The 121698-nt window shown below is 38.2% G+C and overlaps 6 protein-coding genes and 1 pseudogene across 8 annotated transcripts; 2 read left to right on the top strand and 5 right to left on the bottom strand.

Annotated features, from left to right (window-relative positions):
* Positions 1 to 15451: 15451 nt before the first annotated feature.
* eif4eb (eukaryotic translation initiation factor 4eb) lies at positions 15452 to 25558 on the bottom strand. Its single transcript, XM_067480399.1, has 7 exons — positions 25422 to 25558; positions 24182 to 24288; positions 22381 to 22476; positions 22197 to 22260; positions 18105 to 18218; positions 16214 to 16353; positions 15452 to 16131 (listed from the first exon to the last, which is right to left on the bottom strand). Exons 1-7 carry the CDS (start codon positions 25437 to 25439, stop codon positions 16017 to 16019), a joined length of 654 nt encoding a protein of 217 aa, XP_067336500.1. The 5' UTR covers positions 25440 to 25558; the 3' UTR covers positions 15452 to 16016.
* Positions 25524 to 34668, top strand: metap1 (methionyl aminopeptidase 1). The gene is made up of 11 exons (XM_067480398.1): positions 25524 to 25683; positions 26973 to 27024; positions 27433 to 27542; positions 27781 to 27841; positions 31483 to 31574; positions 31671 to 31754; positions 32007 to 32145; positions 32965 to 33096; positions 33396 to 33539; positions 33633 to 33698; positions 34238 to 34668. Exons 1-11 carry the CDS (start codon positions 25567 to 25569, stop codon positions 34399 to 34401), a joined length of 1161 nt encoding a protein of 386 aa, XP_067336499.1. The 5' UTR covers positions 25524 to 25566; the 3' UTR covers positions 34402 to 34668.
* A 7116-nt stretch (positions 34669 to 41784) lies between these two features.
* On the bottom strand, positions 41785 to 50655 carry LOC137101685 (alcohol dehydrogenase 1-like). Of its 2 annotated transcripts, XM_067480394.1 has the most exons (10): positions 50517 to 50655; positions 48147 to 48230; positions 47542 to 47643; positions 47216 to 47357; positions 46740 to 46827; positions 46379 to 46598; positions 44504 to 44764; positions 44158 to 44290; positions 43879 to 44017; positions 41785 to 43750 (listed from the first exon to the last, which is right to left on the bottom strand). In XM_067480394.1, exons 1-10 carry the CDS (start codon positions 50517 to 50519, stop codon positions 43720 to 43722), a joined length of 1203 nt encoding a protein of 400 aa, XP_067336495.1. In that variant the 5' UTR covers positions 50520 to 50655; the 3' UTR covers positions 41785 to 43719. The 2 variants fall into 2 exon arrangements, with proteins under 2 accessions (XP_067336495.1, XP_067336496.1); XM_067480395.1 differs by lacking the exon at positions 50517 to 50655 and having other exon boundaries at positions 41787 to 43750; positions 48122 to 48230.
* On the bottom strand, positions 50158 to 54005 carry LOC137101686 (alcohol dehydrogenase 1-like). Its single transcript, XM_067480396.1, has 9 exons — positions 53850 to 54005; positions 53108 to 53209; positions 52449 to 52590; positions 52177 to 52264; positions 51463 to 51682; positions 50994 to 51254; positions 50777 to 50909; positions 50517 to 50655; positions 50158 to 50406 (listed from the first exon to the last, which is right to left on the bottom strand). The coding sequence occupies exons 1-9, from the start codon at positions 53865 to 53867 to the stop codon at positions 50373 to 50375; spliced, it is 1137 nt and encodes a 378-aa protein (XP_067336497.1). The 5' UTR covers positions 53868 to 54005; the 3' UTR covers positions 50158 to 50372.
* A 1970-nt stretch (positions 54006 to 55975) lies between these two features.
* LOC137101684 (alcohol dehydrogenase 1) lies at positions 55976 to 60063 on the bottom strand. Its single transcript, XM_067480393.1, has 9 exons — positions 59926 to 60063; positions 59015 to 59116; positions 58542 to 58683; positions 58268 to 58355; positions 57571 to 57790; positions 57173 to 57433; positions 56869 to 57001; positions 56366 to 56504; positions 55976 to 56255 (listed from the first exon to the last, which is right to left on the bottom strand). The coding sequence occupies exons 1-9, from the start codon at positions 59941 to 59943 to the stop codon at positions 56222 to 56224; spliced, it is 1137 nt and encodes a 378-aa protein (XP_067336494.1). The 5' UTR covers positions 59944 to 60063; the 3' UTR covers positions 55976 to 56221.
* Positions 60064 to 61164: 1101 nt separating this feature from the next.
* LOC137101683 (serine palmitoyltransferase 2-like) lies at positions 61165 to 80306 on the bottom strand. Of its 2 annotated transcripts, none has more exons than XM_067480391.1 (12): positions 79947 to 80306; positions 77979 to 78173; positions 76857 to 77011; positions 75143 to 75291; positions 73824 to 73948; positions 72995 to 73088; positions 72444 to 72549; positions 71474 to 71693; positions 69963 to 70089; positions 67725 to 67860; positions 66928 to 67057; positions 61165 to 63939 (listed from the first exon to the last, which is right to left on the bottom strand). In XM_067480391.1, the coding sequence occupies exons 1-12, from the start codon at positions 80088 to 80090 to the stop codon at positions 63820 to 63822; spliced, it is 1701 nt and encodes a 566-aa protein (XP_067336492.1). In that variant the 5' UTR covers positions 80091 to 80306; the 3' UTR covers positions 61165 to 63819. The 2 variants fall into 2 exon arrangements, with proteins under 2 accessions (XP_067336492.1, XP_067336493.1); XM_067480392.1 differs by lacking the exon at positions 79947 to 80306 and adding an exon at positions 79794 to 79894.
* Positions 80307 to 83982: 3676 nt separating this feature from the next.
* LOC137101718 (semaphorin-4E-like) lies at positions 83983 to 106106 on the top strand (annotated as a pseudogene).
* Positions 106107 to 121698: the final 15592 nt, after the last annotated feature.

Here is a 121698-nt window from a genome sequence, read left to right as displayed (position 1 = left end):
TTTGCCATAACTACCATAATCAGTATAATTTGCAATACATTGGTTTCTTAGTAGAGGACTTTTACTTTGACACTTAAGTAAACTCTAGCTCATGTGGTTGATTACTTGTTTTGTTTTTTCCCGCTTTGTATAAACATTGCTTTAGACCTCAGGCTGTTGTAAGGAGGATCAAGCTGCACTAAGAAAAAATACATTTACCTAAAAGCTCTGGATTGTTTGAATTTAGTAGTACACAAAGACATTTTTAATTTTTCTCTCAAAAACACAGTAAAATAAGGCCTTAGCTTTTGAAGTTTAGAAATTTTTTAAATGTTATTTGATGCAGGAAGGTATTATGTTCAGAAATATAGACCTACATGTAATTAAGTTTTCAGTGAGTCATCTTTTTGTCTTTTTCCCATGTTATGATCTCACTGTAAGAAATTTGGGGACAAACTGAAGCTCCTTCGCTAACTGGACTTTTCAAAATTGTTCGGTCACATCCGGAACAACATTCAACAGTACATTAATAGATTTACTTCAAAACAATAAATACAGGACAACTAATAAAAAGAAAGCCACATAAGGCCATGATAAAAAGGTCCTGCACTCTTTTTAGGGAAATATACCAATCACAGTGGCTTTGATAGAGTGTTTATGTTTGTTCAGTTTATCTGATCATTATATTTAGCATTGCATTGATAATAGTAAAACTTTGTCAGATCTACTGGATATTTCACCAAGATATTTAATGAATTAAAACGAGTTGTGAATCTGTGGCTTTATGATGCTCACTGGGCCTATATCTTTCTTTATTAGTATTTCTTATTTACCAAACCCCTAAGTAGGTTCCTACATTCAAAAGGACAATAAACCTCTGCAGTCAATACCAAATTTATGGCGTGAAGACGACAATAATAATAAACACTTATTCTCTGGTATGTGGAAACAGATCGAAATGGTATATTAGCATTGCCTCAAAGGCTTCTCTTAGACAACCATTATTGATTTATTCTCCAATCAATGTCTGCTGAAACAAACTAATCATTATATCAGAGGTGGACAACATTGACTCCAAGATAAGCTTATCTGGGTTTTTAAATAGGTCGATATCTGCCGAACAGTAGAACCCAGTTAAGTTAAGGGGTGGCTGTAGCTCAGTTGGTAAGGCAGTTGACAATGGACCACAGGGTCAGTGGTTCAATCCCCGCTCCTGGCTACAAGTCGAAGTGTCCTTGGGCAAGACACTGAACCCCAAGTTGCTCCCGGTGGGTCAGGTGAGCACCTTGCATGGCAGCCACCGCCATCGGTGTGTGAGTGTGTGCGTGAATGTGTGAATGGGAAGCTACATTGTAAAGCACTTTGGATAAAAGCACTATATAAGTGACTATTTACCATTTACCAAGTTCTTTTCAACTAAAAAAACGGATTGGAAATCACTTTTTTCAAAGGGGAACAACCCCGTCAGCTTAAACGATCTTTGTTCCAGGAAAGCATGTTTAATAAACAATAAATATATATTCCTTTGCTTCTGTTTCAAAAAACATTTTCTTTACTACATCAGAAACCTTTAAACGACATACTTTTATAATACATTTATTTTGAAATATCAACAGGAAGCTTTATCTTATAATTCTGCTGGATTTCCACTGAGGTGATGGGAATCCAGTCTTCCAAGTTAATCAGTCTGCTATTACCAGCTCACAGTAGCTCTCAGCATGGGGCATAAAAGAGAGGAGTGCCTCTGGGAACCATTTTGTTTCTACTGCAATATCCGTTGTTTATTTCCTTCTTTGGTTTTGCTCTGTGACTTTTACTCCGATCCTACAACAGCTTTCATTCATTCTACTTTTGTTACTCATACACAAACAGTTACCCTTATGCTCCCCTTATTTTAATATGTGGCAAAGTCTACCCTGTAACGAAGTCTTTGGGGATGCCCCGACTCACAAGTGTTGTAATGAAGATGTGAGAACTGTGTGAAAGTATTTTCTCACACTTATGCACACTTTCTTACCTTGTGAGGACCAACTGTTCTCATAAAAACAGCCAGTTATGAGATATTCCTTTAAAGGTGAAGTATAGAGAGGGTTGTTTTGGGGGAGAGATTTAGATTCTCTGTGAATACTTAATTAGGATCAGGTTAAGATGAGTGAGTAGCTTATGAGAGAGTTATATCGGCATGTAATAGTAAATCCTTAAGGAAGCTACAATGACTCTCAGGTATTTAGAGATGCAGGGTAAATTATAGTAGTGGTGCAACCGCATACACTGTGAACAGAAAGACTGGAATGGCAACAGTGTTTTCGGTTTTATTTGAATATACTCCATGGGGACTGTTAGAAACAGCTGTTACATTCAAGTCTCTACTACTGGGGGCGTCAATGTTTTGTGCAAGGACACTTTGACATGTGGCCAGGAGGGACCAGGAATTGACCTCGTAGTTGGTGAATGACAAGATAAACCAGTTGAGCCACAGCCACAATTTTCAAATTAGATGAATCTTCAGCTCGAAAATTGTAAACTATGTCTACAGTAAATTAATGTAGTTCCACACCTTTGCGACTTTCATCTTCTTCCACAAAAACAACAATATTGGAAAATCTGCTTTAAAGCAAGAGTGTAACTTTAGCCTTCACTTGGTTGGTACATAAGCTGATATAAGCATAAGAAGAAGAGGTTTGAGTCTCTGGTTCAGACAGTGGAAGTAAGGTAGCTACAGTATATTTATAGGAACAGTTGTAGAATATGCATTTCAACTTTGTAGCTGAGAGTCAGATTAGAAAATGTCTCCCACTCATGTCTGTGTGTTATACATAAAGCTACAGGTTGTTAGCCAAAGACAGAAAGCAGAAACATGGTCCTTGGCCCTGCACGAAGGTTATAGAGTAAATCCTCCAACTAACCCCTTGAAAGCTGTAGTGGCTTTAGAACCACCTTTTCAAGCAAGTGGAAAAATTGCAAGTTTTTCCTGGGTGCTGCACAGTACATGTAAATTAGTGAGCTTTGGAGATACAGGCTTAGCTTTTCTGCTCAGTGTCTTTATGCCGTCTCCTATCTCCAATTGTACAGAGAGTTGTGCTGTTCATCCAAACCTATGAAACAATGTAAAAAAGCTATTTTGTTAATTTCATTGCTTGCTTTTATTGACCTTGTTTCATATTCATGTAAAAAATGTATGTAGTAGTAAGAGCCATTTTGGAAAATATAGTTAGAGTCACCAACTGAAGTTTAAGTTGAAGCTCCCAAAAAACTAAGTGTAGTCAATGATGTTGCTCTTAAATACAGAAATCAAAAGTGTGTGTGCACGCGTGTGTGTGTTTGTTACATGGTGGGGCCCGAAATTCATTAACCTATATATTTGCAGGCGCATGCATGTTTTACAAGTCCAGAACAAGATGGCATGGTCTGAGGTGAGGGTAAAGTCAGGGTTATGGTAAGGGTTAGGGGAAGGTTAGGGTTAGTCAGTCAGTGGAAAGTAAAAGGTATTAAAAACTAGTTTGTGCGTGTGTGTGTGTCAGTGAGTGAGTGAGTGAGTGAGTAAGTGAGTGAGTGAGAGAGAGAGACTATGTGAGGAGAATGGCAGGAATATGGATTTCGTTGTCTTCATTAGCATGTACCTGTGGGGCAAATGTCTCCATGGGTTTCTGGCTAGACAACCTAACACTCCGATTCGTTCCCTGTGGTGAAAGACTGGCTTGCCACTCCCCGCCTGCACTGCATGACACTTTGGACTGAGAGGAAGACCAAAATAGAAGCAGTAAAGACAGAACCAGAGACCAAAGAGGAACAGACACAGTTCTGGCATCTATGGCAACCATGCTGAGGAAGAAACCTAAAAGCTCTCTATCTGTTTAGTCTTTCTACAGCCCCATAATTCATTACACTGCCATTAATCAGGACATTAACATCAACTATTTCACGTCTCACTTTGATCCATTGTCCTCGTCATAGTTTTTCGGTTGTAGAGCAACTTTAATTACATTCACTGGTATCAAATTTCCAGGCTCTATGAAAGCATTTAATTTGATGGATTGGACATTACTAAAACACCTCCATTAAAAAAACAAAAACAAAAAGAAAAAACAAAACAATTACATTAAATGGGAGGAATTAATCCTTTTTTTTTTTTCAAGACAATCCTTTGAATTAACACACAGAGCTTAAATGGGGCCCCGGGAATTGAAATCACAAAGAAAACTTTTAATTCTCAACTGCTTTGAACCTGGTAAACATTTTGTTCCCCACAGAAACAACTCTGGAACACACAAAATCAATTAAAACAGGAATGAGCGTCTCTATAGACTTTAAAGAATTGTATTCTCATTCATCACTCAACTAGTAACATGTTTACTGTGTATGGGTATTGATGAGCAGATGAATCCAGCCTTCTTGCAGCACTGTAATTTTCATTTTCATTTTTGTCTACACTTTTAACGTTTTTACACAGTAGAAGACAATACTTTCGTCATGATTTGTAAGCTGTACTAGCATCTAAATGAGTGGGGTTGTCTAGTATATGTCTTATAATATTTTGTGCAGAAAGGCAATGAACTGGGGATGTTTCTGTAAACTCAATATCTCAACAAATATTTGATTGATTTCCATATAACTTAGTAAAGAAATTCACCTGTCAAATGAGATTATTAACTGTTTAGTGATGATTAACAAATGTTGACACTCAGCTGAACTAAGATGATGACGATTATATCCACTCATCTGTTGACACGTTAAGATTTAACTCATGATGACAATCATTATTTCTTGGAGTTGCTCATTGTAACTGGTTCAAAGAAAACATTTTTGCTCATTTACTTTGTCTTCTTGTGATATAAAAGTAGGCTAAAGATAATGTCATGTTTTCATACAACAGAACCGGTTCTATTTCCACACCTTAACATAACTTCCACCAAGCTTTCTCAAAAATTTCCTTTCCATTTAGTTTGATGCAACTTTATCAAGCCTTTTATGTATTTTACAAACTGATCTAGGATTTCTGATCTTTAGATTTACCAGTCACGTACAGTTTGAGAACATACCAATTAGTCTTTCACTTGTTTTTATTTTCTCTCTGATTGATTTTGTTTTTTTAGCCTAAAGATGGCCTGCATCACTGGCAGCTCCTTGGACTTCATGTTGATTTTTTTTTTTTTCCTTTCAGCTTATCCTGTAAGTTTAGGGTCTCTACAGCATGATCTACATGACACAATCCTCCCTAGGTTTGGGTAGAAATTGGTACTGCACAGTTGGGGATGAGTGTTTGAGAGTTCAATGTCTTGCCCAAGGACACTATGACATGTGGTCGAACCTCCGACAGTGGGCAGCTACTCTACCCACTGAGCCTCTGATGGTTAACAACAATTCTGAAGGCAAATGCAAAAATTACCTCTAAAGCTTTTTCCTCTTGCTGTCAACCAATTGTCCAAATATTTAAAAGATGACAAAATTGGCGGCCTATGATGAAAATGCCTGTTATTTCTGCACCATTCAGCCAATACTTTTAACCAAGCCATTAAGCTCTAATTAAAAGTACAAATAAATTGAGCAAATTGAAGCAAAATAAAAAATAAAAAAAACACAAGCCTATACCATCTTTTTGTATTTGAATGAATTCTAAATAAAATTAGATTCTCCCAGCAAAACACAAAAACACCACAGCCCAATGACTCATGGAGCTAGCATTTCATTAAACCACAGTTAAATATATAATAAAAACAGACATTTATAGAACTAAAACAATTGGATACAACTATAAGTAAGTAATTGAGAATTTTTTTGTTTACATTAAGTTTCCTGTCATAATCTCTAATGACAAAACAGTTAATTAACTAATTAATTAATATTTATAGCACATTCTGCTTATGTTTGTGCCATTGCACATTGTAGAGAATATTTTGTTGGCTGAAGGCAAATTATAACAGCGACAAGGCTACATAAGCAACTTGCATATGACATTTTGGATTGATAAACAGAAGATATTATTTCACTATATTCATATCCCCAGTGATTAAGAATTAGGGTAGGTGACATTTCAATTTCCTTTTTATTAATATAACTAAAAAGGTCAGAGGAGGAAACTGTAAACTTAATTTGAGACTGGCAGGCCTTTCATAAATGAAGAAGACACACTACCAGATCTGAATGACAGTAATTATGCCTTATGAAGCAAAAGTCACTTTTGCAATCATCTAATTTGTACTGAATTAATACCAATCTGTTTACTTCACCCACTCTCCCCAGTAGGCTCATTACTGAGATCAGCCTGTGGCAAATGAGAATTAAAAAAAAACCAAAGGTGAGTCATCATATTTAAAGTGTGGGTATTTACATTTGGAGTATAAATTATTCTGTTATTGTGACATATTGAACTGAATTTCATTGTCAACCATTTACTGTGGAATGAAATAAATGGACTGTTAAAGTCCATTGGAGAAATTAGAAAAACATGTTTCAATTATTGGCACATGCGGCTTAAAAGCAAAGGAAGCAACAAATCTAAATTGAAAGACCTAAGAGTCAAAGTGACAGGCTTCCTGTCAGTCCCTCCTGCCAAAATGACTTGACTTCCACTGTCCCAGAGTCTGGTGGCGGTGCAGCCTCAGGATCACTAGCAGCTGGCCAATGTAAATGTCACCTTAGTCACACAGATGTTGTGAAGAAAGAGACAGAGGGCAAACCATTTGGTCTCACCTCAAAGGCCTTAAAGAAGCAACCGTGCCATCTTGACTTCATCTAATCAGGTGTTGTGTGACTGAGCAAACTGGGATTAAAATGAGTGTTCGACGTTGAGCTACTCTGTAAATAGGTATTATCTCATTAATAAGGCTTTGTTGCCTAACAATGGGAATTTTCTGTTTCTTTCACGTGGGCTTTATTGGACTCGTAATGCACATTTGAGGCAAAAGTGGGAACATTATATAACCCTCCCACTTTCCACAGGCCCATCTGTCTTCCACTGAGCTAGTGGCTCATCCCTCTCTGATGCCTGACCAGCCCTTGGTCATCATGTGAACATACAGTGGGGTTGTCTGACACGTTCAGATGTGCCACCCTTAAACCAACAGCAGATCCTCCAGCTGATATGTTCTGCCACAGTAGTTGCCTCTGTTGAGGGGCTTGAGTCAGGTTGAGTATCGCCAATCTGAGCACTTTGAAATGTGTTTAAAGGTCAAGAAAATAGACAACACAGTGTTGTTTTGTTCATTGTGACTTATTTAAAATGATTTTTCAAGTAAAAAGTTGTATGACATTTACTTATAAGCACCATGAATATGAATATGGTGTTAAAGAAATAACATAAGATTTATTAATGTTAATATACTTCTTGTGTGTGCTACACTAGTCAGAGGTCGTTTGCTACTGTAAGCATAAAGATTTGAAGCAGCGCAAAACTACTAGCCATTTTGTTACAGGAGGACAAAGCTGCTGACCACATTAACCAAGCACTGTATTTCATGACCGTTAAGTGACCTAACAGCATGACTATAGGAATGGTAATGTGAGTTTGTCTAGCTGTTGGTCAGTTTTTCATTGGTTAAAATTTTACTTTAAATACTTTATGGTAATTTATGACTAGTTACATTCTCAGTCTACTCGGCATAGCTGTGTATTTTTGTGATAAATGTTACACAGTGGGTATGATATTATCATCCCTTTGAGCCTGTTACCATTACACTGGTAAATTTAGTGCCGAGGTGTTCGTTGAGCTTGGTCAAACCTGAAACTTACAAAGACTACACGAATTCAACGTGAAGATGATTTGCACAGATCCAACTTGCAGAGATGTGTTTGGCAGTCACTCAGGGCAAGGTGAAGTCCAGGGACAAGCAGATGTATGAAATGGGGAATCAGAGCATAACTGTGACTGACATAGTTACATGCACCTTAGTCACCAAATGTGTGTCAACAAAAAAATTTGCGGTTTATTGGACGTATAAGGCGAAGGGAAAGCGATTTGGGTAAAATGTTTGGGGCCCTCTAAAACATTTTCGAGGAAGGTGGTTCCAATGAGCACTCATACAGGCACAGTTCCCTCCCATAAAAGCACCACACTGTGCAGTGCCACAGCTTCTAAGCGAGGCACCTTTTAGCTACCCCTGGGCATTGATTGGCTTCTTTGCCTTCTTTAGAGGCATGGCTCATAGATTTTAACTGTATAGTGACACAAGATCCCAATTAAAATATTATAATTTTTGCTGTTTGTGTGTCATAGAGACATAGCAAGAATGGCAGCACCTATTTACTGCAAAAAAACTGAGCTAAAACAACAACAACAACAACAACAACAACAACATCATGGTGAAAACTTTTATTTGGACATCTACTGTAGAAGACACCTTGTGATAGTTTCAGGTTTAGTCTGACTTTGGGGAGACTGTAATTTAAAAACAAGGCAGCATTGCTGTGTGTAATGATTGTTCCTAGAGTCAGCGTCTCCACTGCAGCCTATTGTCTGCACTTGTAATGTAACCTTGTAAAAAGACAATTAGAAACCTGGTTACACACATACATGGCAGAGAAACCGACATTCTCCAGGAGAAATCTACCAGGGAAAATCAGGTTTCCCTAATCCCCTACAGTGACTATGTAAGCCAAGCTTCCTTTTTCTGTACTGTACTGCAACCTGGTTACATAGATCCATGTTGATGTCAATCGGATGACACAGAACAGCAGGAAATTAAAAGGTGTAACAGTTTATTTTATTAATCTTGATGCAAGTATGAGACTAAGATAATGAAAGCAATGTAAACCAGGACTCATTTTTGGTTAAGGTTGAGTTAGTTAACGCACAGACTGAGGCAGACAGACAATGCAGACACGGAGCAGACTATAGACCCAATCCAAACAAGGCCAGGCGAGAGCAGAGTCCTTGGGGAATACAGGGAGGTTGGAAACAAGTCAAGATGGGTGAACTTAAAGCAACGCTAACTTCAGGTAAGTTTTTACAATTCATGTCATGTCTTTCTCGGACATCACTGGCTGCTAAGGTAAGTTGCAAATGTAAAACACTTGTATGTTTCAAAAAAACTGGCAAAATCAGAACAATAAAAAATTAAACAGTTGACTGTATATTATTTTAATGACGGAGCTACAGTGACAGTTGCAACATGTCTGTTTAGTTGCTGTGATGTGTGCACAATTTTAACACTGCCTATAGGGAAAGAGATATATTATGGTTAGAAGGCAGAAGATAAAGTGTCTAGTTAACATAGGAGACAAGGGTATTAACCACTTTATCACTGGTCAAGTGCTCTGTGACTTCCAACACCTGCAAAGAACACAGCAGCCTCCCTTCAATCTTACTGTGTTGTAGGAGGCAAATTGGTCAGGAGAGAGCAGCAAAACCCAGTGACCTTCTGTAATAACAAGCGGCTGGACGTAATGAATTCATTTTAGCACCAAAACCTAGTAAATGAGAAAACAGAGAGAGTGATCAGATAATAAGGATTCAGAACATAGACCTATAAACGCGTTACTAATGAAACAGCATGGCAGCAGCTGAGCTCACTGTTAATAAAATATCCAGCATATTTTGATAAAGTCATAAGAACTGGCAAATATAAAGCTTTCAAATGATTTTTTCCAGTGTTTACAGGACAACGAAGCACTGAAATGAATATAACACATAGAATAACTTATTAAACCTCCAACCGTACTTCAATGCAGTACAACTGTTTATCATTACTTTAATTGCTGATTCCCCTGAGTTAGGCTCAAAATACAGTGATGTAATTTAAGCAAGGTTCTGTACAATATATGCCTTAGAAGAGCAATTAAACAAAAAACAAAGCCAATTTATTGTGCACATTAATTTCACACAAGCCAAACCTTTCCACAGTCTTGCACAAATGCTCTTGTTTGGGAATTACTGAGAGATAACAACCATGAACAAATGACAAGTGGCTCCGAGGTGGGCGGTGAATAGTTGGAGACTGAATCAGTTGGGGAACGCAAGCCAAGTGCATGAAGGCAGTCACAGACTGAAAAGTACTCGAGGCAACAACAGCAAGCAGCAAAAAAAAAAAAAAAATGCTATTGTCATCAAACACACCTACTAAATATTATTAGCAAAACGCCTGTTTGCATGAACAAGTCATTTAATTTAATCTGTTCTAATAAAGGATAATAAAGCTCAGCAAAACTCAACTGTGTTTTCAGAATAGACTTCCCTCTGGAGACAGCCCAATAAAGCAGTGCAGTCATGCAATGGCAAAAGCACTCATTGAAATACTGATAATAGGGGGAAAAAACTAGACTAAACAATATCAGCACTTTTCCACAACTGCAGCAGTAATGGCAGCAGTGGCCCAGAGATGAAATAATGTTTGACACTCGCAGGCGACATAATACACTTTCCACCTGTTTATTGTGTGCATGCAGTCAGGTTTAGTGCTCTAAAGGTGCCACATACGTTATGTATTTTCTACTAATTGTTAGAAAGTCATGTTTATTTTCTGTAAATATCTTAGGCACCACCCGCACAAGGAAGAAATCACTTTGTGTGTTTGTGTCCACACTGATACTCTCATACCAATAATGCACCATATGCTGTCATTGTATGTTGTTTTTGCAGTAAAAAAAGAATCTAACCGGTTTTATTAATGAATTGAACTTCAGAAAAGAGTAGATTTAAAAAAAAAAAAAAACCTATCCTGCAGATGCTTGATAGGTGTGGGGGAATTTGGAGGTGAAGGTAAATCCTCATTTTCAGCACTTGCAGTTTGACAGGGTGCTGACAAATGGCCACTGCCATCAGGGAGAACCATTGCAACAGTCATCAAGTAGGTGATACAAGTTACATCCAAATGAATTCCAGGACCCAAGGTTTGGCCCAGCAATGTGAAGAACACGATACTTGCCCTATTCCCAAAGTGCACCCTGTTGTTATCTCTTCCTCAGGTAAAAGTGGCGACCAGCCATCTACATGATGTAAAAGGAATGTGACTCATCAGACCAGGCCGCCTTCCATTGCTTCATAATGCCCTTTGCAGACACTTTTAGCTGTGCATTCTGACCAGTTTGTGGCTACATATCTCCATACACAGGAAGCTGTGATGCACAGTTTGTTGTTACACATAATAATTATAGCTCCCCTTACATTTTTTTCAACAATTCAAGCTGTAGTAGCTCCTCTTTTGAGTGGGATGAGTCCAGACAGTTCACCAGTTTGCTAGGGAAACTGAAACTGCCCCCCCCAAACAAGACCTGCTGTTCTAAAGATGCTCTGACATCAAGCCACCACAATTACGCTTTTATTAGATTGAATTGTTCCTGCTTCTTGACAAGCTGATCGTGTACTTGCTGCCCAATACACCCAATCCCAAAGAGGCACCATTTTACCAGGACAATCAATGTTATTCAATTCACCTGTCTCTGGTATTAATGTTGTGGCTGATCAGCATAAAAGCGACCTTTTCCTACAGAGGGACAAGACCCTTATTTTTAGCCTTTTTGTTTGAATTATATTTGATTCATGTTTAAAAATTATTTTCAAATAACATTATTTCAGGGTATAGCTTTTCACCTGCTCTTAACTAAAGCTTATTACACTGCCCATGAATTATAATGTGGTAAAAAAAACAAAAAAAAACAAAAAACAAAAAACCAAATGAAATCATAGTTAGGGAAATATTCACCTCAGTGACTCTAGACATCAAATGAAATATGACTACTAAGTCTCTCGAGTTCATTTGTCACAGATGAATGACGCAGAGAGTGCACAGGGGGTTATTATTACCAGCCAATTTAATACATAACTGCGAGTGCAACCACCATGAAACTTCACAAAAGGCTGCGCTAATTATCTCCAGTTTGTGTGAACCCTGTCATCCTTTGAAAGTTAGATGAATGCGCAGTACAAATTATGAAAAATTCTATTGATTGAATATCTTCAAGCTGTTTGGAAAGTGCTCAAACTCATTGACTGACCCACTTGTTTCAGCAGAAATAACCTTTTAAGTTTTTTTTCTCACCTTTCTTTTTAAAGGTGTGTTGTTGTGTTTTTTTTTATTTTTTCCATCCTGTGGTTTCACAGCCCTGCTGCTTTTTGTTCCAACCATCTAACGAGGAGCTAATTGACACCTGCAATGCCAGGTGAATGCCGCCGAATGTAATTAACCACCGGCTAAGATAAATAACCGGCAGCACTGTGGGTCTTGAGGACAGGGTTAAGAATCACTATATTAAAGAAACAAATCGCTGTGGTGATTAACACAATGCTAAGTAAATGTTAATTTTTCAATTAGCAAAGAAGAAAAGGGGTAAAATGCTTTGTAGCAATGATTGAATGAAACAAAGTCTCAAAATCACCATAGTCCAAAAAAAGCACACAGCAGGGAAACTACAAAGGACTTTAAGGGGTAGTGTGACATTTTGAAAATACAGTTATTTACTTGCTTTTTACTTGAAAAAACTGGCCTCTCACCTTTACTGTATCTGTCTGTTAACTAAGAAGCCGGAATTAGCACCAACCTTTATCAGGGTTCCCAGACTGTTCCACCCCAGGGCCCCTAATTAGCATTAGCTTCCAGCTAGGGCTACCTTGTTGTAGGATGTCTTAAAAATCCTTTGGCATCCCAGCAGAGGCCCCCAATTTAAAAACCAGGGACTTATATTATCTTAGCAAAAAGTCCGGGGTTGTGGTCCCTTAAAGCACTGGACTTTTTGGAATTAAACAAGAAAGAAAAATAATCTATTTATTATTATTTAATGAGCAGGTGCCATTAAAAAGTTTGCTTTGCACAGGCCAAGACTATCATGCCCCGTGTCCTCTTTGGGCTAATGAGCTAATATCTCCTGGCTTCAGCTTCATATTTAACAGACAGAATAGTATAAAACATTTCATTTGAGCAAGTAAGAAAAACTATAAAGAACAAAACCAAAACAAAATCAAGGCTTCAGAATCTCACGTCCTTTCCACTGAAAAGAACCAACTTTAGAGCAGGACATAAAGTCGGACAACTGCTCAAGCAACCAGAAAGCTTTGTCAGCCCTAGGATGTCGGTTGAAAGCTAAGAAGTTTAAAACGTGCTTTAAAGACAATCGATCAAATGGTAAAATCCATCTTACACTGGAGTGAGAGCCAGCAGTATGAATGGGGATAATAGCTACTTTTTTCTTAGTGCTAGACTTTTATACTTTTATACAGTACTGACTCAGACAAGTGCACAGAGAGTAGAGTCAATAGTGAAAACCCCACAATGTGTGCAATGAAGCTTTATACTCAATGATCGGTGTTCATGTGCTGATAGAGCCTCATGGGTCCTGCTTAAGCCTACATGTTATGGGCTTTAAATGTAATCCAAGCATTCTCAATCACAAAGCCACAAAGTAGACTAACTGCCTCTCTTATCACTGTCTTCATTCATTTAATCTGGGTTAATGAATCCTGCCATTGATCTTTACACTACTGGGAGAGCAATGAGCACCCGATGGACCCTTGGGAAATTGATCAGCCATCTACAGGCTGGTAAGCTGACAAAGTATAGAGCTTAAAAAGTGGTCGTGGCATAAGTCCTGTAGTTTTAAGGGTGTTAGAAAATGTATTGTCCTAATTATAGCTACAAAACATTTAATTTAATTCGTAATATGCACAATTAATGAACATTACTCTTTGCTCAATGACGAGAACCAGAACTAGTACATCACATCCTTGTTGCTGTTTTATGCTTTTGCTGATTGTCTGGAATTCCCTCTTCCCCTCTGCACACACAATTCATTTTGCTTGCTTCTATTGCTGCCTGTGTTCATCTTCTTTCTCTGTGAACTGTGAGGACCCAGAGAGGAAATTCCCAGACAGACAGATATGGCTGCAGTGTAAACCACATGATGCTGAGACTCTAAATCAAAATGATAGCCTGCAGGATGTAGACTTAAACACATCAATCCCTGCTTGTTGGCCTTTCGATCACTAGTTTAAAGTTAAACAGGATTGCAGCTCCCTCCAGTGTAAAGTGATGGACAGCAGTGAAATAATTGTTACTAATAAAAACTGCCCAGAACAACAACATCAACAGAAATACCCAGAGTACATTTTCTCCTCAAGATAAATTAGGGGTAACTCTAAAATGTTTAGATTTTGTAAGACTGTCCTCACATTGGCCTTCATTTTGGATTTGACCCTATCTGACTTTAGAGGATTTGGGATTTTGATAAGTGCCTCTGATTAGAAAACAAGCCCTGTGGCTACAGAGGTTGGAAACTGGAGAAATGCTGCATTTGTTGCTGCCAACGTTAGTCTGTAACCTGTTTTAACAAAGAGATTTTATGTCAGCGGCCTTGTGTTTACCTGTCTGTGCACAGTTGGTTTTATTACTACTCAGAGAAAGATTAGAAATATTCAATTCATCTGTGTTGGTGAGTAATTTTCAGTACATACAGGATGCTGAAAAACCTGCCTTGATTTCTGTATTTATTCATCTATTGTTTGAGTGTTGGGAAAACAGATTTCATTATAAACCATAACGTTGGAATTAATACATGCTGCTTTAGCACAGTGAATATATAAAATGATTTACAGTTTTAGAGATGTTTTGAATATTTATCCATCCCATTTATATCAGAGCATAAGATTTCCCATTACTTCCATACTATACAAGTCAAGCCTTACAAATGGTATCCACCAAAATAATCATTAAGTTGACACCACTTTGAACATTGCTTAGACGATTTATTGAAAGACTTTTGTATCAGTTACTAATATATAATTTTATACAGTAATCTTAAATGTTTTAATAGAAATCAAACTGAATCAAACTAATGTTTTGTAGAAATCACTTTGTGCTCTTTTTAAAATTACTACTACTGACCTTTCATGCACACAAAGGATCTTACCTGAGACATCAGCTGGCCTTTAAAGGTTACTACCACAACCATGTCATAACTTCTTCTACAGAAGCTTTTACACTCACTCAACGCCTCATCAGATTAAGAAGGATCTAGTTGTGCCATAGCAGCTTTACCTGCTGGCTTAAAGGATGCCAATGCTTAAGAGTGTGATGCCATTTGTCACATTAAAGTGACATTTTTAAAACCGCAGTGGTAGCAATATACTGGTATGTGAAGTCATGTGACCAAAATAAGCTTTTCTAAGCAGCTTCTTTTTATACTGACGTTTCAATTGATGTTTGGCTAATAGTAATAAGACAATAATAGGATGGTGGAGGTTTTACATCAGCTGTGGCAGTAGTGAATTCTCACTTGTTCAGAAGCTAAGATTGACTGTGTCTCCTTTAATTTTTTTTGCTTTATACAATGGAAATGTCAATTATGTGTAGAAAACTACTGGATGGTCTACATTATCAGTTCTTGCATGTTATGCCTTTCAATTTAAGTAAGTAAATCAAAATCAAATACTACAAACCAATGATTAAAATACAGCAACATTGCCATTCAAAACGCAAATCATTTATAATAAGGAATGCAGCAATTAAAAGTTGCAAAAAAAAAAAAAAAGAAATCCACAATATAACAGTTAACTGCAAAACCAATGGTTTAATTATAACGCTCAAATGAATATGAGTCATGAAATACTTTAAAAAGGTTGATTACGTGCAACAGTTCAAAGAAAAAAGCATAAAACAAAGATCTAATAATCTAATAATTTGCAGGCAAATTAATATAATAAATTAAAAGGATCTGTCATTAAGGATTACAGCAAACCAACAATGCTGTAGAATAATGGGAGAGAACTATACATAATTTTTTTGCATTTCAGGATTCCCTGCCATCAAAAAATTAAATCGACACAAATTTCTTTAGAGTATGCGGCGCTCTGAATGTCAATCACTATTAATACATTTCATTGTTAGTGTTTTGGAAGATTCATGTTCAGCTGTGTGTCATGGGATTTGTCAGCCCCCCCACCCACCCCACCCCCCCTTGGGTTTTGTCCTGGGCAGGTTTATGGAAACATTTGGCATGTAGTCTTGGATTGGGTTGTTTCTTCCAGATTGCATTCCGCAGTCTTTGCAGCAAAGTAAACATATGCATCGACAACAAATAAGACAGGAAAATGAAAGAGGCACGTAAGGCATTTCTCAAACAACAAATTTGTTCTTGGTGGTTGACCCGCTTTTGGTAGCTGTGTCTGCATGGGATTGGTAGCCAATAGTCATCTTCATAGGAAGCCCCAATCGCTCCTTGTAAACTCTCCTGTGGAGAGGAAAATACAAGTAAAAAGGATGCACATACAGTCATCATCTATATCTATACACATACTGAAAACCTGCCTCACCCTATGTGTGTTACAGCATCTCGGTTCTCGTAGTCTGATGTCCAGACAGCTATTTTATCTCCTTTTGTGCGGACATTGACCACAGCTCCGCAGACGTCATCGCTGTAGTCATCAAAGGCCTCTCCAACTAAGCACAGGAGCTGATGATAGGATAAGAAGAAGTGCTGTCATAACAAAATAATTCAAATTCACATCTCAACAATAAATAAGCTCATAAAAGAGGAAGGCCATGGCCATCCTTAGCTAGGTTCCTTTGAATCAGCAACAATTTGGAGTTTTCTGCTGTCTGTTGCAAATGTCTTTTGCTTCAGATTTACTAGAACATTTAAGGGGACATTTGCACTGAAGAATCGGTTTGGAGACAATGTCACCATTTCTAGTAGCAAAGACACAATAACATACTTTATCTTCCGTTTTAAATCTGTGTTTTGACCAAATTTGAGCTCAGGATTAATAGTGAGATACAAGACTGCATAAAATGCACAAATCACACAGAAATTGGATAACTCAGTCACAGATATTAGCTACAATGCTGTTCAAGTTGCTACACATACCTCAAAGCTTAGTTTACGCAGATTATTTTGATCTAAGGTAACAATACAAAAACTGAGCTATGACCTGTATGGGCCCTGAATGCCTCAAAGACACATTTAGGGAACCATGGTACAGAGGCAGGATAAGGGGAGAGCTGCCAACTCAGAGTGTAAAGATACATATCGAGTGAATGAAGCCTTTGCACCTCATATTCACCCCATGTGTGAATGAGACACTCATTCTTTTACTTGTAAAATGATACATTCAGTTAACTGAAAAAATGTAGCACATTGGATGAACTAAGCTCTTTATGCACAATTCTGAGCTAAGTAAAGAATGTTGGTAAAACAAATTAGATATTGCAAATAGATTAAATCTAAGGGGAAGGCTGTAAATACCAAAATAATGATTCTGGCAGAAAAAGGACTTTTTTGTCATTCAATGTAAACTGTGTTAAAGATTGTGTAGGAATTCTTCCTTGCTCACCTACTGGAGTGCTGCTCAGAAGCATTTATGCAGGAGCAGAATGTGAAGAGCAGGAAAAGCTTGAGAATTGGGAGTTACCACACATTTTTGAAAAGGTGGTCAGCTCTAGTGCCAAAAGTTCTCATCACACCAGTTTAACAAGTGTTTTTCCATTTTAAATTCTATGAATGCAGAGGGAATCAGAATGAAATCACTAGTGCTGCTGTAGCACAGCTTCTATCCATCAGTGACACAGCAGCATTCCTGCCTCCTGATGGGTGTTAGGCCACCAAGAAGACTTCCTACTAAAGAATGAGTCTGACTTTCAAAAAATGATGCAACACATTTAGGAGATCCCGGTTAAGGACTGAGCATCACCCTCAATGACAACTCAGAGCTCGAGAAGTGTTCACAGTGCTAGAAATGTGTTTTGTTTTTAGCTCAATATTTGGTAAAACAATTACCAGGGATGTCAATGAAAGAGAAAGTGACCTCTTTCTTCAGTAGCTGCACCACTGAAAATGCTGTTTGCTCACTGTCAAGTCACAGTTTGCTAGCTTTCTGTATCACTGTCAGTGACCTTGACAGGCAGCACAAGAGCTCAACACAACAGTGTGAGGACTACAGACTTAGCAGCAAGCAAGCAAATATTCAATAGCTTTTGACTGTGATCAAAAGAATGAGAATCATATTTGCCCTGGTTCTGTTTAAAAGCCTACGAGGATGTAATTACCCAAACTAGGAGTGAGGCAAACAATGATAACTTAATTATGGCAGCGAGCACATAAAGGTACTACTTTGGGAAGAGGATCAAGACATGATTAATCCTATTAGACATATTAGTAACACCATTGAACAGCATACAAAGCGTGACAGCTAAAGCCAAACTTACAGTTTCCAGCCAGAAGCGATCCAGGTCTGATCTCCTCTGCTGCTTGGTTAGTGTGATGAGCCAGCGCCCGCCACGCTTGTTCTTCTCGTCCTCCCACATGGGTTCAATGCCATCCTGCAGCGAAGGTTAAAATTGTCAATACACACTGCAAAGCACTGTGAACTCAAGTATCTAGTGATGGTTAAGTATCTAATTAGTATCTTCTCAACTTAAACTGCCAATAAACTACTTTCCCTGAGTAAAACAGCATCCGGAGCAAATAGAATAAAGACAATATATCAAGTGTTGAAACAAGAAACTTGATTATGTGAAGAGTATCTGAGAATATCTCATTTTTAATATTTGCCAACAACGTGTCTAAAAAAAGTAGGCACATTGCCATATTTACCACTTTGCATTTCCTTTTTGTTTTAAAGTGCTTGGATCTGAATAGACCAACTCCTTTATCTTGAAAGCAACATTTCTCTCAATTTTTGCTTCATTTATCATTTTAGCTGCTCAACAGTTTGAGTTTTTACTACATAATATTCCATATGGTTTCATTGGGTGGCGGGTCTATGTGCTTTGTGTAGAATCCATAAGCCAAAAGTTTACAGATGCACATGACAAAGTCGCATGTTTAAACCCTTTCACATCTATAAAATTGTGTGCATACATAAATCCATGCAAATTGCCTCTGTAAATCCCAATCAACTTGAAAATCTGCACACTTTGATGAGCTCCATTTATCACTCAAAATACTATCACAATTAACCATAAATAATGAATCCAAGATGCTTATGAATATTGATACAGTTTCAGTTTCCTTAATTTAACCAGGTACAATCTGATTGAGATTCCAAATCACTTTCATAAGAGAAACAAAGCCAAAACAGACAAGAACATAGTTAAAAAACCGTAAAAAACACAATTAGAGATTAAAACTTCAAAACACTTTCCAATAAGTACTCTAGCCTCTAAGATCTCTTTAAATCGATCCATGGTTACTTTCTTCTTGAATCTGGTACTTTGAAGTTTACTCCAAGCAGCAGGAGCAGCAGTCTTACATGCGGTTTTACAAAATTTGGTCTGAGACATTGGGACTAGAGTTCTGAGATCTTAGATCACATACGAAATCACAGACAGGATTGATAAAGACCCACAAGTAATGTGGCAGAAACTTTAGGATGGTCTCTACTCACAAAAAGTTAGGGATAGTCGACCTCGGGTAAAATTTCTAAATGCACTATACGTTTACAGGTGAACTTAATTTGACTTTCTCCAAACTTTTGAATGCACATGTCCAACTGTTTAATGTTTCAGTACTCATTGCATAAGTTGCTCTAACAAGGTGATTAACTGCAAAAATCACAAGAGTCACAAGCACAAGTGTTAGATCCATTAATTAACCACCAAATGTTCTGGTCCAATGATAGTTATGTATTTAAACAGTCCTCTTCATAATGCTGTTCACATTTTGACATCATGAGACCAAGATGCTCAAGGACACATTAAAAGTTATTGAGACATTGTCACTTTTTATAGTGCTATACCCACCTCACTTGTTAGCTTTTGTTTCAATAAATTGTTTGCGATGAAGAAATTACCATTGCATGCTTCTACTTAAATGCACTACTTTCATGACATAATATCATTTTAGTATGAACTTTTTACATTTTCCATAAATTTCATCCAAAAGTCAAATATGTAGTATATATACACATTTACCAGGGAGACTGGAGGAAGTGTTAGTTACTAGACAAACTTTGAGAGGCTGACAGCTGCAGCAGCTGTTAATGTAACAGGACAATTCCCACATAAATCTAATTTGTCAGATATGGAAGCAGAGAATTAAATGCTTTGTTGCGGACTGAGTCCAGCCAGCTGAGGTACCGGGAAGCCAAAAATTAACATCACATCAACAAAGACAATATTAACTCCATACTGCAGCATACAATTTTCTCATATTCACAGTTAATAGTGAAGCAGGTGGTGGAGAGGTGATGGGTGAGGTGACAGAAAGTGTTTGCTTTGCAGCTCAATGTCTTCAGTTTGCCTTCTGTACCTCTTGCTATAAGCAACACAGACAAATGTTTGCAGAATGCATAAAATTCATGAAGATCAACGGCTTTTGGCTTGTCCCTTCAGGGGTCACCACAGCGGAACGTGTTCCGCACGCTGATTTGGCATAAGTTGTTACGCCGGATGCCCTTCCTGCCGCAGCCCTCCCACTTTATCTGGTTTTTGGGCCGGCACCAGGGTGGCCCTTGGTGGCTGAGTGGGGCCACACCTGGTGGGGTGTGATTCGAACCCACGCCTTTTTCTACCACTGAGCCACCAGCCCCCTCAAACGGATAAAATTCATAGTTAGCCAAATTGAGATGCAGTTTGATGATCATTTTGATGGTTAATGTGGCTGCAATAAATAAAATTATGTCACTCAGAGTTGTTCCCAAAATCCCAAATTATTTGCACATTTTTGTTGAGAAATGCTGTCAAGATGTTGGGACCCAAACATCCGTGCAGCAGAAACTCATGCTCATGCTTCCTTGCAGGGGTAAGCACAATATCCAAACAATCAATGTGTTAATAATGCGGGCCCCACTCTCATTCATGTTGTTACTTTCTGAGACTGCAGTTGGCACTGTGAACAAGTCTACAGCAGCACAGAGGAGGCTGCTAAACATTATGGTTGTTGGCAAAGCTCTTTCGTTTCCGTGTCTAAAAACTGTGGAGTGGTTCATGTTGTGACCTCACAGCTAGAAGGATGCAGGTTGGCCCTGACATAGACTGGAGATCTGTAAAGGGTGTATGATATCTGGGACAGGCTCCACCTCCCCATGACCCTACACTGGGTAAGCGGTAACAAATGAATGAATGTAAATAATGTACAATGTTTGGGGATTTTTTAATTGTTTAATTAGAAATTAGAATATGACTATAGTAATTTTGTCATAGAGGGATGAACCTTACCAGATCCTTACTAATGATGCCTTTTATAACCAATCTTGATACTGGCCAGATTTAACTTGATTTAAAATGTGAGATGTTTCACAAGATGTTTTACACAAACTTTCCAGTCTTTTGCTCACCTGTCATGTTTTGCAGGCATGAAATTAAAAATGAGAAAATATATCCCCCCCCCCAAAAATATCTAATTTCAAAGATTTAAAAATTGAACATTACATTAAAAAAAGGGTTTTATACGAAGTGATTGATGATTGCATTCTCTTTTTTTTTTTTACACTTTGTGTAGTGTCCCATCTTCTCAGAAGAGTTTTGTAACTCCCCCACTAATTCACTAGTTTTTCTTGCTGTTAATGATTTCAATAAAGCACACTGATGAAAGACTGCAGTGCTATTTGATTACTGCCTTTTCCATTTATTATCACCTATCTCAAACAGTATAATTAGTGGCTGCTCAGCTTACTAAAACATCCACCCACATTTCTCATTTTCTATCATCACATCTGGTTAAATGAGTTCTTTCAAGCTGCTCAACTCTGAGTTTTAGAGACAGATTTATTCAGAAGAATCCTGCCCACTTCAGCCTTTGTTTTCCCTCCAGCAACAAAGCTGTTGTCCTGACTGGAGCTCTCTATATTGACAATTGAGTTTGATATTGTTCTGTTTGCAGGGGCTTTATTTGAATCTGCTGCCATAAAAATCCTACAATTTGGCTTTTAGTCAGTAATAAAAAGATTTTATTATGTTTTCAATTTCAAAACCAATTACAAAGATAAATTGGAACCTGAATTGTCAGACCATAAAATAACCACCAAAAAATGGACTTTCATTCAATCTAATGGCTCAATAAATAATTAACACAGTAATAATGTACATTTTAATCATTATAGTAATTTATTAAAACATGTCAATGTAAACTACCAATTTAATAAAGTTGTTTTATAGCCAATATGTTCTTTTTTATTTGACTAAGTCAATATTAGAAAAAAAAAATACTACTTAAATATTGATGAACATAGAGTAATTGTGTGCACATTGGTGGTGCACTGGTACTTAGGACCAATGAGGAAACTGACATGTTTAACATGCAATTTAACTCTTTACCCCCTGAATGTTTGCAACAATAGTAAAAAATAATAAACCTACCTTAAAAAGAGAGTAATCACAGCCTGACATGAGCTGGCTTGACACCTGGATATGGTTGTAGAGACTGAAATGATGAGAACAAAATCAGCTGTTCACAGATAACACAGTTGAGATATTTTAAAGCTTCAGTCATTCCGTCACAGCACAGGCAAACAAGTAGACCCAGACACATATTGCTTCTTACGCCCAGAAATCTTCGACTGTATCAAATTTAGAGATGAGCCGCAGGTTGGCCTGCCATGTTTTGCTCTTGTCATTCTTGAAGAACCACAGAGACCATCTGGTGGGAAAAAAGCAAAAAAGGAGAATAGGCATAAATGTAACTGATACCTAATCTAACGTGAGGTAAACGGACGTAACCAGGAGGCACTGAGGTTTGGAGCAAATGAATGATGTTTTGATGCACTTGGATGCAACACAAATTGTTCAGTAAATCAAGTTGTCATAATCTTGGTCCAATAAATTGTGATGTTGTGCCATACTTGTTTAACATTGATTACTGTTATTGCTCTGCAGCTACCTTAAGTAATAAAGAAAAGTGTGATTGTTTATTTTTGATGAATTGTGATTGTTTGTTTCCAATAAAGCTGTTAAGTAGGAATATGTGGTTTTGAATGAGTCAAGATAAACAACTGAAATTTATAGCATAGGTCTAGTGATACAAACTCAAGTCCCTCTGGTTAAATTATATTTACCTACAGTAACAGGCTGTTTGAAAGTTATGCACCTCATCATCCTGAAAAGAAATACTGAATGTGACTATAATTTAGTAGGATTTTGTAGTTTCTATTTTAGTTTGCATGCAAGTCTATACGGGCCTATAAAGAAAAGCAAAGGCTATTTGCTCCACTTTTCACCAAGACTGAGCTGCGAGGGACTATTAAATTGTTTAGGGCTCAACTTCGCTTTTAACCGACTGGTTTTCTGGTGAGTTTGGCTTTTGTACTGACCCCTTTGGACATAAATATCCGTGTGGAATTTAAATATACATAAAATATTCATTCATTCCTTATTAGTATTCAGCACCTAAGGGAGCTGGGACCTATCAGAGTATGGCTTCAAATGAAAACAATGAAGCACTTGAACAGTTCACAAGAGAATCTCAGGCTATCACAGTGTTACTGTGGGGAAATAAAAAGTGTCCAGTCCACTGGAATGCATTTGTTTAGACTGTGAGAAGAAGAACATTAAAACACACAGATTATCTGTGCTACAGCAGACCAATAAACTACATATAATACACATATGTAATATTTACAATTTGTTGAAAGCTTGGTTAAGTCTCCCCTCTTCAGAATAACAAATAATCTTTTATAGATAACATTTTTTTTCATATAGATTGATAGTTTATTTTACAAACGATTTTTTATTTTAAACACAAAGTATTTCATACAGGGCTTTCATCTTGAGTTGTACACAGAGATATATGGAATTGCTTAGCTTCCTTTGTATGAACACAGCATTCATTGTTTTTGATGACTGTTCAACTTTGTGTCACTATCACTTCCCCATGAGTCAGTCCCATTCATCTGTGTGGAGGATGTTTTATTGGGATCTTACAATGAGGCTGTAAATCAAAAAGGTAGGTAGGTAATTTAACAAACAATACAAGACATTAAATATAAAAATTATTACTGATTGTGATATTTGATCCACTTGAAAACCTTATGTTTTCTCACCCTAAAACTCTCGCTTCATGCAGGAAAATGACTCCAAGTATTAGAAGGCATAACACATGGACGTCTTTAAACGTGCAATGTTTGTCTCCTTAGTCACATAAGCAAATATACAGTACAGTAAGTCTTGCATGACTGACACAATGATTCTTGTGAGTATGACTATGACTGTACCGCTCTAGAGAATGTCCCTTAGAGATTATAGCAGCTATATCCTTTTGAATAATTCAAATAATAAACCAAATGTGTGTCTTGTGTTGCTGCCATTATTTAACTGGCTTTGTCCATTTTTGAAATTCAGACTCTAACCTGTTTTGGAGGGGATGTTTAATGTAGGCTTCTGGGCTCACAATCTCCTGTCCAGTCTCTTCAGCTCCATCTTCAACATCAGGATTGGTTGGACTTGGATTAGTTTCCTTAAAAGGAGTTAGACAAAAGTGAAGTACAAATAAAGGAAGAGGGGAGGAGGCTTTTCTATTCTAAATGCAAATGATCATACTTTCTAGTGTTGTTAAACCTCAAGATATGCTCTTTTACTTCAGTTCTAATCTCTGTCCTAATTTGACAATGACTTTATTGTGGTTGATTAAATGAGGTTAAGCTTGCAACAATGACAACTACTTGGTTGCACAATTAATACAAGTCAAATTATAGAAAGAAACCAGCTGTCAAAACAACAGTAGGGGAAGTGTTCAATTAGGAAACCAGAGGTGAACATCTGCTCCACATTTGCCTGTGGTGTGAAAGCTAGAGTTGAGCTAACGTTAATTGTAAGCACTTTGCTGATAGATACAGCTGTTTCTTTTCCAAGATGCTTGTTGATGAACGGAAAGAACAGCACTCAAGATTCCATTCACACATCTGCCAGCTAAATTATTCCGTGCTTGGTACACACACAAAAAAAGCAGACCTTAAACCTGTAAACCCAAAATGTGGGAGGATATTTTAAATTCGGCATAAACGTCTGGAACCAAATAGTGTTTACTGGGGACCCTGGTGTTTGTACCATAATCCAAGTTAACGCAAAGGCACTGAAATCGCTAGCTAACGTTCGAGGTCAGCGGAGAGCAGCGTCAACTCACATTGACAGGCGGAATTTTAGCTGTAAAAACAAAGTCCCACTTGAAGGTAATTCATTAGTACACATTCCGCACGAGCCAGTGGTCTATAAGAAACGCGGAGTTTAAAATCTTGGTTGGCGGACGTGTACTTTAACCAATGAACTAAGCTACAGTAAAGGGAGTAATTTTGTAATGAAAGTTAGTGCGATTCACCCCTCTGCCCGTCGCTTAACTGTAACGTCAGCGTTAAAGTTAACTGAGGGGATACACACACACATACACATTCCTGTTTTACGCTTAGGTCGTGGCTCAGAAGACAAACTTGGATCTGGTCGAAGCACAGCACGTGTGATGTTAACACGAGCCATTTTCCATTTTGACACATTTTTTAAAAATTACACGTAAAGTTTAGAGATGGTCTCGCTGCGTAATTTCAGCAAGAAGCCCCCCCAAAAGCTGTGGATATGTTGTGTAAAGAAAGTGCTCACCGGTTCGGCGGTCGCCATCTTACAAATCTGTTAGGAAAAGTTTTTGTTGATTGGACCGAGCTGTGCAACGTGACGACCCCGCTGCGGACATGCGCTGTGTGTGGCCGCTTCCCGGCGACTCCACCCCTCTACCGCAGACGGAGGCATGGCGAGCACCGAGGCTAGAAGGGAGTGTGAGACTGATGGATGCAACAAGGATGCCAAACTTCAGTGTCCCACATGTATCAAGCTTGGTATTCAAGGCTCTTTTTTCTGTTCGCAGGTACTGCTATTTTCTCGGCCTTTCCCGGTTAAAATGCTTACTGTAACCGCAAAACTAGGCCCTGTGTCTTGTCACGAGGCTGCTAACTGTCAAGTTTGGTAGACGTGCGGCTGCTTGGTAAACCGCTAATAAAGCATTAGCTCAACTTTAACTACAGAGCTTCAATGCTGTGCGAATCTCCAGTGGTTACTCTGGATGAATAAAGCAGCCAGTGATTGTAACTGAAGCTGTCTGTCTAACAGTAACATTAGGCCGAGCGGCGAGGCTTAGCTAGCTAGCTAACTGTTAGCTAACCACCTTAAAGTGAGTGATACGACGTCCCTGATCAAAAAGAGAGAGCCACGGTGCGAAGATTGTTTTTTTTTTTTTTTGGGGGGGGGGGCTTTTTTTTGGTTCAACTGAATGAAGTTGCCTACATCGTGTCTGACTCTAGCATTCTACTAATGCGACAGGTTGCGAGCATCGACACTTAAGTTGTAAAGTAGCACCGAGTTGATGCTGCAGCACAGATCACTTGATGCCACGATGTTGACCCCCCCAGCATGGTGTTTGCTGTCCCACGAAACCAAACCCCACTCACTAATGTGTTTGTTTGAAGGTGAACTGCTGGCGGACTAGACCGCACACTTGGTTGAGTATTAATAGAAGCTACTTTAAACTTAATACACAGAAGATCAGCTGAGCAGAACTTTACGCAGCCTCACTCTCACTACAGTAGTCTTTCACAGGTGTACTTGTTAGGGGTTGGGTGGTAATTATTATGTGAGAAATATGTTAAAGGTGTCATTATCACATGTGCATTCCGATTTAAGGCAGTTGTTCTTGCAGTGTCAGCCAGTATAAAAAAAAAACAACAACTACAACCAGCGCACATTATGTCAGTAGATCTAATGCATTATATATATCTGAGTCACATGCTTACGAAATAGTGTTGCTGGGTGACAGCTTAAATGCTCCTGTTACGACATGGTATGTGACCCTACAGTACTTTTACTGTGGTTGCAGTTTTGGCCATGCAGCTTGACCACGCTGTCTATGCTTCCTGTCACTCTCATCTAATTGAGGCACTCACAACATTAACATATGGCAGTAGATTTGGGTCAGATATCATATTTGGGAAAATCTCTTCCTATGATGCAATCTTTATTGTAGTGTGCACCCAAGTGGGTTTTATTTTTGATCAGGTTGTTTAGCCACATAAATTAAATGTCAGTGATGTTTCTTGGAGTGCAGTTTGCATCACAAATTGCTATGTATAGCTGTCTCTCACAGTACTTTCTCATTTCCAGGAATGTTTCAAAGGAAGCTGGGCCTCTCACAAGTTGCTGCACAAAAAAGCAAGTATGTGCCATTGATCACTGGCAGTTATGTAGTTTATTGACATCTGGCTATGTGTTTGAATCATTCACAATATTAAAATGAAGCTGCACCTTATATAGGTTAAGGGTACAGATGGATGTTGGGGTTTTAGTGTGCCCATGCACCATGTTCTTTTTGAAGATGGTCTAAAAGTCAAGAGTAGAAAAATGTCCTATCTAAAGTGCCTAATTTTGCGAAAGCTTTTCTTGAGGAAAAAAAGGGGGGAGGGGGTGCATGTTAGAATGTTTTATTACAGTTTAAAACATTTTTACAGAATTCCTAGGAGATTAGTTGAATTATTGTTGTGACTGCAAAATTCCTGGAGGAACTCATTTTGTGAACTGACACAGAGGTACCAGATGCATTAGACTTTTTGCTGTGTCTTGTCAGAGGAGGACAAGACACAGAATGAATCTAAGAACTGTGTGGAGAAGGACATTAACACAGACCCTTGGCCAGGCTACCGATACACAGGCAAATTACATCCTCACTACCCACTGGTAAGCTCTTATTGTTTATTGGGCAATTGTTGTTTTTTTGCATATTTGTATTGAATCTATCAGAACAATTCATTGCTTCCTAAAAAGAATGGGGGACTGCTTTGGTAAGAGAGAGACACAGACAGTCTAAACACAGAGGAAATATCAAATACTGTGTCTTGCTTCAAGTATTTATACTTGAACAAGTGTTGGTATGTGTGAATTTCTTGATATAACAAGTCTGTTTTCTTGGGCCTAGACTCCTATGAGGCATGTGCCCAGAGACATCCAAAGACCAGACTATGCGGATCATCCCAGAGGTAACTATACTTATTTCTCACAGTTAATATTTAAAATTGATCACATTGGCTTATTCTCCACTGGATGTTACTGTATTAATTGCATGTTCTTTTCCCACAAATAAAATCACAGGGCAATACATGTAAAACTGTGCCAGTTTAACTGTGTAGGCTGTGTCCTTTGAAGCGTAGCCATAACAGTGTCACTAGAGACCATCTATTACTATACTTTCAAGTAAGATTCTTCAACAACTGCTCAACAGTGTAGCATGACATTTGCTATGAGTTTTCCCAGTTCCCGGAGGATGATTGTTATGAATGAATTTCAAAATGTGTTAATGCTAACATTTAGCTTTTCATTCTGTTAATGGTCAGCCTCAGCCTATATAAATGAAACAATTTAAATGACCTATTGGCTTAATGGGGATCACATGATTTTATTGATACACAATAGCTTGATTATTAATTTACCTTAGTGATGGCTTGGATGTGATGACACAGTAGTGCCCATCTCCGTATGTTATAGCAAACACCTTTTCAATGTAAAAATAAAGCTAAAATTACTAACATGACAAAATGTGATCTAGTCATTTTGCAACTAGCAAATCTGCAATTAAGCATTTGAATCATTATGTGGTTTGAGCAAGTGGCTCAATCCTGTAGCCAGCTGCAGATGGTAGTACCTTTGTCTTTCACAAATATAACTGATTCCAATTTGGTTCTGAAATAATTTAGTTTGCTTAGTTCTCATTAGTTTAACTTACTTCAAAAATTCAGATATTTTGAATATTTATCACTTAATAATTTGCTTTCTTTATTTTGTGATGCAAAGAAAGAGGAAAAATAAAACATTGGTATTTCAAATCAGCCTCTCTGCTCTCTAAAGATTGGGATCAGCATCATTCAAAAAAAATAAAAATTAAAAAAAACATATCAGTCAACCACTATTAAACTGAAAGTGTGTATGCAATGCAAATACATAGAAATGTGTGGAATTGGTCAGTTCCTATTTTGGTATTTGATAGGACTCCTTTACTGATATTTAACTTACTACTTTTGCATCTAGTTTGGGTAGTACGTGTAAATTCATGCCATTAACGTTCCCCCTGACTTCTCCATATTAAAATATCTCCATACTTCTAGCTGTAAAAGGCCTCCATGACATCACTTGGTGGAACCTTCAATTTAGGTTATATCCTCTTGTTGCTTGTACTATGAAGTTTTTAATCATGGTCAACCTGCTTTTCCAGAACTCCTCCAGATGACATCATCTGAATTTCTAATGATGAAAAAGTCCTTTAGGAGGTGATGACGTCATCTGGAGGAGTTTTTCAACTACAAGCAGAGAAATATTTAATAGAGGGAGGTTTAAAAGGATTAATGCACATTTACACGCTAAACTAAAGCTATAGAAAGCAAGTCGCCCTTTAAGACTAAAGAATCAGTCAGATTTATTTAGGTAGCAGTCTAATGACATTCCTCTTGAAGCAAAGTAGAATCGATTTCTCCCTGCTGAACAGCCCAATAATACCTTACAATGATCTCTTAAAACCTTTGGCTTTGTGCTCAAAAACTGGAAATGATTTATTGAAGGTAAAAGTAAACCCTCTAACAGGACTGTTGTCACATTGTGGGGTTTGTTTGTTTGTTTGTTTTTATGACCATTCTGCTACTTTAGAGTTTATTACCAGACAGCCATAATTGTAGCCTGTCTTATTTACATCTGTGTCTCTGGGCAAGTCATTCATTGTGCAACCATGGAAACCTCTACATTCTTGTCATCTGACTGCATAGATCCATACTCGGGTAGTCATGGTTACCGTCTCCTTTAATTCTCCTGTGATGCTTGTTCAGGGATTGAAGTGCAGTTCTTGCAGGTGATTGTTAGTTAACAAAGTACTGTTGTCAAGCTCAAATCTGAGTGTTATATATTATTGTTTTAATGATTATTGATTTAACTATCAAATCTATAGGGAAGTGAACCATACCTTATGACAACATAAGGTGGACATCTCATGCTTTGCTTCTTTTCTGGGCAGCTGTATCAAAGCATAAGTAAGTGTGATTGATTGTTGAACTCACACTGTAGGCTCTTGGGGTCAGTAGGAGGGCTGTATTTGACTTGTACACAAATGTGTCTAAAGTCCGTGTTGCTAGGCAACTGCTTATGTTCATCCAGGAGTCATCTTGTTCGGTTAATAAATTATAGATTAGCGAAGTTTCGCTGAGTGCAGCATGAACTCAAATACTGTTCTGGTTTCAGGCAGTCTAATATATTGTTGAATTGAATGCTCTGACACCTGTGCCGATGTTTTTTTTTTTTAACCATATAACAGTCTTTCTTTGTTCCTCTGAGTCCTCTGAGTTGACAGTGTGAGTTTCATTAGAGTCTGCCTCTGCTCAGGTGCTGATGCTTCAGTGTATTCTTTGTAGAAGCCGCTTATTATCTGTAGCAACTTGGCACTACGAGACACTGCTAGGTTTTCTTTAGATTTTAATTTGATATAATGTCATATTAAAATAATACATGCATTCATAAATGCAATAAAATACATAACAGGTTAACATATAAACCAGATAAAGAGCACATGTTAATAGTATGAAATGTATAAGCCAGTAGAAAATGTAAGACTTGTCATTTAGTTGCTTTAATTGCTGAATCTAGCCGCAGAGTTGGCTTTTGCTGTAGAAAGTAGACCTTTCGCTGGGGTTTGAATTGATTCATCAGTGAAACTAAGGTAATTTCCAAACCAGTTTGCTCTGGTCCAAATCAGACCAATCAAACTTTTGTCTGTTTTTCATCTTATTTTGGTTTCCTTTAACACATGAGGAAACCCAAGTGAATCCAAAGAATAAGTCTGTGTGTGAATATTCCTATAATTGATTTTTTTTTTTTTTTTTTTTTGCTCATGACATTTTGCAGCAATATACCAAGTAAAACTCTTAAGTATGCCTCAAAAACGTCTTGAAAATACAACACCGCCTCACACTTTGTATGTCTTTGTAAGTATACATGCTGTTGTAGGCCACATCAAGGTTGGCTCACGTTCTCACCACAAACAAATAGCTCCAGAGTTAATGTGGGACAAGACTGAGATCACACCGATGAAAGATGCATCGATACATTTGTTTTGGCTCACGCCTGAGTGCAATTGCTGTGTTATAAGCGGCCCATATGAACCGCCTCAAGGTGGAAGACAAATCAGAGTTTGATTTCAGGCAGACGAAACGAGCTAGGTGTGAGAACACCTTTTAATCTACTCTCATCACTAGTACCTGCAGTCTGTAATTGAATTAATTGTGTACTGTTTGACCTGTTGAAGCTGCATGGAGTGGGACGCCACAAAAGGTAAAACCTGGGTGGACACTTTTTCCAGACTTGATAGTCTTCACTGAAAGCATCCACATGTCATATTTTTGCAATCAGTATTGGTTGAAATTGCACCATTTTTTGTGAAACTACTCAACCAGATTTAGTTTGCTTATTTGTGCTGTCCCATATGATGCAGAAATTAACTGATTGATGAAGTGATGGCCCAAGTTGATGCTGCATTTAAAAATCACTAGACTGGCGACGGCTGCTTTCAAGGGCTTATTTGAGTGAGCTCAACAGCTTTCTGAGTGAATAATGCCCGTTGTCTGTCCTTGTTTCCAACCCACAGGGATGTCCGAGTCAGAGCAGTTTCTGAAGGGGACGTCACAGATCAAGATCCTTTCTCCTGAGGACATTGAAAGCATGAGAGTAGTTTGCAAGGTAATAAAATACAATGTGGTGACTGTCATGGTATGTATTTTTTTTTTAGTTTTCCATTTATCCCATTTTGTGTTTTGACATGAATGTTATTTGCAGCTGGCACGAGAAGTCCTGGATATTGCAGCCCTGATGGTAAAACCAGGTGTTACAACAGAAGAAATCGACCATGCCGTGCATCTGGTAAATAATGCAAATTGATACATAATTTCAGAATGAATCAACTCTGGTGAGCCCTTATTTTTATGTAGCGTCATCAGCACGTCACAGTTTATAATACATCATCCAGCACTTTGGTTTGTTACTGTGTACCATTAGAACTAACACCATTTCCATTAACCTCAGCTAAGTTTAGTGTTATTAGTGCTATTTACTAAACCACAACATGCTAGCAAATGTCGGAAGTACGTCTCTGATGTGCTTTTAAATATTCAGGCCTGTATAGCAAGGAACTGCTACCCCTCACCTCTCAACTACTACAACTTCCCCAAATCCTGCTGCACGTCTGTCAATGAAGTCATCTGTCATGGCATCCCGGACAGAAGACAACTACAGGAAGGAGACATCCTCAATGGTATGATGATGACACTGAAACATTAGATGATTTTGTGGCCCTAAACTCCCCTCCAGACATTTCTCATCTCTAAGATAAATGTACTGTATTTAGGGTTTTTTTTGTTGTTTTTTTATTGTTGTAACTGATAAAAAGTAAAGGGGTTAGTGCTACATCTTTGTTTTCCTCTTACTGTATGTTTTTATTTTAACATCCATCCAACAAATCTAACATTAACCTTATTTAATTAAAACCACACATAATCTCAAAGTCCTGTGAATTACTAAATTAAGATTGGAAGTGTGGAAATGTTTTATTTAACAGAGAGGGAAAAAGAAAGGAATTCTCCACTATGAAAAATGGTTGTACCATCATCTTGAAATTGTGTCAGCAGGAGTTTGGCCAATTTTAGCCTCTTATGAATATTTTTGAGAAGGCAATGTCTTTCATTCACCACTCCCCTCAGAGCATCTGATAGAGTACTTGCCAACAACTCATCTCTCGCTGCGTGGTCTGACAAGACAAATTGTTTCATTAACCTTTAACAGTAGGACTTTGCCAGTTAGATTTTCAGCTCTGTGTTTTTCACCCTAAGTGAAAATAGTCCCAGGTAGTTACTGGCTGTTCCAGTTTCCTCAGCACTTTGAAAATGGGACATTTTGTTTGCCTTTGTGAGTGGGTTGATATTTTATGAGAATTCTTCATCACCCACTACAGCACTTACCATTATTAAATGTTTGAGGCAGATTAGTCATAACAGTCCTTTTCTTTGTTGTACATAATAGTATAGTTTGTCATGTAACATAGTAGCTCTGACACATTCATCTCTTTCGTACGCAGTGGACATCACCGTCTACCACAATGGTTTCCATGGTGACCTCAACGAAACTTTCTTTGTCGGAGAGGTAGATGAAGGAGCCAAGAAGCTGGTTCAGACTACATATGAATGCCTTATGCAAGCCATTGACTCTGGTAGGATTTGCACACACACAGCTGGGATTGTAAAAAAAAAAAAAACTGACAATTAAACCATATTTAGTTGTGGTACACTGTCAAGATAATAAGATTACACAAAAGGTGTTTCCTTTACGTCCACCAGAGAGCACTGGGGTGAGTTGAGAAATATTAATAGAATGCAGCTGATTTCAGTCTTTGATTTATGAACATCTTTAAAAAATATAGTCAGCAAACATTGGAATCTTACTTATTAGAAATAAATAAATTCTGGTCTTAGGGTAAAATGTTTTACCATACAATTGATTTTGCTACAGTAAAGCCTGGTGTTCGCTACAGAGAATTAGGTAATATCATCCAGAAGCATGCTCAAGCCAACAGCTTCTCTGTGGTGCGAAGCTACTGTGGCCACGGCATCCACAGACTTTTCCACACTGCTCCCAATGTGCCACACTATGCCAGTGAGTAGTCATATTTTCATTTTAAATCACTGAAAGTTGTTGAATTTCTTCATGTTCCCCAGCAACAGCCTCATTTCTCTTTTATTATTCCAGAAAATAAAGCAGTTGGGGTTATAAAGCCTGGTCATGTGTTCACCATTGAGCCAATGATATGTGAAGGTGGGTAAAACAACTTTTCTAGAAATAACAATTATAAATATGTCATAATACAATCAATTTACCATAAGTAACATAGTTGCCTAAATTGAACCCTTTGGAAAGTTCCACACATCACATAAAACATGGTCAATTCCACTGGAACTGAAACAAAATGAACAAAGTAAAATATCATCAGCTTTCCCATCATACATGTGTGTTTCAGATATTTAAATTTTTATATATATAATATATATTTGAGTTTTTTCAATGCATAAAAAATGTTTTCTTGGGACATTATATTGATATTATTGGCCTAAGTGGAGGATTAGTGGAGGAAAGTCAAATATTTGTACATCTTTACATTAAAGTCTAGGGAAGTGAAAATGCACTTGTAGAGGTTAAATAAAGTAAAAGCAGAACCCAGTCATGCTCAAATACAGGTCATTACTTTCTTTATAAAGACATTTTATAGCTGACATGTATCCAGTACGTCGTTGCCAGAACTGAAGTGTTTGTTTTAACAACTGTGTGTGTGTCTGTGTGTCAATGTGGTCTCTCAGGTGGCTGGCAAGATGAGACATGGCCGGACGGTTGGACGGCTGTGACTAGAGACGGGAAGCGCTCTGCTCAGTTTGAACACACCCTGCTGGTGACGGACACTGGCTGTGAGATCCTTACCCGCCGCCTGGAGAACGGTCGCGCTCATTTTCTCAGCCAAATGTAGGCCAGAACGGAACACACCAAGGACTGGACTTTTCAGACACAAACACCCAGCACCTCTGGGTTTCATATACAAAAACACTCACGCATACACATCTCAAACAAGAGGCACCACTCCCAGAGCTCAGTGTAACGGTGGCACTTATTGTTCTTTGAATTAAATATTGGTTCCTCAGACTAAGTGGAAATACTTGAATGTCTCTTTATCAAATGTGGATTGCTTTAGTAGTGAAAACTGTAAACGCTGAAGGAAATAAAAGAGTATTTATGAGATTTGGCTTTATTTAGTAGTCAGGCATCAGGATGACATGACCTCTGGTTGATCTTATCCAGAGCTTTTACTGGCTGGTGGATTGCTATCTGGTGTGTGGAGCTCAGGGCAAATCCAACGAGCACACTATGCTTTGCCTCTTTGGCCTCTGCTAACTTCATCAGACATCAATTGAATTTACCAGAGTTGGACTGGAAGGAACTGCAGGAAACATGGGTCTACACGCAGCACAAGCTCACAAAATAGTATCTCAAATCACAGATCAGAGTTAGAGCATGACAAAGGCTGAAAACCACCCAAAATAGCATTTCTTAGGACTTCAATGTTTAATACATGATTTATTTAAAACTACCCCCCATAAACACCTATAACTAGATTCTGGTATTGAATAATTGACAATATAGATTAGGTACAAATACTGTACATGAATAAATATCTAAGATGACATTAAAATAGGTCAAGTATTAACACAAATTTAATTTGGTTCAGTCAACAAAAGGAATCTCCTGGTCACCAAATTGGAAATCTTTAGCAACAGGCAGAGTTTGAAGGTTTAAAATTTCACAAAATGGCCAAATTACATCAGCGTTGAAATGTTATTCAGCCTCTTGATTATTAATGTTGAGAGCTGCGAGACAGAGACACTTAGCTTACAAAAATTGGCAAAATTGTTGGTACACTTCCATGGGAAAAAGTAACCCACAGTTTTCTCTGAAAAAACTCACTTTGCTTTTGATTTCTTATTCAACTGAATATTTGAAATAATAATATAATCAATAATTGCGTTATTCCGCTACAATATATTTTGGTGTTTTCTGTAATTAGCGTCACACATCTTCAATCTTGTAATCAGACACTTAGTCATTTGTTAAAAGAAAATTCACTCTGCTGTTTAAATTGTCCTTTGCTGTATGATTATGTTCAATTTAGGCATCTATGTTACTTACGGTATATTGATCAATTGAATTATGACATAATTATAATTAATTTATACTTTTTCTTCTGGCAGTTTTTCTTTTTTCAGTGATTACTATTTTGTAATTTTGGGTTGACTTTTATGTGGAAGGGTTTTAACAATTTCTAAATTAGCCTAATAAAGCTGGTATGAAAAGCCTAAACTGGCTGTGTCCAAAGTTAAAATCATTCACCCACCAGCACCTCTCAAACTGATTATTTCACTTTTATTTCATTTGTTGTTTGTACAAATAGTGGGAAAACTACAAATGTTGGTTTTTACAGGACACTGCTCTGGTTCCAATCTTCTAAGCTAAGTTACCATCACTGGGCTTCTAAATTAACAGCCAGATGTGAGATTAGTGTCGTCTCTTCTTGCTCTTGGCAACAAAACAGATGTATTCATTTACCATAATGCTGAACTATACATTGAATTTCTTTTTATACGAGTTGTGATACAGAAAGATAATTCTGTTTAATACCTGCCTGTTGACTAGCTCTCATCCCATCTATCATGGTCTTATTTACCTGTTGACTCTAAACCAATTGTTGTATGTGGCTATTCTTAGTGCACAGCTAATTGCAAACGTCAGCCATGTTGCAAATACCAACTTTGAATGCTGAACATGTTAATTCTGCTTTGAGCAGCACTCCTGTGGTGTGTGTGTGTGTGTGTACGATGTTTCCAATAGCCCTGGTGTAGCAAATTGAGCCTTAATGTGTGAACCTAAGAAATAGAACTTGCCAGATATTCCACGTCATGGTTAACTAATGTTTCCCCCTTGACAGTAACCATTTACATTGATGGGATTTCCTGGTGTGAAAAGAATTCATTACTCCATATTTTCAGAGGACTTGATCATAGTTTCTCTGCCACCTTTTTATTTCTGCTAATGGAGAAATAAATGACTCTTCTGTAGCCCTGTGTAGCTGAGTTTGTCCTTGAATACACTGCTGATCTAAATCCCAAAACCAGTTTGATTCACCAGCCGTTTATTATTGGAAATACTATCTGGGTGTCTGTTACTTTTTGTTACTGTTGTTGAACTACTGTGAAAGTATCAGTACAGAGATTCTTCATGCTTCTGCAAACATACATGACTACACACGTACTACTTGATCTGCCAGATTACTTTGTTGTAGGGCATAGTTATTAGATGATGATTCATGATATACAGCAAAGTTAGTGGTAGTTTCTTTGTTAAAAAAAAATATGGTGGATCGGTTTCAGTACAGAATTGGGATTCAAATTAAAAAATAATAACTCAGCATAATATTGACATTATAACCAAGGACCAGAATAGTTGCCAATTTGACTTGTCACAACAAAATGAGCGTAAATATAATTAACAGTGTCAGCAGTGTGGAAAACTGTGAATGCAAAGACCTTCTCGCAAAATTCTTAAACTGAGACACAAACCACTGCAGTAAAGTGCTGAACACTGAATAACACACAGAGTTCTCTGAAAACATGTACACACACAAACACACTTCATATTAACACAAGCTTCAGTGCCTTTTACCAAACGTTCACAGCCTCGAGTTAATGCAACATGTTGGCAAACATTTGTGATTAGAGGTTAGCTTTGCACATTATGGCTAATTTATCATGGAGGGAATAGAAACCTCGTTTCCTAGATTACTGGCACAATGCTCCAGTGTTTTGAGTATCATAGTTTCAAATTTGCTTTAATATTAAATGCCAGCATTAGGCTACTTGATGAGTGATACTTTCGGATTTAAACAAACAAACAAAAATGATTACAGGAATTGTTCACATTTTTAGGAAGAATTTGCCTTCTTGATTGTTTCTAAATAAATACATAGCGTTAATCACCTCGTATACCACCACAGTCTGAGCTGTGGCCACTGAGCTGCTGCCATTCGAGGTTTTGCTGCAGGGCACTACAGTGGCGTTAATGAGAGAGGTGAAGCATTTCTTTTTCCCCATTGTCCAAATTTAATGCTGCTGGCCCAGAAATTGAACTGGCAACTCTCTGTCACTGGCTCATTCCTCTAAGCATCAGACCAGCATTGCTGATTACATCATTACACTTTTTTTTTTTAAATCTTGAATAAAAAAAAAATCATTTGACAGGATAGAAGAAACTCCATGAAGAGCACACACAGGGTTGAGATGCTTTAATAAAGTTACTATCTTTCATTTTGTGGGCTACGTATGTGACATTTTGAGGCCTCCTTCAGAAGTAAAATATTTTGATGTAGAAGTTTTCCAAACTGAAACAACTGAAGCAGTCATCAGCATAAACCCCGGCTGTATTCCAATTAGTTTTAGCTTTATCATAAGAGAACACCTGTGCATTTCAGAATGAAGTCAAGACCTATTGAAATGAATATTGTGATCTTTTATGCCACAGTATGAACTGGATAGTGAACAGTTTCATAAATGAAAATGAAAAGAATTAATCAGGTTTGGAAACACTAGTGAGATTTTGTTCTTACAGACGAATTTGAACACTGCCCTGTTCTCACTGTGGCACAGTTTAACCTGTGTAAAAGCAGGCTAGATTTTTATCTGCAATGTCTTCAACATTCTCAAAACAACTTCTGTTGTATCTGCATCTAAAAAAAGATCACTCAGCAAGTCCTTATTGATTACAACAACCTTCCAACACTGATGCCACAGTGCTGCTTTTGACTGTGCTGCCTTGTTAGTCATTCAGTCTACATCAAAGAATATTTCTGAATAATCTTGTTTGGGCCCCTTTGTGTTTCCTTTTCACGATGTTTTCAGTGTTTATACATGTTTGTTCAGGGGGGAAAATGTTGATCAAAGAGGCACGTGCTCATTCAAACAAAGTAGACTCGAGCGGGGAATTGATAGATTTATTAAACTGAGCAGAGGACACAGGAGTGGTATCATGGTTTCTTTAGCTCTTTTCCTCAAACTGAAGAACAGCATGGAAGTTGTGAACGATGTAAAAGAAACAAGAATGTCGATATTACAGTAGAATTTTAAAGCTCACTATACAAATACTACTTGTATTTGTGGAAAAGAATCCTGTCGTGTATGACTGATCACATTTCAGCTTTGTCCTCAACAGAGGGCAGCAGTGGGGCATGAGGGACCCACATTAACACAACTTATTCTTCTCAAAGGGCAATGTTTGAGAAAGATTCCTATTTATATATATTTTTTTAATCACAAAAAGCAATACAACTATAAAAGTACAAGTGGACCTTTATGAATGTGCATATTGAATTCATATTCATACAGTAGGTCCTTGTTGGTAAAAGACACAGTTTGTAGAAGTTACACAACTGAGGATGAACAAAAGTGGAAAATTGGAGAATCAAATCTAAATCTACGCCCACAGGTTTGTGTGGGCTTGATGTGAAGCTCTTGTGTAATAGCCGGGCTTCAATGCTTAGTCACAAATCTTTTATTGTAGAGCAGAGTGAGCTCATGTCCTGTATGAGAGCTGACTTCTCGGTTTCTTACTGTATGGGTAAGTTTCAGACTGGCCAAACGGTTTTATTCATTTTTTTACGAAGCACAGCCAGACACCCACCATGAAAACAGCCACATGAGCATCTGTTTGAGCCAACGCCAACATACTGATGTTTCACTGGTACTGTCCTGATTTCCTTTATTAGTTTAGGATGTGAGCATTTGTTAACCCTTAAGAGATCCTTAAAAAAAAAAACTCACACATTTGATCCTAATGACGAAAATAGTCACATTTCCAAAAAACTGCTGAAAAGTGTCATTAATTAACCCATTGATATTTTTCACAGCTTCATCACCCTGATTTCCCTGATTTCCGGATTTCTCGTGTAATAACGTTACGTAGCAGGATGGACTCGATGCAGCACAGTTTAAATCCAACATGCAATCTTGTTCACTCCGATTAAACCTGAGGAGGGTTGAGATTGTGGATATGTTGCCGCCCTGCAAATTTAATCATGTTTCTCCATGAGCTATTTAATGAGTAAATAACTGTCTTTTATCCATTTTTGCTTTGCTTGGAGTTGAGTTTCATGTTCTTTTGTCTTCACATGGCTGTTTTTGGTCAGGATACTCAATCCCCAGTAGCCAAACCTTTTAGATAAGGTGGACTTACACTACAAAACTTTGAACACATTCACTTGATCTTCATTTTACCAACTGTGTGACTTCTGAAACCAGTTCAATGGGCCAATGATCATTAAAGTAAATTACGTTAAAGGGTGTGACTAGTTTATGCAACTATTTTATGCAACTATTTTCAGTTGTATTTTTTTATTTGGATTACTTTACTAGTCTTTTTCAAAATGTTTGCCAAATGACCAGGATTAAAATGTTCAAAAAAGGTTAAAATGTTTTAAATCCGGATTTCTTGGGCTACATCAACCTTATATGTTGAAGTCGCCTTCATCTTTTTGCCCCCAGTGACAAATACTGAATTTTTTTTCATGTTGAACAAATCAAATATCTCAATAACAAAGTATCTTCTAAAACATATGTGGACCACTTTTGCAAGTGGTCTTATTGCATTCATCTCTTATCTCTGATATCAGAAATATCTTTTTTTTTCTCCCCTTAACACAAATGACATAAACATGTAGCTCACAATTAAAGGTTTAAGGTAAATATGTACATGCATGGATATTTACAACAGCAGCAAATGCCACATGAAAGTGAACCACCAACATAAAGACTCGATCAGAAAACTATTTTAGGAGTATAATTAATTCTGGCCTTAGATGCAGGGTTTGTTTTGTCACGCTGTCTTTTCTTATGCAGTTACGTGTTCAAACAAATGTCTGCCCTATAACAGAGCCCTTTTTTCAATTTGGAAAAATCAAGAGTTGTTGCAACAGTTGTGCTCTTAGACCCAAGGCTTTCAAGATAACGTGTGGCCAGAATCAACATGCACAGAAAAAAAACCCAAAAAAAAATAAACTGACTAAACAGCAGAAAGGATTTTCAGATCAGCTTACAGACATTACCATTCTGGAGACAGATAAACTATCAAGCTTTTACAAAGACCAATAAGAACAGGAGAAGCCAGGACCGCAAGGTTTTTCTCATGAACTCATTAACCACCTAGGTCTCATCACAGCACCTGTTTGAAAGGCTGGATATTACTACTAGGTGTTTACACCACACACACACACACACACACACACACACAGAGAGAGAGAGCCATATACAAATGTAAAATCTTGCAGGGATTCATTCCCACTGAACAAGCACTTAGTCGATTACTAAGAGACTCCCACAAGACTCTCCAATAACTCCTATTTTTGTATTTTGTAGATTATGAAAGAGTGCAAAAAAGAGGCTGTTTAGAGGGGAAAGATAAGAAGCCCCCTCCCACCATCTGGGTCTAAACAGTCCCTCTACTGCATAAACACTGAGCAGAGAAAAAGTCCTGGCAACAATAGACGTGTTCTTGGGTTGTAGGATAGCTTCCAACATACACAGCAGTTCATTATTCTGACATAACTGAATGTACAAAGACGTTTCCAGCTGCTACGCAGTTTCATAACCGGACTCTTACTTGGAAGGTTACATAAGATTGTAGGTCTTATCAAAGTACCCTGCCTCTGTGGGATATAGGTGCTATAGCTAATCACTTTCTGCTGATATTTTACACATATACAAAGGTCAAGATGAGTATAAAGAAATAAAACATGAAAGAAAAATGTGTTGAGAGTGACACTTTCAAAAACATAATGTCAGCTTGGTTTGACAGTGATAAAGCCCGACTTTTTCACTTAGGTCTGATGTCATGTTTGCCACTACAAACTGCTACTTGACACGAAAAGTCTGATAAAAAGACCAGATTCACTGGAGTGAATGCTTGACAGAAAGCCTATCGAGAGCCCCCAGGACTACAATGGACTCCACTTAGCGTGACTACGTTTGCCTGGGTTGCCTTACACCTCTGGGTCAAGACAAGCCTACTTAAATTTGGTTTATGATCAAAAAAATAGAACAAAATGTTACATATTTCTTCATTTTACACTTCGTAACCTACTGTTAAATTCTTATAATTTCAGACTTTACTGGAGTATATCATGGATTTTTGGATGCCATATGCATACGTGAATGCACACATTAAGTGGCAAGAAAATGTAAGAGAGTGATTCAAAGTGATTCATACAATTTTTAATTATGAACAAGCACATTTTAACACACATTCTTGTGCAGTGTAGGTTGGAAAAAGTATTTGCAGCCCAGTCAGGAGCTAAACAACCTGCATTTCAGAGAGTCTCAGGGAGACACAGAGGGGCCTACACCATGGACACCTGCAGAACAAGATGCACTATAGTTTACATACTATGTTAAATAGATTCACCAACCTGCTGGGGAGAGAATAGTAAGAGCATATAGAAGATGAGATTGAGCAAAGGTTTTAAGGGGCTCTGATGCTGTATGTATTAGGTTTTAAAGAGTTAAATGTAGTATCAAGCTTTAAAATAAAAATAAAAATAGACAAGAAGACAACCCCACTGGGTAGCACAAAAAATCACATTATTTATCAGTCAGGCTTTAATAAATGGTGAGTTGTCAAGTTTGACGGGCTTGTTGGTGCTGGAGCTTCCATTAATAAAGGAATTAAACTAACTCTTAATAAATATATGTAATAATTGGAAGAAACCACCATATGAGTTTAAGACAATTTTAATGTGCATGTGAAAACACTTTTGTGTCTTGTCACCCACTAACATAGATCGTTAGTATCCCTTCCCAGGCAGCTTAAGGGCCAGGACAGTCAGCAGTCTGCCATTGAGACCTTGCTGTTGGCGCGTGTCCATCGGCCTAGTTTTTGTGTTGTGTCCCACACTGGTGTTACTAGTTAGACGCCTGGCAGCTGTGATTCAGCCATCAGCATGTTGAATTGGCGTTTGTCAGTCCCTTTGGTGAGAGGGACCACTCTGATTGGTTGTTTAGCTTAGCGAATTATTAATATTAACACCAGCACAATTTCTAATCAGCCATTTCCGTGATTAGAAGTAGCTATAAGCTGTCTGATATGAGTCACATGCTAGATATTTGCCATTGCCATCTTTGCCATTTGTTCAATTGGCATTTTTTGGCCCAAAAGGCAGCGTGAGCCATAGCAGAGATGAAGAGGAAGAAAAGGGAGCTTACCCGAAGAACTAAAATCACTATGGTATACAATGGTGTGTGGAAAAATGAATAACATAATAAATACAGTGAAAGATCTGCTAATTTGAGTACAGTTGTTCTCCCAAAAGTAAGGCAGTGCTCCTCCATTGACCTACCATGACAAAATCATGGGAGAAAGTCCAAACATGGCCTCCAACTCACCAACAGAAAGGTGGAGAAATGCTCACATGATGGCAGCCAGGTCCCCCAACAGTTAACCCGACATAATGCCAACTTCACAGATGCTCAGCTGTTGGAGAATTACCCATTTCCCATCTACTGACGTGTTAATGTGGACAAAGGTAAAGGGAGAAACACCCTGAACCATCAGGTGTGGACACACATCTTGGCACAAAAAAAAATATTTTAGAGCGTATGCTGCTTAATGTAGAGAAGAACTTTAATTCAAGCCCCTTTGTCACTGATTAGCAGTGACAAAAAAATTCTAGGAGTAAATTGCTGCTTTTGTAGTGTGTGTGCTGTGTCCAGTTAAGCAAACATCCATTTTGTGAGTAAAATAGTTTTGTAGCCATTCAAATACAACAAATTTAGAAAAAACAAATGAGGAATTTACAAATGCTGTGTGTTTGGACTATTTATTTTACTGTTTAAACACTTTTCCAAGTTTAGATTTTTGAACACTGAAGAGTGTTCTACAATCACAGTGTGCACATAATCAGCTAAATATTTGCTAAAGGTCAGGCGCATGCTTTTATTATTTATCGATCTTTTATGTTATTCTATGCTATTGTGTCTGTGGGTTGGAGAGAAACAACGTTATATCAGGTCCTTGTGACAGAAGTGAAGGTAGAGTTGACTTTGACTTTTAAACGTAGTAATGTACATACAGTAATTTAAAAGATCTTACTATTATATGGGCTATATTATTTTTACAATTGTTGAGCTGAAATTGTAGATATTATTGTGGTAAATTAGTGCATCATTTCAGCATCATTGAAAGTAACACAGAGGTCTTAATCGGAAAGATTCAGGACTGTCCGGATGCTGTGGAACAAAGAGAGAAAAAGAGAACTGAGCAGACTTACCTATGAATATCCCCATAAATAATTTGTAAGTTGATGTTATGTCATTAAAAATGAAATAATGGAGAAAGTATATAAGTGTAAATCTACCATTTTGCATGTTTCATCAGTTCAATGGCATCATTGATCTGGTCCAGAGTCATGTTGTGAGTAATAAACTCATCCAGCTTCACTTTCTTGTCCAGATAGGCTTTGACCATCGCAGGCACACCATCCTTGCCCTTGAAACCTGAGCCACAGCATTACAAAATATGAGCACAGAATTATGTCTAAAATACAAAGATTTGCTGAAAATATGCCCAGCACTATTTCCGGGAGCCCAGTTTCCAGATATTCACTAACTGGTGGATTTTGTCAGTTTGGTCTCACCTCCAAATAGTGAGCCCTTCCATGTACGTCCAGCAATGAGTTGGATGGGTCGAGCAGCAAAGTCATCCAAGTTTGTCCAGCCAACAATTACACTGACTCCCCAACCTTGTATACAGGACTCCAAAGCGCTGCGCTATATGAAGAAATAGCACCCAGTCAACTTGTAAGAAAAGAAAGCAGGTTCAAATCTAATAAAGGACATCTTTTTGTCACTGATTGGATTGAAAAAAAAAAAAAGACCTCTTGACTTTAATTAGAATGAAGGTTGTCAAATGTTATTAATTCAATAGTTAATCAACATGTCTTTGTTATATTGTAAAACCAGATTAGGTTAAATCTGCCCCACCATGACTGTCACATTCCCAACACATTCCAGGGAATAGTCCACTCCTCCATTGGTCATCTCAGCCAGCACTTGGCTGATGGGTTTGTTGTGATCCTTGGGGTTCACAAAGTCGGTCGCCCCAAACACCTTGGCTTTTTCAAACTTGTCTGGATTGACGTCAACAGCGATGATCCTCTTGGCTCCTGCAGACTTGCAGCCCATGACTGCAGCCAAACCCACAGCTCCCAGGCCAAACACAGCACATGTGGAGCCTGGTTCCACCTGAAGTCAAAAGACTCTGGTTAACACAGTATTTTGGGTCCTCCAATTATCAACGACTACAGAATATGACTGAACTGAAGGACCAATACTTTTTACTTTATATATGTCTCCTTTAGGCAACATTATTAGAAAACACTCCATAAATTTCCACTGTTATGCTGATGATACCCAGCTATATTTATCTATGGAACCAGATGAAAATAATCAGTTAATAAAGCTTCAAGCATGCCTACAAGACATAAAGGCCTGGATGTCCCACAATTTTTTACTTTTAAACTCAGACAAAACTGAAGTCTTTGGGCCCAAAAATCTCAGAGATATGATGTCCAACCATATTGTTACACTAGATGGCATAAGTCTGGCCTCCAGTACTACTGTAAGGAACCTTGGAGTTATGTTTGATCAGGATCTGTCCTTTAACTCACATATAAAACAAATCTCTAGAACAGCCTTCTTCCACCTACGGAACATTGCCAAAATTAGGAGCATCCTGTCTCAAAGTGATGCCGAAAAACTGGTCCATGCATTTGTTACCTCTAGGTTGGACTACTGTAATTCCCTACTTTCAGGATGCCCCAGTAACTCCCTAAAGAGCCTGCAATTAATCCAAAATGCTGCAGCAAGAGTGCTGACTGGAACTAGCAAGAGAGATCATATTTCACCTTCACTAGCTTCTCTCCATTGGCTTCCAATTAAATGTAGAATAGAATTTAAAACCCTGCTTCTTACATATAAAGCTCTGAATGGTCAGGCTCCATCATATTTAGAAGACCTCATAGCACCATATCATCCCAGTAGACCACTTCGCTCTCAGAATGCAGGCCTACTTGTGGTTCCCAGAATTTCTAAAAGTAGAATGGGAGGTAGAGCCTTTAGCTATCAAGCTCCTCTCTTGTGGAACCAGCTCCCAGTTCAGATTCGGGAAGCAGACACCCTCTCTACTTTTAAGTCTAGGCTTAAAACCTTCCTTTTTAATAAAGCATATAGTTAGTTATAGTTATGCTGCCATAGGCTTAGACTGCTGGGGGACCCACCCCCCAATGCACTGAGCTCCTTTCCTCCTCTTGACCATCTCTCCTCTCCTCTCATCCCGCAATTGTCACCACTGTATGTCATTAACTCTGTGTATTCTCTCCCGTAGTTGTCTTTGTCCTCTGTCCCCTTCTCTCTGTCCCTTTCTGCAGGTGTCCCCCGGCTTTGAAGCTGTGTGTCTTCCAGCGTGAAGCTACTGGTCCTACCAATCTGCCCGATGTTTTGTTGTTGCTTTTTGTTGCTCTGTTCTTTTCTCTCTCCCCTTTCCACTCACCCCAACCGGTCGAGGCAGATGGCCGTCCACCCTGAGCCTGGTTCTGCAGGAGGTTTCTTCCGTTAAAGGGAGTTTTTCCTCTCCACTGTTGCCTATGGCTTGCTCCAGGGGGAATTGTTGGGTTCTCTTTATATATCTTATAATCTTGACTTTATTCTGTAAAGTGCCCTGAGATGACTTTGTTGTGAATTGGCGCTATATAAATAAAGTTGAATTGAAAAAGTTGAATTGAACTAAGAAACGATTTCTGAACAATGAGGGGAACATTAGCCTTAAGTCTGATTATCACCAACAATAAACAAACACACCTTAGCAGTATTAACTGCTGCTCCAAATCCTGTGCAGATCCCACATCCAAGGAGACAGACTTTGTCCAGAGGGGCAGCAGGGTCGATCTTAGCTACAGCCATCGTGTTAACAACAGTGTACTCAGAGAAGGTACTGGTTCCCATAAACTGCAGCACCTTCTTCCCCTTACAGGTAAACCTGGAGTCTAGTGGTGACATTGCATTGGAACGCATAGCGGCCCTGAACAAGACAGACAGCAAAGACATACTGAATAAAATGTTTGTGTCAAATGTGCCAGTAACTATATGAGACATCAAAGACGAATGACATCCAAAGTTACAGTATAGTAGATGGCAGGATTTGAACTCTTATGAAGCTCACCATGCTTTTTCACACTGGTTTGTCTTCGGACTCCTACAGAAGCGACATTCTCTACACTGGGCGATGAACAGAGGAATCACCTTGTCTCCTTAAACACAAAACACTGTTGGCGTGGGACTTTTAAATAAATGTTACACTAACCTTAAAAAGAATGTAACTAAATGGTGAATGAATGGCACAAATCTGCCTCAGTAACTACTCAATCATTACTAATGTTAATAGTAATGTGGGGATTAAATGACTGATTCTATAGGAGCCTGGTGTCATTTGCACATCACTGTTAGTGGAGCTTTAGTAGTGATCAAATGTCACTAAGAACAAAATCTCTTTTGTAAGAGAGATCTGACAACAATTTACAATCTGTATACAGTATCAAATCATTTGTACGACTATCAGTTTCTAATTCATTCCTATTTCACTCTCAGAAAGAATCCAAATAAGCCTATTTCCCAAATGTTGGACAAGTGAAAATGAACCTGGCTGAAATTCAGTGACTCCTGGCCCAACGCTCTCTACAATGCCTGCTGCCTCATGGCCAAGCACTGTTGGGAAGCCATCTTCATGCATATTCTCCAGAAGGTGGTACAGATCGGAATGGCACACCCCAGTTGCTACAATCTGCAAAGATGTGACACTGAGAATTGAGGGGACAGGCTGACAAGCATCCACTCTCTTATATTATCTGTTGAATGCTATAAGGATGAGTTAATTGATCTTATGAACTGATGAAAAGTGCTACTTTGTGCTGCAGCAGGGAAGAACAACCCAAAAGCAGTCTTGTGTAGTCATATGGGTCTCTCACCTTTATGCGGACCTCATTGGCCTGGGGAGGGGCTACCTCTATCTCCTCAATCACTAAAGGCTTGTTGGGCTCCCAGGCCACTGCAGCCTTGCATTTAATAACCTAGGGGACAATAACCCAAGTATACATTTACTGCATGAGAAATAAAATGTAAAGCAAACAGTTTAAAGTCCATAGCTACCCTCATTTGTGTCTAACTGTGTGTCTAACAAAGTTAAAGTACAACTTGAGATATGCAACTCAGACTGAGGGTATCCTTACACTTAGCTATTACATAACCATAACCCTCGTGTATCCCGTGAACACACATGTAGAGCGTAAATTATACTCTGGCACACACACATGCTTAGGTGCAAACTTTAGTCTAACTGTACATACACATCAAGAAATTATCAATTTAAATTATTATAAGAATGTGATACTGTTACACTGCATTTCATGTTTTGTTCACGTTTTAGCCTGTGTGCATAAGTACAAAGCTGTATCAATTAGGCAATATTTACACAGATATCAGCAAAAGATGATCAAAATGATTATGAATCACATAAAGAAAAGTGCTCATATCATGGCTCATACTTACCTTACCAGCTGTGGCCATTGTTTACCTTAGGGACCTTAGAGGAGAGTGGAGCTGAGAGAGGTCTGCAGCTCCAAGACCGGAGAGGGGGAGGAGACAGGAAACTGTAAACCTGTTTTTGAATGGGTGAATGATATATCAGACTCCTGTGGATGTGTGTAGCACCAGGCCTCAAAGATCATCTTTTTAGCTTAAGGTATTATGTATCTTTATTGATGCCTTAAAATTCAGTAACAGCCAAAATTAATTATTTGCCCCAGATCTGAGCTACAGTACGTGGCAGCTAAGGTTTTGGCCTTGGAAGAACCACTGGGCTACTAAAGTTATGATACTTATGTGAAGTGGCTTCATTTGCTAAGACCTTTTCCAATTATTATACAGTTGTGTACGCATCATATATAGGAATATGTTTGTATATGATTATCTGCATTTTAGTGAAAATCAGCTTCTAAACACGTTAGATATAGGACAAGTGTGATTGTAGGAGCCTAAATGCAGTTTATGTTTGGTTGATTGCAGCAATTTAAGTTAATAGATAAAGTCTTAAAATAGGTGCAAGAAATCTTTGCAATATTCAGCAAGTTTGTTTAATTTTCTGGAAGTGGATTGTGTTTGGTTGATTTCAAGGTGGTTTGTATCAGAGAGAATCTATGACTGTTATAAGTACTTTTATTCTGATAGGCTAAAGGGGGGAAGTCAGGTGACGAAATTCTACGGTCACGAAAGAAGTTTTTTTTTTGAAGATTAGAGGACAGTGGAGCCACACAGTTTTTTGACCTCTCTCTCTTTACGTCTCTCTTTTTTCTTTTTGAGTGTTTCATTCCAATGATTTTGTGTTGAAAACTCTGCACGTTGAAGACTGTTCTGCACACGGTACACGTGTGTTTAAGTAAACATGTACATTTCATCGAGTGGTCCTGTGGATTTGTGGATGTGGAAAGAGAGCGTCAAGCTAAGGCTTCAGTTTGGAAATCTATAGTGGTAATAGAGTACAACATTTTAACATGTGGTCTGAGCCAATAGCCCTGACATCTCACATTCTTGGTATTACTCTTCCTGTCTGCCCTGTCAGGTTCTGATTTGGTCATGAGATGGATGACAAGAACAGATCATTGACCTGGGGCTGTTTATCATTTAAAAAAACATTAATCCAAGCTGGATACAACAAAAAGCCCCTGTCTTTCTTAAGAGACTTTCCGCTTGAATCATAAGGAGCGGGCGATTCCAATGCTCATTGCAAAAGTGGGCATAATAACTTCCTGTTGGAAATAACTTTTGTGAAAGTGATTAATCAGCCCTAGGAAGTTACCCATACACTATAATTGTAACTGTAAATAAAAATCCCGATGGCAACAATTTGAAATAAAGCATCATGATCTGATCCACGATGCAGCCAAATTACAGCTACTGATGTCATTGTTTGGAGGCTTAGGAAAGAGTAGCTTTCCTTTATTTCTATTAATTCTAAGGAACGTGCATGTCATTCTTTCACAAGGTGAACAGAGGTTTTAAACAAGCGCTCAGGAATCGGTTAGAGTGCAAAGTACAATGTTGCACTCTGATGTGGGCATAGATAAGCTTTTTATAGGAGATGCTGTAAATTATTAACTGTCATAATTGTGGCGGAGCTTTTATATAATTCAGCTAAGCCTCACTAGTAAACCATTGCAGACTGAACACAAATACAAAAAATACTGGTGAAATAACCAAAATGTCTATGAGAGTCCGTAATTTATACAACCAGATACTTCTACACAACTTCTACTTGTCACCTTGTATTGATATCAGAAAACTACTCCTATGGCGTGAACTACAACAAAATCAGAAAAAAACAAGGACGTCACATATCCCATCGGTGTAGACAATTAAATTAGCTTCTTCAACGCATGTTTAGCATTTGGTTATTCAAACACCACAGATGATACTCGTGTGATAAACATTAGACATGCACAATGTGCTTAATTTTAAGGATCTCTTTAAAATATGCAGTGTTTCCTGTTTGAATGCTGTATTGAGATTCAGTAAAGCACAGTTGCAGGTTGATAAATGATCTTAGTTTCATTACAATCAACACAACAGTCTCATTGTGAAGAAATACTCAGGACTGACCGGTTGCTGTGAAGCAAGAACAAAAATGGAAATTGGAACACTTGTACTTTTTAAAATTCCTATGTGTACAACTAGTTGCATATTACAAATATGGGCTTTATAGAAATATAAGTACCACTGGCCATGTTTCATTAAAACAGTGGTCTCATTGGGAACAAACACTCAGGACCGTCCGGACGCTGTGAAGCAAAAACAAAACAGAAATGATGAAACTTGTACTTATTAAATCTTCTTCTGGGTAACTAGTTAGGAAATCCTAAGTGGTGGAATAACAGAAACATAAATTTACCATTTGCCATGTTTCATCAGGTCAATGGCATCATTGACCTGGTCCAGAGTCATGGTGTGAGTGATAAACTCATCCAGCTTCACCTTCTTCTCCATGTAGGCTTTAACCATCTCAGGGACACCGTCCTTACTCCTAAAACCTGAAACCCAGAGAACACATGGAACAAAACAGCAAAGAGATTCTTTTCATATTCATACTGGTTGATCAATTGCAAACATCAAGCCTGTAGAAAACTCTGTGGTGTTTGTAATAATGATCACCTCCAAATAGGGAGCCCTTCCATGTGCGTCCAGCGATGAGCTGCATGGGTCGAGCCGCAAAATCACTGGAATCTGTCCAGCCAACAATCACACTGACTCCCCATCCTTGCACACAAGACTCCAACGCACTGCGCTGAGAAAGTATGGATTTTAAATTATTACATAACACTTTTTGTTGTTTCACATGAAATATAAGTAAACACCCCTGTCTTCGTACCATGACAGCCACATTCCCAACACATTCCAGGGAATAGTCCACTCCTCCATTGGTCATCTCAGCCAGCACTTGGCTGATGGGTTTGTTGTGATCCTTGGGGTTCACAAAGTCGGTCGCCCCAAACACCTTGGCTTTTTCAAACTTGTCTGGATTGACGTCAACAGCAATGATCCTCTTGGCTCCTGCAGACTTGCAGCCCATGACTGCAGCCAAACCCACAGCTCCCAGGCCAAACACAGCACATGTGGAGCCTGGTTCCACCTGCAGTGGAAAATACTCTCATCAACATGATATTAGGTTGGACTACTGCAGAGCCACAGACGGTTTATACAGTCCCAAAAAAGGTATTGGCACATTTGTGATCTGATCTTGATGTTTGATTTTAGTTCTAGCCTAAGACTGATTATGAAGTAGTGTTGGAAGAATTTGTAGGTGTTATGTACTATGCCTAACAGCTAAACATACACACCTTAGCAGTATTAACTGCTGCTCCAAATCCTGTGCAGACCCCACATCCAAGGAGACAGACTTTGTCCAGAGGGGCAGCAGGGTCGATCTTAGCTACAGCCATCGTGCGAACAACAGTGTACTCAGAGAAGGTACTGGTTCCCGCAAACTGTAGCACCTTCTTCCCCTTACAGGTAAACCTGGAGTCTGGTAAGGCCAACATAATGGAACTACCAGCAGTCCTGAACAAGAAAATGTAATAAATGATATTCCATCCATCCATTTTCTGTAAGGGCATATTCTGTTCAGAGACTACTTCAGCTGTCATTGGGTGAAAGGAGGGGTACACCCTGGACAGATTGCCAGTCCGTCTCCAGGCCAACACAGAGAGACATACACAGTCACCAGTTAACCTAACATGCATGTCTTTGGACTGTGGGAGGTAACAGGAGTACTCAGAGGAAACACATGCAGGCACCGGGAGAACATACAAACTCCACCCAGAAAGGCTGCAGTTTATTTTGAAAATAAAGTTGTATTTGGATCATATCGAATAAGAGGATGCAACATAAATGTGTTGAGCAGTACTGTATACCTCAAATTGAATATTGAAACTATAATGCGATACAATCATTCAGCATTTATAGTTATTGACCTGGCTGATAACCTAATAAATACATCCTGAATGCATGGAATGAAACAAAGAAAATATTGACTGGGAATAAATGTGGCTCACCATCCTTTAACACACTGATTGGTCTTGGGACTTTTGCAGAAGTGACATTCTCCACACTGGGGGATGGGCAGAGGGATAACCTTATCCCCTGAAAATCAAAAACTTCTTTCATCCCATGTTTGAAAATGTTACAAATTGTGTGTGTGTGTGTGTGTGTGTGTGTGTGTGTATGTTTAGAAGGGCTAAGATGTTTCCCTGTAATTGTATATACAGTGACATGTAGTTTGCGTGTTTTCTCTGTGTACATGTGAAAGTTGAAAGCTTCAACTGACCTGGCTGAAATTCAGTGACTCCAGGGCCGATGCTCTCTACAATCCCAGCTCCCTCATGGCCGAGGACTATTGGGAATCCGTTATTATGTTCACACTCAAAAAGGTGGTTAAGGTCTGTGTGGCACACTGAAGTTGCCACAATCTATAACCAGGGCAATAAGCAGTGAAAACATTAGGGGGGCCACCCTTTACTTACACTTTAGTTTAAAAACTGCATCCAGCTGCAGGATTTGGGGTTTGTTTTCATTAAGTTTAGCAGTCCTAGCAAGCATTGGACATTAAATTAAGATATAAATTGATACATATTCACTTTATGTCCCTGACCATTTAAAAAACTTCTTGAGCCTCAACAACCTGGTCTTGATTAATCTAAATCTAAACACCCAAGGACCAGTTTTCTAAATTATCTTTTATTACTAAGGTCCTGGAAAAGATACTACAATGGCTGGACGTCCTAAGAGAGAACAAAATTTCTCTCTTCCCAGTTGCACTTAGATTGTCTTTATTATAGTGTCTTTGCAGTCTCTATTGGGTTGACCTGTAGGTATATTTTCAAATTCCGCAGCTGCGGTGTATTCTTGCATGAGGTTTGTAACAATGTTAGTGCAGGACAACATACTTGTGAACATGACTATGTCAGGATCTTCGGCATCTCTTACCTTGATGCGGACCTCATTGACTTGGGGTGGGGCTACCTCAATCTTCTCAAGCACCAGAGGCTTCTTGGGCCCCCAGGCCACGGCTGCCTTGCATCTAATAACCTAGAGGGAAACAGCATAAGTATGAATTTACTGCATAAGATGTAAATATGTAAAGAGCATGAAATTACCCAGCACAAGATCCCAGTAACTTTACTGGGCTACACTGCCACAAGCCTTTCCTGACTAACCCAGCATAAGTCTCATTATATGATAATCCTGTGCACAGCTGTTTGCTTGTCCAGCTACTAGGGGGCTGACCTGGAATGGGAACAATATATCTAAACCTTTTCTTTGCAGGCATATGCATTCTTCATGAAATGAAAGTTTATTCAGTTACTCCCGCCATGATCTCATTGGCCTGCTCGCCTCTGATTGTTGCCCAATATCAACTGTTATGTAAAAGTGACAGTAAAGTTTCACAGCCTATGTCAGGTCAAAAAAGTGTATGCAATACTTCACTAAGTCAGAGGGGAGAGGAGTAAACTCTGTTTTTTATCTTTTATTATTATACATAATCAACTTTTTTAAGTTAATTATAGCTGAATAATCTGGACAAGAGCACTGACACATATGTGTAGTGTAGTGATGCAGCAGTATCTTATGTTGTTCCCATTCACACTTCAACCACAGAGTCAAAACAAATGTAGTTATGAATACGGCTACAAAAATGTTGCATATAGAAGCAGTTTTCTGTACCTACCTTACCAGCTGTGGCCATTCTTGCAGCACAGATTTGTGTCACAAAATAGCATTTGAAAGAAAGAGCTGCGAGTCCAAATGTTTTGATACAGCTGCAAGACAAAAATCAATCAAAATAAAAAAAAATAAAAAATCAATTGTGCAATCACTTAGAGAGACTGTACTTTGTTCACAGTGGTGGAGCCAAAGGGTGGCCTGAGGTGTCCATGGCACCACGTAGCTAAAGTCTAACCAATCAACTGACCATCCCAAACAGCACGGCATTGTGGGTTGAGAGACTTTCCTCTGTGCAGATGTCTGTCAGTCTACAACCTTATTTTCCTGATTAACACACCAGCCACACACATGGCTGCACTGGGTGACATATGTGTTTTCACCTTATTCTGACTCATCTAGAAAACAAGAACACTTGTGCCTGGATCTCGGTAATTGACTTCATCTCGGCAAATAACACAATCTACAACAGCCTATTAAAAAGTTGGTGTTTTTGGGTATAAATCCTGGCACAGTAACATCTGAAGTATCCATAGTGAGCACAGGGTAACCACAAGAGTGTGTGTTGAACCTTTTACTGTTTATGCTGCTGATGGATGACAGTTCTGCTACTTTCAATACCAAAAATATCATAAAGTTTGCAGATGACATCGCAGTTGTCAGTGGTGAGTGAGTCTGCAGGAAAGAGATGGAACAGTGAACAGCCTGGTGCAAAAATACAACCCCAATTCCAAAAAAGTTGGGACAATGTGTAGAATGCTATGATTTGCAAATCTCATCAACCAATATTTTATTCACAATAGAACAGAAACAACATATCTGACATTGAAGCTAAAACATTTTACCATTTCATGGAAATTATTAGCTCATTTTGAATTTGATGTTTGCAACACATCTCAAAAAAGTTGGAAGAGGGGCAAAAAAAGGCTGGAAAAGTAATTGCTGCAAATCCAAAACAAATGGAGCATTTGACAACTAATTAGGTTAATTGGCAATAGGTCAATAACATGACTGGGTATAAAAGGAGCATTTCAGACAGTCAGACCATTTCAAATTTAAGGTGGGCAGAGGTTCACCAATCTGTGACAAACTGCATCTAAAAATTGTGGTGCAATTTCAGGTGTAAAATTGCTAAGACTTTCCTACCATCTACACAATTCCTCTCCTAAACTCCAGATGTTTACAGAAAGTTGTTATAAGAAGAGACGATGCCTCACAATCGTAACATTTTAACATTAAGGTTTTAACATTAAGTTGGTCAGTGAAATCACAAAAAATCTTCTCCTCGCACCTTTGTTAAATTAAATTGAGGTAAATGGAAAAAATTTCTTTTCCGGAAAGGAGGTTTTCAGTTTGTCATGTGAAAAAGTAAGCAAGTCATACATTTATGTAGTTGGGTTAACTCCAATGCAAAGCGAGCAATACCCTGAGGACCCCAGATTTGGTTCTGTGGAGAAAATACTAGAAGTTACTTTGCAGGAAAGATGGTGAGGCTGGCAAACAATTGTGTAGCAAAGGTACAATTTAGCCCATGTTTTGTTTTTACTCCCAGTGCACTAAAACAAATCTCATTCATTTACACTGTTTGCTACTGATGCAAGGTTAGTATTGCTACACAACCCCCCGCTTTGGTTGAAAGAGAAAGAAACACAGTTTTCCTCAGTGTATGTGGCGTGACAGCTAAAACCACATACCACATTTGGAGGATTGGGGTGGGGGCATAATAAAAATCGGAGTGTTGCCATTTTCTTCACAGATAGGGAGAGAGAATCCAGCTGAACCAAACATGCCCTTAAAGGAAGAAGTTCATGTAAAAGTGTTTGCTTTCATAATAATTATGTAAATATCCCAGTGTTTATCTGTAATAGTCTCCTCATAATGAGGAAAACAGCATAACATGCAACGGCACTTTTGGGAGACAAATCCTGGATTCAGTCTTGGCAGAATAATTACACACTGCCTGCCAAATAAAGCAAACATTGATCGACTAGGCTGGTCTGAGTAAATCTGAATTTTAACTGTTTGACAAGAGCACTTAAGTCACTTAAACACAACTCAATCAGAAATTTTCTAAAAGAAACAGGCAGTTGGATGCTGTTTCTATGAGAAATAATACAACGAAATAACAACACGTCTGTTTTAATTATTTATTTTGCCTCAAACATTTTGTCATGTTCAGCTTTTGACAATATGAGCACTGTAGATGGTTCTAACAATCACTATATGCTTAGTAAAGCCACTAGAAAACCTGCAAATATATTGTGTATGATTTTAAAGATCTTTTATTCATATGCATTGTGTTGTGTTGTGTGTCTGTGGTTCAGTACAAAACAGCTGCAGATCATTAAATGATCTGGACTGAAATAAAAAACAATGGCCTCAATGGGAACAAACACTCAGGACCGTCCGGATGCTGTGAAGCAAAAACAAAACAGAAACGATGAGACTTGTACTTATTAAATCTTCTTCTGGGTAACTAGTTAGGAAATCCTGAGTGGTGGAATAACAGAAACATAAATTTACCATTTGCCATGTTTCATCAGGTCAATGGCATCATTGACCTGGTCCAGAGTCATGGTGTGAGTGATAAACTCATCCAGCTTCACCTTCTTCTCCAGGTAGGCTTTAACCATCTCTGGGACACCGTCCTTACCCTTAAAACCTGACAAGCAGAAAACACACACATCATAAAAAACAGGCTGAACAATTGAAGAGGTTAAGCATCAGCCTTTTGGTTAGTGTAATGCAGCAGTACTGGAGATGGACAGAAATCCCAGCTACTAATAGTCCAATTAAATGAGAAATGCCAGACAAGGTCATGCAGACCTGTGATCAATGAAACTTGACCCGATGAGCTTCTCTCTCTCCACTTGTTCTGCCAAATTGTCTTCCTATTTTTAAGAAAATGACTAATAACCACCTAAAACTAACAGTTACTATTTTTATCTGTTATTCTATCTCTCTATCTACCTATCTACCTATCTATCTATCTATCTATCTTTTTTATTTTTTTAGTTTTGTCTCACCTCCAAACAGTGAGCCTTTCCATGTCCGTCCAGATATGAGCTGAATGGGTCGGGCAGCAAAGTCATGCATGTCCGTCCAGCCAACCAGCACGCTGACGCCCCAACCTTTCACACAAGACTCCAAAGCACTGCGCTAGATGGAGAAACAGCACAAAGTAGTAAGAATAATAACTAAGATTATGACCAAAGTGGTTCAACTGTCCAAATTGGATAATGAGTTTTATTTTGATAGAATCTTCAAAATAGTTTGTGTTCCTGAACCCGTTTACATTAACTCTCTATGTACATCTGTTTATCGGCTCACCATGACAGCCACATTCCCAACGCATTCCAGGGAATAGTCCACTCCTCCATTGGTCATCTCAGCCAGCACTTGGCTGATGGGTTTGTTGTGATCCTTGGGGTTCACAAAGTCGGTCGCCCCAAACACCTTGGCTTTTTCAAACTTGTCTGGATTGACGTCAACAGCGATGATCCTCTTGGCTCCTGCAGACTTGCAGCCCATGACTGCAGCCAAACCCACAGCTCCCAGGCCAAACACAGCACATGTGGAGCCTGGTTCCACCTGAAGTCAAAAGACTCTGGTTAACACGCTATTTTGGGTCCTCCAATTATCAATGACTACAGAAGATGACTGAACTAAGAACAATGAGGGGAACATTAGCCTTACGTCTGATTATCACCAACAATAAACAAACACACCTTAGCAGTATTAACTGCTGCTCCAAATCCTGTGCAGATCCCACATCCAAGGAGACAGACTTTGTCCAGAGGGGCAGCAGGGTCGATCTTAGCTACAGCGATCATGTTAACAACAGTGTACTCAGAGAAGGTACTGGTTCCCATAAACTGCAGCACCTTCTTCCCCTTACAGGTAAACCGAGTTTCTGGTGAAGCCATTACATCGTGACGATCAACAGCCCTGAACAGACAATTACAATGAAATTGCAACCTAGATCAGAGTTTGGATATTCTGTTCTGTTAACCTGAGCAATAAGCCAAAAATATTAAATATCCAAACAAAGGGTGGTGTCAAGTACGACCTAAAGTTATGCCACTAGCATAGTTTTAGAGTAAAAGAGAAACAGAATTGCACACACAGGTTTGCACATATACATGGAAAAAATGTATAGAGTTTTTCATTTCATTTTGTGCAAACAATTTATTTGCACACTACTAACATTAAGGTTTGGTCAATATTGTGGTATGAGGTGCTGCTCAGGCAGGTGGGGCTTTTCTCAATCCCATGAAGTTAAGGGAGTGTACCATGTGCAGGGGAAGCCGAACGTTTGCTAGCACAAATACAATGGCTTGAAGGACCTATGTTGGGACAACGCTAAGGTTATGAGGAAAACAGAACATTTTGGAATGACAGAGCAGAAGAAAACAATGTGCTCACCATCCTTTTTCACATTGGTTGGTCTTGGGACTCTTACAGAAGCGACATTCTCTACACTGTGAGATGAACAGAGGAATCACCTTGTCTCCTGCAATTCAAATTTAAATGATGCAACGTCAAACTAACTTTAGGCCAATTTGTAATTAAACCTTAAAATCCAAGTAAGTGTTTTCTTAAACTGAACTGGATGGTGCATAAACAGTATGCTTTGGTCAAACCATTGCTACTACAGATGAACAATGAGTCAAAGGTGAGGTTGTTAGCTTTAAGTTACCTGGCTGAAATTCAGTGACTCCAGGTCCGACACTCTCCACGATACCTGCTCCCTCATGGCCAAGAACTGCTGGGAAACCATCTTTATGCATTCCCTCGAACATGTGGTACAGGTCAGTGTGGCACACCCCAGTTGCCAGAATCTGCACCGATGACATTGATCACATATTGAAATGACTGACACCTTTTGTTTGTTTTGTTTGTTTATTGCTTTCTTAGCAATGTACATTTTACTGAATCACTTCCCTGAACAGCAAGAAGTTGGATGGTCTGGTCATATTTTTTCTAAAATCCAATGCATAAGTGTGACAGGGAGCATTTGTGGCTCAGGTGGTAGAGCAGTCATTTATCAGTTGAGGTGCTGGTGGATTAATCCCCAGCTCCTCCTGTCCACGTGTCAAAAACATCTGGTCTTGAGCAGTAAGACATTCCTGTGCTTCTAAATGTGTATTTTAGTTAACAAACGTTTCTCACCTTGATGCGGACCTCGTTGGCCTGGGGAGGGGCTACTTCAATCTCCTCAATCACTAAAGGCTTGTTGGGCTCCCACGCCACTGCAGCCTTGCACTTGATAACCTACACAGAAGTGACACGCACATTATATCTCCACTACGGGATGATGCTGCAGGTAAACATCTATACTAAAATGGCTGTACGGAAGGATTTCAAGCACCCACTCAAGTAACGTGCTTTCAATTGCATTTAGTATATCGACTTGGCAGAGTTGAGGAATTCCAAGAATGTTTTTATTTTGCTATACACACACTACATGTATTGTAGGGTGCAGTGGTTTAATGCCTGATACAGCTGGGTCTGGAAGAAGCAAACACCACATAAAAAGCAAGAGACTAAAGTCCACACCAGCAGCAGACGGAATTATTAAAAGAGTACAGTTTGATTCAAGGTTTGTTTAGCATCACTGAGTAAACAACAAACAAAGTTGATGAATGATGTTTACATTTAAAATTCTTGGTTATTGGTTTATTGCGCCAAGGTTCTACGATACATTGAGTTTTGACGTACCACCGCATTCAGCTTTGCCAATATCCACAGTTGCGCAAAAAAACTGTCTAAATAGTTTTAAACTTGGTGATAAGTCAAGTCAGGATGTGCAATGTTTCAAAGAGCCAGAAGGAAGAGAAAAATAACAGAATTGTATTTATCTTTGGTAAAAATGTGTTAATTGGAAGAACAATAAGGTCGTTCTTGCATGTGCACATGATTTGATAGTAGACACGGCACAAGAGCAGTGAACAGCATTGTCAGGTATCAGCTTGATATTTTACATTCATCCACACTGAACTAACATCACATACACAAACATGTTTTATTAATTGAGATCTAAATAACTACTTATCTATTCCTGTACTGAATTGTGTACTTACCTTACCAGCCGTAGCCATTTGTGCAGCAGAGTAAAACAATGAGAGGGGATGAGAAAAAAGACAGCTGCAGGAGCAGAGAGGGAGAGAAGTTGAAGAGAGAAGAGGTTTAAATACTGCTACATGAAAAAAAAAATGGTTACGTAAACTTACAGGGCAGGACTTTGAATACTTTCTTTGTACTTCAGTTAGTTTAAATGGCACAGCAAACCCAAATGCCCAAAACTCACCACTCATTGAGTTACAGACATTCTATATCAGACATTTGATATCAGGAGGTGCCAGGGGGGGCTCATCAGAGGGACGATGAGGGAAAATGCTAAAAAGAAAATTCTATTATTATGCGCATTATTTAAAAATAAAGTTCATAATAAAATATAACATTGAAATCTTGCCGTGCCCATCCTACATCCTCTAAACATCATTCGTCACACGAAGGTAGATTATCAGAATATAAACAATTTGGGTGAAAGTTAAGTCTTAACAAAATGAAGGCGTGAATAACTTAGTTTTATTCTTTTAATCATCTACTATCATTAACATCAGTGAAACCATAGGTGTACATAATTTGCGGACATGATGCAAAAAGTGCAATTTCTATAATCAAATGTATGGCAATTAGTCAACAGGGAACACAGTGCCAATTATAAATACTGGTAAAGACAAAGGTAGTAAAAGCAGTTAAATAAGATTCTAAAAGACAAACAATCCACATTATGACACTATTGTGTGAATACTAATCAATTTCTTCAAAGGCACTACATCAGGAAATTATTCTCAAGTGTGGTAATGTGCACAAACATGACTCGTATTACTGGCACACTAGTGCTTTGAACAAAAGCTGTCAATAATAGTGACAACCATCTCTCCCACGTTAATCCACAGTAAACAAAATATTAGGTTTCTTTTCAATGAAACAATATAAACTTTCTACAAAAAAGCGGGACCATATCTCATAGTTGTAGTTTGCGTTATCTTCCATCAACAAACCTTTCAAAAGACATGAAGGTCTTTCTGCTCTTGTGCATTCCTTTTTTTTCCAACATCAAATTGATTTGATGGTTGAGAACACAAAGGGAACATAAGGTAGCATTTAGAAATAGAACATCCAGGATGAACTGGAATCCTATTTTAAGTTTCACAGTATACCTGGTTATTTTTCATAAAGTACCAATAATTCTGAAGGCAGACGTTGAGTAGAGATCTTATGTAAAACCCAAATGTCTCTTATACACTATTGGATTTACTTGATTACTTTCATATTAAAACATGTTCTCAGTGTCTGCTTTTACCATCATTTTAGCAAACATAATGAATACATAAGACATTCTGTTTGGATATAAACAATAGCATAACTCTTTACATCATGGATAGTCATTTGTGATTCAGGTTGTGGCGTTGTTACAATAACATCTCTGCTCTTACAGTTACAGGCAAACATCTTCAGACTCCTTACAGTTATGCCAACTCAAACGTTTTCTACAATGAAGTGGATTTTTATAAAAATATTGAAAAAAAAAAAAGAAAAGTCACCTATAGCACAACAGCTGTGGTGCAGAGGAGCTTCGGACATAAATACTTATTGCACATGCACTAGTAAAAAGGAACAAGTGTTTACACAATACTTGTCAATGTGCACACATGCAAATGTGAATGTAAGCATGAGGCATATTTTTTGGAGCTGCTGTTGGTAAGGAGTGTTAAAAGATGAGAATTTAAAAGACATAATGGTTAAAGAAGAGCAAACTAAAGTGCAGTCCCACACCCATTAATATCCAAAACCATGCGAGCGAGCAAACAGCCTTATCCCCAGTCACACACTGATTAAAGTTATCAAACACAGAGCGATAAGGTTATTGCTAATAATCACAATTGGATATGACTCAGCATTTTCTAAGACTAGTTCCATCTCAAGCATTTAAATATTCTCCTCTTGGGACTGGAGATGTGCGAATACAAAATATTAAATTTCTTTCAATAAACTGAAAACAGTAGTTTGCAATACAATCAGCAGATAGAGGGGTTTCTACAAAACAAGAATAATTTGACAGTTCTTTGCATTATTGAATATTAAAATCACATTAGCTTTGTCAAGTAAAAACCAATGCCAAAGATGGCAACAGGTGACATCAAGAGCCCTGCCAAATCCATGTGTCAAGGACAACCAGAAACTTCATTGCTTATTCAAGTTTCCATACATTACCAGTAATCTGTGTGATTTACAATGTTACTTTCTTTTATGTTTTAGGAAAACTGGCGGAGAATCTTTCAAGATTTTTGTAGTTTTTAAACGCACTCACTGTGTTTCGAGTAGATGTAATTAAGCTATAATTAAGTTGAATTAAATCATTCTCAAATAGAGTCACCAGGGAATGCAAAATACTATAATTAGTTGCTGTGTCAATGAGGATGTAACATGATTATCCAACCTGATAATTCAATTACTGCACAAAAGATGCAATTAAATGTTTGGAAGAATAATTAGCTGTTGATGTACGAGTGCTGAAATACAAATGACTAATAATGCAAATATTAAATTGCATGGCTGTTGACCAACTTGTTTAAATGTGTTTGCAGATTAGATCCCATTTTGGTACTATTGTACTGGCCAACCCAGAGCTGGTGTCAACTGAGGAAACATTATTTATCTTGAAGTTCTCAAGCTGTTGTTTACAATTTCTTATTCTTATTAGCTTTTCAATTGATTGTTAAATGCTTTAAGACAAAGAAGGTGTTTGGCTTAGCTACGTCATAGAATGGACACAGCAAGTTTAGCTCTGCCAGTCGTGTGCTTACTAGCATCACAAAATCTTATTGACCACTGATATTCTTTTAAAGTTAAAGCTGAAACTCTTTGTGTTTAGTTAATCAACTAATAAGTCTACTGTAATTTATATTTAGCACAACAACTTGGGAGCAGTGTCCACTTTCATGTAGAAACAATTGATTTCCTAAAATTCTAAAATCGTCCAAACATTATTATTGTGAAACAATATACTACTACAGTACAACAGGACCTACTGTATAATTTTGACAATCTAGAAGGACTGAGGTTGGAATATTATCTGGTCAAAATGGTCATTAATTAAGACACGTTTGGTCATGTTACAACTCAGAAACTGAATGGCTTCTGGGTGTCAGTATCTCATTGAACATTAACACTATAGGTTGTTTGGGGGGGGGGGGCTGTAGGAAAAGATGAAGTACCCCCCAATGAAAATCTGTAAATGTGAAAAAATTTATAAAATAACAACAATAAAAATAATGGCAGAAAAAACAAGTTTGAATAGTTAATAAATTATCCAAATATGAACCTCGTTTGGACATTGTACTTCATTTAATTTTCAGTCTTGGGGACTTTGTGGTCCCATTCAAACAGCATCCAGTGCTTCAGCATATCGCATTAATCTGAACTCTTCTGAATGAAAGCTGGAAGAGGTTTTGATTCATTTAAGTCTAAAATATCCATAAATAAAAGCCACCTAACTTAAGTTGCTGATGAAAAGTATTAGTGAACAAAGAAGCTCATAGTTTGAGACATTTGGAAAGCAGAGACGTGACACAAAAAGGCTACACAAGGCAAATGCTACAAGCATTACAGAGGTGATGCCACCTCCAAAAAAAAAAAAGAAAAAGAAAAACCACAAACAGTCAAAAGCAGAGTTCTTCTCAGTCTGTTCACAACAAGTTCGGCATCTTTTTAATGTAAGGCAAAATAGAATTAGATGATAGTCTTAGGTATTTTCCTGTTGTTGGGTGGTTATGTAACAGCAAGCAAGTGACAAGGGGCACCTGTGCACATCTCATTCCTTGTGGAAGACTTGTGATCCATCTTGACCCGTTCTATATTTTCTGGGGTTGTTCCGGTTCAAACCACTTCAGGAGAGGAGTGGTTCATCAGTCGTCAATGTCCTCATACACGTCATTGTCATAAGGCCGCAGCAAAGCTGGCTGTTTTCTGTGTCTGGAGTACTTGAGCTGAAGAAGGTCCCCTACCTCGCTGATGACACTCAGAGCCTGTGGAAACATTTATACAATAAAAAAGCTGTCAACTTGAAGGGCAATATGTGGCTTGAGGAAATTTAAAGTTGCACCAAAAAAGGTTTTTAATGGAAAAACAAACCTGTCTTATAAGATTAAATATTTGGCAGGAACACCACAAACTTTAATACTGCAGTTGGACCCAGTTGTTCCAATTTTTCATTCCTATTGCTTGGATGAAAGGTGAAGTCACCAGTAGGACATCTTATTACGATAGAGGAGTAGATGGCTTTTTACAGATATGTCAGCTAAACAGCAGCAAGTATTGGTTCTGGCTATAGCTCATCAAAAAAAGATTTTCCGCCTCAAGTCTCCATGATTTCCAATTCACCCACAAAGTTTCAAGCGATTATGATCAATGAAATGGCTTTACAATTATTGGATGGAGGGAATGTGACATTGTTCCTTGGCAGGATTTGAACACAGAGCACTGCAGTGAAATGTTTGGCTCCTTATTGTGTTTTCAACAAGATAGAACAACTACTAAACTACAACTAAAAATTTAGAAAAAAAAAAAGAAAAAATTACTCATTCTAAGTAATTAAAACATTTTTAATCTAATTCAATGTTTCTGTCACATGAAATTTCAGCTTTGTTGCATAATGCAATTTGCTTTCTTGAAAACAGTTTTTGATTAAAGTTGCACTGACTGGTTTTTTGCCCACTTGGGGAAATGCATCCCTTTTAAACATTTGTATGGGGAATGTGTGAGGTCACTAATGTACTTGCTATTAAATATGTATGAGTATTGTTGTGGAGTCTGTGTTGCGCTCAAAGACTAGAATCTTTACACAGCTCACGCTCAAGACGTTTCTCTGTCAACTGTCAGCACAGACTAAGTCAGACTGACACTGACCTGGCCCGACTAGCTCTGACCAAATCACATTCACATCGGCACTACAGTTGATAGGGGTGTGCCCACCTTTAGCAAATAATTGCCTATTTACCGATCAAAGTGATGCATGTGTTTGCATTTCTAGTTGTCTTAATTAAAAAGGAGATATGGGACACTCGGCAATTCCATTGTTGTCTTATTTAATGCCGTCTTGGCTGGGGTAGCCATGGGGACATCCACGTCTAGTCACCACACCTTAACTAGGTTTGTTGAGCGTAAAACCACCAGATGAAGTTAGGGTAAGTAATTATAGTATACCAACAATATAATTTGTAACTTTAATTGTAATCGTAATAGGTGCTTGCTTACTTTTTCAATGATTAATGCGCAATAAGTTATTTATTATGGATTTTAAGTAACTTCCCAGACACAGTTAATAAACTTGCTGCCAAATTTGCTGTTTGAAATGCATTGTACACTGTCTAACCAGCAGGACAGAGCTTTTTCCACTGCAAACGGCTGCCTGCTGCAGCTTGAGAGGATACTAGTTACACTGGTGAGAGTGAACCAAGACAATTGCAGGCTATAAACAGAAACAACAAGCTGACAATGTGTGAAATGCTCCACTGAGCGCAAAGGGATTGCAGTGTCAGCTGATCTTTCTCTGTGGGTTTGTTACTTCTGATGAGCTTCCTTCTCACATTATATACATTTATTAGAACAGTTGCACATTAAAACTACTGATTAGTGCAGCTTTTCATCACTTTGCAGTTCTAGTAAAATGTCACCATCAGTGCATCCATTCACTAGACTTATATTTGTTTAAGGCCAAAGTATTAATGTGGACCATGACAAAGATCCTTAGAAGGATAAAAACAAAAAAAAATTAAGTTTCATTTAATTGTTGGTGCATGTGTGTAAATTACGAGACGAAACTGCGAAAGCTCAGCAATAGATAAAAGAAACACAAATCCCCATGACACATCAAAGCGCAGAAGACGATACAGAGAGGAAGGCTAACAGAGGGAGATTTTAACATCATGACAGATAAAAGCACTGCAGCTCTACAATATCCCCGCTTCCCTGTCTCCTACTTATTTTATTTTATTTTTTTAAAGCGCAAGAAAAAGAAAGGAACCTGATCAGACTAGAATAGACAGTACTTCCTGGAGACACAATCTGCATCTGAGCCAACTGTGCCACAAGAGCACGCCAATTATGTTGGAAAGGCAGGTTCAACTGCTGTCTGAGATGATCTAAACTCAGGTTAAAATGAGAGAAACACTATAGCGTAAGACAGTGGCTCTTAGAGGAAGAGCAGGCAGGTCTGAAGTGAGCTCATTTCATATAGTAGAAGAGCCCTTGTTGAGAGGAGTGGGTGGCTTTTTGATGTGCTGCCAAGAGCAATCAAAGCTTTGCACTTGTGTAGACCAACACAATGAGTAAAGGGGAATGTTAAAGTGATGAGTTAGAAACTCTTAACACTGGGAATGCACTGCAAATACATTGTAGATTCATCTGCCTCTGACACCTGAAACTTTAAATTTTGAATGGAGTCACATCAACTGGACATTGCTTGGAAATGTGTTCATCCCGGAGGGAGACTTGTCTTTTTTCAAGTCCATAAGGAGGGATTCAGTGTCTGGGTGACTCAAAGGATTCTCGCTTGGCAGATCTGAGGTCACAAGACACCATGCTTGTGTTCTTCCAATTATAAACTGTTTTTCCACTTATTAAACTTCCCCTTCTCTTCAATGTCCAAAATTAGAACAAAACTTAAAATGATTTTAAAACTTTGGAATTAGTCTGCTAATGGTTAAATATTTCTACTCTTCCTTGTGGACTGTGCTAAAAAATATAGCTAAAAGAAAGTTGCTGAAAAACTGACAAAACCTGAAGAGTGCACACGTCCAGAAATTAGCCAAAGAACTAAATTTAGCAAAAACACAGCTGAGTTTAGTATTAATTAAAAAAGAAAGAAAAACAGATGATGCACTGCATATAAGGCAGTAAGTATGCAGAAGCTGGGTATAATCAGAGGCTAGCAGATAAATGGAAAACAGGCATTTAAAAAGGCATTTTTAAGTGACTTATCTTTCCACAGGTTTGGAGCAAAGGTGTAAAGTTACCTTGTCGAGCATATCTTTTGTGTGGGCGGCTGAGATGCAGAAGCGGGCCCGGGACTCAATTATGGGCGTAGCAGGGAAGCCCACCACAACCACCCCAATGTTCCTCTTCAACATCTCCCTAGCAAATGCTCTGGAGGGACAACATTTTGGAGACAACAGCAAAATTAACATGAGGACACATTTTTTTTAATTGTCCTAATTGGGAAGTTGGGGATATTGTTATTTAAGGAAATTTTAAGATTTTGCTTTATTTGTATTTGAATTGTAATTATGTTGTATTTGTATGTGTTTTTATATTTAGCTATTTAATAAAAAAAAATTAAAAATCAAAGCATGGAACCATCAAATCTACCAAATAATGTTATAATACACATGTTCACTTTCCCTTCAAACCTTAAGCTAAAGTAATAATTTTATTAAGATAGACTTTAGGCCTTTTTCTTCAACATATCTTTTTATTTCTGTAGAAATATGCTCAAAAACATTTCCTAACATGGCTGTTAAAAACCTAGACCCATCTAAAATCACTGGCAATTTCATGTTGATTTGTACATTTTATAGCTTCTTATTTACTGTAATTTAATAAGAATAAAAGCTTAAGGACTGGAGTGGATTGATTTTGGGTATCATGCTACTGCTAGCTTGATATCCAAAAGTTGCATATTGTAATTTATATTTGTTTTATGACAAATTAACTCTGAACCATTTTATTATTAGACTGTACTGAATTAAAGGTAACAGGGAGAGTCAGAAGAGATAATCTACTAGCAGTGTCTAGTCCAAAGCTTGAGACTCACCCTATCTTTGCAGGCATGTAGAGCATCATGGGTACGACAGGAGAGTCATTGTTGCCATAAATGATGAAGCCCATTTCTCGAAGCTTTTTACGGAAATAGACTGTGTTCTCTGCTAGCTGTCGCACACGTTCCCTGCCTGGGGACCATGAAAAAAAGAGTTTCAAACATGAGAGCTGACAGCAAATGCAACAACTGCAAACTGAAAATACGTTAACCCATGGAATCATTTTTTTGTACCAAGCTGATGTGTTATTAATGCAACATCTGGATATTTATAGAAATGCACTGAACATCCTTCATCTCTGGTCTGATATTAAGAGCTACACAAAGACTACTCTCTTTCTACAACATCTTTTTACCAGGTATAATATTTGTGGTTGAAAAGAAAAGAAAGAAAATTTGAAACTTCCAAAAGAAAAGTTAATGATGCTTTGGAAAGATAGAAAATAAAAGGTTTGACAAGCAGCTAAAAACAAGTGCATTCATGAGGATAGTATTACAAAATCCAGGCACATAGGGAGACATGAGCTTAGTTTCTGTGTAAGGTTTTTCTTCTCCCACAGGAGATTTCTTCACTTTTCTTCACTTGCTTCTTTGCAGTCTTGTGTTTGAGGTAAACCTTGTTTTTCAAAGTCTTTTCAGTGTGCATACAAATTTAGATTCACAACTACTCACAAAACCCCATTGCTGATAGCTGCAAACATGGAGCAGTTTTTCTGACCAGACAAATGACTTGGGTCTATTCCAAAAATAGCACAAAGACTGAAGCTTACTTTATTTTATTTTGTCTTCTGATCACATAACGCTCAATCCATCAAATACATGAAATATACTATGAAATCACAGCCATCCATTCATCAAAGTTATTTTATTATTATAAGGCAGTTTTAGATGGACAGACTTTATGTCATGTTTTGTCATCTAATTAACAGTCTTTTATTTAGGGAGCCATTTACACCTAGGACAGCAGTTTAACTGGAAGTAACTACCTAAAATGAACTCAGTGCTTCTTCCCAGGCTTTGTGTTGCCCATAGTAAGCTCTGACCAGTTTGTTCTGTTTGGGTTCAGGTGAGAGATTTGAAAAGTCTAGTTGACGTTAGGATTTAGCCATATGTGAACATTTGGGATATCACTATCATTTACAGTCAGCCTGGAAGTCAGAAATCTAAGTAGTATAGCAAACTGTCACATGTAGATGGTTTCATTTGAATATCTGTAAATACATTTTGAATATCTAACATAGCATTTTGACTATTACAATTCAAAACATCTACATATACAAATACTACATACACTGACTAATAACAATTCCAATAGTTAAAATTACCTTTTTGGATATGTGAAACAACATGATTCCATTGTGTTACTGACTTCTGCAACTAGCCAAAAGTGGAAATTACAATACTTGCTTCACAAGTTTGACTAGTCAAAATACTGATAAAGATATATCTGTAATTACATTTTGAAAATTAAGAAGGACAGAAAATGACTTGAAGGGGGAAACTAACTCATGATATTGATAATTAAATTTTGCCTGTCAAAAATGTAAATTCAAGAATTTATTTTCTGATGACTGCTCAATTTTCATAATAAATGTATTTGTCATATTCATGAGACTTCTTAATTATCTTTTGGATATTTAAAACTAAGATGTGGAACTGGATGAGTTAAACTATAGACATCAACCAACAAGGACAGATAATACACATTTCCACGAGCAAAATCAAAAAACTACTGATCCCTGTAGTCATGTCTATTCTCCTATATGCAGAATAACTAGTCCTACAATTATTGCTGCTGAGTCCATTGATTTCTACTAGTTTGCAGTGACACCTGGTGACTAATAGTGAAAATTACAGCTAAGATTAAACTTCATGCTGTAAAACAAAAAATCCAAAGCAACATGTTTGGATTATATGGTAAGATATTAGTTTTCTGATAAAAAGTACATTCACTGTTAAAAAAATACATCTATTATATTTAGCTTCATTGTCAGCTTACTGTACAACAACTTGAAGTTTTCAATAATTTTTTCGTGGCACAGTGCATCTTTCTTTATTAAGCATGTCAGTTTTCTTTTGAAGTAATCAAGGGGCTTGTAGGGGTGGGATGGGAATAAAAAAGGGAGGCACTGTGTTCATCTGAAGCTAATATTTACAGTTAAAATGTCTACATCCTTTCTCTATTATTTTTCTTAAATCTGAGAAGCTGAATACATTGGTTCAAACTGAACTCACCTATCGTTGTGCCATCATCGCCCATAATGCACTTCATGGAAGTGATGATTTGTTCCACCACAGGAGGAGACATTGAGGTGGCATAGACTGCACTGTGGGAATGGGATCGCAGGTACTCAATAAGCTCCTAAACCCAGCAGACACACAGGAGATATATGAAGACATTGATGAATTATATACTGTTCTTCCTACTCTCCAGGGTTTGGAACTATTTGTAACTGAGACTTGGTGAGGCTTACATTAGACTCACTTGCTTTCCTCACTCATGAACAGTTTTTAACCATTAATTTAAAAAACAAATGGAAAATATGGTTTGCACTGATTTTAACATAAAATGTACCACAATAGTTTGAATATTTCTTCATACTGGCTCTGGTATTCTACCACAATGGGTTTGAAATTAAACAAGCAAGATGTCCTGACAGTAGTATTTGTATTTATTTGATAAAATATACACATGAATAAAAATTGAGCTTGGTTGCAAATCCTTTGCTGTTAATGATTGCCTGAAGTCTGGACATCACAACATGCCAAGTTTCTTTCCTGTGATCTCTGCCAGGCCCTTACTACAGCTGTGTTCATTTCCTGCTTGTTCTTAGGATGTTTTGAATTCATCTTTGTAAAGTGAAATATTCTGCACTAATCAAGTTAATAACATGGCCTGGAGCCAGTTGAGCATGCATTTGCTAAAAGCCAAACATGTGATGAACAAGCAGGAAGTGAAGACAGCTGCAGAAAATGTCAGCCACAGCATAATCAGACCAATATAATGAAAATTGTGTCACAGTGCTTATGAAGCTAATAGTAAAACCCTCAGACATCCATTGCAAACTGCATGTTGCAATACGTTTAGAAAAATGTAGTTGTGACTCATAGTTTTGTCCTTCCACATCGAAAACTAGAAAATTAGGTGTGTTGGCTTTGTAATGATACATTGAAAAGATATGCAGGTTAACACGCTTATTTTGAGCTACTTCCTGTAACTTGATAAGACATAAACATTTTATCCTCGAACTCGTCATTTTTTGTTTAAAAAAAACAGATCATGCACTGAAGGTGGTGAGAGTAAGTGAGCAACAAAAAATTCATGCTTAAAATCTTTTTCTTGGGCATTTCATTTCCTGAAACATTTTTAAGACACCATCTTTTCAGCATTGCATGAAGACAAAATGTTGAATCAAGATTTCTGGGGTTTGATAAGAGTGTGTCGTCATGGGACTGAGCTGATATAAGCTACAAGGCTGCACAAAAAAGTGCTGGGATGCCAGATCTCCATTTGTCCGAGGACACTTTGATGTCTGATCTTGAGAACAGGGATTAGTGGTCAGATCTAGAGTACATTCAATGTTTGTAATTAATTTACACAAGGTTTCTGAACTGGAAATCTATCCAAGACCTGTGACTATAAGAGTTTGAATTCAGCTTCCTCCTTGGCATTGGTATCCCTTATGTGCACATATTTTAAAGCTGCCGTCAAAAACAAATTATATAAAACTATCCTCCATCCTCACCCGTTTGCCTGCAATGTATCCCCCCGCAGCACCAAAGCTCTTGGTAAAGGTGCCCATCATGACATCCACATCGCTAGCGTCAAGCCCAAAATAATCGACCACACCTCTTCCTTTTGGACCAAGGGCCCCTATGCAGTGAGCCTCATCCAGGTAAAGGTAGGCACGGTAGCGTTTCTTCAGGGCTATCACTTCTGGCAGGCGTACTATACTTCCCTCCATACTGCGGTAAAAAAAAAAAGCAAAGTAGGAAGTGACCTCGTTAGTGAAGAGCCAGGTCAATTTTTTTCCTGACAATACTGAAAATTTGAACTCAAGGGGTCGAGTTAACAACTGCTGGGGACTGTGAACAGCTGAACACGCTCATGCTTAATATTTATTTAACATATTTAAAAAACGTAAGCCATGAGAGTCATGGGTAACAGAGTAGTAAACATGTTTTGTCAATTTTGCTTTTAAGTTGCAGCCGCAGAACATAGTACAGCTTCCTGAATTACTCAGTCAGGAAGAGTAGAGTAACCACATGAACAGCCAACAGAAGATAACGGCTGTTAATGGAACCCTGTGTTTGGGTGTGTGTGGGTGTGTACATTCTTTGCAGTTTCTAAACTAACAGAAAATTATGTTGAACCTAACATACTAATACTAATACTGAAATTAATACTAATCATTATCATCACCATCAGAATTAACAAAAACAACAGCCCATTTTCAATCAGTATAGAATTTTAAACACAAGTCAGTTGATTTAAAAGCTAGTCTACTTCTTGTGCAATTATGTAGGCAGTTGTCATGTTGAAACAAGGAAGGAATTTTAGTATTTTAAAGCAGGTAATGCCTATTGTTCCATTGCTATGGTTAGCAACTCTTCAAGTGTGGTAACAGTATAACAGAACGCTGAACTGCCTCAGTATTTAGAAAACTAGAAGTACTAAAATATTGTATATTATAATAAAGCAAATGAAAATGCTACCTGTAAATGCCCTCCACTACAATGAGTATCTTCTTCCATGGTCTGTGAGTCCTGGGCTGCCCATGAACTATGGCTTCTCTCAGGAGTTTCTCCAGACTCTGCATATCTGTCAAGAAAATCAAGAGAGTTACACTCAAAATAAAAGCTGTGGTAGCAGCTGTGTTGGCAGAAATTCACTGCAGTTGTCATCACTGGGAGCTAATCTTTAGAGCCATTACAAAACGTCTGCAAAAAGGCAAAACTTACTAAAGAACATTTAACCAACTGTTGGATGTGCTGTTTGTATGTTTGCCTGACATGCATATTTTGAAATGTGTCATAAAACCCAAAATAAACTAAACAATTGCCAAATTATTAGTTTTTTTTTTTTAATTAAATACGATATAAAATCCTTCAAACTCAACCCCCCCCAAAAATACTTCAAATAAAATATTTACATATTGCCACGACAGTCATCTCTATGTATAGTGCATATCAACTTCCAATAACAACTGCATATGGACATATGCTGACATTCTGAGAAGAGGAACTATTTGTCTCCACAGACTCACTGTTGTGTTTGAAGACTCGGATGGTGGACCCTGAGAGTCTGGCTCCCAGTACCAGAGAGGCATGGTTCAATTCATCACTGAGAATCAGACAGCCCTGCAGGACATCAGAACATTTCCATCAATTATTCATTTATTCTCTCTCTCTCTCTCTGTAAAACCGTATACAATCACATGTACACATCATCTTAACATTGGTTTATTGATAATTTTAGTTGCTATGTAAGAGAGGAACTGAGCAACTTCACTTCTGTAGAAAACATACCCCTGTTCGCCAACAGGTCTGCATCATTTCACAAAAAAAAAAAAAAAAAAAAAGGAATTCAAAGCTGCTGTCCAACAACCCTCCACTCTTTGCACTCAACTGTGGAGAAACTACCTGGTGAAGTATTTTCCTACCAAATGTCAGCAGCAATGTACCAAAACAAACTAAGCTCTTTTGTTAATTTTCCTCGCTGACACGCTCTCAATGCAAACAGAAGTATTTTTTTCCTGATAAGAGGACTGAGGGCTGTATGTGGTGCTATTGGTGCTCTGTGGTAGTGTTTTAGGGAGGGTTTTGTTGGAGGCTGTACTCAGAACTGGAAAAAAAAAACTAGATGAGGAATTATTTATTTTTCAACAATTGTAAGTGGGTTGACTGGCCAAAACAAACCAATATTCCCATAATATGTACAAAGTGAGTAGCAGAGAAACAAAGAAAAAGAAAAATCACAATCTGAGGAAATCTAGTTGTGAAATAATTAGGAAGCCAAAGAGTACGGATAAGAAAATTTTGCTCCAAGAATAAGATCAGCTCTGCTGATATACCTTCTGTCACCTGTTGTCTTACCTTGCCAGCCAGTGCTGGTATGTTCATTGAGTTGGTTGCAAACCCCATCCCAAACGCCATGGCTGACTCCACACCCAGGAACTTGGCTAGAAGCTTCTCCATTTCCTCATGTTTGTCCAGGTTTCCTAAGGTGTCAACATGCACACTGTCAGTATACTCACATATCTGAGTGGCACAGCCAGCTTTTCAGATCCAAGTGTACAAACAACCAGTTGTGTTTTTATACTTGCTAGATTGTTTCATGGGCAGTTGCAGTGACTTCCTTGTACGTTGTCATCTCGAAGCAAAGTTAACCAGTTGCTGGCTATAGCTTTATGTTTAAGGTAAAGACATGAAAATGGTATAAATTCTCTCATTTGACCCTCTGCAAAAAAAAGCCAATAACCATATTTCCCAAAGTGCTAAAGAATGTCACTAAGTTGCACTTTTCTGCAGTCCTTAAGATCCACATTATGTGTTATTCACTGCATAATGTTTACTGAATACATGCTTAAACTCAATTTCCAACTGGCAGCTCCTATGTAGCACATACTTCTGAGCTCTTCGTGAAAACCTGGGCTGGCATTTTCTCTGTGTAAAGAAAGAAAGGTCACTGGTTGCACTCAGAAAATCTGCTAATCCGATGACCTACTTTACTGCTGTTTTTTTAAAACAATAGCAGGAATCTTTCAATCTGTTCTCAGTTTTCTTCCTAATTTAGTTTTTATGTTTTTCTTTTTTATTCACAAACTTAAATAAAAAAAATAAATCATTAAAAATCCGTGTTAAAGAAGTTCTGTTGAGTTTTTGTCTTCTAGTAGTGCTACGGAGCAAAGTTTCTCAATGCAAGATCAAAATTAAACATACGGGGACAAACTGGGTCGCGATTTTGGTTTTTAGTGAATGCATGGACAAGCTAATCAGCAAAGTTGAGCAAAAAAACCCCCACAAATATCCAGTTTGATATTTTTAATAATTGCAAATCATTGGATTTTTGCACAGTTTTTAAAAAACTAAAAAAAAAAAAAACTAAATAAATAAAAAACTAAAAATAAATAAATTAGTTAAAACAAGTGTGACAGAATACAAAATGATGAAAATAATCAAATACGGGCAGTAGTTGCAATGACTGGATTTAAAGAAGCTTTGAATTCAATTTTCTTGTTAAAGTTTTGAATGAAAATCACTGCAATGAAAAATTCTGTGTACAGACGCTGCACTGCAGTGAATAATCTGTTGTTGATGATGCTTTGATAACTGTGTGCAATTAATCTGTGCACATTCTAGCTGTTATTTTCCAGTGCTAACAATGATTGTGGAGGTGTCTGGTGTGTTTGTACCAATCTCCTGCCTGGTGCTTGCAACTCCGACGCCATACTTCATGGTGACTTCGGCTGCAGACTCAGCACATGGGCCTGTATTCTCAGCGAAGCCGAGGTAATTATACGAACCCAAGTTAATCACATCCTGCACTACCCGACCTGTGTACCTGGAAGGGAGAGGAAAGGAGATAATCACAGAGGAAACAATCAATGAGAGGAAGTTAAGGTTTTTGCAAGCCCATCGGTACACTTAATAACAGTTATTGGTACCGCTAATTAAAGACCAGATTAAAGTGGTGTAAAAATCTGGACAGCATGAGAATCCTCTTTGTTTCTCTCTCCCAATCTTTTAACTCTCGAGCGGGGTCGATCATCCCTGTTTGATGCAGCTGTCTCCTCATTTTTTTCACTGGCACACACTCTGATTTCTGCTCCTTTTTGCTGCAGTGTGTGATGTCTGACTTCACACACCTCACTGAACAACTACCACTGCAGCTGTCTCCCAGCCTTCCCCAAACAGCAGCAAGGAGTCAAGGGGATGAGAGTGACTTTAACACATAAGCTTTGATATGGCTGTACATTGTAAGCAATAACAAGTCATAGACTAACATCTGTGCAGCAGTCCTATTCCTATAAAAAACTGATCCATGGAAACCTGACTATGTGACTAATTTTAAACACTGGAATGTGGAAATGAGGATTTAATTTAGGACCATGCACCACTGATCAACTTTTATAGAAAGGAATGGGTGTTATGCTTTCATGTGATATCCAGTTCTCTTAATACATCATGACCAATATAATATATGTAACAGTATATGCTGTATATCATTGCTTTAGCAGAGTAGAGACAACTTAATGTTTTATTATCCACAGTGATTATCCATGGTAAATATTTTACTTATTTATAAAAAAAACACTTTCAGACCAGTCCCAAATGTGCACATACAGTGGTTTTTAGAATGTTGTTACTTGTGGTCAGATCTGAAAAGCAACTGGGTGTGTTCATGACCCCTCACACTGGTTTTGAAGACAAGTAACATTATCCACTCCTTTGTTAAAAAGGAAATATGACTCTCTTCTCTGTATGTGTAGGAGATAAGATTGTTGGCAGCATTGGTGTTAATCCCTGAGTGGGGCATTAACCACACAGTATACTTCCTTTTACTATTTCTCTCTCTTTCAGTGCTTTAATATACACTTACATAACCAAGTTACAGTTGACCTTCTCAGGAAAGTTGATTTCCTAAGTGTCATCTAAACGGTAAAGCTGGTTGCTGTAATCAAGGGAGGTGATTAGGGAAACCGGATTTCCCCTGGAAGTATTTTTTCCTGGAGAACACCAATTCCTCAGTCATGTCTACGCATGACCAGATTTCTAATCAGCTTTCTCTAACACTCCATGTCCATAACAAAAGCTTGCAGATGTGAACAAGCAGTTTAGTGAAAGGCTGAATGATGTAGAGATCATTATGGAGCAATTCCACCTTATTTTTAAATGAAGAAATGTCTAATTTCTGAGCAATGCTTCTAAAATAAGTCAACAATGTGATTACACGTCTGCTTGATGTATATGCTGAACTCTGTTCCCCAAGTAACCGAGAAAGCTTGTTTCTCAGAGCAACCTGATTACTTAAGTGTATGTAAATAGTCATTGTGTGAGCTCAACAATCTCAGCTTCATCTATAGATTACCATATTTACAGTCTTGAATAAATCTATGTTTCCCTCACTCAAAGGTCCAGTTGTAGTCGTGGGAAACTCGTTCCATCAGGTCCATTTTGGCGCCAGGGACGCTGCATATCGGCCTGTTCCAGTTGTCTCTGATCCGCATGTACAAGTTTCTTGTGTAGAAGTTCTCGAAATCCTGGTAGAGTGGCACAAAGTCCTAGACCGAGATACAGGCAGAGGTGTAGAGTCTGAGTGTTTAAAACTGAAAAAATGCGCCACAAATCATGGGTTTTTAAAATTACTGCAACGACATGACATTAATTCTTTGGAAAAGCTTAGCTAGAAAAGAATTTAACCTCTACAAATATAATTTTTCCATCACAAACACATGACTTAGGGAGTTGGATCATTTTCTTCGTTTTTTGGAGGAAACATCCGTGGGATATGCTTGGGGTTATTTCCTCACATCTTCCCCACTAGTTTCCTCTCCTCAACATAACCAAATACTTAAAACAATGGGCTTCAATATCAAACGTTACATAACAGTTTGAAAACAATTTGAGTGGTCAAGGTCATGTTCCAAAATGTGCCGATAACCCATTAGCTCTGTGATGACAAAAATGCAACGTGTTCTAAAGAAAAACAGTTTAAGCTCAGGGAGAATATTTCAGATATTACATTAACCTCCCTCAGTATGCACAGGAGGAACACTCATCTTTTAGCATGTTCACTAACGCTTTCCTTGCAGTCAATTTCCTATTTTCCTTATCATCAAGATTGAGGAGATTGCATAAAATTATGTGAGGTTTTGATTGCCAAAAATATACTTCCTTTACAAACACCATTTTGAAACTATGCAAATAAAAATGTTGCATAAACAATAGCTTTTAGTCTTGGGATGCTTTCTACTGTACATTCAGTCTCCTTATTTAGGTTGTAATCAGTTTCATTCCACACCAAGTAATTTTGCTAACGTCATTGTTGCTTTGCAAACACAATAGCATACCAGTCATAATGAAACAAGTTGCTCAAATTACTCAAATTGTTGTTTTAGGCTACTGAAACCTTGTCTAGACTTATCCGATGAGGTTTATAAACTCATTCCTAAAATGATCTTGTTGATTAGTGTGTGTTTATTTATGCCTTCCTGCTTTGAATGACATTATTGTTTTTCTTTCTCTCACCTTTTGTTCCTCCTTCTCTCTGGCGAGATGGCACCTTTCAATCTTCCAGTGACGGAGATAGTCACGAAGGTAACCAAAGATCGTCAGGATGCCGTAGCCCATGTAGGTGAGTACTGCCACCAGCATGGGCGTCTCCTCAAAAGACTCAATATAGGGCCGGTTGTACAGGCTGCCATGATGTGATGCTGTATGGTCCTAGACAATGTGATAACCAGAACAGTTAATAACACATCAATAAAAACACATCAATTGTACAATTGACAATTAAAAAAGGCTTGAAATTATTTCTGGATTATTGCATTCTCCTTTTATTTATATTTTACCATTTGCCCTAACTTTTCTGGAATGGAATTTGTAGAGTGGAGTGGTGTCATGGAAGCAAACATGTAAAAACTGGTAGCAAGATGTTAAAAATCCATTTGTCTGGCTGACATGACAACTTATGAACTGCAAAGTAAAAAAAAAATAAATAAAGTGGTGTCATAGTTGTTATTCTGTGGCAAGTAAGCACCATTCTCTATTTGCCTTTGGGTTCTGTTAATAGCACAAGGACAGTTTCATAAGACTCCAAGAAGTAACAAAAAATCCTTTGTATACACCTCCAGCTATATTTAACCAAGTTAAACAATTCATGTATACGAGATATTCTATCAAAAATCCCCCCTTAGTTCCTTAACTGGAATGGATCTGTATTTTTAATACTATTTATATAATCTAACACCCTGATTTTCTCTAATAACTCCTTATTTTTTTCTACTGAGCAAAACAAAGTTTATCTTCTGTTATTGTTGGCTTAAATTTCTGCTATGTACTTAAAGGTGACTTACAGTATGTGCAGCCAAACGGTATATGGGAGGAAGATAAGAGTACAGTGATAAGTCTGGGTTCAGGTGTACGGGACTGAATATTATACATGAAAATTCTGTGTCACGGGCCAATGAGGGAAGTTTTGACTAACAAATAAGTGAGAAGCTGGCTGCATAGATGTTGATCTATGCATTCTGAGTTGAGTAACCCACTTTACAAGGCAATTATAACATTACTATGATGCATTTGGATTACATTCAATTTGCCTTCATATTGTGCTCCTCTGTTTGTTCAGATCTACCAGATGCTAACATGAACCACAATCAGATGAAGTTCAAGCCATTAAGCTCTTAGTTTCTTAGCCTACAAACCCAGTTAACAAAACATCTTAAGAAATGGCAGAAATGGTTTCTCTGGCACCACATTGTCTGGTCATAAGAATAATAGCACTGTGTCTGATGCTATCTTACAGAAGAATTTCAAACCGTTGATAACTATAATTACTTTCTTTTTCCCAACAGGTACCCCACTGAAAATGTAAGGCATATTTTTGAACAAGAACTGTGCTTCCACAAAGATAGAAAAAACATAAGTCCACATAAAAATGTATATTACCTTTCCCACAAATTTCACTCTGCTCAGTAGTGTAAATTTCAGACTCAGACTTGATATAAATTATTCTGTATGACAGCATATGCATTAGTCTAAATAAGCATGTGAGACTGGCAGCACTGAACACTGAAGACATTCTTTCTAGAAAACAACTGAAGCCTAAAATGAATCCAATTCATAAAGTTAGGTCTTAAATAAATTGTGTGCAATGGTGATCAAGCCGAATTACAGTGTCTCAAAAAGATTTGGCTGCATGTTTTGAGAGACAATAAAACATTAAGTTGTATTTTTGACATATTTATACTATATTATATTAAAGACAGAATGTTTAAGGAGTTTTAGGTTTACTCCCTCTCGATGGCAACATGACAACAGATTTTCTGCAGCAGGACTCACTCATTCATTCATTAAAAGCTCTAATCATATCCTAGTAGAGTTAATGCGACTGGAGGCAATGAAAGCATCGTCCCAGTGTTTCCGGCTGCACACGGTAGGTGCTACCCCAGCTTCACCACCAGCCTCTTCTCCCCGTCCCATCCCGGGCCTCACCTCCTCCTCCTCGTGGTGGCAGTGGTGTTTGGGCTGCCGCTCATGGAGGCTTTTCACCAAGCCGTTTCTCTCCGGTTTCAGTCCGTTTTTCACACGCTCGCACACTTTCCCCTTAGCTGCTTTGGTGGCGGCGCTGTCAGTCATCGCTGCCCAACGATGGCGAAGCCGAGACGGTCACTTGCATGTAGGAAAACGGAGCCTGGTTCCGGTGCAAAGCGGTGACAGTATCCGTGCTGGAAAGCCTTAACAACCACTACAAACTCTCTCACTCACGCACAGACACGCACACGCGGACACATACACAATAAACACTGTAGAGTCTAAAGAGCCAGACACTAAATACAGGAAATCACACCCATCAATCAAACCAGAAGAGGCGGAGGCATGCGTTACGTATAACAGAGGGCGGTGCTTAATCCACATGAACTTTAGAGGTAAAAACTCACTGGTGTCACAAAAGTTTTTGTTTTTGTTATTTTCAGTGTAAAGACATAGTGTAACTGAAGGATGGGGGGCAGTGGGGTGGGGCAAATAAACAAATACAAATTCTATTACACATAGGGCTATATAGAGCAAGTAGTAGAAAAGTTGTAGATTTTATTAGGCAATAAAATTTCGAAAGAACAACCAAAACTCCCAATACGCGCAATTACATTAGATTAAAAGAGCAAATTGCTTGAAATTTTAGTAGTACAAAAAAAGTTCAATCTCAGATGTTTCACTTTACAAAATAAAATGAAAAATCATAATCTAATGAGTGCCTTGATTGTTTTGTTATCAAGATCTGTTAATATTGAACTTAATCAAGTGTTTCAAAACATTTTTATATAATCAATGTGCATTCTTGATATTTATTTATTTATCTATTTAAAAACTTTGCTGTGTTATTTATGGCAGTCAAATTTAAATAGACTATCCTGAATTTTCTGAAAGCTTGTCCAAATGATAAATCTTTATTGGACCTAGAGCCAAGTAAACGTAATCCTGAAATCAAGAAAACCCCAGCGTAACTCCTCCCTCTAGTGGTTTGAGGCTATATTGGCACCAAAATGGCCATCTTTTCAACAAGGGAGGTAAGGACACATGTCTGAGACAATCTGCAGCCCTCTTTAGTTAGAATAAAAAACGTGGGCTGCAGAAATGATAAATATAGGATATGAGTTTAGAATATTTTAAAATCTTAAAGTTGAACATACCAGATTTGCAATACTTGCTGGAACTACAAGAAATATTAGTTTAGGGGTCTGATATTACATGGGCTGAATTATGAATTGTGTTTAAACATTACTCCCATTCAGATGTTTTTCTTCTGCTCAGAATATAATTATTACAGGCTTTATTCTTGTAAATACTCAAAGCCAAGGGTTCACACATTATGTTGGACAGTAAAGAATGAAAAACAAAGCTGAAAATAGAAACATCTTATTTACTTATATATTATAAACAATGTATTACTTATTACCAATAAAAACACTTCACACGTTGGTTCCCCTTTTTTTATTGGCGTAAAGGTTCCCTTTGAAGAACATACAGTATAAATTTGTCATGTTATATTGAAACTTATATTACATTTTAAGAGAAAAAGCTTTTGAATGAAAAGCTAATTAACCTTTTCTTTTATTATAACGATTATGATTGCTTGTTGTGGGTCCGTGTTTTACTGGTGTCCAGGTTTAACAGGCACGTCATTGCATTTTGTACAATCTTTGCAGTTCATTATGTAAATGTAAACAATTTTTCACTATGGACTGACGTACAATATATCCAGTAATCTATTAGGCATCCTTTTTTTCATGCATTGCATTGTAATTACCATTAATAACTGCGCATTACAGATACCCAAATTTGTCAATACTGGTAATTAAAACTTGTACATAATAATAGGAGTAGTTTCTATATGGCAAACGACTTGAATTCCAAACTGTAAAATCAAAAGATATCCAAAACAATTCTTGGCAGCATCGTGCAAACCTCCTTGTGTAACCTCCTTGTGGATCCTTGTGTATAGATACACAAGGATCTGTTACAGATCTGTGACATCATAGGTTAGACTGTAACTGAGGTAACTTGTAGTGAGTGCAGCTCTGAATCTGCATACACATTGAAAATGCAATTTATGTACTGTTAATACTTCAGCATTGTAATCCTGCTGTTATACAGTATGTTATCCTAATCTTTATTACCTACATTTAGAGTAGATAATAAGCAATTTGTAGAAAAAGCAATTTGTTCTCATTCAAATGATTGGAGAGACTCTTCAGCTCCTCCTCAGCTTTGTCCTATTTCAGCTCTAACAAGTCGGGCATACTTCAGCCTAGAGAGATCATTCAAACTTTCAGCAAATCACAAGACTTTCGGCTATCGGCCTTGTATTCCACTTTTTAATATATTTCACAGTTTTTGAATTATTGCGGTTTTAGTTAAAGGTACTTTTTGGTGAATTTTCAACTTCTCCATTGGTGTGTATTGCAGGATGTTGGCCCAGCTATAGTGGTTGAAATCACACACACTAACTTATCAGCTTCAACTTTTTAGTTGAAGCAGTTTATTTCTTTATTTTCAGTTTACTTTCATCTTTCTTCATCAAATTATGCATTAAAACGTAGGCATTTTGTGTTCTTTCAGGAAATGTAACTCTCATAGTGACAGGATCTTTCAAAAGTTGCCCAAAAGCAGAGAGAGTGCCCTTTAAAACTCCCATTGGACCCGATATTAACTAAGGTCCAGAAATTCTCCTCAAATCACAAATTGCGCCTTTCTTAAAATTGCCACTTTGCCTTCATTTTATTGAGTTATTTTATCTTCACATAAAGTATATTACTGTGTTCGGTGAAATCATCTGCCTATCACACGTTTTTAATTTTGTTAATGGGAACCAAACTTCACATTTTGTAAGGCAAAGTCTAAGCAGTTTATAAGCTGTCTCAGCAAATGTGAGTGTCTCACCTGGTCATGCCCTTTGGTCTGACCAATGCTCCGGCCATATTCCAGAATCTGGTCAAAATGTGTTGGGAGACATGTTGAACAAGTTTGTTTTGATGACATTCTTATTTTCTCCCCCTGACATTCAAAGGTTTTCAGCCAGTTATACCAAAATCATCTGTTTTTCAAAGACGAGAAGTGTGTCTTTCTTCATCCCCTTCCTGGGGTTCATCAGTTCCTCAAGGAATATGGATATAGACTCTGGTAAGGTGAATGCAGGGAGGGACTGGCCCATCTGGAGTCACAGAAGCAGCTGCAGTGGTTTCTTGGGTCAATTTCTATAGGTGTCTTATTAGGCGCTTCCATACCATTGCCGCTCCCCTTCACCAACTGACCTTCGGTAAGAGGTCTCTGGTCTCCTGAAGATGTTTAGGCCTTCTCCCAACTCAAAGACGTGTTCTCCACAGCTCACATCCTCCTTCTTGACCCCAGTCGACAGTTCATTCATTCAGGATTAGGCCTCGGATGTAGGGATGGGGGTTGTTATGTCCCAAAGGTCCAGCGCCTTTTTTCTCCTGCCATCTCTCAAAAGCAGAACAAAATTATGACATTGCTGGTCAGGAACTTCTAGCAGTTAAGTTGGCTTTGGAGGAGTGGAGACACTGGTTGGACTGTATGGGCTGTGAGCTGACGCCCTGTCTCGCATGTTTGATCCTTCCCACGGCCAATGAAGATCCTCACTTCATCTTACCTCATCTTACCCCTCTGTCCATCTAGCTCTTACCTTGACATCACTCTAGAAATTGAAAAAGCGGTGTCCTGAGCCCAAGCCAATGTCCCGGTTCCCCCCAGTTGTCTGGATGGACACTTTTAGCCTGCTCTGTCTATGCAAAGAGAAAATCCAGCCATCGCCTTCTTACAGACTATTACACCCTCTCTCCATTCCTAGAAGCCCCTGGTCCAACATTTCTGTAGATTTTGTTACCAGTCTTCCCCTATCCCAGGGCAATACAGTAATCCTCACAGTTGTAGACAGATTTTCCAAAATGTTCCATTTTATTCCTCTTCCTACATGACCATACCAAGCTAAACTTTTTAGCACAATAATCCCACGATGGTGGAACGAGATACCAAACTCTGCACGCTCCGCAAACTCACTCCCAATATTCAAAAAAGTGCTGAAAACAGAACTCTTCCGCATCTTTCTGTAAATGTAAACCATACACCAAAGAAACAGCCTGGTTAGTTGTGCCTTAAAGATCAATATCCTTCCCTGTTACATTATCTCTGACCAGGGCCCTCAGTTTGTATCTAGATTTTGGACAGAGTTTTTTAGGTTGCTTGGTGTCACAGTTTGTTCCTCCTCTGGCTCTCACCCACAGTCCCATGGTCAGACCGAGAGGCTAAATCAGGATCTGGAGAATGGGGTTTGGGTCCTCTGTTCCCGGGAACTGTCCTCCTGGTTTCGGAATGGGATTTGGGTTGAGTACATCCATGACACCCTACCGTCACCCTCCATGGGGTTGAGGCTCTTCCAGGTTGTTTTATGGTTATTAAGCCCCACTATTTGAATCCTGTGAAGGTGATTCTTCTGTTCCCTTATTACAGGCTTATGTGCGGCACTGTCAGCTGGCCTGGAGGAGGGCGCGAGCTCCTCTGATCAGGACCTTGAACAAGAGAGATCTGCTGACACATGACCCAGCCTTGCCCCTCAATATGACTAGAGTTCTGAATTTTATTTCCTTATGAGTTTGTCTGTTTGTTTTTTGTCTGGCCCCTGGACCCGAGTTTCCCAGGAACCTTCTGCTCTGCCTGTCTGTTCATTTCGTAGCAAGTGAGTTTACACCAAACATTGCCTCTAGTCTTTCTCCTCTCTTACTAGCTAATGTTAAGACACTGAAAAGAGTTTTTTACAGAACAGGCTAGAATGATTTGCTAACTATTTAAGAGTACAATGTTGACCACTGTTGGTACTTCAAGTCCAGTACAATTAAGCTAACATTTATAGCCAAAAAGTGTGATGATGCAAATGCTAGCATATTATCTAAAAGTGTATGGTTAGCTTTTCATACAGGTATTAAAGAATTGTGAGTCTTAATAAGAATCATGTCATGAATAGTTTTTGACATAGAGTAATGAATGACTTACAACTGCTTAAATATCATTGGAACAGTTAAGACTTAGAATCGTCAGTCACAGTTTTTCTTAACTCGTCCCAGCAACCTCTAGATCACTTGTTACTTATATTACTTATGCTAATTATCTCTTATTCTCCGTCTCTTCCTCCTTCCATTCCTTACTCACTTTATCCCTCAGTTCTATCTGTCTATTTTTCAGGGTTGGAAATTATTCACTGGCCACTTGCTAAATCATTTTGATTTTGTGGGGTGAAAAGGTGAAACCTCAACCTAGGTACATTTGTAAAATCTAATTTAACTGAATGCAGCAGCTCTGCCATGAATACTACTTTAACAAAGTTAAAATTGATCAGGTTTTTTATGTTGAAATGCGATAATCCTATTTGTTTTTTACTGTGGTAATAGTGGAGGGTGGATTCATACTGGAGAGCATTATATTAAGATGTGTTTTTAATTTTTCCAGCCATCATATTTAGAATGTATGAGTTGAATTTATAGCAGAGCTGCTGTATTGGATTGCAAAAGATTATGCAGGTGTACCTAATTTAGTGGTCAGTGACTATCATAAAATAAGTTAACAGGTGTGTGTTTTGTTCACATGTCTTCAAAACCATATTCTACAACCCCAATTTAAAAAAATTTTTTTTGAGGATGTGAAAATGTGAATAAAAACAGAATACAATGGTTTACAAATTTCATCAAACCATATTGTATTCACAATAGAACATAAACAAAATTTCAGATGTAGAAATTTGAGATATTTTACCATTTCATGGAAAATATTTGTTCATTTTTAATTTAATGGCAGTAACAAACACAAACAGGGGCTACAAAAGGCTGGAAACATAATCATCGCATATCAAAAACAAATGGAGGTTTATCGGCAACAAGTCAGTAACATGACTGGGTGTATAATAAGAATTTCAGAGAAGCAGAGCCTCTTGAATGTAAATTCTTCAGTGCAACTGTCTCTAAGCCGAACAACATTGCTGGTCTCACCACCGTCTTGAACACCTTTCCTTTCATTCTCGCTGATACTCTTTTATCACACAACACACCTGACACTTTTCTCCACCCGTTCCAACCTGCCTGCACTCGCCTCTTCACCTCTTTTCCACACTCACCGTTGCTCTGAACCGTTGACCCTAAGTACTTAAACTCCTGCACCTTCTTCACCTCTGCTCCCTGTAACCTCACCGTTCCACTTGGGTCCCTCTCATTCACACATGTATTCTGTCTTGCTGCGGCTAAGCTTCATTCCTCTGTTTTCCAGAGCAGACCTCCACCTCTCTAGATTTTCCTCCACCTGCTCCCTGCTCTCACTACAAATAACAATGTCATCTGCAAACATCATAGTCCAGGGAGATTCTTGTCTAACCTCATCTGTCAGTCTGTCCATCACCAGAGCAAACAAGAAGGGGCTCAAAGCCGATCCTTGATGCAGACCCACCTCCACCTTAAACTCCTCTGTCACACCTACAGCACACCTCACCACTGTCTTACAGCTCTCATACATGTCCTGCACCACTCTAACATACTTCTCTGCCACTCCAGACGTCCTCATACAATACCACAGCTCCTCTCTCGGCACCCTGTCATACGCTTTTTCTAAATCTACGAAGACACAATACAACTCCCTATGACCCTCTCTGTACTTCTCCATCAGCGTCCTCAAAGCAAATACTGCATCTGTTGTACTCTTTCTAGGCATGAAACCATATTGCTGCTCACAAATACTCACCTCTGCCCTTAGCCGAGCTTCCACTACTCTTTCCCACAACTTCATTGTGTGACTCATCAGCTTTATTCCTCTGTAGTTGCCACAGCTCTGCACATCTCCCTTGTTCTTAAAAATTGGTACCAGTACACTTTTCCTCCAGTCCTCTGGCATCCTCTCACTCTCCAAGATCTTGTTAAACAAACTAGTCAAAAACTCTACTGCCACCTCTCCTAGACACTTCCATACCTCCACAGGTATGTCATCAGGACCAACTGCCTTTCCGCTCTTCATCCTCTTCAATTTCCTCCTCACTTCACTCTTACTAATCTTTGCTACTTCCTGCTCCACACCAGTCACCTCTTCTACTCTTCGTTCCCTTTCATTTTCCTCGTTCATCAACTCTTCAAAGTACTCCTTCCATCTTCCCATCACACTCCTGGCACCTGTCAATACATTTCCATCCTTATCTTTAATCACCCTAAACTGCTGCACATCCTTTCCATCTCTATCTCTTTGTCTGGCCAACCTGTACAAATCCACCTCTCCCTCTTTAGTGTCCAACCTAGCATACAAGTCCTCATATGCTCTTTGTTTGGCCTTTGCCACCTCTATCTTCACCTTACGCTGTATCTCCCTGTACTCCTGTCTACTCTCTTCAGTCCTCAGTGTCCCACTTCTTCTTAGCTAACCTCTTTCTCTGTATACACTCCTGAACTTCCTCGTTCCACCACCAAGTCTCCTTGTCCGCTTTCCTCTTTCCAGATGACACACCGAGTACCCTCCTACCTGTCTCCCTGATCAAATTAGCTGTAGTAGTCCAGTCATCTGGAAGCACCTCCAAACCACCCAGAGTCTGTCTCAGCTCCTCCCTGAAAACTAAACGACATTCTTCCTTTTTCAACTTCCACCACTTCGTCCTCTGCTCTGCCTTAGTCCTGCTTATCTTCCTCACCACCAGCATCATTTTACACACCACCATCCTGTGTTGTCTGGCTACACTCTCCCCTACCAATGCTTTACAATTACTGATCTCTTTCAGATTACAACGTCTACACAAGATGTAGTCTACCTGAGTGCTTCTCCCTCCGCTCTTGTACGTCACCCTATGTTCCTGCCTCTTCTGAAAGAAAGTGTTTACTACAGCCATTTCCATCCTCTTTGCAAAGTCAACCACCATCTGACCTTCTGCGTTCCTGTCCTGAACACCAAACCTGCCCATAACAGTCTCATCACCTCTGTTCCCTTCACCTACATGCCCATTGAAATCTGCACCAATGACAACTCTCTCACCTCTGGGGATGCTCTGCATCATTTCATTAACTCAATCCAGAATTTCTCCTTCTCTTCTAACTCACATCCTACCTGTGGGGCATAACCACTCACAACATTGAACATCACCCCTTCAACTTCCAGCTTCAGACTCATCAACCTGTCTGATACTCTTTTCACCTCTAGAACATTCATCACAAAATCCTCTTTCAATATAACTCCTACTCCATTTCTCTTCCTATCTGACCCATGGTAAAACAACTTGAACCCTGCTCCTAAGCTTCTAGCCTTGCTACCTTTCCACCTGGTCTCCTGGACACACAGTATGTCCACCTTTCTTCTCTGCATCATGTCGATCAACTCCCTAGCCTTCCCTGTCATAGTACCAACATTCAAAGTCCCTACTGTCAGTCCTACATTCTTAGCTTTCCTCTTCTCTCTCTGCCTACGAACACACCTTCCTCCTCTTCTTCTTCGTCTTCGACCAACAGTAGTCCAATTTCCACCGGTACCCTGTAGGTCAACAGCACCGGTGGCGGTCGTTGTTAACCCGGGCCCCGACCGATCCGGTATGGAAGCCTTTGTCACGATTCGCATGTTTGATTTGGCATGTGTTTTACGTCGGATGCCCTTCCTGCCACAACCCTCTGCATTTATCCAGACTTGGGACTGGCACAAGAAGACACTGGCTTGTGCCCCCTTGCGGTTGCATTAGGCATAATAAATTAATTGTTCCTACATATATAGTAAAAATAATATATTTTGTGTTTTCATTAGGATGAAACACAAATATGTACACATAAAGTTATTATTCTTTTTCAAATAAAAATGGTATTGTTCATCTCAACAAACGAGCAAGACAGTGGCAAATATTTGAGACTATTGTAATTCTTGGTCAGGCTGTGGACCCCACTGTATTGTCACCTTTGTTCTCCTACTGTTTACTGATGTAGCATCAATATTTGCAGCCAGTGTGCAATGAAACCTAATGTTACATGATATTACATGACACTTTTCCAAAAATATAAGAAGATGTACTATACAACTACCAATCACTAAACTGTATTCTTTTGTGCATTCATGAGATATTACATTGCTTTTTCTTATCCACATAAACAACATATGCTGACCTCTAGTCACTTTTATTATCAGCTTTGAGAAGTAACAAAGTTTTTCGCACTGGCATAAGACAGTATTAGCCTGTGTTGAGCATTTCACCGTTTCATGGACAAGAAAGCAGCTCCGTAAATTCCTCTGGAACTTTCCCTCTGGTTTATTTCATGAACGTGACTTGGCATAAGACGTGATAATGATAATTATTTTGATTATCTGAAGAGGCAGATATGCTCAGCTTACAGGAAATTCAACAATAAATTACCTTCTGAACTGTAACTGTATTTCTTATATTTTATACTGATTGAGTATTTATACTACAAATGGGACTTCTTTAAAATCTTACAGCGCTTGTAAAACGGCCATACACAGGTATTATTATTAATATGGGTAAAACTCCTTTTAAATAATGAAGTTCCTTTATTTGCTCTTCACACACGTTTTCCACTTTGAGGAATCATTGAACATTGATCTAAAGGAAACGAAGAAAGAACCATCCAATTCAGCTGCACTTTGAAGTTTATGGATGTTCTACAATTGTGTCTCCTGGGGCCGACACAGACACTCACTTGTTTCTTTAGTAAGGTGTAAGGTGCAACAGTTACAGAGAAACCCTGCACGAAGCCTTTGATCTGTTATTTTACTGTCATGGGTCTATGGATGGCAGTGTTGATCTGCAGGCTGACTCTTAGGTTAAAATATCTTAACGAGAGAGTGAAGTAATATGTTCTACTAAGAAAGAGAACATGATGAAAACACCTGGTAAACACTGCACAGCTTTCAAAGCACCACTACGTGTATTAAGCATCACAAGCTGCTAGTGTGTTTATAGATTCTCAGTTTGAGTGATAATGGTCTTACTTTAGGGTTATCCAAGTCATCGTTATGGGTAGGGTACATTTCCAGAAACATAATGTGGTCAGATAGTTTTTAGTTTAGGTATTCAGGTATTCTCTGAAATCACACCACTGGACACTTCAAAAACCTTTCATTTTCTCTACCCAGAGGGCCCTAATCTGGAGCCATGTGTGAGGGAGGTGAAGGTTGGCCTCATGCTGGGGTGCTCTATGCATTCGAGAAACTCGATAAAAATTCACACAAAACCCAAAAAATGCACTCGGCAAAATCTATTTGGTAATATTTCAGTTATAATGGAAAATATAACTGAAATCAATCGTGTCCTGTAACCATGACTGAGTTTCTTACACCTCTGCTGGAATTTCGGAGCACTCTTCCTTTGAAAACTGCTCCAGGTCATTCAGATTTGAAGATTTTTTGTAACATAAGATTTGGCAAACTCCAAAATTGTATTTTTTATGACTTTGTGTCAGTGGCATCCTCCTGGGTCTCCTACCAGTGTCCCTTTTCATTCAGATGGCGACAGTTCGAGCTTAGACTGTTGTACATTGCATCAGCAAATCAGCTTGATTTGTTTGGAAGTTAATCGGGATTCTTTATCCACCATTCGAACAATCCTTCATTGTAATTTTTCGTCCAGGGAGGTTAGCTACCGTGCCATGGGCTGTAAACCTCTTGAGGATATTGAGGACAGTGGACACAGGATCATTAATATCTCTGGAGATGGACTTGTAGCCTTGTGATTGTCCAGTTTCCACAGTTTTTCTCTCAAACCCAAAGACAACTAGTTACACTTCTTTCTTTTCTCCATGCTCAGTGTGACATACAACACAAAGGTTAAGTCAACTTTTCTCCATTTTAACTGGTTGCAAGTGTGTTTACTATATTGCTCACACCTGTTACTTGCCACGGGTGGGTCTAAATACAAATTACAGGAGCACCTCCTTTCAAAGATAGTATCAGTTTGTGTTCTGGAGACTTTAGTTGTTTCTGAACGTCTTTGAGCCTCTCTGCCGCTCTTGTGCTGTGGTGAAAGAAAGCTACAATACCACTGCAGCTGTGCTGGATGTCAAGAAGATTAGACCAGATTTAGGGTGTGTGCAAAACATGGATAATGTGCCCAACCTGCTTTGCACAGAGCAGCAACTATATTGGCACCATTGTCTGTTATTACAGCCTGAACTTTGTCTGTTATGCCCCATTCATCAGTGACTCTTTTAAATTGTGAGAAATTACATTGATGTAAGTGGTGTTGTCCTGAAAACCTACAGGTTCTAGAACATAGGCTTGAATTTGGCAGCTTTGATCAATAATATGACATGAGAGTTAAATAAGCTTCTGTGCCTCTTGATGTCCACATGTCTGTTTTAAGTACAGTACTGTTTGCATCATCTAGACACTTTAAACTTTTGAATGGCACGCTTCATACATTGCTGGTATTTTCCCCTTCCATTAAGTTTTTCCCACTTGGAATTCTGCAATGTGGATCAAGTGTCCTGACAAAATTTCTAAACCCTCATCTTCCCCCTCTTCGACCACAGAGAGAGGTTTCAGGTCACTAAGGTCTAGTAGGATGAGTATAGACACAAGTCCATTATCTGAAGCCAAGAGAAGGTCGTTGGGGATTTTTACCAGTGCTGTTTCTGTACTGTGACTTACTCTAAATGCTGACTGGAAATCTTCAGTTTATTCCTGTACAGGTGGTCAAATGATTGCTTTGCAACTACTTTTTTAAGGATTTTGGAAATAAACAGGAGATTGGATATCGGTCTATTAATTGGCTAAATCACCTGGACCCAGGTTTTTAAAGTAGACGTCCCTTTCACCGTTAACACAAAAGGGATGTAGAGGCGATCTTACTGGAAACTAATGAATCTGACGCGCCAGCAAATACTTCACTCCAGAGATTGTTGTGTGACGAACATTGAACATTTATTGTACTTGCTTCTCAACTTAGCCAATGACGGGTCAATTGTACATACAAGTTTAAGCGCAGTAATCTCACAAGCATGTTCAAAAACAGCTTCATCGAACAAGTTTCTCAGTGTGGCTGAACTCGCAGAACTCGGTAAGAAACCTTGTTTTTCTTCTACCTTGTTGCGAGTCCACACCACCTTGTAGCCAGTTCCTCTGCTCCAGCTACCGTGTCACGTCTGCCCCCTTCAGTAGCTGAGCTGAACTGCATGCTCTCTTGCAACAAAATCATTTCTATCCTTTGTTTCCTTGACGACTGGACAACAAACTTAAACTGTAAACTACAATGGCAACCATCAAAGGCAACAAGCAAAGCTATATGATGTCACTAATGACATCATTAGTAAACAGATACATAACACAACACACAATACAGTACAGTTCACAATACATACTACATAAAAAAAAACAACTGAACTTAAAACTGAGGAAACCGTTGGTTCATAAGGATATTCAGCCATTTTCATATTTGGTGGCTTAAGGGATATTTTTCTCTATTCCAGTAAAATAATTTCAATGTACTTAATTGATTTGGTAACAACTATAATGACTAATTACACTTTTTTACAAATTAGCATTAACTAATGCTGAAGGTAAAATCTGTACAGAAAAATGACAAACTAATAATAAAGCACACCACAAAGGGCAAAACAATGACCAATAATTGCTTTTTGAATTTTGTGCATTTAGGAAAGCAATTTGGTACACTACTTGGTCCACGGCCTTCCTTGAAATTTAAATGTGTGAGTTATGTTGGCTTAAATTAGGTCGAGCTTTGTCCTTCACTTTCTTCTCTCAGCCAAACAGTGTTTATAGTATTTTTTCCTGGACAGTAAAGCTAACTGTTAGCTACAGCAGGTAACGTTAGCCGATGCAGGCAGGTCAACATCTACAGCTAGTGTAGCTAACAGCGAACAAACGGTGTGAGCTAACTAAAGTGCTGTTCAGGGTTGGTTTACGCCAAATTATAATGAAAGGAGGGACACTTTATTACTGTATGGATTGCACCACATTAGTTCTGCAGTTAATCCATGCATTTGTGGTGGTTGATCCTAATTGAGAAAAGATTAAATAAATTTGGAAGACCAAAATAAAACTACAGTACTGGCAGGGCCTTTGGATATACTGCAACTTACCTCATTTTGTGTGTCCTCATGCAGACGGTGGCAGAGAGACTGTCCCGACATAGTCAATCAAATGTGCAGAACTTGAAACAAAACAGGCTAAGTCTTGATAGAATGGGTATGTCATTTCTTCTTTTAATCAATTAGTTGCCTCCTAGTGATGGATCAAACAATACTGAAGCATCTGTATATCAACATCGAAACCCCATATCGATGTGTGTATCGCTATGAGAACAAAATGTCATGTAAGGAAGTGAAGCACTTAAGCGCTTCTTTTGACTGTATTCGTGCTGAAAGGAGGAGAGGAGACTTTGTGTGGCGCTGTAGGTATTATTTTTTGTTTTTCATTATCCATTGATATTAATGGATCCATCAGAAAAAGGAAATTTTCTCCAGTCTGGGATCATTTTAATCTTATAACACCAAATAAGGTAAATGTTTTTCTTCCTGTTTCCAATATTGCTCAGTTTTCACCTTTGTTTATTTTTTTTTTTTAGATGAATTGAAATTGATTTAAATAAATCAACACACAGGTGTTGATTTAATCGGTGAGGAACCACCAGGCCAAACACAATGACAGCACAGACACACAAGGCCGAGTATGCACGCACAAATTCCTATACATACACACACATAATTAAGTCACCATTCTACTCCCACATTTGTCCTCCACGTCAAATGCCATTTGTAAAACTTGAATAAAACCAAGAAAGCACAGCTCCATGCTTTATGACTAATGATCCAAGGTTGTTGTGACATGTATTTAGTAACTTTTTAAATCCACAGTGCACAGTCTGTTCAAGTTCACTGCAGGGAAAGACGGAGGGGAGCAAAATATAGAGGTGAGTTTTTAACTGAGCCTCTTAATAAAGAGGCATATGAGTAGCATATAATAATGAAAATATATATATTTTTTCAAATATTTACAGTATAATAATATACAATATAGAGTATATATATTTGTCAGAAAATGGTATAGGTAAAACAAGAAATTAGACTCAGAACATTGTACTTAGAATAAAATGTATATCCTATAATGATGATACCCTCTAAACATAGACTAGTTATTTTCACCTGTGTGTATGAAGATACTTTACTACATTTACTATAACACTACATGGTGACCAATAATTATTTGCTATAATAACTATTCCTAATGAATGCTATTTCTATTTCACTTAAAATTGTTTTTGCCTATAGCAAAATAAAGCAACAAATGTAAAATGCAAGTTATTCAAATAATGTTGTTCTAATCTTTATTGGGGGACGAGCTTAACAGCTCTCACTCTTATGTTATCTTCACTCTTTACTTTTATTATTTATTTTTATTGTGCTGTTTTCAGTTGCTATCTCCTAGAAGGTTTGTCCTAGAAATTTCATTCAACTTCCTAAACGTAGGTCTTTTAGGTGATGGGTGCTATTTACTCTTTAATCACTTTTATACTTTTTATTTTATTTTTTGTCACTTTATTGACACATGATGCTTTCCTTAAACACTGCCTTCATTTTATTGGAGTATCTTCAAATAAAGTAGATCACCATGTTTGGTGAAGCATTCTGCCACTCAGAGTGTTTTAATCAACAAAAATACACATTTACGCTTTTTTACATTTCTATATTAAGTTTCAGCTATTTCAGTGCTGGAGCATTCACAGTAATGATATCCTAATCTTAATTACCACTATTCTGACTTTTCAGATTCTGAAGGAAATAATTGCTTTTGTACTGCTTTTTAATATCTTTTATACTTTTTACATTTTTAGATTTATATACCTTTCATCGATGACATAATCAATGACATCACATATTCATCTTTAATGTTCTTAAGGTTAACTGGCTTTGAAGATTTTCTAACCACTACATAAGCAACTTAAATTTCAGCAATTTTAGCAAAGGCCAAAGGTTCAGATATTTCAGTACAGCAATTGAGCTGTGTGCAGCTTTATTTTGCTTTCCTTTGAATACACAAACTCATTTACAGCGCATTTTCCTTTTGGAAATGCTTTTACTAGTTTAACAATAGTTGTTAAACTGATTTATTCGCAACTTACTTCACAGATAAACAACAGGTAAGAAACTGAGAGAAAAAAAGGAAGTTTAGAAGGAAAATGTATTCTTTCATAGAATGTCTTCATTTAATCAACACGTAAATGTTGTCTTATAGGACAACATGAGACCGACTTCTGTGTTGCTCCTTTACTTTTACCTAGTCATGAGTGAAAGCATCACAACAAGCAACAAACCTCGCAGGAGTGTTTTCTTCCAAGGTACAACATCAAAGTCATTTTTTAATAATGAAACATGTTCTACACTTCATATAATAAGCCAGTATCAGAATAACACTGTAAAGAACTTGACCACATTTGAAACCAAACCTCCAGCTCCTTGTCCTCTCCGCTTTCCTTTAGACATGATTTTGAAACAGTTCAAAGAGTCTGTCAATTTGACTGCTTTGATGATAAGAGAAGACATTGGCCAGCTTGTTGTCGGAGCCAAAGGAAAAGTGTTCACCCTCAGCTTGGATAATATCGCTAAAAAGACCAGTGAGGTAAGATAGGACTGTGTGTGCCACTGCTCAGTGTGTTCAAGTATGAGGAAACGAGCCATTTAAAGATAAAGAATCAACTTTTTTTAGTCATTCTTTATGACAATTTCCTAATACCATTATACACAGTACACACATGAAGGGCCTCTTATTCATTGCTAATTTCCTTTACAGGTTCAATGGTTGGTCAGCTCCACAGACAAAGAGCTCTGCAAAGGGAAGGGCAGGGGCGCTGAGGTGCAGTAAGAAGTGATGTCATCAACTTTAAGTGCATTTTACTGTTCTACACTTCTAAAGTTTCATCAGTTTATATTTACTACTTTTATTATTTTGACAGGAATGTGATAACTTTATTCGGCTACTACACACAATGGAGGATGGTAAAATGTTTGTGTGCGGCACATATGCTTTCAATCCTACATGTGCCTACTTGGTAAGCAGTTTGTATAATGTAAATTTTTCTTAAGTATTTCACTGGCAGGGCTTATCGCTGGTTACTGTAGCCAAACAATTCAATCTTTGTCCCATCGACCATAAAACATCCCTCCAGTAGGCTCTTTTTTTTTCTTCATGTGGCCAGCTAAACACTTTAACCAGACTCTAAGGTGTTGATTTTGGACAGTGCCACAGGCAAACCTGTGTCATGATGGATCCTGGGTGGTTCCTGATCATCCAAACCGATGTCCTCTTAGCTGAGAGACAGTCTGGGTCTTGGATCAGTTTGGGTTAACTCTAAATAACTTGTATTTATGTATAATAGCAATGATTTTGGTATGAGCGGCTTTAGTCAATTGGGATCAATAACAGGAAGTTAAATGGTAAATGGTCTGCATTCACCAATTGGCACTCACAATCACACACACACACACACACGCCAACGGGGGAGCTGCTATGCAGCTGGCCAACGCTCACCCGGAGCAACTAAGTTGGGGTTTAGTGTCAGGACACTTTGACATCTAACCGGAGGAGCCAGGGATTGTGCCAACAACTGTGGGATTGGTGGACAACTGCTCTACCCCTGCGCCACAGTTAGGGGACTTTTGGCTTGGCAAATTAAATGACATTTCAGAATATATAGCACCGCTGAATTCATAATCTAATAAGGTGTAAGTATGTTTTGGACCCAGTGCTAATGCAAAATCAAAAACAATTCTTGGGCTTTTCTTAAAAATGTATTTTAAACAAACAATCATTCCTTCTCAGCAAAAACAAAAGTAAATACATAAACAGCCATTCAAAGAAACTATTTAATGGTTTAATAAAACAAAGTAGCTCATGTAATGTGTTAGTTAATTAGGGAGCTTTAGTGCCCCAGTAGTTTGGGTTCCCTGTGGACAATTACGATGTTACACTGTTTCCAGTTTTCCTCTGGCCACATTTATACTATATTTCTATTATAGTCATGTCATACCATATAATCTAACTCTTAACAAGAAAGAGTAAATTCATTTCCATAAATGTCAAATTATTCCTTGCAATACTGATTGACTATTAATGTCTCTTTTGAAAGTCTTTTGAATATGGAAAGGTCTCCTTTCAAGGAAATGTAGAGTCAGGCAGTGGGAAGATTCCTTTTGACCCCAACCAGCGCTTTGCTTCCCTTTTAGATGGTGAGTACACAATTACATCCTGTTCTTTTTTTTATGTTTCATGTTTCTCTCATCCAACAAATCTAGCAGTCAAATATACCACTGTTTCTTTTCCACTTGACAGGAAACGCTTTGTACTCAGCTGGTTCCGTCAACTTTCTGGGCACTTCAGTGTTGTTTCAGAGACATGGACTGAAACCTATCAAGACTGAGTATAGCCAGTCCTGGTTATACAGTAAGCAGATCTTATATAGGAAAATATGAATAAACTATCCAAAATACTATGAACAATCATACGTAAATCTAAAATTAGCAAGTTCTCCCTAGTTTTCAGATAAACTCTTAAACCTTCATATGCTGAATGGTGTCTTTCAGATCCTACAATGGTTTCCTTAAACCTTGTTGAAGTAAACAAAACCAGCCTGGATGGTGAAGATGACTACATGTTCCTGTTCTTCACTGAGGTAGCTGTGGAGGAATATCGTACTGACACTCGGGTGTCAAGGATTGCTCGCGTCTGCAAAGTAGGTCCTTAAAGTCATCTAATACAGCATTAAATTTACAGTTGTAGCGGCCAGAGTAAACTGAGCTTGTTGTTTAATCTGTGTCTTTTAGAGTGACTTGGGAGGAAAACTAACCCTTATAAGAAAGTGGACTTCTTTCTTTAAGGCCCGTCTGGACTGTCCCTTCGGTGATGCTGGCGCATCTACTTATGTTCAGGATGTTTTTCTTACTCAAAACCAAAATAACTGGAAGGATAGCATCTTCTATGCCACCTTCACATCCAGCTCGTAAGTTGCATGTCTCCACATGTACAGGATATAAGTCATAAATGTAAGAGGAGTAAGAGGATAAGAGTTATGTGTTTATCACAGGGAACTTTCCAAAAAGAGTGCTGTCTGTGCATACAAACTATCACACATCAAGGAAGTGTTTAGTGGCAGGTTTTTGATTGAGAGTCCAACTGGGGGCTGGATCAGAAACACAGCAGAGGAGCCCTCGCCGTACCGTGGTTCAGTAAGTCTGAAAGACAGAAGAGTGGATTTGGTTTACATATTTAAATGTGACTATCAAAATTTTGCAGTATCTGTCTTATTCTCAGTGCATTAACGATGAAATGCGAGCTCAAGGTGTTTCGACCTCCCTCGACCTGCCTGATAAAACCTTGCTGTTTGTACAAAAACACCCCTTGATGGAGGGGGTGGTTAAACCTATAAATGGCAAACCTCTATTGGTGACTACAGGAAAACTATTCACTACAATTGTCATAGACCAAGTTACATCCCTGGATGGACGACAACATCCTATAATGCTTATTGGCACAGGTATGCAACTTATAATGTGCAGTTGTGCATGTTGTGCATGTTGAGCAGATACACTGATAGATGAACTCAGCATGGAGTTCATCTAATTCTTTTCTCCCTCAGACTCTGGCTGGCTGCAGAAAGCAGTGAGGTTTGATGGTGAGGACAGTCGTATCATTGAGGAGTTGCAGCTGTTTCAAACTCCTCAGCCTGTCAACTTTCTCCAGCTCTCCACCAAAACAGTAAGGCTCAGTTCATATGCAAATCCAAATTGCTAAAGTGCTGCATCGATAAAAAGTAATACTTTTTTAATTGTATCGTATGGCAATGGCTCTAAACTCCATTGTATTTCTACAGGGCCAACTGTACAGCTGCAGCAATAAGGTTGCTGTTCAGATTAATCTAAGGGACTGCAGCCGCTACACATCATGTGATGACTGCCTTCTTGCCAGGGACCCTTACTGTGGCTGGGACCAAATTGGAGGCCAATGTGCCTCTGTTGTAGGTACATCAAAAGGGTCCATGTAAGCCAAACCTCATGATGCATTATTGATGAAAACATGGTTCAAGGCAAATAATTCTATTAAAATTTTACATTTAAAGAGGTTTTTACATCTTGCAGGATTCAGAGTTTGACTGATGGAGACATAACAATGTGCCCAACCTCTGTTTGTAAGTAAAACATCTGTGCAGAGTTTATACTAAAGTCTTGGTTACATGTAGTAGGATGCTCTACATAAATATGTTAGAAGATGTTTAATAAATTAAATATACATTTGACATTCACAAAGCTTGAATGATCTCTTCCTCAGTGAAACCTGCTATCATACATCTCACCCTTGGGGCAGCTCAGTTCCTCCCATGTTCCCCTAAAACCAACCTCCCCGTCAGCTGGCGCTTCTCTAACAGCATTGATTTTCCTGGTCCCCAACACACTGTGCTCAGGCAGGGTCTCATCATCAGACCCTCCATTTCTGATGCTGGCCTTTACACCTGTGAGACAACGGAAACAGTGAAGGGCAAGGTGCATCAGAAGACTGTGATCCAGTATCTCGTCCAGATTCAGCACTCTAACACCAAGGTCATGAACCTGAAAGTGGCTGTTATCGCCTTGGCTGCTTACTCTAGCTTGCTGACATTGCTCCTGTGTAGTTATTTTGTGACCAGTCTCAAAAAGGCAAATAAGTGGAACAATGATTTTAGCATGGAAAACAGAAACAATCAAGAAATGAGTGTGAGTTACCAGGACCAGTGAAGTCTAAAAAAAGATGTAAAACATATTTTATGCAATGTTGTGTAAAATTTTACTTCATTTTAGTGTTTTCATTTTTGAATGTTTTTTAAAATGAGGGTCAAATATTCTTACATTTACTATAATTATTAATTTTAGATAATTGTCAACTTTTGTTTTTTTAAATACTATCAACATTTGTAATTTGACAGCATAAATGTATTTTAGAAATGTTTAGCTACTAAAAATGGGTTAGGGTTAACTCACAACAATAATTTTACAGACAAAACAAATAATAATTAAAAAAAATGTGCAAACCATAAAATATATATATTTTTTAAATATATTGCCAACGCTTGTGATTGTATTACATATATGTATTTTGTTTTTGTTTTTTACAAGGTTTAGTTAGTAAAAACTCACCAAGACATTAGTTCAAAAGACATAACTGCAAAAATCACGCTTCTTTCTTTTATAACCATTACGGATGCTTTATGGATTACGGATTTGCAGAGTTACTAAACTAGTAGCAGGCTGAAGGTAGTTTCAGGGATTCACCGATTCAGAGTGCTGGACTCACTCAACACAAAGTAAGGAAACAATTTGCTACCAAATTAGTGTAGCTTTGGTTTAAGTAGAGCAGCAATGTTGGTTAATTAGTGACAGGTGAAGCAGATTAGGAATCTGAGCATGTGAACTAAACAAACTGGCAAGAAGAAGAGGAAGGTAGAGGAAACTGTTTCTGCAGGCTGAAAACGACCTGGAAATGAATGGCTCACAGAGAGAGGTCACATTTCCTTGCCACACACGGAAGAAACCTCCAGCCTGACCACAAGGGTGATCAAAGACGTGGAGAACACAGCACCTCAGTGGGAGGAGGATAGATCATGCCTTGGAGCTGAGCACCAGCTGGCAAACTCTACAGTAGATTAAAGAGAAAGATTATCAATGTGCAGGAAGACCTAGAAAAAGAGCGACAGCGGTGGCATAATGAAATATCCTGTTTCCTGGAGTCAGGATCAGGATTGTGAGGCTGGTCACCCACCGGAGAGAGAATAAAAGAATTTAATCCCAGGATGAACCGATGCACAGACAGATGAGATGGAGAGAGTTAACACAAAAAAGAAGAAATCAATCAATAAAAGATTCCTGTAGCTCTTTAGGAGGGCTGGGGGGACCTCAAGAAAAAAAAAAAAAAATCAATCAAAATGTGAAAACCAAATTAAAACATAATACTAAGAATGCTTCTCATAATATTTACGTGACTGTGAAAACTAAAAACAGCGAGGAAGAGTCATTGTATAAAAAAGTAAATAACTGCTAAAGTTATTCCATTTTCAGCATTTTCCTCTTTTCCATCTGCTAGTGAAGTTGGACAGTTTATTTACAGGGGAAAAACAATGAACACACTGATCCCAATTTGAGGTGAGACCATCAATTTGGAAATATATTTGCAGTGAAATTTTTACAATAGTAGTTCATCATGTGAAACATTTTGTTTTTGTTCGTATCCCAAAACATTACAGAATGTGTCTCGAAGACATTGTCATTGTTATGTTTTCACTTACAGAATTACTGAGCCGGCACACACTTAAACTGTTTACATGATGATATCCCATGGTAGGTTTTCCATAAAAGCTAGTCAGCGCACACTAGATGGCAGCATAAGGCACGTGGAGAAGCTGTGTGTGCATTTTGTCACGAGTTGCAAAAAAAAGTGCAAAAGGAAAAAAATTAAATCATTATGTTTTTTTTAAAGCAGCCTTGAACTGAGCTATGTGTGTTGATGGTATAATTAGTTCTCGGGGGGGATGAATCTACTATCCTGCAGTCTCCCCGTCTTGCTTTTTCTAGCTTTCTTTTTTGCTTTCCTCCCATGTGCCTTTCTCCTCCGCCTCACCCCTTATGCTGTCTTCCTCTCCCTTTCTTTGTCCCTTGTCATTATCTCCCCCATCTCTAGGGCCAAGCTGGGACGTTTTTTTTAGAAGCATTTTGTGGAAAGTCATCAAACTAGCCTGTGATAAATTAAAATTGAGACAATACAAAGAAACCAATCGGTGCTAACTACATGCTCCAGTGCTGTGCGCCTGAGTCTTTTGGTATGTTTGAGGTTTTGAACAAGTATCGATCCATATAACTTGACATTTTTGTGATTGAAGAAAAGAAAAGAGAGATTATAGATATTGAAAACTAGTATAGTGCTGATTTGATAATGACCGAGTATAAACAAAAGAAAAAAGATAGCTTCATATGTCAAACGAGACAAGGAGAGCTTATTAAAAATAATAATTTCTGTAGACCACCATTAATCAGCATTGTGACCTTCTTTAAGCTTGACAGTGGGTTAAATGTTTAGTTTCATACAGAGCAACACAAAGATAACTTGGCATATGGAAATACTGACAGTATTTTTGAGGGGGAAATCATTTTTTGCCTCCAGATGGCAGTCATGTATAATTTATAAATAACAGATTCAGTTCAGATGGAAACCTGAGGCTTTGGAAAGCAATTATGTGGACAGGCATTAAAACCTGCATAATCATTTAAAAAGTGTGCAATCTATCATCGGACTCCAAACTCTATCATTATGTTTTCAATTTGATAGCAGCACTTTATTGTACCCCAGAGAAACATGGCTGATCTGGAATCAGACAGCTTGCTTCTCCCACTGAGGTACAGTGTGGTAGAGTGTGGTGCTGTAAATGACAGTAGATGACTTTCATTATTGTTAAGATTCACGTTTTTCAAATCTACATATTTTTTATCATCTTTGTAAACTTTAAAGATTGCACAAATTGCTTGAAACACAAAGGATGATTATGGCATAAAGTGCATGTCTGCAGACACCATGCCTTGGTCCTTTAAAGTGATAGGCACCACACACACACAAAGACAAACATGAATGTACAGAAAAGCATTATTTTTTTTGTTTACATGCCACAACTTTACATAAATAAAGCAACTTCACACTAACTTACATCCTCTAACTCTGATGGCTCTCTTTCATTCCTTCCTTATACCCATCTGTCTGACTCCATTTAACTTGCTAATGAGGGCAGGCCTGTAACACCCCCTCCTCTATCAATGATAGATTACAGTGATATCTTTAATCAATTTTAATACTCTGGAACTTTACTGATATTAAAACGCTGATCTCTGCACCTAAAGCACCCCCGAGAGCAGACCTTTCAGTCTGAGAGCTAAAAGGTGACAAATGAAGATAGAGAAAGCATGAAGACCTTTACTATACTTAACTGTCTCTTTGTTTCCCTGCTCATTATTTTACTCCACAGTGGGCCCTATAGAAGGGATGCTTCATTAATTTGAAGCTGGTTGAGCTCTTACGCAGCTCAGGATAGCTTCTGCAGAGTAGGAGCTCAGAACAACCCAATATGCAGGGACATGGATGATTAAGGCCCCAGCTACCCCCAGAACGAGCCCTTTGGATATCATATCAGTTTTATAGATGCAGGTGGCAGGAAGGGCTCTGTTTGACCCCTGTATCTATTAATGTTCTGATTACTAATCACAGTCCCAGGGGCAGCGTCTGTTTGCTTCTGGAGCCTCTGGGCCGACCACTGCAGATGTTAAACTCATTCCAATCCAAAGCTTTTTATGATCCTGTGAGGATATGGTTACATATGCAGCATAAATGTTCAGGCCCCAGCTGCTGCCACTGACCCCTCAGGATGATATTATTAAACTCAAAGAAACCTCTTTTTGGCACCTTTACGTAAAAACAAGGTTCTAATTTATCATTGACTTTGTGGTATAATGGGAAACATGTTCCAAACTGGCAAGGTCAGGAAACTTCACAAGAGAGTGGGTAAAGGATCCACTGTGTGAGAATTCAGTCTGTTTCACACTGTTTTTTAGATCAGAACAAGCAGAGACAACATACTTACGCCTTTTAACTTTTCACTCCATAAACAAAACTAACAGAGCAGGAAAGCATAACACCTTTAGTGCACCCTGAAATGCCATAGGATTTTATATCATGGCCTCAGTGGGGATTCGATAATAACGAATAGATTAGTACTTTGAAAGGAAACCTCTTACATCAGGCCAACATCAGTTCTTATTTTTCAGGAGAGGCCCTAAGTGAATGTGGAGGAAGGTGGTGAAGTATTAACTTTTGGTAAGAAAGAGGCAGTGCCAGTAATGTGGAGAGAGGAAAAGGAAAAGACACGCCTAGACAGAGAAGGAGAAGGGACATGAAACCTGGGTGAAAAAGAAATGTGATGAAAAGAGAAAAAGAGAAATGAATGGAGTATCAGACACTGTACCTGTATCCTTCCTCCCGGCTACTGTGTCTGTGTCGACCTGTGCGTCTCAGTCAAGTCGGCTGTAATAGTAGGTAGCTTTCAAAATGAGACAAATGGGACTCTATACATAACAACATGCCCAAGTTTTTTAGACAAAGACCTAAAAAGTCTGTCAGTACTGATATGTGTTACCGGTCATCTTTTTTTTTTTTTTTTTTTAGTTTAAATCATTCAAATTTAAAAGGAGATTAGAAGAAATGAATGGGAAACCAAATGATCTCACCTGGAGAAAGTAAATTGCAATAGCAAGATCCAACACATGGAAAAGAAATACTAAGCACAGGAACAGTACACTCTGCCTACTCAGTGCAATAAAGAGATTAAATGCTGCCTAATGCTTGTTTTTGTCCTCATTTCATCCATCCAAAGTACATTCTTTCACTACCCTTCTGCTTTATCCACATGGCCTTGAGGCATTGCAGTGGCTTTCTCCTTTCAACACGGCAGTGCTCACCATTATTGGTCAATTTATGATGGTGGACTGATGAGCACTGATATTAGCCACTGCAAAAGGGGTCTTTAGTTAGCCAGTCATCCTTATTGCTAAATTATTACGTTGTTGGCTTTTTGTGTGTGATTTTTGTTGGTCGACCACTCCTGGGGAGGGTAACGATGGTGTTGAATGTTTTGTAATTTCTCTCATTTGTTTTATTTGGGCTCCTTCCATCTAATTTTAGGATGTGCAAGAAAATCTGCTCATGTTTTAAATTATACTAAATCAGGGTTCACAGACTTTCAAGCACTGCTGCACATGTATCATCAATATTCTGTAGTTCAATAAACTCATGTGTGCTATCTTCTTAAGGGCTAAATATTCTCGGTCAAACACGAAAAGTTTGTTTGGTTATTTCACTGGTTCCTCTCAGGACCGTTAGTACTCCGGATGCTGTCAGCGCCACAGGAGCTGTCCATGGTACTGAAACTAATTTTCACCAGCTGGAATTACATGGTGCTAATGGGAGATTCCCAGCTAATAATTGAGCCTATTTAATCATCAAATACATCTGTTACAGTGGTTACACTGCTTCTCTGTACTCCTGTTTTGTGAATCATTTACTAGGGAGCTTTTGCCAAATATTGCATAAATATTACTATATGTATAATTTTAGAGCTCGGACTTGTTCTGTATTTTTGCCCTTTGGTCTCTATGGTTGCTGCTACGTTTCCCTTAGTTCGAATATACAGTTTTGTCTGCGCTGTATGGACAGATAAATTAGAACCTTGCTGTGTGGACAGAATTGACACAAACATGTGCATAACATGTTCATAACACACATCCACAGACACAGTATGTTCTCACTTAAACACAACTTTGAAGAAATCCAGACACCACCAGGTAGATTTTATCACAGCAAACACAAGTTAAAAGAAACCAAAATTACTTCTAAGAGGCTTTGAAAGCTGGTGGTTAGCCTGACTGGGGTCAAATTAAAAACCAAGATCATAAACTCTACATCAACACTATAATTAGATTATAACTACAGTGGAGCCATATTTTCATCCTACTGAAAATGCAGATTTGTTTAATCTGAACACAGAATACTATACCTTGTTATCCAATAGTACAACAAAACAAAACGAAAAAAAAAATGTTGCAAAATATTGAGGGAGGAGCAAAACCTTGCTTTTTAGGTATTTCTGGTACAACATGACACATTGGCAAGTGCCACATAAGCATTCTTTCAGCTGTACCTTGTTACCTTTTGATCTAGTGCCTAGTGTTTCATAGTTTGCACAAAGTAAAATGTTTAATCCATAGGTAATCACAAGCACAAAGAATGGATTTACTGGCCAATCCTAGGCCTGTGTCAAAGCACCGGAAACTCTTTGAGTGAAGGTGTGTAATGCAAACAGACTGTAGCAGTGGGCACAGCTTTGACGTGCAGTGAATGCCGTGTTAAAGCGCCACATTTCTTTCCCTGTTGATTAATGATGTTGATAGAATATTCCAACTCGCAGGCCTTATGGCTAACCCAAACCTGCAGTGGGCTTATGATGATGATGATGATGATGATGATGATGATGATGTCAGCTGTATCCTGGAGTAGAAGTATCTTTTAAATATTTAAGGAGTGTAAAAATACAGGTGCTACAAACAGCTCAATAAGATTAATCCGCTTGACATCCTGCAGATTAAACTTTAATGGCCGCGAGTGAAAGTGAAAGAGTTGTGTTGCGTCTCTGCACACCCACGGCTCTGCATGTGTGTATGTGTCTGTTTGTGAATCCGTTGGACACCCGGTGTATTAAACTTTCATGGTCGCTTGATTTGAGCTGGTTATTTCTCCTGCAGCATATGAATGAGCGCAGTGTCGTACGTATACGTGTGTAGGGGTGCATTCAAGTGCATAAGACAGAGGGGCTGAGAGCGAGCTTGTGTGCACTTCGTTTGTAAGTGTCTGTGTGTGTGGGTATCACAGTGTAGTACTGCATGTGTGTGATATGAATATTTGATGTAGTGTTCAGTATTCATGAGGCTGAAAGACACAGAAGCAAAGAGACAGGAGATGTAGAGGTAAGGGACAAGGGGAGATTTAAATCATCCAACAACAACATATGGTTACAATGACCATAACACGGTGTTGCCTTATTGAGATTATGGCCACAGTGGTGAGTGCCACCTGTCTCTCTAGGCCTGCAAAAACAGAGCATACCAGCTTTAACAAGGCAACAACAGTTCTGTTCAAAATATATACACTGTTTATCAACAGAAGCAGGTTGAGTTCTGGATTGTCCACAATAAATGGATATCAAATCAGGGCTGAAGAGCACAAATTATAACGAAAGAACACATTGAAAAATACAATAAATGATGGGCCCCTGTGATCTGGGTAATCCATGACTCAGCCTCATTACGTTTTGAAGTGTCAAAGGTACTGTGGGTCATAGTTTAAACATGTACCAATCCACCTTTCAATGAACTACATGTTAGTTTTGAGCTACAGTAGCTATAGTAGTGATGGTATAAATATTAGGAATAACAACAGTTTGGCTTATTACATCTTGAATAATATACATACATATGTACATCCAAAGATATGGTAGGATATTTTTTCCTCATAGTGTCTGTATATATCCAACAGGTCAAGAAAAAAATGTAAATTGTGTGCAACCAATACAGAAAGCTGATATTTTTCACACAACATCACCTTTCTGTTGTGTTCTACCTTTATTTCCTATCTTTCTCCAGCCAGTGATCTGCAAGCGCTGAGACCTAATTGTCACTGACATCAGTTTATGTATTATTTCCTCACATATGATCTTTCTTATGGCCGTCTTCTCTTAACCAATTATCCTAAGTTCGGCAGCAGATAACTCGGTCTTTTGTGTTCCATTAACATCAAGAAGTGAGCAAAAGACCAAAACAACTCACTACTTATTGTAGTTGCTCACTATGCAAATCAGATGAAGGAGAGCTCAACAAATATTCTTTTGATGACTTAAAATTACAATATGCAACTTATGCAAATGCTAGCATGAAATACAAAGTCAATCCACTCCCCTCTCTCCTTGCTCTGCTCTACACTGCTGTCCTCTGCCCAGCGCTTCAGGTAGTCATAGTTATGAAATTACATTAAATGAGAATCCTCCAAAACCCACTAATCAAGCAGAAATCTTCAAAATTGTCTGATTGGTTAGAAGGGAGAGTCTAATTTAAAATCTAGTTTAGTGATCCCACCACACCACATCAAGATCAATGTTGGAACATACTTCTATTAAAAGAAATAAAGTAACATAATCTATTTTTAACCCTGCAACTAACTCCATAAATATGATTCTGCAGTCATGCCTTAGGCATGTGGCTCTCTGAAATCTTAATGTGAACATACTTATGTTCAGCAGGTCTATTGTTTCTTGTAATCACCATTTTAGTTTAGCAGAGCTGCAGTGACTGGTTTTCATTATATATTAATTTAACAGAAATGGGAACTATTTTGATATTTGACTATTTGTTCAAGTAATTTTCTGAATGGAAATGTCAAAAATGTACCACTTCCCATTTTGCAATTGTTACTTTCTTTGTGGTCCTTCCAGGATTTTGCAGACCTTTTGTAATTATTGCAGCTTAAAATGGCTGATTTCGTGAAAGCTTTAAAAAAAAAAAAATCAATCTTTTAATGTTTTAAATTGCAAGTTACTACTTTTGTTTGACTTATGTAATAGTAAACTAAATGCATTTGGACTTTTGGCTACTGGCAAGAAAAGACAACAAATTTCAAGATCTCAACTTTAAGTTTTAGCAAACTGTGTATTTTCTTTTTTGTACATAAAAATCACAAGACTTTGACAATTTAGTTATAGGATCAGCAAAATTATAACATTTGATCCTGACGTTAACAAAAATACCGATCTATCTGTAACCGCTTATCCTATTTGGGTCGTGGGAGGGCTGGAGCCTATCCCAGCTGTCGTGGGGTGAGAGGCAGGCTACATCCTGGACAGGTCGCCAGTCTATCTTAGGGCCAACACAGACAGACAATCACACACACGGACAACTATTCGCACTCACATTCATAGCTACAGGTAATTTTAAAGTCACCAATTAACCTAACATGCATGTTTGTGCACTGTGGGAGCAGAGATGTCTAGAGCTGTTGAGAAGCTGACCAGCTGGCCGACAATGACAATTTCACATGTAAACTGCTACTTGGTGGAAAGAATTTTAACACTAGGAGAAAAGAAATGCATGGTTCAGAGTGGTATGTGCTGTTACAGAGGCTGTCAGTGCCAGAGTCGTGCAGCAAATTAACATATTGACACAAGCTCTAACTGAGCAAAATAGGTACTTGTATTGGATTTTACCTCACTCTCTCAAAACATTTAAAAAGTCCTAAAGAGCTCTGCTTTAATGTAACTGCAGGAACTGTTGCGCTCCCATTAGTGCTGCTGTCAGGTTTCATTATGCAAACAGGAAAAAGGAGCCTCACATTCACCACAGTCTCTGAGTGAATGAGCTTTGCTGCTTTAGATTAAACCTAGTAACACATTTTGAAATCTAAAGGTGATATTACCTTGTAGCTCTGTGGAATGATTTTTCAGTTTTTCAAGTTTTTATTTTCTGTAACTTCTTATTTGTGATCAATATGTCTGACAGTTGCTTTTTGTTAGTTTTTCATTTTTGCCAAAAGCCCATTTATGCCTGGCATAAAAATGATTAAGTTTTGCTATGTTTTGTTGATGCTTTGAGTCCTGCTATATAAACAACTAATATTAATTATGTTGTCTCAAAAGGCTTCATTTCATTTGTTGTTAGAAATTACAGCCAGTGCTGGAAATTTTGTTGTGACATTCTTTTAAATGACACTAATTGCAACAAACCCCTTTTTAGTTCCATTCAAATTAACTCAAGTCTTTTTCACAAATTCATATTAGAAAACTCTCACATTGACATTTTGACCTGAATTCCAATGATCACCCTTGAGCTTCAGCATCAGGAGATAACAAAGTAAAGGCGACAACAGAGACGTACCAAAGTTTCAAAGCTATAACTGCCACTTTACTACTGTAATGAATAGACAGCATAAGTAATAAAAACAGGAACTGATGAAATTTTTATGATTCCTGTGCGGTGATTGAGTTATTGCAACAGCATGAAAGAGAGGTACGAAGAAATAAATAAGAGTAGCTCAAATTGCAGATAGGCATGGTATTAAAAAAATAATATCAGCGAATATAAAAATATAATAAACTTGCACACTAAGCTGGTATGAGGAATATTTCTATTATGCAAACACGATGCAAGCAAAATAGCAATGCAGGGAAAAAGAATAAATGTTTATTTTCAGTGACTAAGCAAAGTTGGGCAGCAGGCTAGGAAGTCATTATCACAAAATTAGGGCCAACTGGGTAAATCAATTGGTGCAAAATGGGACTCTACATCATCCTGCTTATTTGCTACTTACTAAAAAGCAGTAATCGTTCAGCATAGAAATATTTACTCATTAGAACTTCAACCTAAAGTTATTCATACGCTGTTGCCAAGAACATAAACCTAACAAAACTTACTTGAGTTATTCACCTCTTTACCAGAGCGGCTGCACTTCTTTCTCCCCAGTGAGTGTGTCATGCTGAGGCCGATGCACAGCTGAGCGGCAGGTACTCCCACAAGACTCATACAAAAAGGCAGGACTTTTTTTTTTTAAACGCATGACATTTCCACTTGCAGGTGGGGCCTCCTACATTTTTATTAACTGCAATGCATTTGTGTGTGTTTTTGCTACTGAGCTACTGTTTAAAGCAGGTGTTGTGGGATACTGAGCAGCAAAATTGCATATTAACCTACTAGATAATTTAGGGGCTTATGTGACATTTATGCCACATTTTACATCCAGCATACCTGTATACTGGATTTTTCATTATTCACTGAGAGAGATGAAAATGTAACTTTACCATAAACAGTGTTTCCCTGAAATACCAGTAGATAGAATATGTTAGATTCACCCTTAATTAATCAATTTAAGACTTTCCATTTGTAAAATACAGCTACATATGCCACTAGATGTCAAACAGTAATACTTACTGAATTTTTTAATCATATGTTACTGCTGGTACAAACTACGTAATATAGTATTTAGATCATAAAAAGTTAATCAGAAGGAGGTTGCTTTTGCAACCGGTCAAAGCAGATGGCCGTCCACCCTGAGCCTGGTTCTGCTGGAGGTTTCTTCCGTTAAAGGGAGTTTTTCCTCTCCACTGTTACCTAAGGCTGACTCAAGGGGGAACTGTTGGGTTCTCTCTGTACATCTTTATCGTCTTGACTTTATTCTGTAAAGTGCCCTGAGATGACTTTGTTGTGAATTGACGCTATATAAATAAAGTTGAATTGAATTGAAATTGAGTTGAATTTTGCTGTTGTAATGAGTCACATGACGCATGATTTTTTAAAATCAAAGCACAACTTTGTGCCCTCATCATCTTTATTTAGTGCCTAACCCGGATGTCTTTATGTCTAAAAGGCTATTTTTGAACAGATGTAATCCAGCATTTTTGCCTTTTTAGTTCAATGACCTACTGCCATTTTGGGGACATTGGATCTGAATTGAAGTCAAACTGTTTGACTACAATAATTTAAATTTAACATCACCTTTAAAGACTTGAGGTTTAGTAGTAGCATCGATGTGAGAGATCAATGTTTTTCTCTCTTTACTGTGGTTTAGTGGCTTTCGGTGTAGTAAAGCTTGTGGAAAAAAATGTTTTGTGTTGAGTTTATGAGCGCGTGTGTGGGAGCGGGCATGGGAGCAGTGTCAACAGCTAGCTTGATTAAAATAAAGTATTGGTTGTGTTACACTCTTGTTACACATGTAAACATGGCTGATTGGCTTTGTGTATAGTCACTCTGGACACCACATGGCAAATTAATGTAATATAATGAGCTGCTGAGATGATCGTCCTTCAGGCAGGTTCTCTGCTCTTGGTCACTTGGGCCTCTGTGCTGATTACTTACTGTACTTTGAAATGACACCGTTTTAATTAAATGGAATGCAACCAACATAGCGTAATACACTAGTAGGCTACTAGCTTTTTGTAGTACTCAGTGGCCCATAATTAACTCTCCACACAGTAGCTTGTGACTTCCACACACTGCTTGTCAGCTGTCACTTCTGTCTGATCAGCACGGCTTTGTCTGGTGGTCTACACTATTTTTCACACTAAGTATTTTCCATTGTGAAGTGAATGGTAAGAGGTCTGCACTCATATAGTGCTTTTCTGCCACAATCACACACTCACACACCGCAGCTCCCCCACCGACGTGCGACCGGAGGAGCCGGGGATCGAACAGACAACTGCAGGTCGACCGCTCTACCTCATGCGCCACAGAAGCTGCATATACACTACTTAATGATGGCATTACCGCTTCCCTAACGTCGCCTGCTCTCTAACCAATGTCTCACATGCCGTCCATTTAGAGTCCAGTACAGTGGCTTTTGGTTGATGAAATACTATGTGAAGGCTTTAGTGGTGGTTTATTTTCTACCCTGTCACACAAAAAGATTGTTTAACAGGTCTCCCTTGTGTGAACTTCCAGGGTAAACACGCTGTGACTACAGAAACTGGGCTCTGGACTCTGGAGCTGTTTGAGCCTTTATTTAATTAACTGATTTTGACCTGAAATCAATTTGGCAGGCTACTGGAACTTGGCACCCTGATGTGTAAGTGTGAGTGTCTAGCAACACCACTCAGACTCAACAGCTAATGGCTGCCTTTTGCACCATGGCATGTGGCCTCCCACACACAAACACACACACCTACGCACACCCCAAACACACACACACACACAGTAAACCAACTGCTGAAGTAAAGTTGCCAACCCCGTCTATGTAGGCAAAGAAAATGGACATTTAATTGTAGAGCAATCAAGGCTGAGAGCTTAATGGGACTTTTATAGCTTTCTATCACTCAACCACTCTCCCACCCAGCCCCTCTAACTCTCTGTTTCCATGTGTCTCCCCTTCCCTCTGTAACTGTTTGATGAAAAAGGGTAAAAAATACAAAGATGTGAGAGCCTTCTTGTGCTGCTGCTGCTGCTGCAATTCACATTTCCCTTCTTTTTTTTCTTCCCCTCTCAACCTTCAAACTTTTCTTTCTTGGCTTCTCAAATCCAATCAACTTAAATCAAGGCCCAGATTTGGAAATAAAAGCACCATTTTTATCTCTTTGTTGACTTTAGTTGTTAGACTTACTCCTCTGGTGCATGTGGACTGATTTTGTTCTGCCTGGAAACAATAATAAAATGTTTTCTTATTTATTATTTAAATAACAAAGGATTTAGAACAATGCAAATCTCTTTGGACATAAGCGTGTAAAAATACAAAGTGAACAAATAAATAAAAGGGGAATCAAGTGTTTTGTGTTTGTTGGCCGATAAACTTACTTCACACATAGAGTACAGATGGGCATTAGATGGGTTTCAGAACTTCATTTGAGTTTGATTTTAGTTATTTAAAAAGGGGCGATTAAAACACAACTATACTGACTAAACGTGTAGTCTAGAACAATGACTAATGATAATTTGCCTTAAAATGGTCACCTTTTGACCGCAGAAGCCAGGAAGTCAATATGGTATTTAGTCTCAATAAAATGGCAAAGTGTGAACATTTCCTAATGTTTAGTTATAATTAGCCATATTGTGGTCTGACTAACCAACCACTTCTTATTATAATTAAAATTCTAAACAACTGAACCGTAAATACTAATCCACTTTTGTATTGAGCATAATTGCAAGCGGATTATATTTTGTGTTAGAATACAGAGGCACAGAGTGTAAAACGTGTTGATGCTAAACATATCAGCAAAATGTCACCAGCATATTTCCAAGATATTTCTCACTCGCCTAATCTAATCTAAAAAATAGCAAATTTCTCTGACTAAAGTATAAATTAAACATTTCAACATTGCTAGAAAAGGACTAGCCAGGCCACAGGTATTCAGACATGTTAATTTGCTTTTAAACAAAATCACAATCTTACTTCAACATCAAAGGTTGGAGCATATTAATGCCAGTCTGTAAGTCCTCCACTTTGATCCGATTGATTTCAATTTCCATCCATCCGTCCATTATCTGTAACCGCCTATGCTGTGTAGGGTCACAGGGAGGCTGAAGCCTAGCCCAGCTGCCATTGGACGAGGACGGGTAGAGCATGCAAACCCCACACAGAAAAGCCACAGCTGCCCGGGGATTCAAAGCCGGGACCTTCTAGCTGTGAGGTGACAGCGCTAACCACTTTACCCCCGTAGTGCCCTGATTGGAATTGCTAACAACTTAATTAATCACTTAGTTTCCATATAATGCTGTTATCAGGTCACAGCTCAATTTGTGGTTTATAACATCCCATTCTGCCACAGTTGTAATCTGTCTCTGGTGGTTTAAACAAGGTAACATTTCTCAGACTTACATTTGATTCAGCATTGTAGCCATTCTGAAGATGTCTGAAGACAATTGGTCATATTGCTACATAATGTGAAATGTGAAACTGTCAAACCCAGAGATAGTTAATCCTTTTGCTCTGCAGTTACCCTCAACTCAATAGAGCCTTATGCTGCCTTAGAAATTAGCAGTTACTTTTGCTTAATAGCCCCAACGTTAGTGTTTTCATTTCCTCTAATCATTGTCATCAGGTTTTAAATGCAGGGCGGTGAGCAGTTTCCTGCACAAACACTCCACAAACCAAAGTTACATGCTGGAGTATGACATTCACAGGTTTTTCACCAATCATGTCCGCCTGTATAATATGTCACTGACTTTCCTTTTATAGACTTTAAATGCATTTTTGCGACTTAAACTTTTACTTTACTGAAGTACTTCTATTTTAAGCTTATGCTTTTTTATGTATTGTTACTTTTGCTAGAACACTGTTTTTTTTCACTCCACCAAAGATTCTGGTTAACATAAAATTTGCTTTTACCACCTGTTCTTTCTTTCCACAACAATTCTCAAGGTAACACAGAGCTTTGCCCCTTTTTTAATAGAATTTCTAGAAAATGTGTTCATGTGTTACTAGAATTTATTTTCACCGTTGGAAGTTTCTTTGCAGCTAACAGCACAAAGCTTCAGCTTTGTTCACAGTAATTATTTTCTCCTTTTAAAAAAAATGTTTCATTTCTGTGTAGCCCCCTACATTCACTTCTATTATTGCTACCAAAGACCAGATTTCTGATAAGAAGAAATGAAATGAATTAGGGTTTTGAAGAGGTTATCTCTTTGAATTTGTATATGAGTTAAACCTAACAAACATTGAACATTTCAGATTTCTACAGAAACCACATGTAAATGTGGACTAGAGTTGTGCATTTACATTATCCACAGTACTAAGTTAATAAGTGTTTGAAATATTGTTACTAACATATTAACAAGGCTTAACTTAAAAACCTACTGACCCACCAAATGCGGGTGGGTTTCAGCAGTACCGTTTAACAAACTCAGTTCCACTAGTCAATTTTTCTCTAATTCCAATCTGCAGTGCAACACATGAGATAGGCCTTTGGCATTAACAAGGTTAATTACTTATCATACCAAAGATAAACGTCACTTAAGTAGAGTTTGCAGACCTGCTGCAGACCACTTCTTAATGTAACTGGATCATTTCCCTTTGTGAAATTTATAATAAAGAAACGCCTCATAGAATGTGCTTTCTGCGCAGGCGCGGGTCGAGCCGCAGCCTGTTGCTCCTTTTCTTTTAATTTAGTTTTATTTTATTTTACCTTTTTCTTTTTAATTTTATTCTTCTTATCCTTTTTCATATTTTTGCTGTGGTATATTAGTATCGTGAAGTATCCAGTTTGCCATGTAAAGCCTACCCTTTCTGATCGTGCGGTTCGAGGGAGTTTTTATCTTTGTTTTCATCATCTCGGAACTTTTTCTGCCTCAAGCTGTGACCAGCACGCAACAGCTGTAGGGAGCTGGAGTCGCTCATTTGTTTAATTTTAATTTTGTTCGGACTTTAAACATCACGTACGAAATAAGAGGGAAAACAGCGAGATGTTGCAGAGCTGGTAAATAGCGGAGGGATGGAAAAGAAAACGTGAGGGAGGGAGAGAAGATTCAAGCCGCATCTCCCATCTCTGATTATTGGCAACGTGAGGTCTCTGGAGAACAAGGTGGACGAGTTGACTGCACTGGTGTGGAAGGAAAGTCTCTCTCGAGTGTGTAGTCTAAGGTGTTTCAAAGAGACAAGGCTGCAGGACAGTATGCCCGACACACGCATCAGTATTGACGGCTTCAGTACAGTACGGACGGATCGGAGGAGAGAGGAAGAGAGGGGGGTCTGGTCGTGTACATCAACAACAGGTGGTGTCAAGCTGGTCATGTTACTGTGAAAGAAAGTGTCTGTTGCCCGGACATCGAACTGTTGGCCGTGGGCCATACTATATGCCCAGAGAGGTCTCACACGCCATATCGAGCGCCGTCTATATTCCTCCCTCCTCCTCTGCAGACAGCGCATGTGACGTCATACACTCGGTTGCAGCCAGACTCCAGACCCGACATCCAGACGCCCTATTTTTGATGTGACTATAATCATGCAACCATCTCCAAGACCCTTCAGACAGTTTGTTTATTTTCACACCAGGGGGGAGAAGACACGACTTGATGTACTTAAATGTTAAAGACGTCTAGAGATCTTCTGCCCCCCCCCCCCCCAAACTGATTCTTTCTCCCAGCGGCCATTAAACTCTCAACTCATCCCCAAATGGACAATTACTATAGTTTTATATAGTTACTATAGTTTTACTATAGTATTTAGTGACCGGTAGTTTGTACTTGTTTATTGTCTTGGTTTGGTGAATGTTCTTTTCTTTTCTACTTTTCATGTGGAGAGCAGCTGTAACAAGGCAACATAATTCCCCAATGGGATCAATAAAGTTGATCACATAAAGTTGATCCCTTTTGCATGATGCATGCTACTAAAAAACACCGCTACATGCAAAAATAATATTTAGTTTGTTGTTGTTGTTTTGTGTACTTAAATTAAGTTAATCTACGTACATAGTCCTTGCACGTCTTGGTCTGATGTTTACTCTAGACACCAGCTGTTGGTTGCAGGGGTCAATTTAAGTCACACACAAACACACACTCACACACGCAAACACACTTCAGATACACACTTCAAGCTGCACAATTAAAAACCAACACTGTGGAAAGTTTCATCCTCTTTTCCCATCACACACTTATACACATTCCTGTGGCAACTACGGTAATGGACAGTCCATACTATCCCCCACTCTCAGATTAGAGTTGACTGAAATGAGATTCCCCTGGAAATCCAATCTAGCTTCCCTCATTCCATTCCAACAAATCTTGACTGTCCATTAATGTGCACCTGTGTGGCTGTCTTTGAAAAAGAGAGAAATTGAGTGAGTTGGTCACAGAGACGACCTCACACCCGCATCCAGCCCCAGAATTCCAAGAGGTTCAAACCAAAACCTCTTCAGACACAAAAATCATACAATATGTCTGCATTAGAAGTACATAGCACCTCCACTATGAATCATCATAAATGTGTGATGGGAACTGCACAATGAACGACCTCAGTCTTCAGTAAACACATTGATTGTGTAATGAAAGAAATGTTTATGTCTAGGGTTTTAAGACAGGATCAGTCCATAAATGATGCTTTTTGTAAAAGCTTCATGTTTTTGAAAGATGCAATGTGCATAATTTATTTGACCTATAGAATATTAACTATATCTGTCATTCAGCATCATCATAACATTGTCATTTAATACCACCAAATCATTACTTACTACAAGCTAATTCACTCAATGCCAAATTGTGTGTAGCTGCCATGTCTTCTGCTCCTGGAAGCACTGGGAGCTCACAGCATGTTATGTTTTATATGAATACTCAGGTAAAAGGGAGCATAAACTAAGAATAAAATCCAATTCACCAGATAGAAAAGTTGAGGTTATATCCTTGTAAGTTTAATTTCACTTAAATGGACAGATTTGCAGTTACATAAGAGAGCTATAATATTACTGAGCTAAAAGAGAGAAGGTGACACATATGGTAAAAAGAAAAAGTGGAATCGTAGAAAAAAAGAGAGAAAGAAAAACTTATTCAGGTGTGAAAGTAATTCCTAAGCCTTTCTGTCTCAGAGGATTCAGAATCCTTGTAGCTCGCAGTCCCTGGGTTGCCAGTGACAGCAAGAGAAACATTTTAGAATTGCTTCTATTTTTTGCTTGTTAAATCCTTTTGCTCCCACAGCACTCAATCATTTCCATTCTCTTTTTTCCTGTCATTTCAAATTTCACTCCGGTCAACTGGCTTAAAAAAAATGGCTGTACACTGTAAAAAAAATAAAAATAAATAAATAAATAAATAATAAATAAAATAAATAATAAAATAAATAAATAAATAAAAAACAGCTAAATGTTTAAAAGCATTTGCACATTATGCCACATGGGGCCAATAAAATTAGGCACCTGGACAACATAAAAAAAAAAAAAAATATAGATAAAGAGTCTTTCTGACTATTACCACACACTTTACATAAATATCAATAAACTTCCCATTGGTGTCACTACATCAAAATATCTTCCTACTTCTAGTGGCCGCAATAAATGTTCACTATCCAATTATTTTTTTAAAGATGTGGGTGAGTGGGTTACAAAACAAAGGACATTGAATTGGGACACAAAGTGCTGTCTCGTTCAGTTTTGTGTTTTTCATTCATTGTTGTCATTTTGGTCGGTGTTTGTTTTTAACCCACTGCACGATCTATTCTTCACCTTATTATTTTTTTTTCCTAAATCTAACAGTTAGAATGTATTTTTTTGTGCTTAAACCCAACAACAAAGCTTAACATCACATGATAATGACCTTCAAGCATGTGGAGCAGGAACACCTACTTTTTCATGTCTTTGGTGCCACAGATAAGTATCCGTATCTGAAGCAGGTTTTTGGGTTGGTTTAGTGTAACCAGATTACATATACACTACCTTGGGTTATAACCTGTGATTTTACTGTCCTGTGCTAAGTACAGTGTTAACTGTTGTACACTTTATTTGATCTCACACCATTTTAAGGCTGCAACTTGATTAACTGTATAACAAATTAAAGATTTATATAAATTCACTTAATTTCTTTTCTGGTCTAGAGTGTAAGAAAATAAAAACAACAGCTGTCTACAATAATACATTAATTGATTAATGGTTGCGGTATATTACAGTGCACACTTTATATTGGCTTCATGTGCTTTAGTCATTTTTGCTCACACTAGACAAATGACAATACCAGATGGTCTCTACCTCTCTCCCTTCTGGTATTTGTTTACACATCAGTAAGATCTAATCATTACACATGTATTGTTTGAGAAAATATGGACTCAACATATGCTAATTTTTGTTTAGGCTAGTTTTTATTCTTCTACAATTAGAGGAGTGACATAATATAAATATGGGAGTTGATGATGATTGCAAAAATCATTATTGTACATTAAGTGGGAAGAGAAGAATAAGGAACGACAACAATGATCCCCAGTAGGGTGAGTTGATGCGTGAGCTCATTAAACCTTAAGTCAACTTAGATTTTGTCAGTCAACTCACTGTACGGCTTTACTGGTGTGTACGAGTAACAGTGCAGCAGGCTGTAAACTCCTGAAATTACGAAACTATAAACTGTGATGGAAGTAGACATTACTTTTGGAATCTTGTGTCGGTTTGCTGTAGTGACTGTCAGGTTCAGTTCAGACTGGTCATGATGTTGGCACAACCAACATTTGCTTTGGGTTTTTTCTGAGGCCATCATCAGCAAACACAGTGCCCCATGGCTATGAGCAGGAAGAACATTTTTAATTTGTCTAACGGTGTAGAAATCAGATGTATTTAAATCTCAGATGATTTAAAAAGACATGAAATAGTAAGTTTCAGGCCAGTCTATGAATCCTGCAGTCATGGTCAAATTTTAACAAAAGTCCACAAATGGCCCGTCAGACAGTTAGTGCAAGGGAAAAACATCGGGCTGCTTTAGGTGTTTAGTGTCATCAGACGATACCCAAAAAGGTTGTTGGAAGGGGGAACATACAGATTATTAAAGAACATTATATAAAGAGGCATGCAAAGTTTTGCACTAATATAACTTTTATTATCTTACTATAATAATAAAGGAACATGTGTACTAGCTGACTTTTACAAGTACACAACTGTACTATGTACAGTTTTGAAAAATCAAGCTAGTGATGGCATGAGACGGGAAGCCAAGTCACTCCACTCCTCCCAGCCTTCTTCCTACAGCACACTGACCACTACTCTCTGACCCGCCCTTACGAAAAATCACAATGACTGGTAAATGTTGCATTATTTATCTTTAATCAGATATACATTTCTGCAGTGCTGCACAATAAGTCTGAGTGACAGGAGCCTGTCACAGCACCTCTTTACATAAAAAGTTTATGGAGCATATTTCTAGTAAAGTATAGTTTTAAATGTATTCCTATTAATGTGTCTTCACATTTCTTGTCTTGATACCTAGGGAGACAGGTGCATGCACCCAGATTTGCACACAGAAAACGATACTCACTAAACCACAAACATAATCCTTTACATGCCGTTGGCATATAGTCTGCCATGTGTAATGAAAACCTTTTAAGTCTCTTTGTACTCTGACACAAATGGTGCACATCTGATGTTCTATGCTTCAACACACACAGTGTGTTCCAAAGTGGACTAAATCTTCTTGTATTATTGAAAAGTTTGCCATTTCCGTTATGCACAAACATGCACATGCAATCTCATCTGATGTGCATGATGAAATTATTCCGAAGAATAAGTGTGTCACCGGTTTGCTGCCACTTGCATCACTGTGAATGGTTGATGAATGCCTCAGACTGAGGAACACGACCTTCTCAGTCAGTGTTTTCAGACAGTGTTGTTCTGTTTAGATTTGTTTGTTGCACCTCAAGGACAAGCTTTAAGAACGCTTCTTCGTAGTACTTTACTTTTTTAAGGGTTAGTGCTACCGTATTGTATAGTACCTTGATGTATCTGATTGTATCACATAATATTGTATTTTATTGTTTATTATTGAATATACTCAATATTGTATGGTATTGACTGTAAATGTATATTCATGCTTTCAAACTTCCCTCTAACTTCCCTGTATTAAAGTATGAATATGACCCAGAGGAGTTTTTCATCATTATGAGTTCAGATGATGTCATCTGGAGGAGCTCTCAGGTTAACCATGATTACAAACTCCATGGTATGAGTAACAAGATGACATAGTTTGAACTGAAGGTTCCTCCAAGTGATGTCATCTGGAGGCAATTTTCAGCTATGTGACCAAATTCCCTCAAATCTCACTCATCACACTATGATAGTAGGTAGCAACTGATCTACCAAAGGATAATTGATAACTATGGATAAATCACTATTTTGTAGACTGATAATGTTCAAATTGGAGAGAAACAACATACTTAATCTGAGGTTAATTAACTGTAAGTTACACTTACTGCTTAAATCACATCAACAGCAACTTTTGGCCATTGTATGGTTTGGACAGTTTAGCAAACGTTCTCCCTGTAGGTGTCTTTGGTTGTGAAAACTCACTGATGAGTGATGACTCACTGATATGCTACTTTTAAAAGATAGCATGGCTTCCACATAGGTTTCTGGAAAGTTTTTTCTTTCTTTTTTCTCCCCATGATCTTTGCTCTTCATTATAAAGGTAAAAAGTGTACCACCACATTTTGGACTCGTAGCTAAGTAATCCCCAGTGGACATCCTTGATTAACAGACAACTATACCCTCAGTACATTTTAATGAGCTGTAAAACCTCCACTACATTATTAACACTGTCAGCAAACAGCGAGGGAAACAGCGATATGGGTGAACACTGATAACAGCCACGTTATCAAGCTCTGTGTGTGTGTCTGTGTCGTAATGGTTGTGTGTCACTTTATGCTTGATGTTTCAGTGCGTAACTCATCTCAGGAGCCAGACTTGTTCCCAGATGGACTGCTGATTTTTGATATATCTCAATGTCACACACATGTTGGTGTTCATATGGTTATGAGGACTTTTATTCATATGTTGCATGCTGAAGCCCTCACCCTAACCTCAACCATCACATCTAAAAACATAAACATCTTACATTAAGTTCTGAATGTTAAACAAATTAGTTTAGCTTTTTAAGCCAAACTTAGACAC

The sequence above is a fragment of the Channa argus genome, chromosome 16 (assembly GCF_033026475.1).
Source record: "Channa argus isolate prfri chromosome 16, Channa argus male v1.0, whole genome shotgun sequence".
NCBI lineage: Eukaryota > Metazoa > Chordata > Actinopteri > Anabantiformes > Channidae > Channa > Channa argus.
The sequence above is the reverse complement of the archived record's forward strand: the minus strand, read 5'-3'. Positions and strand labels throughout refer to the sequence as shown.

Excerpts from the sequence above, each read along its gene's own strand:
- eif4eb (XM_067480399.1), bottom strand. Across the intron at positions 22,261-22,380 it reads ACAGTCGAAGATTTCTGGGC|TCTCTACAACCATATCCAGG; the intron begins GTAAGAAGCAAT and ends TCATCATTTCAG. Across the intron at positions 16,132-16,213 it reads GATGCTGTAACACACATAGG|GAGAGTTTACAAGGAGCGAT; the intron begins GTGAGGCAGGTT and ends TCCTCTCCACAG.
- metap1 (XM_067480398.1), top strand. The coding sequence starts at position 25,567 with ATGGCGAGCACCGAGGCTAGAAGGGAGTGTGAGACTGATGGATGCAAC. Across the intron at positions 27,842-31,482 it reads CTATGCGGATCATCCCAGAG|GGATGTCCGAGTCAGAGCAG; the intron begins GTAACTATACTT and ends TCCAACCCACAG. Across the intron at positions 31,755-32,006 it reads TCGACCATGCCGTGCATCTG|GCCTGTATAGCAAGGAACTG; the intron begins GTAAATAATGCA and ends TTAAATATTCAG.
- LOC137101685 (XM_067480394.1), bottom strand. Across the intron at positions 44,765-46,378 it reads CAGCAGTTAATACTGCTAAG|GTGGAACCAGGCTCCACATG; the intron begins GTGTGTTTGTTT and ends TTTTGACTTCAG. Across the intron at positions 44,291-44,503 it reads TTGGGAATGTGACAGTCATG|CGCAGCGCTTTGGAGTCCTG; the intron begins GTGGGGCAGATT and ends TTCTTCATATAG.
- LOC137101686 (XM_067480396.1), bottom strand. Across the intron at positions 51,683-52,176 it reads AATCAGTGTGTTAAAGGATG|GACTGCTGGTAGTTCCATTA; the intron begins GTGAGCCACATT and ends TTTCTTGTTCAG. Across the intron at positions 51,255-51,462 it reads CAGCAGTTAATACTGCTAAG|GTGGAACCAGGCTCCACATG; the intron begins GTGTGTATGTTT and ends TTTCCACTGCAG.
- LOC137101684 (XM_067480393.1), bottom strand. Across the intron at positions 56,505-56,868 it reads GAAAGGCTCACTGTTTGGAG|GTTTTAAGGGTAAGGACGGT; the intron begins GTGAGACAAAAC and ends TCTGCTTGTCAG. Across the intron at positions 56,256-56,365 it reads CTGATGAAACATGGCAAATG|CATCCGGACGGTCCTGAGTG; the intron begins GTAAATTTATGT and ends TTTGCTTCACAG.
- LOC137101683 (XM_067480391.1), bottom strand. The coding sequence starts at position 80,090 with ATGACTGACAGCGCCGCCACCAAAGCAGCTAAGGGGAAAGTGTGCGAG. Across the intron at positions 72,550-72,994 it reads CCGAGTCTTCAAACACAACA|ATATGCAGAGTCTGGAGAAA; the intron begins GTGAGTCTGTGG and ends TTTTCTTGACAG. Across the intron at positions 67,861-69,962 it reads CGATGATGGCACAACGATAG|GCAGGGAACGTGTGCGACAG; the intron begins GTGAGTTCAGTT and ends CATGGTCCCCAG.